The sequence below is a fragment of the Vipera ursinii genome, assembly GCF_947247035.1.
Source record: "Vipera ursinii genome assembly, chromosome: 1".
In the NCBI taxonomy this organism is placed as follows: Eukaryota; Metazoa; Chordata; class Lepidosauria; order Squamata; family Viperidae; genus Vipera; species Vipera ursinii.
The window spans coordinates 23,652,622-23,796,800 of NC_139512.1; the positions used below are offsets into that span (position 1 = coordinate 23,652,622).

General features: G+C 42.1%; 1 protein-coding gene across 1 annotated transcript; it reads right to left on the bottom strand.

The window, feature by feature from the left end:
• Positions 1-674: 674 nt before the first annotated feature.
• Positions 675-118,147, bottom strand: LOC310632391 (maestro heat-like repeat-containing protein family member 2B; the record flags this gene model as incomplete). Its single annotated transcript, XM_083349593.1, has 43 exons — positions 675-1,160; positions 45,143-45,204; positions 46,110-46,175; positions 46,478-46,583; positions 48,478-48,609; positions 49,301-49,456; positions 50,037-50,216; positions 50,639-50,785; positions 52,020-52,131; positions 53,154-53,291; positions 53,504-53,694; positions 57,965-58,127; positions 58,862-59,016; positions 59,495-59,647; positions 60,587-60,696; positions 64,515-64,638; positions 67,125-67,226; positions 68,809-68,904; positions 70,387-70,522; positions 72,486-72,565; positions 73,658-73,780; positions 75,203-75,229; positions 76,226-76,384; positions 78,619-78,744; positions 79,479-79,598; positions 79,974-80,081; positions 82,974-83,020; positions 86,231-86,363; positions 89,784-89,824; positions 92,316-92,454; positions 96,217-96,327; positions 98,643-98,765; positions 106,789-106,862; positions 107,396-107,512; positions 109,091-109,160; positions 109,828-109,956; positions 110,352-110,444; positions 110,624-110,764; positions 111,666-111,817; positions 113,033-113,131; positions 114,212-114,374; positions 117,781-117,917; positions 118,141-118,147. 43 exons carry the CDS (start codon positions 118,145-118,147, stop codon positions 675-677), a joined length of 5,334 nt encoding a protein of 1,777 aa, XP_083205719.1.
• Between the last annotated feature and the right edge of the window lie 26,032 nt (positions 118,148-144,179).

Genomic DNA, 144,179 nt, shown 5'->3' on the forward strand with positions numbered 1-144,179 from the left:
AGATTGGAGGAACTGAATATGTACAGCCTGGAGGGCAGAAGGGAAAGGGGGAATCTGACTGAAACCTTTAAATATATTAAATAGAATAAGGTTCTAGAAGGAATTTCAATATTTAGCAAAATTCAAGAACACGGGCATAACTCAGACTGACAGGAGGGAAGTTCAAAAGTAATGTTAGAAAGTATTACTTCACAGAAAGAATACTGGAAGCTTGGAACCAATTTCCAGCAGAGGTAGTGGGTCAATCATCAGTATCTGAATTCATACATGCTTGGGATAAATACATGTCTATTATCCAACAAAAATTAAATTAAATTAAAAAATCTCAAAGGACAGTCTTGATGGACCATTAGGTCTTTTTCTGCTGTCAGTTTTCTATGTTTCTAAATTCATGTGCACCTCATTCCACAGAATGTCTCTTAATGCAGGGGTCCCCAACCCCCAGTCCATGGACTGGTACCAGGCCGCAGCATGCCAGCAACCAGGCCACACAAACAAGCAAAACCCCATCCGTGGATTGCAGGTAGCACACAAAACCACACACCCTCCGGTCTGTGGAAAAACCTTTCTCCATGGAACCAGTCCCTGGTTCCCAAAAGATTGGGGACTTCTGTCTTAATGCATTGCAACATTTTTTTTCCCTGCCCAAGATGGCGGTGGTCGCAGTTTGAGCTTCAGGCGCTCCACAAGGGCTCCAAATGGGTCAGTTCAGGGAGGCCCACCCGCGGCACGGTACGATGGGGCGACTCCGGGGACTGGGGGATGCAGAAACAGCTGCTAGGTGCTGTTCTCGGCGGCGCTGAGTCCCCCCCTCCGAATAGCGGCGTTTTGGAAATCGCCGGCCTGCCGACCTGCCGAGCAATGCTGCAATGCTGTGAAGGCTCTGGGCGTCCTTGCTTGCCTTTCTTTTCTTGCCCGTTCGTCGTGGATACCCTCTGCTCGTTCGGAGGGGCAGTGGCGACGATCCCACCGGCTGGAGATTCGATTAGGACTATCAGCTGGCAGGCGCCGTCTTTGGCGGCGCGGAGCCTCCCTCTCCTCCTGGATGGCGGCAGTGGACTGTGGGCCTGGACATCGGCCTCGGCGGACATGCTGGTGAATGCCCGGACTCGAGACAGCTGCCGGGAATGCCTTTCTCCGCCACTGGAATACCGTTTGAACTGGTGGGCGGGCGTTTGGGGGAGAGAATATTTTTGCCCTCCCCCCCCCAGACTGGTGGCATTGGCCGGCGATGCGAAGATCGGCAGAGGCCTGGCTTGCCTGCTTTTTTGCTTTTTGTGCTGGCAGGAAGGCATCATGGCTATCTCCATGCCCGGCTGGAATCAAGACCCCCCTATTGACAGTCCAGTTTGGCTGGGACTTGACCGTGGTGGGAGGATGGTTTTGGACTGGTCACTGACCACCTCACTGGTGTGAGAGACCAGTTGGGGTGGGCTTGGCCCAGGACTCCCTTTTCTCTCCACTCCAGATTGGACCCCTCAGCCGGAGTGAGAGGACAGCTGAGGCTTCCCTTTTGATTGCCATCGCAGGTGAGAGCTGAGATGGTCTTGTGGATTGAGAGACATGCCTTCTGGACTTCTTTTCTCATCTATAACAATATCATCAAACTACCCTTTGGACATATCTGTAACACCTGCCCTATGTGATTATTCTAGCGCTGCATGGTTTGCTTCCGTTACTCCGAAGCTGAACTGTATGCCCTCAGGGGGGTTTCTCCCTCCTGGGCGTGACCTACCGCCTGTTTCCACACTCCCCTTAATGACGAGCCCAAGTGTTGGGACTCTGAGAGGTGGCTGGGCCTAGATAGGGGCCTCGAGTTGAGATGTGCTAAGAGGCCCCTGATAAAATTTTTAGCCGGTTATTTTAAAATATTAGGGAGGGGGAGGGGTAGGAGGGTGGGGAGGGAATCTTTAACCGGCACTCAGTCTGGGCCTGTTAGGGGTCCTGACGGGACAGGGTCAGGGGAGGTGGCTGCTGGTTCTGTGAATGTTGGGGTGGGGCTTCAAATCCCCACGATGATAGGGAATGGTAGCAGGTGCTTGCACGGAGGGCCATATCAACACCCGGGATTGCGCCCCCGCTATCTCCGAGCGGTGGCGCGCTCCAACCCTCCGGTTAGCACCCTCTTACCCGGGGATGAGGGTGATCAGGTCCCTGAGCTCAGGCTGGTCTATTTTAACGCTAGATCCATCGTTAACAAAGCTCCCCTCATTCATGATCTGATCGAGGAGGAATGTGCGGATCTAGTGTGCATTACGGAGACTTGGTTGGGTTCGGAGGGAGGGGTGCCTCTGACCGAGTTATGCCCTCCAGGTTTCCAGGTGCTACACCAGCCACGGGCTCAGGGCAGGGGTGGTGGGGTGGCAGTGGTTGTTCGGGAGACTCTGTGTCCGCGGGAGGCCACCATTGTCCAGATGGCCGGGAGTGAATCCCTCCTCTTGAGATGTGGTCCTCGGGCTCAGATGGGCTTGTTGCTCACATACCTGGCACCCGGCTGTGTGGCAACAGCCCTGCCCGAGCTGCTCGACACTCTCTCAGGGCTGGCGGTGGAGTTCCCCAGGCTTATAGTCCTGGGTGACTTCAACCTGCCGTCCCTGGGAGGGTCATCTGAGTTAGCTCGGGAGTTCATGGCCTCCATGACGGTCATGGGCCTGACCCATGTTATTGAGGGCCTGACTCATGCGGGGGATCATACTCTCGACCTGGTGTTCCTATCTGGACAATGGTTGGATGATCTGGGAGGGGGTTTACCAACCATCACCCCCCTGTCATGGTCAGATCATTACCTCCTGTGGCTGGTTTTCCGTTATGCCGCCCCCCGCCACTGGGCTGCGGAACCGACCAGGTGGTTCCGCCCCAGGCACCTAATGGACCCGGAACGGTTCCAGAGGGCGTTTGGGCCTATACCCATCACCCTTACCCACAGCCCAGTCGATGCTCTGGTGGATGCCTGGGAAACGGCAGCCGCCGGGGCACTTGACTGCGTTGTACCCTTGCGACCTCTGACCCGGCGCAGATCCCGTTGGGCCCCATGGTTCTCTGTGGAGCTCCGGGAGATGAAGTGTCGGAGACGAGGTCTAGAGAGCGGTTGGAGGTCCAGCCGATCCGAATCTGACCGATTGCAGTTAAGAAACTTTATAAGGTCTTATCTTGCGGCGATAAGGACAGCAAAGTCTAACTACTTTGCTGCCCTTATCGCATCCGCAGATAATCGCCCGGCCGCCCTGTTTAGGGTAACTCGCTCCCTCCTTAACCAGGAGGTGAGGGAGGATCCCTTGCGGGGATGAGCCGAGGAGTTTAGTCATCATCTGGCGGACAAAATCGCTCAGATCTGGACCGGTCTGGACTCTGACTGGGCAGAGTCTGATGTGGAGGAATCGGACAGTCTTGAGCATGTTATCTGGACTGAGTTCGACCCTGTTTCCCCTGATGATGTGGACAGGATCATGGGGAGGCTGAGCACCACCACCTGTTTGTTGGATCCGTGCCCCTCCTGGCTAGCTTATGCGGCCTGGGAGGGGACACGAGGCTGGTTCCATGCAGTAATAACTGCTTCTTTGAAGGAGGGTGTCTTCCCTGCCGCCTTGAAGGAGGCGGTGGTGAGACCCCTCCTCAAGAAGCCTGCTTTGGACCCGGGTGTTTTAAATAACTATCGTCCAGTCTCCAACCTTCGCTTTTTGGCGAAGGTTGTTGAGAGTGTGGTGGCGCATCAGCTTCCTCTGTTCCTGGAGGAAACTGATTATCTGGACCCATACCAATCGGGTTTCAGACCCGGACACAGCAAGGAGACGGCATTGGTCGCGCTGGTGAATGATCTCTGGAGGGCTAGGGACAGGGGTTGCTCCTCTGTCCTGGTCCTATTAGATCTCTCAGCGGCTTTCGATACCATCGACCATGGTATCCTGCTGTGGCGTCTCAGGGGGTTGGGAGTGGGAGGCACCGTTTTACGGTGGTTCTCCTCCTATCTCCTGGGCCGCTTGCAGTCGGTGTTGACGGGAGGGCAGAGATCCGCCCCAAGGCCTCTCATTTGTGGAGTTCCTCAGGGGTCGGTTCTCTCGCCCCTCCTGTTCAACATCTATATGAAGCCGCTGGGCGAGATCATTCATGGTTTCGGGGTGGGGTATCACCAGTACGCTGATGATACCCAACTTTTTCTTTCCACCCCGAACCAACCCAGTGATGCCCTCGCCGTGATGTCCCGGTGCCTGGAGGCGGTCCAGGTCTGGATGGGGAGAAACAGGCTTCGTCTCAATCCCGCCAAGACTGAGTGGCTGTGCATATCGGCATCTCGGGTCAACCAGACTATTCCATCTCTAACGATGGGGGGTGAGGTGTTACCCCCGTTGATAGGGCTTGCAACTTGGGCGTCCTCCTGGATTCACGACTCAATTTTGAAGACCACATAGGAACCGTGACCAGGGGGGCTTTTGCCCAGGTTCGCCTGGTGCGCCAGTTGCGTCCCTATCTGGACCGAGATGCCCTACGCACAGTTACTCATGCGCTCGTGACCTCCCGTTTGGACTACTGCAACGCTCTCTACATGGGGCTGCCCTTGAGGACCACTCAGAGGCTTCAACTGGTGCAGAGTTGTAATGGGGGTCTCCCGATACTCCCATGTAACACCTCTACTCCGCGAGCTGCATTGGCTTCCGGTTGCCCGGGTGAAATTCAAGGTGCTGGTCATTACCTATAAAGTCCGGGGTATTTGAGGGAACACCTGCTGTCAGCATCAAGTTCCCTTCGTCCAGTGCGCTCCCACAGGGAGGGTCTTCTCAGGGTCCCACTGGTAAGAGATTGCCGGCGGGTAACACCCAGTGATAGGGCCTTCTCAGTGGGGGCGCCTGCCCTCTGGAACCAGCTGCCAGTGGAGCTGAGGACTGCCCCTGACCTCCGTTCATTCCGCCGGGGCCTGAAGACCTGGCTCTTCGAGCTCTCTGGCCCAGGCTGAGGATTAATTTATTTTAATTGGGGTTTTATTTGTACAGGGATAAATTTAATTTTTTTAAAACTGGTTTTAACTTTTGTATTTTTGGTTTTTTAATTCCCTGTAAACCGCCCTGAGTCCTCCGGGAAAGGGCGGTATATAAATGTAATAAAATAAAATAAAATAAATAAAAATAAAATAACATTGAGTGTGGAGCTCATGCTCCATGAAAGCCCATAACAGGAAGTCCTTCTGGAGATTCATGAATGGAGAACTTTCCTGCTGGAACTCAGTATTGACTGGATTCTACTGTGAGAAACCTGATAGCCCAGCAACACTTTGCATTGCATACAAATAAACCTTGTTTCTGATCAGAGGTATATAAAAAAGAGGGACTATCTGGATCATGCAATTGCAGCCTCCATCTTAACTACTGAAAGCTGGGTAGGTTGCTAATGATTTAATGAGGCAGGAAGTCAGTAAATATAAATGGCACTCCCATTTCTCCTTAAATCCTAAGACTGTCTCCCCCTCAAAGTGAAGAATATAGAGCCAAGATGGTTTATTTATTTATTTATAACATTTATATAGCCACCCATCTTTCAACCAACTCTGGGTGGTTCCCAAGCTTAACTCAAACCAATTAGGGCAGCTGAAGTGTTTGATACCATCTGTTGCATGTGGTTAATTCCCAAGGTGTTTAGCATCACCTTTCTACCAAAGCAGGTTTGTCTCATTTTTGTTCTTGCTCTTTTGTAATATGTTCAAAGGAAGCTTTGTGCAAGATCTTTGATTAAAGGTGCTTCCACTATTTCGTGTTGTTCACTCCAAGTATTATCAACATCTGAATATTTGCTATGTCACACTTATAATTCAGAAACTCTTCTTCATCACTTGTTCCACTGTGATTTTTTTTCTTTGCATTTCTCAGGAATCATGTTTAACACAGATGATCAAAATACTTGGCATAACACTCCACCCCCCATTTATTTTAATGTAGAAATAGTACTTAATCATTTTAACATCCCATTCCCTGTATTTGGAGTGGCCATTCTCTAATATTTCCAGGCAAAACATATCTTTGTGTGACCTGTGCCTGCTTATGTGCACACTTCAGTTCTTCTAATTGAATGGACCAAGCCTCTTTCAATCTGATTTACAAACCAGCTAAACTGGTTGGAAGCCAGCAGCCACCTGGATCTTAGTACACAATGCCTGGGAATTTTCCCCAAATAATATAGTTAGGCTGCAAGCAGTAGTAGACACCCACAAGAAGCTTTCAACTGTCTCACACCCTTCCCTCCAACTACCAGAAGGAAATCTGTTTCTTAAAAACAATATTTAACAGCAGGTTTGAAGTCACATTCAGTCTGCATAAATGTGTGGATTAATGTATGTATTTGACCACAGTGACCCTTGAGATTTGCAGAAATTCTCAAAATGCTTGTGATGGAGTTCTGAATTCATAACCATATTTAAGGCATGTAAAATGTGTATTGAAGAATGTAATACGTCTGAAACATTTTGTGAGGAAATGTATACATATGCATCTTTTGCAAACAAATGCATTCAGAAATTGAAATATGAATTTACTGGGTTTTTTTTTTAGAAAAATGCACCTAACTGCAGTAGTTGGACACAGGATTTATGAATGAGCATATGTGAAATTAACATGTATTACATATGCAACTCTTCTTAACTGTTGCAATGGTTCAAGCTGTAAAATAATTGCTTTTCTTTGGCTAACTGGAACAGAATAAGCAGATCAAACAAGATTTAAGCTTTGGTTTTTTTAAATTCTCTTGTATACTGTTCTTTACTAGATATGCAACATAGCAACTTTTCATGGCAAATAAGGGTTCAAGTGTATGCCTGGGAAGATAACACCCTAGAAACTAATCTAAAGGCTTCAGATTTCGCTCTCTTTAGCGGAAGTCCAAGCCAAGCATAGAATAAGAATATATGTTTTACATAAGATCAGTCCACAAGAGAGGCTGCTGCATGTTTTCCTGAGTTGGCAGGAATTTGGCTCTTTAAGGATTCTTCCAGATCTATGGCTTTTTCCTATCATAAACTTGGTGTCAGACTCCCTAAAGGCAGTCATGTACTTGGCTAATGCTCAAAGAGAAAAAAGCAATACAGCTAGGAACAAAATCCTTTTTGTAACTCAGGATCTATAGCCGTTACAACAGTTGACAATCCCTGAGCAGCATGAGTTTGAACCAGAACATAAAGTTGCTCCTAATTCCAATACAACGTCCTCTTTTCCCATGTCTATAATTGTACAATAGACGTCTCACCTGCCGTTTCTCATATGAAGTGTTAATACTGTAGCAATTGCCTGGTATCATTATCCACATCCCTTATCACTAAGAATCCTGACTACCAGTATAAGAAAACAAAATTATGATGTTCACATTGTGTGTGATATTTAAAGAACTCATCATGTTGGACTATTTCACACAGTATGTTGAAAGAATAGCTTGCATTCCTATTTATACCCTGAACTACAAGCCACCCAACTTCTTTCTAGCTTAGGATTCTTCCTCATGGCTAAATCAACATGTGTTCCTCCAGTCTTGGAATAAAAGAAAGAGAATCCCTGGCTTTATTTCCTTTTACACCCACCATCAGCAGCTGACAGGAAAAAACACTATTCATTTTTCCAATGTGGGCCTGGGTAAGGATGGCCATGTGCCTGGGTCAGAGGCTTTAGTTGAGTAAAACACTGCATGCTGGCAACCTGTCACTCAAGCCTGTTCCTGAACTGAGTGTTACTGAGTGGGAGGACACTCACATAACACTTTGCAAGAGCTCCATCCGTCTTCACTCATCTGTCCTCCTCACTAATGGCCAGGCTATTTTTACTGATAGATTTACTGATCTTCCTGTCCTGTGAACTGAAAGGGGAACTGTTAAAACTCTTGTCACTTTCATACAGCTCCAAATATATCCCACACTGAGATGTGTTGCAGAAAACGTTTAATGCACTCATTTGGGATGGAACAACAATACATTTCTAGTATAAATTGGGTAGACCTTTTTTTTAACAGATTGATCTACAGTATTTTGAAAAATCACTGATCGTGTCTTTCATAACAGGTCTGGTGGTCTTTGAGAAGCCCACTAAGCTAATATATAAGGGGAAAACTCAGTCATCCAGTAGGAACTCAGCAGATGCCAGTTGCTTATAGTGTAGTTACCAAGAGTTTGAAGGAGGCATCACAGACCATTTGTACACCATTTGTGTTGGAAAAGGTGGGAAACATTACTTAAAAACTGGAAGGACAAATTTAGGCAGCCTCCATGTGATCTGTGGATGGGACAGTGTTCTTTAAGGCTGCATGATGGAGATCATATGCAAGAATCCTCAAGTCTAGTGTGGTAGGTAAACTCAGCCTTTTAATTGGATGTCCAGCTCATCAGTATTCTGAACTTTGGACAGAATTGCCCTTTCATCTTGGCCTTCACTGCTTCCTGACTGCTGAGAGTGAATGATACTGCTTTTCCCTATACTGACTGGGCAATTCTAGGAGTTGAAGTCTATGAATCTTTAAGTGGACAAGGTTGAGAAACCCTGGTCTTATATAATGTTGTGATATAGGTAACACTAGAAAGGCCATTAATTCACTGCATTGATTGCCTCTTTATTCCTGAGATCAGGAAGAATCAGGAAAAATTAGAATTAATGCAGCATAAACATAGGAAGATTGAAAAAGAACACAAAAAGTATGTATTGTCAGTATTTGGTTGGAATAAGGGAAATGGTTTAATATCCTGAAAAGCATCTGAAGCAAATATATTCAGCATTTTTTGAACTTCTATCTCTTTCTTACCGGGAAAAGAAAAATGAATCACTAATTCTGGTTGCTCAAAATATCTCGTGTTCCTCAGTGTAAAAAGTGTGTGTGTGGGGGGGGGGAGGAAATGACATTCTTACATCAAAAGGTCTTTTATTTACATGGATGTTAAAACTGCAAGAGCAATGAAATGCAATTGCGTGAGCCTTGGGAGGGAGTGGTGTTCACTTTCCTTCAATGCTGTTGCTGCACAATTCTTACCTATGTGGGGTGCGTGTAACTTGAAAAGGAACGTCTTTCTTTTTCTGTTTCTACAGAGAGTCTAGCACCTTCTGGCACCGATATCCTACTGGGATCTCACAGCCATTTGCCATTACAATATAAATAATTCAGAACAGAAAGCCATCTGGTTCCTCAATTATGAATGAGGAACTTTTATTTATAAATGGTTGGACTACTGGCTACAATCCCTCTGGGAGATTTCCTTTAATGCAGAACCTAGGATCATGGAACATAAAATCATACATTGGGCAGGACCATTTAGTCTATCTAGTCCAACACCTTATTCCATTCAGGAATCCAAATTAAAGCTTTCCCAACAGATGGCTGTCTAGTCTGGACTCAACACCTCCAGGCAAGGGAAGCCTACCATTTCTTGGGCAATTGGTTTTATTATTTGTTTATTTGTTCCATTTATGTGGCCACCCATCTGACATGCAGCTCAGGGCAGTGTACAAAAAAGCAAGTAGCAATCAGCAAAAGAATCCCATATAATGGGTAGCAGCATTCCAGTTTCTGAGGGGCTGCCACAAGGAAGAGGGGGGGTGTCACATTGTTCACCAGAGCACCAGAGGGAAGTACGAGAAACAATGATTAGAAACTGATCAAAGAGAGAAGCAAGGAGAAACTTCCTGATAGTGAGGACAATCAACCAGTGGAACAGCTTACCTCCAGAAATTGTGGGCACTCCATCACTGGAGATTTTTTAAAAAAGAGACTAGACAATCACCTGTATGAGATGGTATGGGTTCTCCTGATTGAGCAGGGGGCTGGACTAGAAGACCTCCAAGGTCCCTTCCAGCTCTATTCTATTCTAATGCAATATATTACACCAGAGGCCTCTCAAGCCACCAGAAACAATCAATTATGAAGTGCTCTCAAAATGTTCTGACCTAATGCCAGGAGAGAATCTTAGAAGTCTTCTAGTCCAAATCCCTGCTCAAGCAGGAAACCCTATACCATTTTTAAAAAGTGGTTATCCAATCTCTTCTTAAAAGTGTCCAATCATGGAGCACTCACAACTTCTGAAAACAAGTAGCTCCTCTGATTAATTGTTCTGCCAGGAAATTTCTACTTATTTCTAGATCAGTTCTCTCCTTGATTAGTTTCCATCCATTGCTTCTTGTCCTGCCTTCAGGTACTTTGGAGAATAGGTTGACCCCCTCTTCTTTGTGGCAGCCCCTGAGATATTGGAACACTGCTATCATGTCACATCTAGTCCTTCTTTTCATTGAACTAGACATTCCCAATTACTGCAACTGTTCTTCTTATGTTCTAACCTCCAGTCACCTATATCATCTTTGTTGCTCTTCTCTGCACTTTTTCCAGAGTCTCAACATCTTTTTTGCAGCAACCAAAACTGGATGCAGTATTCCAACTTAAATCCACTACCCCTTATGATGCAATTATGCACATTCCATATCCACAGGAATACTTCTGGATCACAAATAGAGCTCTGATTCAGAGGTGAAGGGGGAGGTGGGAAGAATGGTTCAAATTCTGTTTCTGAGGAATCACACGACTGTTTTTATAAGGCAAGGACTTGCAAGCAATTGCTTAATCCAGCATAGAAAATCTTTCTTTTTGTATATAAACATAGTTCTGTAAAACCAATCAATGTACTAATAATATATGTCATTGTTTAGGGGAGTTCAAAGAATGGTGTATTATCTTGATTAAACATAGCTATGTTATTATTCCCATATTGCCAATAGTAGGTTGAGTCTAAAGTAGGCTTGAGTCTAAATTTGAAGAAAGAATACAATGGTTTATCTAAGATTATACCATCCGTCAGGTGATATATTTATTTATTTATTTATTTATTTATTTATTTATTTATTTATTTATTTATTTATTTATTTATTTATTTATTTATTATAGCTGTTCATCTGGACAGTGTGCAATCAATCATTAAAAATCATAACTATTAAAACACTTTAAAAATAAATAAAAAACAAGATAAATAAGGTAATAAAACATAAGGTTGTAGGAGAACACTCATCTAAACACAATAGAACCATTGTGCAGGTTCCCCATATTGCTGAAAGAACCACATTTTCAGAACCTTCCAAAAAGGTAACAGGGATGAGGCTAACCCCACCTGGGGGTGGGGGGGGGAATGATATTCCGGAGGGTAGGAGCAAACAGCAGAAAAGGCATGTTGTCAGGGTCCCATCAGATGAAGCTCTTTAGCAGATTGAACCTACAACATATCCCTGCTGCTGGGCATGATCAGATAGATAGACGTAATTAGGTAGATGTGTCCCTCAAATAACCTGGAGCCAGGTCATGTAGGGTGATGCCCATGGTCAACCTGGTTCCTATTTGCCTTTTTGGGCTGATATGGGCACCACTCCACTACTCTGAACCCTAGGGACTCTCCTCCACTATTACCCTTTTTACTCCTCCCTATCACTGCTCCATCATTGCATTACTACTGGAATTTGTAGATGGCTTCTCCCTGGCTGATGACATTCAGAATGGAAGGGCAGCAAAACTGAAGATTTAACCAGTCACTTTGCTTAACGTGTAGTAGATATGCAGTGCATATACTAAAACTGGAATGATACAGGGATATGTGAACTCAGGGGAACGTATTATACTGGTATAGTTTTTATTAACTTAAGAACAGGTGGATGATCCTTGAACTCAGCTGTGGAGAAAGACCTATGGCCTTTCAGGAGAGCTAGTTTGGCATTTCTATTTATTTTGTTTCACGCATTTATATGTCTCCCCCTCCGCAGAGGGTTCTGAGCAGCTAACTAGATTTAAAAATATCCAGTACAAGGAAAATGCTAAAAATAAATAAAACATAAAGAAGTAAAATGTGCTGGCCTTCAGGGTTTTCTTAAAGACTGTTTGGAACAGGTCAAAATAAATATGGGTGTGTGTGTGGTGGTGTTCCATAAGGCGGTTGATATGACACAGCAGCTACATGACCTACCCTATAAGGTAGCATTGTTGGACCTATAGGATCTGAAAGCCCTCCAGCCCTGTTGGATCCTATAGGATGCATAACTGAAAGATGCAGCAGCAAAACAGCTGTGATTTATCTCTAAGGATTGTAAATGACCCTCCTGAGAATCTTGCCTCCTTTGCTTCACAACTGGAAGTAACACACAACTGTGTGTTGTTTTTGATTGTCAGATGGGAAGGAAGCATTCCTGCTCCACTCCCTGTCTTCCTCTGAGTTCTAGTAAGCAGTTTTGAAGCCCAACTGACTGATGGTATTTAGGAGGAAAATCAGGATGCCTTTGCTTTCCATTCAGACAGTTTGATGGGTTGGGATATGACACAGCTCAAGGTGGGATATTTTTTTTGAAAAAAATATCCATCACAGACTTCCATGCAGATCAGCGCAATCCAGCAGAACAGACTCTTCATTTATCATTCTTGGATCAAAATGTATTCTAAATCACATTGTGGAAAAGTGTTTTTTAAAAAGTCTACACACTGGGGAAATTTACACCAGCAGATATAAATAACAACCTTTATGTTAACCCAGTATATTCAAAGGATTCCTGCTTTTTTTTTTTAAAAAAGTATACATTAAAAATGTTAGTTTCAAACAGCATTCACTGACCAAAATTTAGAACAGATTGAAAAAGGAGAGAATCTTAGAAGTCTTCTAGTCCAAATCCCTGCTCAAGCAGGAAACCCTATACCATTTTTAAAAAGTGGTTATCCAATCTCTTCTTAAAAGTGTCCAATCATGGAGCACTCACAACTTCTGAAAACAAGTAGCTCCTCTGATTAATTGTTCTGCCAGGAAATTTCTACTTATTTCTAGATCAGTTCTCTCCTTGATTAGTTTCCATCCATTGCTTCTTGTCCTGCCTTCAGGTACTTTGGAGAATAGGTTGACCCCCTCTTCTTTGTGGCAGCCCCTGAGATATTGGAACACTGCTATCATGTCACATCTAGTCCTTCTTTTCATTGAACTAGACATTCCCAATTACTGCAACTGTTCTTCTTATGTTCTAACCTCCAGTCACCTATATCATCTTTGTTGCTCTTCTCTGCACTTTTTCCAGAGTCTCAACATCTTTTTTGCAGCAACCAAAACTGGATGCAGTATTCCAACTTAAATCCACTACCCCTTATGATGCAATTATGCACATTCCATATCCACAGGAATACTTCTGGATCACAAATAGAGCTCTGATTCAGAGGTGAAGGGGGAGGTGGGAAGAATGGTTCAAATTCTGTTTCTGAGGAATCACACGACTGTTTTTATAAGGCAAGGACTTGCAAGCAATTGCTTAATCCAGCATAGAAAATCTTTCTTTTTGTATATAAACATAGTTCTGTAAAACCAATCAATGTACTAATAATATATGTCATTGTTTAGGGGAGTTCAAAGAATGGTGTATTATCTTGATTAAACATAGCTATGTTATTATTCCCATATTGCCAATAGTAGGTTGAGTCTAAAGTAGGCTTGAGTCTAAATTTGAAGAAAGAATACAATGGTTTATCTAAGATTATACCATCCGTCAGGTGATATATTTATTTATTTATTTATTTATTTATTTATTTATTTATTTATTTATTTATTTATTTATTTATTATAGCTGTTCATCTGGACAGTGTGCAATCAATCATTAAAAATCATAACTATTAAAACACTTTAAAAATAAATAAACAAGATAAATAAGGTAATAAAACATAAGGTTGTAGGAGAACACTCATCTAAACACAATAGAACCATTGTGCAGGTTCCCCATATTGCTGAAAGAACCACATTTTCAGAACCTTCCAAAAAGGTAACAGGGATGAGGCTAACCCCACCTGGGGGTGGGGGGGGGAATGATATTCCGGAGGGTAGGAGCAAACAGCAGAAAAGGCATGTTGTCAGGGTCCCATCAGATGAAGCTCTTTAGCAGATTGAACCTACAACATATCCCTGCTGCTGGGCATGATCAGATAGATAGACGTAATTAGGTAGATGTGTCCCTCAAATAACCTGGAGCCAGGTCATGTAGGGTGATGCCCATGGTCAACCTGGTTCCTATTTGCCTTTTTGGGCTGATATGGGCACCACTCCACTACTCTGAACCCTAGGGACTCTCCTCCACTATTACCCTTTTTACTCCTCCCTATCACTGCTCCATCATTGCATTACTACTGGAATTTGTAGATGGCTTCTCCCTGGCTGATGACATTCAGAATGGAACGGCAGCAAAACTGAAGATTTAACCAGTCACTTTGCTTAACGTGTAGTAGATATGCAGTGCATATACTAAAACTGGAATGATACAGGGATATGTGAACTCAGGGGAACGTATTATACTGGTATAGTTTTTATTAACTTAAGAACAGGTGGATGATCCTTGAACTCAGCTGTGGAGAAAGACCTATGGCCTTTCAGGAGAGCTAGTTTGGCATTTCTATTTATTTTGTTTCACGCATTTATATGTCTCCCCCTCCGCAGAGGGTTCTGAGCAGCTAACTAGATTTAAAAATATCCAGTACAAGGAAAATGCTAAAAATAAATAAAACATAAAGAAGTAAAATGTGCTGGCCTTCAGGGTTTTCTTAAAGACTGTTTGGAACAGGTCAAAATAAATATGGGTGTGTGTGTGGTGGTGTTCCATAAGGCGGTTGATATGACACAGCAGCTACATGACCTACCCTATAAGGTAGCATTGTTGGACCTATAGGATCTGAAAGCCCTCCAGCCCTGTTGGATCCTATAGGATGCATAACTGAAAGATGCAGCAGCAAAACAGCTGTGATTTATCTCTAAGGATTGTAAATGACCCTCCTGAGAATCTTGCCTCCTTTGCTTCACAACTGGAAGTAACACACAACTGTGTGTTGTTTTTGATTGTCAGATGGGAAGGAAGCATTCCTGCTCCACTCCCTGTCTTCCTCTGAGTTCTAGTAAGCAGTTTTGAAGCCCAACTGACTGATGGTATTTAGGAGGAAAATCAGGATGCCTTTGCTTTCCATTCAGACAGTTTGATGGGTTGGGATATGACACAGCTCAAGGTGGGATATTTTTTTTGAAAAAAATATCCATCACAGACTTCCATGCAGATCAGCGCAATCCAGCAGAACAGACTCTTCATTTATCATTCTTGGATCAAAATGTATTCTAAATCACATTGTGGAAAAGTGTTTTTTAAAAAGTCTACACACTGGGGAAATTTACACCAGCAGATATAAATAACAACCTTTATGTTAACCCAGTATATTCAAAGGATTCCTGCTTTTTTTTTAAAAAAAGTATACATTAAAAATGTTAGTTTCAAACAGCATTCACTGACCAAAATTTAGAACAGATTGAAAAAGGAGAGAATCTTAGAAGTCTTCTAGTCCAAATCCCTGCTCAAGCAGGAAACCCTATACCATTTTTAAAAAGTGGTTATCCAATCTCTTCTTAAAAGTGTCCAATCATGGAGCACTCACAACTTCTGAAAACAAGTAGCTCCTCTGATTAATTGTTCTGCCAGGAAATTTCTACTTATTTCTAGATCAGTTCTCTCCTTGATTAGTTTCCATCCATTGCTTCTTGTCCTGCCTTCAGGTACTTTGGAGAATAGGTTGACCCCCTCTTCTTTGTGGCAGCCCCTGAGATATTGGAACACTGCTATCATGTCACATCTAGTCCTTCTTTTCATTGAACTAGACATTCCCAATTACTGCAACTGTTCTTCTTATGTTCTAACCTCCAGTCACCTATATCATCTTTGTTGCTCTTCTCTGCACTTTTTCCAGAGTCTCAACATCTTTTTTGCAGCAACCAAAACTGGATGCAGTATTCCAACTTAAATCCACTACCCCTTATGATGCAATTATGCACATTCCATATCCACAGGAATACTTCTGGATCACAAATAGAGCTCTGATTCAGAGGTGAAGGGGGAGGTGGGAAGAATGGTTCAAATTCTGTTTCTGAGGAATCACACGACTGTTTTTATAAGGCAAGGACTTGCAAGCAATTGCTTAATCCAGCATAGAAAATCTTTCTTTTTGTATATAAACATAGTTCTGTAAAACCAATCAATGTACTAATAATATATGTCATTGTTTAGGGGAGTTCAAAGAATGGTGTATTATCTTGATTAAACATAGCTATGTTATTATTCCCATATTGCCAATAGTAGGTTGAGTCTAAAGTAGGCTTGAGTCTAAATTTGAAGAAAGAATACAATGGTTTATCTAAGATTATACCATCCGTCAGGTGATATATTTATTTATTTATTTATTTATTTATTTATTTATTTATTTATTTATTTATTTATTATAGCTGTTCATCTGGACAGTGTGCAATCAATCATTAAAAATCATAACTATTAAAACACTTTAAAAATAAATAAAAAACAAGATAAATAAGGTAATAAAACATAAGGTTGTAGGAGAACACTCATCTAAACACAATAGAACCATTGTGCAGGTTCCCCATATTGCTGAAAGAACCACATTTTCAGAACCTTCCAAAAAGGTAACAGGGATGAGGCTAACCCCACCTGGGGGTGGGGGGGGGGAATGATATTCCGGAGGGTAGGAGCAAACAGCAGAAAAGGCATGTTGTCAGGGTCCCATCAGATGAAGCTCTTTAGCAGATTGAACCTACAACATATCCCTGCTGCTGGGCATGATCAGATAGATAGACGTAATTAGGTAGATGTGTCCCTCAAATAACCTGGAGCCAGGTCATGTAGGGTGATGCCCATGGTCAACCTGGTTCCTATTTGCCTTTTTGGGCTGATATGGGCACCACTCCACTACTCTGAACCCTAGGGACTCTCCTCCACTATTACCCTTTTTACTCCTCCCTATCACTGCTCCATCATTGCATTACTACTGGAATTTGTAGATGGCTTCTCCCTGGCTGATGACATTCAGAATGGAACGGCAGCAAAACTGAAGATTTAACCAGTCACTTTGCTTAACGTGTAGTAGATATGCAGTGCATATACTAAAACTGGAATGATACAGGGATATGTGAACTCAGGGGAACGTATTATACTGGTATAGTTTTTATTAACTTAAGAACAGGTGGATGATCCTTGAACTCAGCTGTGGAGAAAGACCTATGGCCTTTCAGGAGAGCTAGTTTGGCATTTCTATTTATTTTGTTTCACGCATTTATATGTCTCCCCCTCCGCAGAGGGTTCTGAGCAGCTAACTAGATTTAAAAATATCCAGTACAAGGAAAATGCTAAAAATAAATAAAACATAAAGAAGTAAAATGTGCTGGCCTTCAGGGTTTTCTTAAAGACTGTTTGGAACAGGTCAAAATAAATATGGGTGTGTGTGTGGTGGTGTTCCATAAGGCGGTTGATATGACACAGCAGCTACATGACCTACCCTATAAGGTAGCATTGTTGGACCTATAGGATCTGAAAGCCCTCCAGCCCTGTTGGATCCTATAGGATGCATAACTGAAAGATGCAGCAGCAAAACAGCTGTGATTTATCTCTAAGGATTGTAAATGACCCTCCTGAGAATCTTGCCTCCTTTGCTTCACAACTGGAAGTAACACACAACTGTGTGTTGTTTTTGATTGTCAGATGGGAAGGAAGCATTCCTGCTCCACTCCCTGTCTTCCTCTGAGTTCTAGTAAGCAGTTTTGAAGCCCAACTGACTGATGGTATTTAGGAGGAAAATCAGGATGCCTTTGCTTTCCATTCAGACAGTTTGATGGGTTGGGATATGACACAGCTCAAGGTGGGATATTTTTTTTGAAAAAAATATCCATCACAGACTTCCATGCAGATCAGCGCAATCCAGCAGAACAGACTCTTCATTTATCATTCTTGGATCAAAATGTATTCTAAATCACATTGTGGAAAAGTGTTTTTTAAAAAGTCTACACACTGGGGAAATTTACACCAGCAGATATAAATAACAACCTTTATGTTAACCCAGTATATTCAAAGGATTCCTGCTTTTTTTTTTTAAAAGTATACATTAAAAATGTTAGTTTCAAACAGCATTCACTGACCAAAATTTAGAACAGATTGAAAAAATGATATAAAACATTGAGTATGCATTAAAAGGTAAACTGGTAAAATTTATATTAACTATGTTTATTAGGGAAGGTCACATAAAATATAGAACCTCAGTATATTAGGGGAAAATGTAATGTTACAGATTTGTAAAAATCCCCCGAAGTTGGATAGGTTTGAACAATTAACAATATTAAAAGGGTAGAATCCTTGAGGGAGGGGGCAGTTCTCTCTTTTCATCTTTGATGTGTTTCATTTGCATAGCCCCTCCCCTACCCCCCCACCCCAAACAGCAATGTCTGACAAATCAACCAACCTAACTGGGCTGAGTATTTTCTAACTTCAAGAGTTTTCTCAGTTCAGTTATTCACTCTCTGGCTTAATGAGATGATTTAGCTCTTAACCATCCCCATGCTTAATTTGTCTTTTAGTCCTGTTGAGTAAGTGCTCCAAATCCAAGGCTGTTGGGCTCTATGGCTGATGTTTTATGCACAAACATTTATTTTTGAAATATTGCCCTTGGTGAGTAACCAGAAATGACTTTAAGACCTAGAACAGACATGCCAGTCCTAATGCATTTAGCTGGAAGTGAGGTAAGGCTTATTCACAATTCTCAGGAAAGACAGCTTGATGACACAGATGCCCACCAGACTTGCAGGGAGGTTGAGAAGATAAGCCAACTCATTCACTTTACAAATGCAACTCTTATAAAGAGAAATACATATTTCTGGCATATAAGACACTTCAACCTGTCCATCAATATCTTTGCTTTTCCTTTGTAGAAAACTGAACTCGTCCTTAGGATTCAAGGTATTCAATCTTTATTCTAAGTACTTTGCCTTTTTCTTTTATCTCACTTGAAAATGTGTGGACTTCAACTCCCAGAATTCCTCTGCTGGCTAGTTCAGAAACACCGATTTAAAGCCTCCCAGAACCCTAGTCTTTCTCACCCTGGTTGAACTACTGCACAACAAAGTAATGGTTGCACTGATGGACATTTAAATGTTTACTTTTCATGAACCTCTTAAAACACCAACTCACCAACTGACCAACTCAAAGTGACCTCAGCCTTTTACAGCATTCACATGTGCAAAGATTCAGGCAGGCCCATCTCCAAAGGTGTGTGATTGGACACTAGAATTTCATGCAGTGATACTGTCTTGTTTAGCAACTATTCACAATTCTAATGGTGATGAAAAAGTAACTTTATAATCAATCCTCAGATTTATGATATTTTCCTTCTGTAAAGGGAGGGAAAGCTGAAATAAGATCGTTAAGCACAGTTTAAGTTTCAATTAGTCATTGCTTAAAGACTGAATTGCTAGTCAAAACAACGGTCACCCAATGAGACTGTCTGTACTGTGTTGGATTGTGATCAGGGAGGTCTTGTGGCAACTATACTTTCCACCATACAACTGACTTACGCTGACAATCTGGAGGCTTCTGGTAACCAGTTTCATTCTTTTGGGGGGCTTTTTAGACATTGGTAACCAGATATTATTTTATGGGATTCAAACTCTCTATGGAAATTAAACTCGCACATCTTTGCACTTCAGATAACCTCAGTACATTATCCTTAGCAGCTATCCAGATACTGCTGCACAGTGGTTGCAGGAAAAAAAATAGACCCAAACTTGTTTACTTTGAGACAGTCCCTCATTCTCAGCTCCACCTTCCTCATGCAATGGTTGAATACCACTGAAGAAAGATGGAAGCATAATCAAAACAAGAAATAACAACAACAGTGACACAGAATCCCACACAAGTTGCTACAATGCATAGGTTTGTTTGCTTTATTGTTTCAGACAAACAAGTTGTGAAGTGGAGTTTTGCCATGCTCATTATTTGGAAATTTTTTTTGTTGAGGTTGAAACTTCAATATTGTTTGGAGCTTTTTATGTATTAATAGAAAGTGTTAGGACAGTGATTGACTTGGGCCATTTAAGCATTTGGATTAGAAGGCTCTGCTTTTAATATTCTTAAATATCCTTTTCCTTGATGCATAAGATTCACCTTGTAACTTTTTAAGACCAGGTCATAATTTCCTGCATCCATCAGCCACTTTGGTGTTAGAATTTAGTTATTTTACATTCCATTGAATTTCAAGATCACCACTAGCCACAGGGTTTTTGTTTCAACAAGGTACATTTGTTCTGTGCAGAAGGCTTTCAACCAGTGGTGGGATTCAAATATGTGAACAACCGGTTCTCTGTGTGGATGCCACTTCCAGAAGTCCATTCTGGGCCTGGGCAAGAAAAAATTAGCAAATGGTTCTGCCAAAGTGGTGCGAACTGGCTGAATCCCACCACTGCTTCCAACCCATTGAATTTGCAACAATCCAGTCAATGCTACTCTTCCATATTAACCAACTGAAAGCGTGCTTTGCCCACATCTTTTTGGCAAAGCAGTTCCAACATTTCTGGGTAGAGAAAACTTGGTGTATGGTGATATTTTTAGAAGAAAGCTATTTGTAAGAGTCCTGGCATAAAATACTCAGTTCTCGTGGAATGTCCCTTTACTGGATGGTTTGAACATTCTATTTTAGAAAGGAAACAGTGACCGAATGCTCTGCCAACCATAGCAGTGACATTTGGGGAATGTTCAAACAGTTGAGGAATTGTTTTGCCCAGCAAAATGGACTCTATTAATATTTAAACCTTCAGTACTGATAAGAAGCTTTCAATTGTGGCACATGTGAGTAGCTCTTGTGAAGGAACAGAAATTCCCCAAGAGGAAAGGTTTTTTTCAGTGTGATTCTTCTCTTTCTGCTCATAAACTGGAACCATTCCTCCTCTATACAAGAATATTGAAAGTCACTTTCTTTTCCTGTGAACTCTCCCATCTTGTTTCTGCTGGGAGACTTGAACAAGGATGAGCTATGTCATTAAGAAAAACAAAAACCCTATTTACTACCATATATCATGATGCAATGTAGTTATCAGATGGTGGAGGACTTAATTGTATCTGATGGAGTCAGGGCTTTAAAGCATTTTATTTCATAGAAAACACTATCGATAGAAAAGATCATTTGTACTCAAGATGAAACTGGGGAATCTTTGTTGTTGTTGTTGTTGTTATCTGCGAAGTCGTGTCTGACCCATCGTGACCCCATGGACAATGTTTCTCCAGGCCTTCCTGTCCTCTACCATCTTCTGGAGTCCATTTAAGCTCACGCCTACTGCTTCAGTGACTCCATCCAGCCACCTCATTCTCTGTCATCCCCATCTTCTATTGCCCTCAATCTTTCCCAGCATTAGGCTCTTCTCCAGTGAGTCCTTCCTTCTCATTAGGTGGCCAAAGTATTTGAGTTTTAGCTTCAGGATCTGGCCTTCTAAAGAGCAGTCAGGGTTGATCTCCTCTAGGACTGACCGGTTTGATCGCCTTGCAGTCCAAGGGACTTCGCAGGAGTCTTCTCCAGCACCATAGTTCAAAGGCTTCAATTCTTTGGCGCTCAGCCTTTTTTATGGTCCAACTTTCACTGCCATACATTGCAAAATCCTTGGTGTACTGATTGCCAAATCCTAATCAGTTAAGAAGGGCAGCAACTGGGGCTGTCCTCACTATTTTGTTGCAAGACAAGTGGAGGGATTTATTTCCTTAATTTGAATCTATCAAATTGATTGATGGATTCCCTGGCCTGGTTTCTCCCTTGGTGGGTAAACAGTGCCTGCTGATGGGAAAGAACGTTCATTCATTCTCCTTAATATGAAAGTGGTTGTTTGGCAATTGCTTGGAAGCATGTTTAATCCACCCAGTAAGTTATGCAGCGGCTCAGTTTTGAAGATCATATAGGAGCCGTGACCAGGGGGGCTTTTGCCCAGGTTCGCCTGGTGCACCAGTTGCGGCCCTATCTGGACCAAGATGCCCTACACACAGTCACTCATGTGCTTGTGACCTCCTGGTTGGACTACTGCAACGCTCTCTACATGGGGCTGCCCTTGAGGACCACTTGGAGGCTTCAGCTGGTGCAGAATGCAGCCACGCGAGTTGTGTGGGGGTTTCCCAATACTCCCATGTAACACCTCTGCTCCGCGAGCTGCATTGGCTTCCGGTTGCCCTCCAGGTGAGATTCAAGGTGCTGGTGATGACCTATAAAGCCCTAAATGGCTTGGGTCTGGGATATCTGAGGGAACACCTGCTGCCGACATCAAGCTCCCTTCGTCCAGTGCGCTCGCACAGGGAGGGCCTTCTCAGGGTGCCGCCGGCAAAAGATTGCTAGCGGGTAACACCCAGGGGGAGGGCCTTCTCTGTGGGTGCGCCTGCCCTTTGGAACCAGCTGCCCGTAGAGCTCAGGACTGCCCCTGACCTTCGTTCATTCCGCCAGGACCTGAAGACCTGGCTCTTTGAGCTTTCCGGCCAGGACTGAGAATTTTAATTTTATTTTAATTGGGTTTTAATTGGAGTTTAATAGGGGTTTTATACTTTATTCAAGGACTAAATTTAATTATTTTAATTGTTCTTAACTTTTGTAATTTGTATTTTTATTTTAAATACCTTGTGAACCGCCCTGAGTCCTACGGGAGAAGGACTAATAAAGTCTAATATAAGTCTAATAAACATAAACAAACATAAACATGTATGAATGAAGAATGGTACTTCCTCCAGACTTCATACAGCAGAAAACCTGGTGATAGAACTAGCAACACTGAGATTGCCAAACTCAGATCTACTCTTAGGTTCAAATTGACCCTCTGCTCAGTATAGATCTACTGCTCTCTCCAAAGAGTGTTGAATGAATAATTGAAAAACAAGTCTAGTGCTCTTTAAAATCACTAGATAACATATATTTATAAAGGGACCATATAAGACCAGACAAACTATTTGAGAAGTGCCGGTTAGGGACAAATAGCTCTGCAGAAGCCAGGTGTCCAGCCTCAAGCAAGTGGAGGACAGAAGAGCCTAAGTGGTCAAAAAGCCTTAGTAAGACCACACCTGGAATACTGCATCCAGTTTTGGTCACCGTATTGCTGAAAAGATGTTAAGACTTTGAAAAAAAAAAGTGCAAAGAAGAGCAACGAAAATGATTAAAGGCCTGGAGACTAAAACATGTGAAGAAAAAGCTACAGGACTTGGGTTTGGCTAGTCTAAAGAAAAGAAGAAATAGGGGTGACTTGATAGCAGTATTCCAGTATTTGAGAGGTTGCCACAAAGAGGAGGGAGGCAACTTATTTACCAATGCAGCTGTAGGCAGGACAAGGAAAAATGGATGGAAACAAATCCAGGAGAGAAGCAACCTGGAACTAAGGAGAAACTTCCTAACAGTGAGGACAATTTTCTTTTATTTTAATTCCATTTATATCCCGCCCTTCTCCGAAGACTCAGGGCGGCTTACAAGCTTAGCAGTAGCCTTCATTCTATGTATATGCCTGCTTATTAGGGCTTTCACACACACACACCCCAAGCGGCATTATTACAAAGTCAGCTTAATTGCCCCCAACAATCTGGGTCCTCATTTTACCTACCTCGGAAGGATGGAAGGCTGAGTCAATCTTGAGCCTGGTGGGATGCGAACCTGCACTGATTGCAGGCAGCTGATGTTACTTAAGGAGGCATTAGCCCACTGCTCCACCAAGGCTCCACCAATTAACCAGTGGAACAGATTGCCATCAGATGTTGTGGGTGCTTCATCACTGGAGGATTTAAAGAAGAGACTGGGCAGCCACTTGTCTGAAATGGTATAGGGTTCCCTGCTTGAGCAGGGGGCTGGACTAGAAGACCTCCAAGGTCCCTTCCATCTTTATTCTGATTCTGATTCTCATTCAAAAAGAGCCTAAAGTGGACAAAAAGAGCCAAGCATATCCTAAATCCACCATTGATGAAGCATGTTGGATTTTCTCTATGGCAAAAACTGTGCCATGAGAAGAGAGAATATCTTAAAACTAGAACAGGTAGTTTTGTAGCATCATCAGCCTGATGATGGTACCTAGTTCAGTAATGAAACATCTGCAAGAAAACACCAAGCTCAGAGAGCACCAAGGACCTCAAAGTAAGCACTTTTTCTCTAACTTTAAAAATGCAGCTTCCTATTCTTCTGTTCTCCTTCATCCCGTTCTACCTGTGGTGCCAATTTCAAAATCAGTTATTTCCTGGTTGGCTTACAAAACCGTAAAATAATATTCTGTGTAATACAGAAATTATTTAAAGTAGATAATTTTAAAAATAATACAAACAAGGCAGACAAAATGTCTATGGATATACTTAGTCATCCAAGTCATGGTGGTCCCAAAGCTGCTTTCCTTGTTTTTGCTTAAAGATGTTTCACTTCTCATCCAAGAAGCAGACAAAAGGAACAAGTAACCTATAGACAGACCAGTTGCATGGTCTTCTCTGATCAAAAAACATCCCCCAAGCTTTCTGATTCCAACAGAAAGACCCATACCATGTCCTTATTAAAATTAAAATTGGTAGTTTGTATATGGCAGTAGTTCATGTACAGTTGAAAGAAACTTAGAAGCAAAAAAAAACAGACATTTGCAATTTTTACCTTCTCCCCATAGTTGCAATATTTATATAAAAAGATAGTACTTTTCCCAGTTATCTTTGAAGGCTGTTATGGGCTGTTGTAATACAGATATTGACAAAGAAAAGTTATTTTGCCTCCCTGGGAATAAGGATTCTAGAAAAATGGAGAATTTATCTACCAAAGGATTCAGTATGCATTTCCACATGGAAGGCAAAAATGCTTCCTATTTAGCTTTCTTTCCACTCTCTTTCCTTCCAGCTCTAAATGCCCTTTCCCAATCTCCCCCTCCTGAGTTAAAGAACCTTTTTAGACCCTTATTCCTTCTTTCAAATGTACCAAATATTGATCTTGTTGACTGCAAGATTTCAGGGTGCTGGAAAAAGGCTTTACATAGTCCAAAGGATTACTTATTCCTGCTCAAAAACTACATAGAAAGTAATAGAGGAATTTTTCTGGATTGAGATGGAAGAAAGCTTTTATTGAAGCCATTTGCTGCAGATGAGGCCAAAGCCAGAGTTAAATAGGGTCAGAGCTAGATGTGTGTCAAGAGAACATTCATTTCTCCCTCCTTCTCTCTCTTTTTCAGTGGGCTGAGAGATGGATCCTGCACTTGGTGAAGTCTTGAGGGGTTGATTGCAAAAGGGTTTTGGAAATTAGCCCAAGGGTTACAGGCTCAATACGCCACACCAGAAAGGTGTCATTTTACTCTTTTACTCCAACCTCATCTCTTTCTCCTTCTTTTCTCCAAAGACTCTTAGATCCTCAAAGATCTAAGATACTACTTATTTTTTTATTTATTTTAATCCCATTTATATCCCGCCCTTCTCCAAAGACTCAGGGCGGCTTACAATCTAAGCACAAATCAATGTGCTTAGCAATAGCTATAGCCTTCATTCTATGTATATGCCTGCTTATTAGGGCTTTCACACACCCCCCAAGCGGCATTATTACAAAGTCAGCTTATTGCCCCCAACAATCTGGGTCCTCATTTTACCTACCTCGGAAGGATGGAAGGCTGAGTCAACCTTGAGCCTGGTGGGATGCGAACCTGCACTAATTGCAGGCAGCTGGTGTGAGAGACCCAAAAGATTTATTGAGACTTTCCTTGCTGCATGCTTCTTCTTATCATGGCCAATTTGAATTATGGACCCAATCCTTGTTTTCTACCTATTGCTGTTCAGTTGGAGGAGTGTTGTTTTGACCTTGAGAGGGAACTAATAGATAAATTGACAAGAAAAACATAAGATGACATTTTCCCAATAAAAGCACAACTAATGTCTGAAGCAACATTTTTTTCACAATGCCTCCTTGTTATCATTGCTACAATTTTATCAACGTTAAATGAGTGTGACTAAAATTTTATGTTGATTTTATGAAAGAAGAGAGAGAGGGAGGGGGGGCAAAATAACGAATTAAGATTTATGGAAATTGGCTGCCAGGGTAAGTGTGTTTCTTGGTGGGCATGTTTACTTTAGGATCTTGGTGTCACTTCTGGACAAATAGCTTTGCAGGTTTTGAAGACAGTCAAAATTTATTCAAGAGTAAACAGGGATGAGTCTCTGTATTGCAAGTCATAATCCTTAAAACTTCGAAGATGAGATTTGATGCTGATTTCATCTTTTGAGAAGAAAGCTGAACTTAATGCAAGGAGGTTGTAATAAGCTCTGTGTTTAGTTAAGCTTGAAAGGAACTTCCTGACATTTCAAGTTTTATTACAGGAGGAAAATATGGATCGGCTAGTTGACCATTTCCTATAATTTTCAGCTCAATATTTATCTCCCCAAATTGCTTTTCTTCTGGAAGAGAAGGGAAAAGAAGGGAAACGGCAGGGGATCGTGCTTTAGATATTTCCAGAAGAAGTCAGTAAAATAGGATTGGTAATACTGAGCTGAGAAAAAGGACAAAGGCTAAAGCATTTTTTCCCTGTAACACCTCTTTAAAACTAACAGTCTCTTTTGGCTGCTTTTCAGCTAATGACAGACAATTCACAGATATGGCTCCAGCTTGGCCTAAATGCATATCCTCTCCACCAACATTGCATTTGTTTCTGACTCTGAAAAGGGTGAAGAAGATTCCTGTTTGTTGCTTAATCCAGGAAAGTGATCTCTAGATAAGTTCTGATTTGCCATCACAACCCTTCTCATCTTTAAAGCAGCTGCAAAATTTGGCTCTTCCCAGATGGATAGCAGTAAAAGCAACAGTGCTCAGAAATGTAACGAAACATCTGCAAGAGAAGAGCAGCCTTCTGCCAATCAGCTTCTGACTGTTGCTCTGAGCTCTGCAGAATTGGCTTTATCACAGCATTTCTCAAGATGCTGTTTCCATCCGTCTGTCAAAAGAAAAATCTTCATCAGGGTCCAGTCCAAGTTGGGAATAAACAAATTGGAGACTGCTTTAGAAAGAAGGTTGCAGTTTATTGAAGAGGAGAGCCAGACAGAAAGATGGCTCTGGGAAAACTGATCACATATAGCTGGGAGTGGTAGGTTTTTATACCTTCTGGGGCTTTTGAGGTTGTTTCCTGTTCCTGTTTGAGGCTTTGTATTTCCTGTGTCATGTACTTTGACCTAAGTCTAAGTGTGTCCTTTTGGTATTGGTGGGTTAATCCTTTAATGTCCCCAAAGGTCATGTCATTTAGAGTTTGTATGGGGTATGTAAATTTTAGATGTCTTTGTCTTCCTAATCTCTTCAGTTTCTAGCTGGAAGACACAAACCTTTCTGAAAGGATTATTGAATTTGCATTTCTAAAAGCTGGCCTCTGCTGAGTTTTCTGCTTGGGAGAGAGGGGCTGGAGCCGGCTCAGGAATTCTGGGAGTTGAAGTCCACAAGTCATAAAAGAGCCAAGGTTGCCTACCCCTGCTTTAGGGAAATATTCTGCCTTTTTAATATTTCCCAAAGTATCTCTTTCTCTGGATTCTTCCCACAGTTTATTTGAAGGAAATATGACAGATTATGGTGTGTTTTCCTTGTGTTCCTCAAGATTACAAGCTATGAACAGTCAGGGATGTCTCTATTTAATGTGGTGTTTTTCACATGGGCAAATTTAAGATATGTGGACTTCAACTCCCAGAATTCCCTAGCCAGCACAAGATTCCCCAATTTGAAAATCACTGGTATAATGAGTAGATAGATGTATGACCAAAACCAGCAAATACTACTGGGTTGCTATAAAGTTACCCAAAACTACAGCAAGAGAAATTCTAAAGTGATTCTCAAGCTCCTGACAATAAGGCGGGAAATCAGAAATTATTCACAGGAGCAAAGGTTTGAGAAATTCTTCCTGTGAATAAATAAAGTCCTCCTTTGTTTGAAGATCAAACGCTCTTTCTTCACGTTGAAAAAACTGATTGAAAAAAGACAGGCAGATTGTTTTGACCAGCGTTATTTCTGAGCACAGGATGCAATCTCTCAATAACTTCTACCTCCTTAAGTGAGGGGAAAACCAAGGGGTGTTTGGGATAAATGATGTTCCTATCAAATTGCTGCAAAATTCAGACTTGCCAGCTTGATTGTGTGAATAGCTTTTTTGTATCTTTGTGTTGCTCTTTGTGGTGATAACACGGAAGCCTTGATGGTTTGTCCTCATAAAGGAAATCGCTTATGTTAAGATGGGTGGGATATTCTAGGAGAAATAATCCCCACATAGCCGAACAGGACACAGACCTCGGAAGTATCCACTTCCTTATCAGAAATAAGCGGTAGAGCATTTCCTCTTGGCTAAGATGGCTAAATCACACAGCTGCTCTGCACACTTTGTTGTGGCTGCAGGAACTGACAGCAGTCCAATTTATATTGTATTTGTGGTCAAAGAAACTCTAGTATCTATCAGCAAAGTGTGTCAGCACCAAATGTTCCTTACAAAGATGATGACAGTAATAAAAGTTCAGCATCTTAAATCTCTAGAAGATTATTACCTTGCTAGGATTAAAACATCACACAAATCCTAAGAAAGAAAGTATTAGGAGAAGGCTAAGCTTAGGAAAAAGATATCTTGTACAACTAGGAGATGTTTTAGTAGGTTAGAGATGGAGCAGACATGCACATATAAAAACACAGTTGAGGAAAGAAAGCAAGGAAAGGTGAGGGTTTGAAGTAAGTGGTCATGCTGTGTAACCAGAAAGGGTACTAGGTTTGCCTTTTGATCTGGAGGCTAAAACATATAAGGAATGGCTGCTGAAATTGGGTATGTCTAGTCTAATGCAGAGAAGGACGAGGGATGACATGATAACAGTGTTCCAATATCTCAGGGGTTGCCACAAAGAAGAGGGAGTCAAGCTATTCTCCAAAGCACCTGAAGGCAGGACAAGAAGCAACGGATGGAAACTAATCAAAGAGAGAAGCAACCTAGAACTAAGAAGAAATTTCCTGACAGTTAGAACAATTAACCAGTGGAACAACCTGCCTCCAGAAGCTGTGAATGCTCCAACACTGGAAGTTTTTAAGAAGAGACTGGACAGCCATTTGTCTGAAATAGTATACGGTTTTCTGCCTGAGCAAGGGGTTGGACTAGGTGACCTCCAAGGTCCCTTCCAACTTTACTATTATGATTATGATTATCTTGTGTGGTCTTGCCTGCAGGGAGGGGTGAAAAAAGTCAACATTATAGCCACAATTGTGTGACTGAAGCCACACTTTTTTATATATGATGCCTGTGTTGCATTTATAAAAAGGGACAGGTGTTAGATGGCATGGCTATAGCTGCTATCTTGACTTTTTTTGGCTCCACCCATTGCAGATACGTCTGTGGCCCAGATTGGAGAATTTTGGTATGTGTCACCTCATCATCATGGCCGCTTGCAGTCTTCATGGCACCAGCATAGCGCATGTTCTCCTTTTCCTTTGGGAGTTCTGCAGTCTTCAGCAAGTAGATAGAGGGTGGAAGAATATTAAATTTCAGGTATTAGTTCAATTCATTCCCCAAGTATGGTGTCTCACATTCATTTCCATTTAGTTGCCTTGAAATAGCGTCAGTCCTTCAGTTGTTTAAAAGTCCATATGCTTTTAACACCCCTTAAAAATTCTTGTTCCCAGCTCTGTTGGTTTGGGAAAGTCATGTTTCCATTTTGAGGACCAGAGCTGGTTGTCTTTTTGTGTTTGTTTTTTGTTTTTGATTGGTGAAGTAGACATTGAAGGAAACAGGTGGGGAGGAGAGGGGAATAGAGGAATGTGATTAGCTGCTTCTGCTGCATGAAAGAAACTTAACATGCAAGGTTGTGCTGGGAAAGTTAATCAAAGCTTCCTCCACCTTCCTCAGCTAGCGAGAAGCCTTCATTTTTTCCTGATGAGCACAAGTCCTTAAGTAAACATCCTTTAGCCATTTTTATTAAAACTTTGGTGGAGAGTGGGTGTGTACTGCAGTAACATCATTATGCTGGAATCTATAAACAAAGCCTGTCTGTGGAGAATCCTAAACTTACCATTGTACAATAAGTTGGGGTGAGAGAGAGGAGAAAAAGAGCCATTCACCAACAGTTTAGTGACAGATCTCCTGTATGGCTAATGTTCATGATTGCATGGTTTCCCTGGAAGAAGATCCAGGATTTGTCTTTGAAAGAGTTTTGACTATAGTTGAGAATCCTGACCAGCCCCCCTAGGAGGTGGGCCAAAGAGGCATCTCTGCTGTTCAATCATAAGTGGAAAGGCTCTTCTTGTTCCAGTGAGGTGGTGGTGATAGAGCAGATGACACTTCAGTCCACATTATGATGCAAAGCAGTTTAATCCAATCCAGGTCAGAACTACACGAATCGTCTATCTCTGGGTTCCATCAATTATTTATTTTTAATTAATTATTTAACAGAAGCTACCTTACTGGTCACAGATGCTATTAGCATGTTGCAGATTTTTCCAGTGCTTCCTTCAATTGGCTGGCTAATTTAGCAAACGGGAACTTTTCAGCTCCTGCGTCAGATAAAATGCATTCCTTATTTAGTCCTCTGTTTGGTCCTTATAGGGTTCAACTAGATACCTCTGGAAATATAATGAAATACAAAGTCTCTTATAGAGGTAGGACAAACTTTGTTTAAACTCAAGAGGGTCTTGGGATCTGAATCCCCTAATTAGGAAGTAATTGCCTAAAGGGTATTTAGAGTCAACCTTGGTAAATTGTGCAGCTATGGAGTTGTGGGACATCCTGGGTCCAGAGACTTTGGTTCTCGGATGGGGTTGCATTGCCCACAACAGTCATGGATTTTCAATTTTAAGGGGTCATCTTGCTCAAACAGCTCCTGCTGAAAGCGTAGGTAGCTGTGGTAGTAGAGAGAGTGTTAATATTTCCACCTTCTGTGTCAGTTGCGCCTGCTCTCTGGTTATGAAGCCTTGCTCATAGTCACTTATGCCATAATCATCTCCTGTTTGGAATATTGCAATGTGATCTACCTGAGGCTATCCTTGGTGACTACTTGGAATCTACAGTTGGTCCAGAATGCAGCAGCATGAGTAGTTATGGTACACTTTGATGTATATGTGTAATATCTTACTCTACAAGCAGCAGTGGTTACTGGTGTACTTCTGGGTATGATTCACATTGTTAGTGAGGTTTCTTGTCTATTCCCTCATATGCCTAGACCTGCTTACTTATTGATCTTATTACATCTGCCCATCCAGTAACATATATTAAGATCTCGTAATGTTATCTAGCGGAACAGAGAAGGATGTTTCTCTATTGTTTCTCCTGCCATTTGGAACCACATCCTGAGACTGGGTTTGCCCTAAGCCTGTCTGCTTTTGGAAAACATTAAACATCTGGTTTTCCACCAGCCATTGGGTCTGGGAGTGGTAAGATCTGCTGGATGAATTTTTCCCCCAACACTTAAATGTTTGTACGTTACTCCTTTGGGTTCTATTTCTAACATTGTGCTTTATTATGTGGTTGTTATTGAGTATTCTGCTATTGAGGGTGTACACCACCCTGAGTCGCGTTCTGAGTAGGATAGCTATATAAAACAAATTAATTATAGATCTGTAAGAAAGTGCTGATTCTGATTAATGAGAATGTTAGGTTAGCTGGACTCATTCTTCTTATCAGTGATTGCTTGCCCTCTCTTTCCTTAGGGATCTTTTACTGTCTACTTGCCTGTCACTTACGTATCTAAATTTGGGCTAAGAAAAAATCCTCAGTCTAGGCCTAATTTGACGATCAATAGTCAATATAATGTAAAAATGGTTAGTTGACATGTGACATTCTTCTCTGACATTGTAATAAACCCAGTGCACATGGTGTTGAAAGCCATACAAAGTGTGGACTGGCAAAGTCCACATTTTTGATAGAGAGGAGCATTGATTTGAAAGAGGAGTAAAAAAAAAATCCGTCTATGTTAGAATTGAAAACCCCTCCCTCAACAGAGGGAATAAGACACCATCTACCTCTAGTCTACAATACAGCCTTTTCAGCAGTTCCAAGAAAACTCCATAACCAATTGCACCCTAATTCAGGTCACCCTGAGGGAACAGATAAACCTCCAAGAGGCCTCAATAGCTATCAGAGTGCTAACAACCAAATGACTGCAAAGAAACAGAGTCCTTCCTTCCCCCCCCCCACATCCTATCAGAACTTATTTTTCCATACCCCCCACCTTCAGAACCGATGAAGCTTCAGTTCTGGGATAAGAAGTGAAATAATAATAATAATAATAATAATAATAATAATAATAATAATAATAATAATAATAATAATAATAATAATAATAATAATAATTTCTTCTCCTCCTCCTCTTCTTTTTCTTCTTCTTCTTCTTCTTCTTCCTTCCTTCCTTCCTTCCTTCCTTCCTTCCTTCCTTCCTTCCTCCTCCTCCTCCTCCTCCTCTTCTTCCTTCCTTCCTCCTTCCTTCCTTCCTTCCTTCCTTCCTTCCTTCCTTCCTTCCTCCTCCTCCTCCTCCTCCTCCTCCTCCTCCTCCTCCTCCTCCTCCTCCTCTTCTTCTTCTTCTTCTTCTTCTTCTTCTTCTTCTTCTTCTTCTTCTTCTTCTTCTTCTTCTTCTTCTTCTTCTAAAAAACAGTCTAGTTGCCTTTTGAAAAAAAAGGCACCTTTCAGACACTGGCAAGTATGTTAACCAAAAGAAAGGGAGGCAGAACTTGGCTGCCAGGCTTTTTCTCCAATGGGTTGAGTGTGTTGAGAGAACTGAGCCAACTTACAACTCAGGTCAACTGAACCACTCCTTGTGTTATCACTTTTGTTTACAGAGAGCATGTCCTATCTTGTGTAGATGAACCTCCATAAGAAGCATTGTTCACACAGGGAGAAGATGACATAGGGTGAATCATGTACTCCTACTTAGCCCAGACTTGTTTGCCCTGTTGACCTAGTCACCTTCCTGTACAAAGGAGGAGCTAGTTGGGTGTTTATTTAAAATGCTTCCACATTATCTATGTGTGTTTTACATAGGAAGGAACTTAAACTGCTTCCATCACATAGTATGGTCATTCTGATATGACCAGAATAATGCTATAGGGAATTGTGGATGAGATATGCTAAAAGTAGAATATAGGAATTGCCAAAGACTAGCAATGAGTTTAATTTTGTGGCAATTGAAGGATGGGTAGATGGCACTAATTCAGCAGTGGGGAAAGGCCCAATATATGAGACAGAGAGCTCACAAAATTTCCCCAAGCACAGAAGTGATACTCTATGGAAGTGATTGTTGGACTTTAAAGAACCAGGACAAAAAGAGTCATAAAAGAGCCGAGGTTGCCTACCCCTGAACTAGTTCATGCTGGTAAAGGGGGAAGGAAAGAAGAGGACCAACCAACAGCAAGGTGGACGGACACAGATACAAGGCAATGGAATGGTATAATCTAACTTAGCTGATTTTACCACTGTAGGCCAGCCCTCTTAATGCCATAGGAAAATATGAAGTTCTTTATAGCAGAGGTGCCCAAAATGTTGGAGACTGGTTCTGTGAACTTGTTTGTGTAGACAGGTTGCAGGCATGCTGTGGCTTGGTACTGGTCCATGGACTGGAGGTTGGGGACACCTACTTTATAGGTAGTCCTCGACTTAATGAGCACAACTGAGTGCAAACTTTCTGTTGCTAAGCAAGTTAGATGTTAAGTGAGTTTTGCCCCATTTTACATTTGCCACAATTGTTAAGTGAATCACTAAGTGAATTGGGCTTTCCCCCATAGACCTTGCTTGTCCGAAACCATCTGGAAAGGTTACAAATAGTGATCATATCACCCCAGGAAAGTGCAATTGTCATAAATACCTTCCAGCTGCCAAGAGTCTGAATTTTGATCAGATGATGATGGGGATGCTGCTCTAAGTATGAAAATCATAAGTCACTTTTTTCAGTGACATTGGGAGCTATGAAAATTTTCCTGGCATTTGGATGTGTGAAGGGGCTGCTTTAAATTAAAGATTATAAAGATTAACAGATTAAAATAAATACACCAGAAGAAAACTCTTATTTTTCCCCTTCAGAGTATCCTATCACATATCTTTTTGCAGTACAAATGTTCCCATTTCCTCTTCTTTCCCTTTAAAAAAACACACCTGCCTATGCATTATTGAGTGGTCACCCAACCATTGCAAGGCTAGTAATTATTGATAAATAGACAAATAAACAAATAGCACCAGTGTTAGGAGCCCTTGACATATATTAACCCTTGGTAGAACAGCTAGCAATTTCTATTATTTGCTTCTTCTATAAGGTAAAATGGTTTAGGAAGTGCAGAACTGGCAGTGAAGCTGGTCGATAATGACCCAGTTATGAGGATTTAGACCAGTGATTTTCAAACATGTCATTTGAAGAGGAATGGACTTCAACTCCCAGAATTCCCCAGTCAGCATTTAGGAATCCTGAGCAGAGAAATATGCCCTCATTATTACTTGTAATAGAGATAAATACACTTTGGGTTCTTTCACATACAACCCTAATTATGGTACAAATACACCCCAATATTCAATCGATCAATCAGAATAGAGCTGGAAGGGACCTTGGAGGTCTTCTAGTCCAGCCCCCTGCTCAAGCAGGAGACCCTATATCATTTCAGACAAGTGGTTGTCCAGTCACTTCTTAAAAACCTCAAGTGATGAAGCACCTACGATGTCTGAACACAAGCTGTTCCACTGGTTAATTGTCTTCACTGGTAGGAAGTTTCTCCTTAATTCCAGGTTGTTTCTCTCCTTGATTAGTTTCCATCCATTGTTTCTTGTCTTGCCTTCTGGTGCCTTGGAAAATAAATTGACCCCCTCCTCCTTGTGGCAACCTCTTAAATACTGGAATACTGCTATCATGTCCCTCCAGTCCTTCTTTTGTCTAGACTGGCCATTTCCAAATCCTGCAACTGTTTTTCATATGTTTCAATTTCCAGGCCTTTAATCATCTTAGTTGCTCTCAACATTTTCACTTCTTAAAAACACATCCATATCAAGAGCCTTGGTGGAGCAGTGGGCTGATGCCTCCTTAAGTAACACCAGCTGCCTGCAATTAGTGCAGGTTTGCATCCCACCAGGCTCAAGGTTGACTCAGCCTTCCATCCTTCCGAGGTAGGTAAAATGAGGACCCATTTTGTTGGGGGCAATTAAGCTGACTTTGTAATAATGCCTTTTGGGGGTGTGTGTGTGAAAGCCCTAATAAGCAGGCATATACATAGAATGAAGGCTACTGCTAAGCTTGTAAGCCGCCCTGAGTCTTCGGAGAAGGGCGAGATATAAATGGAATTAAAATAAATAAAATAAATAAATAGCAACTTACCTATCATGGTGACCAAAACTGGATGTAATATTCCAACTGTGGTCTTACTAAGGCATTATAAAGTGGTACTAACACTTCATGTGATCTTGATTCTGTCCCTCTGTTAATACAGCCTAGGGCCTCATTGGTTTATTTTGGAGCTGCAGCACACTGCTGGCTCATATTTAAGTGATTGTCCACTAAGACTCCAAGACCCCTCTCACAGTTATTACTATTGAGCCAGGTACCACACCTATACCAGTGGTGTCAAACTGCCAGCCCACAGGCTGAATGTGTTACCAGGAAACCGTGCCCACCCCATTGGAGAAAAAGCTCTGATACGTAGCATGATGTCACGTGACGTCACAAGTTTGACATGTCTGACCTATAATATACTAGTGCATTAGGGTTTTCTTATACTTCTTTACAAGTCTGGTGTAAAGTTAAAGTAGGACTTCTGCTGCCTAAAGAAGTCCTGCTACTAGTTTTGTACATGTTCTATCTGTATATTTGCAAATTAATAGACACCAACCAAGCTGTGCTATCAAGTAAATGTAATCTACTTAGAAATATGTACTTCTGTACTGTGAAACTGTGAAACTAAACTTGATTTAGGCGTAGTTATATTGTTTGTGAAGGATATAACATTTTAGAAATTTATTTTGCTAATGATTTAAAAACAAAGCTTGCAATAGATATCAATAAACAGGTACAATATCTAAAGAATTTACCAGCCTTTTCCCCACCAAATTGATTCCTTGAAATTCCTTAATAGCAATAGCACTTAGACTTATTTACCGCTTCATAGTGCTTTACAGCCCTTTCTAAGTGGTCTACAGAGTCAGCATATTGTCCCAACAATCTGGGTCCCCATTACTGATCTCAAAAGGATGGAAGGCTGAGTCAACCTTGAGTCAGTCAGGATTGAACTCCTGGCTGCAGGCAAAGTCAGACTGCAATAATGCATTGTAACCACTGTGGTACCACAGCTTAATATTGGGAAAGGGCAGTAGTATTCCACAGCAAACCATTAGGATATTAAAAACATGTCACAAATGCAGTGACAACATCAAGTGACTTCTACCATTACACATTTACAGCCTGATTTTTAGTGCAAATATGTAATTCAAGGCATTTTGACAGAAGAAAAAGGCAAAGTTTGTAGTTTCATCCCCCCCAATGAAGTTAATTAACTTGTAAAAAACCAAATATTACATTAGCAAGTTCAGTAGCAATAAAAAGAGAATCACTTACAGGGATATTTGCTGATTTACAGTGCTGAATCCATTCCTTCATCTTATACATTTGAAAGAGGCAACATTGCATCAGATAACTGCGAAATATGCTTGCGGCGTGGCAAATTTATTTCACAACATTTATTGTTTCAATACAAATGATTGAGGAAGGAGATGCATAACCTTTTCTCTTGGACCCACAATGCCTAATTACATTATTTTTTTCATCTGTTGTTTTAATCAACCAGAATAGAGCTGGAGGTCATCTAGTCCAGCCCCCTGCTCAAGCAACAGACCCTATACAATTTGAGACAAGTGGCTGTCCAGTCTCCTCTTAAAAGCCTTCAGTGATGAAGTGCCCACAACTTCTGACGGCAAGCTGTTCCATTGGTTAATTGTTCTCACTGCTAGGAAGTTTCTCCTTAGTTCCAGGTTGCGTCTCTCCTTGATTAGTTTCCATCCATTGTTTCTTATGAGTCAGAATCCTATGGATAGACCTATTTGTTACTCTATCCATCCTGACCCTTTGTTAGATTAGAAGTGATAGGGGTTTTCACTAAAAGAAGAAAATGTTCAAAATTGCAGAATCTGAGTTCAGAACCAATTAAACAGCCCTGGGAGACTGTTACATAGCAATCAGGTAGAGATGGGTTTCTAGTCTGAACTGCTGAAAAATAATTTAGCATGTTCAGCAATAATCTTGTTGTGTTTTTTTTTGCAGAGAAGCTTACTTTGATCTGCTCTGCTGTTTGGATTAGCTCAATCCATCTGTTTACAACTCAACAACATTTGTGGAACTCACCACTTTATTGGATTTAGTTTATTTAGTTTTTTCACTAATATCCATGCAATTCACTTGAGGGACCTACATAGTTAGGGGATGTTATCCAGTATAGCCAAGGAAATATCTAAATGAAGTATTTGGGAATTTGTTTTGCCACTATGTGACATAGTTGATGTCTCTTTATGGAAAGGAACTTGTGGTGATAAAAAAATCATAGACACAAAACACATTCAATCATTATTTAAAATACTAGGAAGATAATGAAAGCCAGCTGTTATAATTACAGGCTAATAGGTGGATTTGAGCAAGATTATTGGATTCTGGCACAGGAAACTTACATTTCTACCGAACAGATAAGAAAAATAAACTTTGTTTTTTTTAAAAAAAAAATCTAATTTCAGATTGTCTCTCCCATCTCTGTGTAAATCTGTATTTAATTCTCTTGGATTTCTAACTCTGTAACAAATACTCCCTGAAGAATTTTAAACATCTCATGTGACTGTTAACTGAGTTACAGAAGACAGTATTCAGCAAGTCTTATTATTACAAGAAGATTTACGTAAAGCAATGTTGCAATGTTCCAAGCTCTTCAAGTACAAACTGGCAAATCACATTTTTGAATAAGAGATGATTACTGCCTTTTTATTCTAGAGTGTAGTCTACCCAGAAATATCTGGTCAGTCATTCCACCAATAGGGCAATGAAAATTAAAATGAGATGGGCCTTTGGTTTGATGCAGCAATGCTGTTTCTACTCTTGAATCAAAACTGGAGAGCATCTGCATCTATTAGAGCACCCCATTTTCTTCAGATTTATTGATTTATGAATAGCATCAATGAAGGTGAGTCAGTTTTAACATCAAAGAGCACAAAGATGATGGGAGACAAATGTTTTCTTGTTCTCTATGACATATTTATTACACGCACACACACACACACACACACACACACACACACACACACAAGATTTTGATAGTAAAGGGTGCATCTAGTATTAAGTTGCTCTATGAGGGAGAAAGGCAGTCTCTAAATATGATAGAAAGATAGATAGATAGATAGATAGATAGATAGATAGATAGATAGATAGATAGATAGATAGATGATAGATAGATAGATAGACAGACAGACAGACAGACAGACAGACAGATGATAAACACATTAAGGTGGAGGAAAGAAAGGATGAGAAGGAGGTTCCATTTCTATCACCTGATCCTCAAGAGATGCATTTCCTCCCTTATTTATTCATGAATAACACTAATGAATGAAAAATGCCTAGCTTCCATTTTTCAAATAAAGATGAATTTAGAACTGAGACATCATTGACAATTGCTTCCTGAGTGGAGCCTACAACCAGAAAGTTGGCTTATTGACTGCTCCCATCAAGTCTTCCAGGATGTTCCATTTCATCTCTATTTCTTTTGATATTCTCTTCCTGTCCAATGAACATGCTTAGTCTTTCTTGGGTTAGGGCATTTTCAAATGGATTATGATAGCAAATGTCTGTTTTTTTCAAAATCAAATAATGCATATGTAGGAATTGTGCTCCTTAGGCTATATAAGGAATATTATATGATTCTACCACTGTTATTATGCAAGTATGCTTGTTTCTTATTATGCGAGTATGCTTCTATTTTGTGCAGGTGTTTCTTCAAGTCAGACTGGACTTCTGGTAATTGCACAGATATTTTCGTGCATTTTTGAAAAGGATTTGTTATTGCCTTACTCCTTGAGCTGGGAGGGAATGACTGGCCCAAAATCATCCTGTTGGTTTCTGTGCTTAAGGCAGGCCCTAGAACTTAGGACTCCCCAATCCAGCACCTTACCCACTAAACCAACTGGTTCTCTATATGAACTAGATTTAATAATATGTTAAAAGACTATGAATGCTATATGGAATGTTACCATTATTACATCATTTTACCTTTGTTAATTTTCATTAATAAAAATAATTTAAAACATGATGCATATACAAGGTACTAAGCAACACTCTGTTAATCAATCTCTATGTACTACATTTAACACTCACTTAGCTTTCTATGGCCACAGGGCATATTGCTTATTCATTGTGCTTCTGCTCTCTTAAACTGTGTTCAGATATGGTTCTACCAATCTTGGGAATATCTCACACTTGCTGTTTTCCTTTCTTGCACGTGCTGCCATTCTGACTAAAAGAATGCTGTGCTTGGAAAGCTAAACTATATACCAGTACATAGAATGAGAACATCTTCTCATTTTCTAAAGTTGGTTTTACCTTGACACAAGATCTGAGGACCTTGAGTAATGCTAAGATATGCAAAGGGTGAGGCAAGATCTTCTTTGGTGAGAAAGCTACAAGGGAAAATTTACACAGGATGTGATATTCAGCTCGGACTCCTTCATTTGCAGTATACTGTGTTCAAGAGGCTATTTTGTAAACATTTATCAATCAAATATTTATTACGGTCATAGACCAGCATTAATGTGAACACTTTATGGAACCTTTCAAGGAATTATCTGGTTCTATGTTCATAAGCCCTCTGCTGCCATCTTCTGGTTCCTGCATCCCATAATACATAAAAGACTACTATGTTTACTTTAAATTTGGGACAGCAAAGTGTGTTTTTAATCATCATCATCATTATCATCATCGAAACACAAGTGAAACCAGTCTATCTAAAAGAAATCAAAGCCAACAATCCTATCCATTTTAGGGAGCACTGTATGACACCACAAGCACACATATATGTTAATACAAAACAAATACAAACCCAGCTTAATGAAAATAGAGTAAAATAGCCAGGACTTGCATTAACCCACTAGTCCAGGGATAGGCAACCTTGGCTCTTTTATGACTCATGGACTTCTGACTCAGGAATTCTGGGAGTTGAAGTCCATGAGTCATAAAAGAGCCGAGGTTGCCTACCCATGCACTAGTCAAATAAAAAGGTCTTGAAAGCATCAAACTTTTGATGAAGGAAAGGAAGGCAATGATTCCAAAGTTTGAAACCTGGAGCCTCTTGGAATGAGAAGCAAAAAGAAATAAATACTGGGAAGATTGTGATTCTGAACACAAAGACCAATGCCTTGAAATGGGTTCTTGCTAGAATCAGAAGCCAATGAATAATTCTGTAATATAAGAAACATGGTAATTGTGTAAAGCAGGGGTCTTCAAACTTGGCCCCTTTATGACTTCTGGACTTCAGCTCCCAGAATTCCTCAGCCAGCATGCCTGGGAGTTGAAGTCCACAAGTCATAAAAGGGCCAAGTTTGAAGACCACTGGTGTAAAGGGTCAAGAACAGCCCAAATGAGACTGTTCTGAACTAGGGTTAAGAGGATGGAGAGAAGAAATGGAATACACGTCAGAATTGGAATACGCGTCAGAATTTTTTAGTAATCTAAACACGAAATAAAGCAAATTGTAGTCTCTCTTATTAAGCCAATGGAAAATCGTGACCATCCCTCCAACATCAATAAATGAAAGCAAAGTCATCCGATCATCAGCCAAGGCCCTGAGATTGTGAGTGGTAGAAACAGGGATAATCTAGGAATCCTGGAGACAAATGAAGGGGTGGGGTGGGGTGGGATAATAAAAATGATTAAGCAAAACCAAGCAACTTAGGAGGCTAAATCCTATCAAGAATGGTTAAACAAACTGGAACGTTCATCCTAAAGAAAAGAAGTCTAAGGAGAGGCATGATAGCAGTCTTCCAACACTTGAAATTGCTGTCACAAGAAAGAGGGTGTCAATTTATTCTCTATAGCCCCTGAAAGCAGGACCAACGAAGCTTTACAAAGATATAAATTGAAATGAGGAGGAATTTTCAGACCAGGATAATCAGTATATTGTGGAATAGCCTGTCTCCTGGAGTCATGGGGGCTCCATCACTGAAAGTTTTCAAGTAAAGCTTGAGAAATCCTGCCCAAGACAGGTTTTATGATAAGAAGAACTATGAGTATGGAATGGACATTGAACATGTTGAAAGCCTGATAGGACTGTGTAAGTTTACAAAATACATTCTCAAATTTCAAATTCTATCCATTGGCACCAAAGAAGGGGATCCTGATCCAGTTGATCCAGAAATTTAAATTGCTCAAATACCTTTTATTTTAAATGTAAATCACACTGCTTTTCTTTCTCAAGTGAAAAAATTGTGTATACATCCCAAGTGAAAATTTTTAGATTAACTTTGCCCAATTCAAATCTATTTGAAAACTCCCAGAGTTTTCCATTTATTTTATTAACTTTTCAAATGCAAGAGATTTAAAATTTTTATTGAAGAAGTATAAATGTTACTTAGATTTATTTGATATTAGCATTTGTGTTGCTGTGAAGAATAGCAAAAATAGAATATCTAACTGGTTCCTATTAGAAGAGAGGGCAAAATTCTTCTACATATTTCTCAGTGATTAATAATATTTGGGGCTAGCTTTGTTCTAAGAAATGGAGGTAGTGACAGATTTTATTTTCCTGGGCTCCAAGATCATCGCAGATGGGGACTACAGCCAAGAAATTAAAAGATGCTTGCTCCTGGGGAGGAAAGCTGTGACAAATCTAGACAGCATACTAAAAAGCAGAGACATGAATGAATGAATGAATGAATGAATGAATGAATGAATGAATGAACCTTTATTGTCAAAGTACAACCATGTATACATTGAGATTGGCTGAGCCTCCCTTTGTGCCCCCACCCCCCAGCTTACAGTGACACAAACCCTCCATCTTATTACACCATGTGAACTAATTGCACAACACACCGGCCTCACAAGTCAATTATGCATAAAGTTTATAAAAATTATTTCCCGTTCAAAAGCCTAACAGCCCATGGATAAAAGCTGTTTTTCAGCCTGTTGGTGCAGCTGGCTATACTCCTATATCTCCTACCCAATGGTAGGAGAGTAAAGAGATACTGTCCAGGGTGTGAGTCATCCCTGAGATTTTTCCTCACTCTTCCAAGGCAGTGAGCCCTGGCAATGTCATCCAGTGGTGTCAGGGGACAGCCCACAATGTCTTGTGCTGTGCTCACCACCCTCTGTAATGCCTTCCTATCCGCGGCTGTCAGACCAGCATACGAAACCACAATACCATACAAGAGGATGCTCTCTATAGTAGACCGATAAAAGAGGGTCATAAGCCGTTGTTCATCACCCTGCCAACAAAAGTGCGTATAGTCAAGGCTATGGTCTTCCCAGTTGAAATGTATGGCTGTGAAAGTTGGACCATAAGAAAGGCTGAGCGCCAAAGAATTGAAGCCTTTGAACTATGGTGCGGGAGAAGACTCCTGCGAGTCCCTTGGACTGCAAGGCAATCAAACTGGTCAGTCCTAGAAGAGATCAACCCTAACTGCTCTTTAGAAGGCCAGATCCTGAAGTTGGCCACCTAATAAGAAGGAAGGACTCACTGGAGAAGAGCCTAATGCTGGGAAAGGTTGAGGGCAAGAGAAGAAGGGGACGACAGAGAATGAGGTGGCTGGATGGAGTCACTGAAGCAGTAGGTGTGAGCCTAAATGGACTCCAGAAGATGGTAGAGGACAGGAAGGCCTGGAGGAACTTTGTTCATGGGGTCGCGATGGGTCAGACAGGACTTCGCAACTAACAACAACAACAGCTTTGTTCTGAATGTCAGAACTGTTGGAACTAAGATTTAGTTTAGGCCTGGGCACATGTAGATTAGCTGGGCAACAGACATAATGGCATGTAGCCCAGAAGTCATGCACCATTTCAGACAAGTGTTTTGTTGAATGTTTATCAGTCTTCACAGATGCCATTTCCTAAGGGAAAGTCATCTAATTTATGCTGTCTAGCATAATTCTTGAAATAGAATAGAATAGAATAGAATAGAATAGAATAGAATAGAATAGAATAGAATAGAATAGAATAGAATAGAATAGAATAGAATAGAATAGAATAGAATAGAATAGGAAGGGACCTTGGAGGTCTTCTAGTCCAGCCCCCTTCTCAAACAGGAGAACCTATACCATTTCAGACAAGTGAGTGTCCCATCTCTTCTTAAAACCTCCAGTGATGGAGCACCCATGATTTCTGAAGGCAAGCTGTTCCACTGGTTAATTGTCTTCCTTAATTCCAGGTTGTTTCTCTCTTTGATCAGTTTCAACCATTGTGCTTTGGAGAATACTTTGAGCCCCTTTTCTTTGTGACAGCCTCTCAAATACTGTAATACTGCTATCATGTCACTGCTATTTCTTCTTTTCTTTAGACTAGCCCAGGGGTAGGCAACCTTGTCTCTTTTATGACTCGTGGATTTTAACTCCCAGAATTCCTGAGCCAGCTATGCCCAACTGCTATGCTGGCTCAGGAATTCTGGGAGTTGAAGTCCACGAGTCATAAAAGAGACAAGTTGCCTACCCCTGGACTAGCCAAACCCAAGTCCTGCAGCCATTCTTCATATGTTTTCATCTCCAGGTCTTTGATCATTTTAGTTGCTCTTCTCTGAACCTTTTCCAAGGTCTCAACATTTTTTTTTATAGTATGGTGACCAAAATTGGTTGCAGTATTCCAGATGTGGTCTTAATAGGGTTTTATAAAGCAGTACTAATACTTCATGTGATCTTGATTCTATGCCTCTAGTTTATACAACCCAGGATTGTATTAGTTTTTTTGGTGGCTGCTGCACACTGCTGGCTCATAGATCATCCACTAGGACTCCAAGGTCTATCTCACAGTTGCTGTTTTTGAGCCAGGGATCACCTAATCTGTACTTAAACCTTTGATTTTTCCTGCCTAAATGTAAAACTTTGCTTTTCTCCACATTAAAACTCATTTTGTTGGATAGGGCCCATTGTTCAAGTTGGTCAAGATCTTTTTGGATCCTAAGTTTGTCTTCTGGGGTGTTGGCTATTCCTGTCAGTTTGATGTCATCTGCAAATTTGATGAGTTCCCCTTCTATTCCCTCATCTAAGTTATTAATGAAGATATTGAAGAGTACTGGGCTTAGGATGGAGTTTTGTGGTACCCCACTGTTTACTTCTCTCCATGTGGATGTGGAGCCATTGAGGACTACTCACTGAGTGCAGTTTGTCAGCCAGCTACAGATCCATCTGATAGAGTTGTTGTCTATCCCACTTTTTTCTAGCTTACTAAACAGCAGGTTGTGGTCTACTTTGTCAAATGCCATACTGAAGTCTAAGTACACTACGTCCACAGCATTTCACTGATCCACTAATTTAGTCACTTTATCAAAGAATGAGATAAGATTGGTTTGGCATGATCTGTTTTTGACAAACCCATGCTAGCTACTGATTATAACTTTTGTTTGCTTCTAGTTGTTCGCAGATGTGTTTTTTGATTAACTTTTCCAAGATATTCCAAGATCTTATGAAAGAGGGACTGATGATCTTCCGCCATTTGATTAGAGACCCCGTTTCATGTTTGCTGGATTGATCACTGCCACTAATAAACTAATAATCTCTTGCCCATGGAATAGGGGGTCATCAATTTCCTGACCATTTACTGTACCTCCTGACAAATGCCTATTTCAGTATTATCCACCTGCATACATATATAACCACAGTTAGCATTTTGGTTCTGCTACTTGTCTCTCTTGCTGGTGTATGGTGAGACTGCTTTAACTATTCTGTTTAGTAGTGTAAATCTCAACCTTCTGTTTCTTCTTTCTTTTGACAACTCAATGACTTATACCGATTTTTCCTGTAGAGTCTTAAAAAATGTATGGAAGACAGGAAAGCAAGTAAAAGAAGGCCTGAACCAGTTTTGGGGAGTTAAGTCAAAATAAAACTCAGCATTTGTGACATGGCTTCTTTAATTGTATTTATTGCAAGTAGCAGAGAGAGATAATGAGTGGGAAATAGAGAGGGAAAGTGCTTAGTATTTACCAAGAAGAAGTCTTGATGTTATGGCCATAATCACAGGAAAAAAAATTACTCATACAAGTCCTAGACTGGTGTGGCATCTGAAGTTGCTCCAAGCTGACTTAGAGAAGATCTTTGGATTCCATTACTTCCACTGATGGAGGATTCTGTTCTAGGCAGATCTTCTCCCCATTTTTGGAGGATATAAGCTTCCACTGCGGCACTCACCTGGGGCACATCTAAATGTTCATTGAAACCATAGCTGATGTTTTTCTGAAGCCTTACAAGAGCTGAAAGAAGGAACAGGTAAATAATATCAGTGAAACAGATCTTCAACAATGTTAGAAATACGGCAAATATTTGTTCTATTTTAAGTTGACATTTCAAAACACCTCCATCATGATCTTGAAAACAAACATTGAACATTGAAGGCTGAAAGATTTTATGGCCAGAAGCTTCCTCTTGGCTTCATGAAAACTTACACATTTATTTTATTTACAGACATTTACACATACAGCAGTAGTGTTTAGCAGTAGTGTTTAGACTTATATACTGATTCATAGTGCTTTACAGCACTATCTAAGAGGTTTATAGAGTCAGCATATTTTCCCCAACAGACTGGATCTTCATTTTACTCTTGAAGGATGGAAGGCTGAGTCAACTTTGAGCTCCTCAGGATTGAACTCTGGGCAGTGTGCAGAGTTAGCTTGCAATATTGTATTCTAATCACTCCACCACAGCTCTTATACAGACTCATTTAGTCAGTTAGGCAAAAGCTTATCACTTATATCAGTGATAAGAAGGGATCCCAGAAAATATTTGCTCAGACTTAAAAGAGCAACCACATAGTATTTTGCTGGGGACTGAATATTAGTGATGACTAAACCTAAGTGGGCAAAAGAGAGCCAAAAGCGAGTGAGAATACCCTTCCTCTGCTTTTCATGCATTTCTTTCTTTTGTTTTTTAATCTCACTTTCCCTCAACTGTGAGAACTCCACAAAATTACAGAGATCCCTGCTCTAAAATATTGATTGTACCATTTTGCTACTCCAACCAGTTGGCCAGAGATCACGGTTAAATGGGCAAAAATTTTCTTGAGCAGCTCTAATGCTGCTCTCCTTGGAAACTGTAAATTCAGATGTATATTTATTAATTTGTTTAGTCAAAGATAGATTTATTTATTTATATTGCTTACAAGTCAACAGAACTTGCTTAATAGGCTCATCCAGGTCTGCTATTTGCATGCATTCCAGAATGATTTCTGAAGGGAAGGAAAAAAGGAAGGGAAGGAAAATTTGAATACATTTCAATCTTTTCAAACATGTAAGAAGTACTAAGGACAATCATGCCACCAATCTCTGGGATGCTTTTTCCCCCTTTAGGAACTTAACCATAAACCTGCATGCAAGAATTCTTGAAATAAGCATATAGCGTACAGTATATTTTTAAAATATGGTCCCCTAAAAATTCTCACATTGTGACACATCTCATTTTTTCACTCCATTTCTCCTTCCACTGATTTTATGAACTTTGCTAAAGATCTTACTAGGTCTTGCCTCTTACCTGTTAATTCAAGAGCTCTAAGCTGGATCTCTTCCCAGTTGCTTTGGAAATAGATTGTCGTCTTGTTCAACAGTTCTCTCCTCATTTCTGGGTTGGTATTTTCAATCTGTTTATCAAGAATAATATTGCATTTTATTTATTGCAGCAACTGAGGCCAAAAGCTGAAACATGAAGCCTTTCTTTACCGAAGCCATGGTTAGACATATCTCACGGTAGTTTTATCATATTTTTCCTAGTTATGTTATTCCTGTAACCTTTTATAACTATATTCTATAAGACACATTTTTTTAAAAAAAGAGATTTTTCTACTACTAAATATATATCTCTTTAAAATTATACATATTATACTTATAAAATTGTATTTGTTTATTTCTCTATCACATTTGTACACTGCCATCTCATCTAAGTGATTCTGGGTGATTTACAATAATATAATATATAAACTTATATTAACTGATAGGATCTGATATAGAACAATCTAACCCAGACATGTCAAACACAAGGCCCGGGGGCCGGATCCGGCCTGCGAAGTGGTTTCATGTGACCCGTGAAGCCATCCTAGAAACAGTGAGGGAACGGCCCCCACTGCCTTGGCCCTGGCCCAGAGACCCTCCTACTGCCAGAGACCCTCAGATTTGTCCCACTCCTGCCCAGGCCCCCATAGGCACCCTTGATGCCAATGATGTAGAGCTGGCCACGCCCACCCAGTAGGCCATATGCACTCTAGCCATGCCCACCCAGTAGGCCATGCCCACCCTGGCCATACCCACCCGGCCCCTTGAGGGCAACCGCAATGCTGATGTGGTCCTCAATGAAATTGAGTTTGACACCCCTGATCTAACCTAAAGCTAACCCTAACTGCTATATTCTCAGAAGACTTTTCATTTTTCAGATAGTAATAATCAAACTTTCCTCATTTTCTTATTAAAAAGCTTGGGGTGACTTATACCTTACCATAGAACAGATTGTCCCATACCAGATTACTGTATTTGCAGTCCTGGCCAATCCACTTAAATGAAAACTTTATTGCTCTCTGTGGCAATAAGGTTAAAATAAAAAGTGTCATCTCAACAGGTACAGATAACAGTTATGCAAAGATTTATTTATTTTGGAGATTTGATCTGAACATGATCTGATTGAATCTTCAAATTAGATGCAAAATTAATTTTGGACAATTTTGAATGCTTTTGTAATAGGCAAAAGCATTTTTTGCTCCAGTCAATTTTGAAAATCAAATCAACAGCCCGCAAGAGACTTGTGTCTCCCTATAGTCTTCTCTGCTTCAGGTTAAAGATAGCTAACACCTCCAACTAACATTTTGGTTGATGCAATCTGGGATTGAATTTGTAACTACTCTAGATCACATTCTTGGTTCATGTTCAGATAGTGATTCCTTAGACATAACCTTTTGAATACTGCTAACAAGTACGATCCCCCCCATTCCCTACTCAAGCTGTTGATTTTTCCTATCAAAATGGAAGAGCTAGCATTTGCCCTGTTGTGTAAATTTTGCAAGTATTTGTTTCTGCTCACTGTTCCAGCTAATTAAGATCTACTGAATCTTGACACTGAGACTCTATGGTGTTTGGTATCCCCATCCTTTGGGTCATTTCTCAATTTGAAATACGTATCTAACCAATAAAAATGTACATTGAACCTATGAGAAAAATGTAACACATTTGTTTTGCTTCTTATTTCCCTATCCTCTCATGAAAAAAAAAATCAGATTTCCAAAGTCACTATGGAGATGCTGAAAGAGACTAAATGAGGCCCTGTTTGGGTTGGCCTATTCTTGCTGTACAGAACTGGCAAATGTTTCTTTTCCTCCTAAGTGGATAAAGTGAGGCAATATTTTGCAATTCCTCAGAAAGGTGGCATGGGTTTGGAAACAAAGGGACTGCTTTAGACACAGATTTGCTGAATGACTATAGCAACTTCAATATCCTCCTAAAATTATCCTGTATTTACAGTATGCTAATTCAAGGATGTTTCTCTCTTACCAGCTGCCTGCATACATGAGCATGTAGATTTGGAAGAGTTAAATTAGTGGTACGGTAAAGTTCTTCAATATAGATTCTTAGTTTCCTTCTCACTAAAAACGTCATGCATTGCAGAAAAGCAGTCCTGCATGCCTGAAAAAGACAGTGGTATTCTTATACAAATCATGCATAATAGTAGCAAGCATTTTAAATTAAGAATAACTTGTTATTTATTCACTTGTCAAACTTAGGTATAACCTATCTTACTCTCAGAGTGACTTTTATCTTTATCCAACTCACTATGTCTCCTCAATCTAGCCCCAAAGGTTTAGAATACATTTTCCAAAGTCAGGGAAGACTGAGTGGTGCTAGCTTTTTTGGGGGGGGGGGGAAACACTGAAAAATTCCAGGATTACCTTCTTTTTAGCTTAAATACTTCCAAGCCTTCATGAAGGTTCAAAAATAACACAGTTTAATTACTGTGTTCATACAGCTAAACAAACCATAATTTGCTTAACCATGATTTACTGATAAACTAATGCTGAATTGCACAAAATACCAGTTGCAAGGGAGCCGTAAAGAAGATGGGGTTATATTGCTGCTTGTGTGCCCTGTGGCAGCAAGTGGTTGAGCACAACACAACCAAAATGCAGGACCAAAATGGGTCATGGACTGAATTAGCAGGGTATCGCTACGATTGACAAACATAAGAAGTAGGACCTGAACTGAGCCACACTGAGGTGAGTTATAATCAAAGTCTATGCAGTCTTCAATGAGATAACAAACTTTTTAGTCATTTGAATATTCAAGGATTCTCAAATACAAAATTTACTCTGGAACTTACCTCAGATACTCTGGGATTGGGGTCACGCTGGTGTATTAGAAGGGACACCAGATTCCTTCTGGCTTGGATAGTAAAAAATCTTTTGTATCTAAACTTTGTCCAAACAGCCAGGATGCCAAAGAGACATAGTGCAGCCTCACGAAGGTCAGCATTGTCCTATAGCCAGAAAAAAACACTATATTTCCCATAAGCTTAGACTTCCTGGTTTGTAATATTGCTGCAAAAAATACAACATCGGGCTTAGGCTGAAAACCATATGGAGGTTCACATATCAACCCTGAAAAATCTTAGTTAAACTGTGGTATTTGTTACCATAGTAACAGTTGATAGCAGATGGCTTCAAATGGGAATTAGATCCATTCATGAAGGGTAAAACTATCAATCGTGCAATTATGAAATTTTATTTTGAATTTAGCAGTCCTAATAGCCTCTCCCTTAATGATAATGAACTTTCTTTTGTGTACATCAATGTGTAGGAAAACAGTTTGTTGTGTAGAGGGATGAAACATTAATTAAGCTAAGTAGGGCCTTAGATATTTGCTCCCAAATCCTACTCAGATGGCACTGCTGTTTGGATTTTATCCTATGTACGCTGAGCAATTTCTGAGAAACTATTTCCAGTATCTTTTAAGCCTGTTATTTGTTAAGAGTGAAGAAACAACCTCCTTAGGACCTTGCCACACTGGGTATAGGCCTCTCAGCAGTTCCTAAACAGGGAGCTCTATCCTTTGCTTACATCTGCCAGATATGAGGTGGTCTTCAGAGAGATGTCTTTAAATAGGAAACCCACATCTTTCCCCTTCAGGCGTGGAAAAATCAGAGCAAGCAACCTGAGACTCTCCAGAACCAACTTTTCATCATACAAAGCTCCAATCAGGACAGCTACAATGGTCCTCTTCTGTCCTTTCATCTGTAAGGACACAAGTTAAGAAGGCAATTGTGAGTATGCCTGTAGAAAAAGATTTTACAGCACATTTATGGGATCTGTCAAGGCATACACTATGATCAGGTTGATACTGTATATCATACGAAACCATGATTTGTTTAAATAGTTTGTTGAATAACTACAATTGCTTGAGTTCATTGTTCTTAACTGTGATTTCCAAATCACAATTGTTGGATTTAAACCACATGCTTAAGTCATCAGCTTTGCAATCTATGTGATGTGAACCCTTTCCATGTGCAGGCAACAACATTGAATGAACACCTTCCATGCCCATTTTTCCTCGCCAACAGTCCAGTGTTTGATTCTAGATCTACTTCACTGAAGGGGCAAGAGTGTGTCTGCCTTCAACATATGTCACATATTTTCTACAACCTCAACAGGCAAGAACTGACCTTGTCAGGAGCCACAAGGAGAAGGTTCCCAAGACCGCGGATTGCCATCTGACGGATCCCAGGATCCCAGTCTCCTGCTCTTAGCATCATGGTTGGGAGGAGAGATTTTAGCTGCAGTTTCTCTACCAAAATGGGATCTTGAATCACCTACAGTAAGTCAATGTGTTTCATATTATGCTCCAACATTATGTTATTTCATTTTTTCCCTGTTCATGTGACAATTAACTAACAGGCTAGGATAAAATATAAATAAGATAAAACTGATAAAACCCACTACTCCAATGTTATTAATAGTGCAAGTTTACATTTGGATGAAGAGGAAAGTCTGAACTCCTTATCAAAAAACAGAATATATAAGGGGGGAACACAAATCAAGGCCTAATACATGCCACCAAATTTTGGTCAGTTTCCTGCTGAATTTTGGTCAGTTTCCTGCTAAAGTTTGGAAGAGTTGAGGTCTTTGGATAGGAAAATCATAGGGCTGGAATGGATCTTGAAGGTCTTCTAGTCCAACCCCCTGCTCAAGGCAGGGACCTTATCCCATTCTGGGCAAATGGTTGTACAGTCCATTCCTGAAAACCTCCAGTGATGGAACATGCACAACTCCAGGAAGCAAGTTGTTCCATTGATTAATTGTTCTCATTGTCATGAAATTTCTCCTTAGTTCTAGGTTGGATCTGTTTTTGACAAGCTTCCATCCATTGCTTCTTGTCCTGTGGTAATTTGGAGAATAAGTTAATCTTGTCTTCTCTGTGGCAGCCCCTCAAATGACAATCATCATGTCTAATCTTTCTCTTCATTAAGCTAGACATACCTAGTTCTTTTAACCATTCATTGTGCAATTTACCCTCCAGACTCCTTATCATCTTTGTTGCTCTTCTCTGCACACTTTCTAAGGTCTCAACATCTTTCTTGTATCATAGTGACCATAAACAAAATAAAATAATAAAATAAAAAATAAATTAATAAATATTATATAGATAGTTATAGACTTCCTGCTGTTATATCCATGTTTAAATTGGTGAGAAATTGGTTTTTTCAAAAAATGGTCTCTCCCTTTTCTGTGGGCCTTCAAAGCTGGGGAGAAAATATGTAGGTGGTTTATTTATTGCACTCCATTTATGGCTTGTATAAGTTATTAATATTTTAGTTTAAAAATGATTTGTCTATATTTGTATAATGATTATTTTTATAACAATATTTTTATAATGAGTGTTTTTATACAGTAGTTTTATTTTAATGTTGCATGCTGCCCAGTCATTTCATGTGTGATGGGTGGTTACATAAATTTGATCAGTAACTAACTAACTAAATAAAAATAAATTAAAGGGCCCCTCTCATGGTAACTTTTCCCCAACACATCCTAGGTCCTAAGCCTCACTTCTGTCAAGAAGGCTGTTCCTGTTAGTCGGAGCTTCTGAGAGTCTGAATTTATCCATGGTAGGATATTCTGGATAGTGTTGTAGTGAAGAAGTTTATTCTGAAACAAACAACTGGAAGATAAAGGAAGACTGATTTAATTACATTGGCCAAGTTCAAAAAAGGAACTCATTTAGTCCAAAGCAGCATCATATGTGACAAGACCTCTTCCTGGAAGAATTGGATTACTACTCCTTGTTTATTAAGCTGCATGTCTCTTGCCTTGCAGCTTCCCTTCCTTTCTGTGAAACTTATTTACTACTTGCAACTCAACCATATAGCCAGCATTATATCCTCCTTCTCCATTGGTAAGAGGGTTGTTTAGACTCAGGAGGTGTCCTGAAGAACTCAGTTTCCCAGGATATGCAAATGGTATGCTTGTGTTATAGTCCTTCTATATTTGCCAATACAGGGGCAGAGTGAAGAGCAATTGGAAAGAAGAGGGAAAACCAGAACTGGATGATGATGTGGCTACCCTTTTTACTTTTATTTCATTGTGGTGGAAGGAAGGAGATCATGGTGGTTGGGAAAGAAGATGTTTCTGTAAGCAAACAACCAAGGTCAGAAACCACCAAGGTATCTATCTATCTATCTATCTATCTATCTATCTATCTATCTATCTATCTATCTATCTATCTATCTATCTCTGTCTCTCTATCTCATCTCCATCAATCTCCATTTATATATCTATATCTGCATCTATATTTAACATCTATCTATATCATATATATCCATATCATATCTATCTATCTCTATACCTATCATCTATCCATCCATCCATCCTTCCATCCATCCATCCATATCTAATAGTAGGATTATAGTTAAAATAAGATTTTTATTTAAAGATTTTTAATGTAGTTAATGTTTTGTTTTAAATCCTGTGGAAACAATGGTGAGTGAAGGGCTTAAGGAAAACTTAAGAATGCAAGACAAGTTAGGCCATTGGGTCAGAGCAAGGCCTATTATTCAGCACCAGTTTGCCAGTGTCCAGAATTTGTTCACACAAATGAATTAACACACTCTTTTAGCTGTGTTTTCCAAAACTAGTACAAAGAGCTATGATTACCCCATTAGGTAATCACTGATAATCTCTTACCGTATTAGCAGACAGACACCTTCCTGATGGGTTTTAGGATCTCTGAGTAATGTCCAGATACTCACTTCTCTGATTTCTGCCAATGATGGGTCACAGGTGAGCTTTAATACTAGAGCCTTCAGGCTTGACACAGAAAGTCTATTCAAGAAAAAGAACATCAGCATACAGTAGAATATCAAAGCCTTCAACCCTCTACGCTTGTATGTTAAGAGTGATATTTAGCAGTAGTAGTTTATGTCGGCCATGTTCATGCTAACTAGGAAATCCTTGATGGAAGCAAATTTACTTTATAAGAAGTTCTCGTTCCACTGTTACAAGAAAAGCCGAGCTGTTAAGAGAGGAAGGCTTACCTGCATGGGTTGCCTTCAGACAGTTGTTGTTCTCTTAGAAACAGCTTCCGTCGGCCTTCAGATAAAGGCATCTTTTGCCCCAAAGTTTTGCTGACCTGCCATAGTAGAGCACAAAAGAGCTCTGGGAACACCTGCTGGAGGACCTTTTTCACTTGCAGTACAGAAAGGATTTCATAGGTGGCACAGGTGGCCTGGGAAAAGAAAGAAGAGGAGAGTGAAATCTAGATTTCCCCCCCCCCAATACCTGAGAAAGCAAAACAAACAGCGGAAGACAAAGCTTAATGTAATAGACATTTAGGCTTCATGAGGACCTTTCCCCCAATCGTATGGTTCATTAAATTGTGACTTTACCAAAAGCTGCCCCAGGCAATATAGGGATGTTTCCAGTACCATTGGGAGGAAAGAGTGAACTGAAGGAGATAAAGGGTGCAGATTCAACAAGCCACAGATTCAAGAAGTGGAAATAATGCCTTGGACTGGTAGTTAAGGGTCAGCTTAATGTCCCCAAAGTATTGCAGTGTGAGCAGGCCCATTAACACTGGAACTGTTTGTTGGTTTCTCTCCAATTCTTGGGGCACTTTAAATTTTTTAAAAACACTTTGACATTCATGTATTTATTCAATTTATACCCCCCCATCACTAAAAAAAATCAAGGACTGGTAAGAATAACAAACAAAAGTAAAATTTTAATGAAGAACAAAGATATAAAACCATGAAGCAAAGAAAAGCAGAAGCAATACTAGAACAGAATAGAATAGAATAGAATAGAATAGAATAGAATAGAATAGAATAGAATAGAATAGAATAGAATAGAATAGAATAGAATAGAATAGAATAGAATAGAATAGAATAGAATAGAATAGAAGCTGGAAGTAACCTTGGAGGTCTTCTCCTGCTGAAGCAGGAGAACCTATACCAGGGGTAGGCAACCTTGGCTGTTTTATGACTCATGGACTTCAACTCCCAGAATTCCTGAGCCAGCATGGCTAGCTCAGGAATTCTGGGAGTTGAAGTCCATGAGTCATAAAAGAGCTGAGGTTGCCTACCCCTGACCTATACCATCTCAAACAAGTGATTGTTTAGCCTCTTCTTAAAAAATCTCCAGTGATGGAGCGCTCACAATTTCTGGAGACAAGCTGTTCCACTGGTTAATTGTCCTCACTGTCAGGAAGTTTCTCCTTAATTCCAGGTTGCTTTTCTCTTTGATCAGTTTCCAACCATTGTTTCTTGTCTTGCCCTCTGGAGCTTTGGAGAATAACATGACCCCCTCATCTTTGTGGCAGCCCCTAAAATACTGGAATACTGCTATCATCTCTCCCCTGTTTCTTCTTTTCTTTAGACTAGCCAAACCCAAGTCCTTCAGCTGTTCTTTGTATGTTTTGGTCTCCAGGCCTTTGATCATCTTCGTTGCTCTTTGAAATTTTCCAAACTCTCAACATCTTTTTTATGATATGGTGACCCAAATTTGTTACAGTATTCCTGGTGTAGGTCAAGATGGTCAAGATCTTTTTGGATGCTGAGTTTGTCTTCTGGGGTGTTGGATACTCCTGTCAGTTTAGTGTCATCTGCAAATTTGATGAGTTCCCATTCAATTCCCACATCTAAATCATTTATGAAGATACTGAAGAGTATTGGGCCTAAGATGGAGTCTTGTGGTACTGCACTGCTTACTTCTCTCCATGTGGATGTCCATTATAGGACTACTTCTTGAGTACAGTTTGCCAGCCAGCTACAGATCCATCATGTAGTGATGTTGTCTATTCCAGGGCTTTTCAACCTTTTCACCCATTGTACCACTTTTAGGATATGGCAACATCTGACTACAACCAGTCGCCTAGCAAGGTGTCAAAAACTTAACCCAAAAAAGAAAAAAAGGAAAAAAGTGATGAAGTACAGGTAGTCCTCGACTTACAACAGTTTGCTTACAATGGCACTGAAAAAAGTGCCCCCAAGCCACAGCCGAGCAAGACACCTGCCTGCCCACCCTGTGGTGCTCCTGTCCGAGCATTTCTGTTGAGGATTGGCAGCAGGGGTGGGAGGGGAGGTGTTTGGTTTTTATTCCCCCACCTCTGCTGGGTGGTTGCAGCAGGTTTTGGTCACTTCACATGACCCTAGGACACTGTGACCATCATAAATATGAATCAGTTGCCAAGCATCTGAATGTAAATCACAAGACCCTGGAGATGCTGCAACATTCCAGCTGATCGGTGCTTCTCCAGCCATCTCTTGCTCAGGCTTGTGCAGTGCTGCCACCGGTTCAGCTCATTCTCCTCCCCTGCTACCACTTTTCTAGGTTGGCCCTGTACCACCTGCTAGGTGCCAATGTACCACAGGTGGTACCCGTACCACTGGTTGAAAAGTCCTGGTCTATTCCACCTTTTTCTAGCTTACCAAGGAGTAGGTTGCGGTCTATTTTATCAAATGCTTTACTAAAATCTAAGTATATTACGTCTACAGCGTTTCACTGGTCTACTAATTTGGTCACTTTATCAAAGAATGAAATAAGATTGGTTTGGCATGATCTGTTTTTAACAAACCTATGCTACCTACTAATTATAGTTGCTTCTAGTTGTTCGCAGATCTGTTTTTTGATTATCTTTTCTAGGATCCTCCCATGTATTGGCATTAAACTGATCAGTCTGTAGTTTCCTGGGTCTGTTTTTTTCCCTTTCTTGAAGATGGGAACCACATCAGCCCTTTTCCAGTCCTCAGGTACTTCCCCGGTGCTCCAGGATTTTGGAAAGATGTAGTGCAGTGGTTCTGAGATAACATCTGCCAGCTCCTTCAGACCTCTGGGATGTAGTCTGTCAGGTCCTGGTGATTTATATTCGTCAAGGTCGGACAGGTGTTCTCTTACCATTTTCCTGCTTATTTTAATTTTTGTTTCTAGTTTGTCTTTTGCAGTGTTTTTTGTATGTTGGGCTGTAGTTTCTTTTGTGTGAAGACTGATGCAAAGAATGAATTAAGCAGCTCTGCTTTCTCCCTGTTGCCTGTTATTTCCTTGCCATCCTCTTTCTTTAGTGGACCTACAGTTTCCTTAACTTTTTTCTTGTTGTTAATATGTTATATTAATTATATGTTATATTAATATGTTAATATGATAGATGCCCAATAAAACAGATGATGCACCTAGCAACAAAATGTCATAAAAGCTATGTCAGTGCATTTCTTGGGAGAAGTTCTACAAAATTCATGACTCTGCCAAACTTATCTCATATTTATAGAAACAAACATTAAATGTTAATTATTGAACTGAAGGAGAGTGGTTAGGGAAAATACAGAATGCAACTTAAATTTTCCTGCTAAGACTTGTTGACACTTTGGAATTTTTAGATTAATAATTAGGGCACCCTGCCATTTCTAGATACAGCACCACATTAGACCTTTTTAAAAACTACCGTATTTTCCGGCGTATAAGACGACTTTTTAACCCATGAAAATCACCTCAAAAGTTGGGGAGTCATCTTATACGCCCAGTCGTCTTATACGCCGGAAAATCAGCGGCTGGTGTCTGGTGGGAGCCGGCAGGGCAGTCCTGCGCATGCGCGCACTCCCTGGCTGCTCCTTAGCAGCTGGGGAGTGCGCGTGTGTGCAGAACTGCCCTGCCGGCTCCCGCCCGACGCTCTTCCCTCTTGAGGCAGCTGCTGCCTCAAGAGGGAAAAGCGTCGGACGGGAGCCGGCAGGGAAATCCTGCATGCACGCGCATGTGCAGGATTTCCCTGCTGGCTCCCGTCCGACGCTCTTCCCTCTTGAGGCAGCATCCCCGAGGACTCCTTAGGAGCCGGGGAGCGATGCTGCCTCAAGAGGGAAGAGCATCGGGCGGGAGCCGGCAGGGCAGTCCTGCACATGCGCGCACTCCCCAGCTGCTAAGGAGCAGCCGGGGAGTGCGCGCGTGCGCAGGACTGCCCTGCCGGCTCCCGCTAGACGTCAGCCTGCCCTGCTTCCTCCACAGTGAGAGGGGAGGGCGTGCCTTCCCGGGCTCGCTGATTTTCCGGTGTATAAGACGAAAAATCTTGAAAATCATCACAAAAGTTGGGGGGTCGTCTTATATGCCCAGTCATCTTATACGCCGGAAAATACGGTATGTTATTTGTAGAAATAGAACTTCTTTTATTTATTACATTTATATAGAGTCTTCCATACATGTCTTCCCATATCCTTGCTTGAGAACATTTATTAGCATTGATTGATGATAACTAACCAACAAAAGTATTTTTGTTTTAACACTGTTCTGCAGAGCTTGAGAGTGTTAGTAAACTGACTACCTAGATGGGGGGCCAATGATGATTCAACATCCTTCAGCAGTCACATTTATTTCCATTTTTCTAGGAATCTCTCAGAATAAACGAACCTCTATTACAAAAGACTCCAGTTATCTAATGCTTATGCCATTCAGAATGCTAATGTCTACTTGAAGAGATTCACAGGGGTAAAAAAACAACCCTATTCTTTCTCACTTACTTTGAGAGGATCTTCTTCAGCAAATTCTACAATTTCCTCATTTGTGAAGTGCAAAATTGTTCCTGAGTCTGTGGATTTTGTTATTCTGCTTGCTAGCTTTGGAAGGATGAGCAAGGCCAGGGATGCATCTTTACCCAGAGACCTCCAAAGTTCACCTGTCTCACTAAAATTCAGCAAGGCAAAAGAAAAGCATCATCTCATAAGATTTGCACCAATTCAATAAATATAATATGCATTGTCAACACCTATATGGGGTGTAATTTAAGTCAGAATGTATAATGTATAGTGCCACTTATTTCCTTATTTCATCTTTCAGTTTTGATGCCAGCTAACAATCACAAAATTGAAAGCTACCCTTGACACAAAATACACATCTCTGTCTTAAGCACACAAGTTACGCATGGACCATGGACCCCCTTTAAATACCTTTTGTGGCCATGGATCATGGCCATGGACCACCCCAGATTTATTTGAAGATTTAAATCATAACATGTCTTCAAAGCTTCATGGACCCCCTGTGATGACATTGAGCTCCCTCAGGGACCCAGGGACCCTGATTTATGGCTTTGAATGCAACAAGCAGATTCTCCCCCCCATCCCTCCCTCCTTTTCCTCTATTTAGAAAAATTCAAGGTCAATCAGACACTGTGGTACAAAGGTTCTATTTCCAGATAGGCTAATATAATATAAATGTTCAAAAACAATGATTACATTTCTCCAGCCTTTTCTCCTCCCCTGGGAATCTAGGTACAAAAAGATATACAAGTCAAAGGTTGGTTACTCTCCTCCTTAAACTCCACTAGCTTAAATCCAAAGGTCCCCTGGGTCTGTAGAGCTGACATAAAGAAGTCACTTTCTCAAACAACTATAGATCTTGATTTAAATTTGGTCCCATACCTATCCATTGGAAGACGCCGGCACAACAGGCTGCTAAACACAGCTTCCAAATGAAAATGGGCTACAATGGACAAGGCATCCATGAGAAATTGTCTTAAGTCATCCTGCTTGATGATAGGCAAGTGACTGTAGAAAACATCCAGGACTTCTGAGATCTAGAAGGAGCAACATAGATACCTGCACTCCCATTTGTTAAGCACGTCAAATAATAATTGCACATAAAGGACTTGGGTCATCCCTTAAATTTAACAAGTGGCTCTTACCTGAAATCTAATCTCTTGTGTAGGAATTTCTAAAGCAGTCCAAAAATTGTGTACAGCTCTAGACCTACAATTGCCTGCTTCTACTATAACTAGATTGATTGCAATTTTAGGAAAGTTTACATAAATGTAAGAGTAGCTGTCTTAACCATTCTTAATAGGAAATACTTAAGTGATACATAAATAGGTATGTCTGAATCTGCCTGCCAATTCTCCTTCCCACATTTGGGAGGGGAGGAAAGTCATGCTCTACCCACTGGGCACTTGCCCTCCTAAAATGTGTTACAACTAACTCCTGGAAACAAAAAAAAAATGTCCACCCTATTCTATGTGAAGCAAAGTTTTAAAAGTCCATTTTGTGACAAAGAATCACCTGTCCTTCCATTGCATTACCACAATCTTGAAGGATGGTTAGGAGCCAGTGACCAGCAGCAATGGCACACATTTTGTTTCCAGACACTAAAACTTCCAGGATGCCCTCGACAAAATCAAGGCCTTGATCTGGTGGAAAATAAGCACTGACCACCTGTCAACATAGCAGAAATAGATGAGATTATAAGAAATCTATAGCTCATCAGTTGGTTCATGCTTTATTTGCTTGTTTATATAATTTACATCTTGTTAAAGTTGGAAATGTTTATGTGATATATCCAAAATTACACATCCATGATATAAACAAAAATAACAATTAAGCCAATTAAACAAAACCAACACTCATCTAATTAATCAATAAAAACAATAAGATTGTGAAGTTTAACTCCTGAGAATGTTTTACTGAACAGTTCAGTCTTCAGCATCTTCCTGAATGCAATCAGGTAGCAGACTAATATGATTTGCACACTAAGAGCTACTAAGAATCAGCTTCTGCCTTCGGTTTCCTTTACTTTCCTAATGTAGGGGCCAAAAAGACTTTTTTCCCAAAATGATCAAATAGGTTGTGTTATGAAAATGTAGCTTGGGGGGCCTTTCCAGATTCTCATCATTCCCTTTCCAAGATGAACAAAGATTCCATACAGCATTTACTCAGTGTCCTGCCCCCCTCCATCCCCCCAAAAGAAATCCTGGCAGTTCAAATCACAATTATAAATAAGGAACAGTTGCTGGAATTGGATATGAAGAGAAGGATGAGGGGGGACATGATAGCAGTGTTCCAATATCTCAGGGGTTGCCACAAAGAAGAGGCAGTCAAGCTATTCTTCAAAGCACCTGAGGGCAGGACAAGAGGTGATGGATGGAAACTAATGAAGGAGAGAAGCAACCTAGAACTAAGGAGAAACTTTCTGACAGTTAGAATAATTAATCAGTGGAACAACTTGCCTCCAGAAGTTGTGAATGCTCCAACACTGGAAGTTTTTAAGAAGAGACTGGACAACAATTTGTCTGGAATGATATAGGGCTTCCTGCCTGAGCAGGAGGTTGGACTAGAAAACCTCCAAGGTCCCTTCCAATTTGGTTATTCTGTTACCTTGGCCATTTTGGAAGATGCCCTGAGAAGATCCCCAAAAACCTCTATCTGTAGATTAGCATAAGCAGATTCCATTTCTTTTTCTTCCACATATGTAGCTTGTGACCTCGCTAAAAGAAGGGAGAGAAGAATGATTGAATCATTTTCTGACTAGTTCAGCTTCTGCCAAACGCCTACTTTGTTAAATATAAGACTAAATATTGTTTTGGTTTTGAGCTGATGATTACTCATTAGGCAGAATCATCAATTAACATTCCTTCAGAAGTATAGGTTCTATTTTATCAGAATAAGATCTCCAGCAGAGATCTGGTAGAATGATCCATCCTCCCAGATGAAAGGAGGAACATGTCAAAACCATTTCATCTAAAGACTTGTTGAATTTTTCTTAACATTAAGGTTGAGCCCTGAGGAAGCAAAGTCTCCACCACTGATGATCTTATTTGACCTGTCTTTTTGCAGGTCTCTTGACTTCTATTTTATTATTTGCTTAGTAACATATAAATTAAGGAAATATGCATGTTCTAAACCTCCCTTATTTTCTCAGCCAACAGTCCTGATCCTGCTGCCTTTAGAGTTGTGTTGATAAGGATAGTGATCAACTCTATGCCTTTGGTTCATTGGTCCTTAGGCCTTTGATTCTTTTGAAGGAAACCAAACAAAGATTGTTGTTGTTGTTGTTGTTGTTAATTGCAAAGTCGTGTCCGACCCATCGCGACCCTATGGACAATGTTCCTCCAGGCCTTCCTGTCCTCTACCATCTTCTGGAGTCCATCTAAGCTCACGCCTACTGCTTCAATGACTCCATCCAGCCACCTCATTCTCTGTCGTCCCCTTCTTCTATTGCCCTCAATCTTTCCCAGCATTAGGCTCTTCTCCAGTGAGTCCTTCCTTCTCATTAGGTGGCCAAAGTATTTGAGTTTTAGCTTCAGGATCTGGCCTTCTAAAGAGCAGTCAGGGTTGATCTCCTCTAGGACTGACCGGTTTGATCGCCTTGCAGTCCAAGGAACTCGCAGGAGTCTTCTCCAGCACCATAGTTCAAAGGCTTCAATTCTTTGGCGCTCAGCCTTTCTTATGGTCCAGCTTTCACTGCCATACATTGCAACTGGGAAGACCATAGCCTTGACTATACGCACTTTAGTTGACAGGGTGATGTCTCTGCTTTTTAGTGTGCTGTCTAGATTTGCCATGGCTTTCCTCCCAAGGAGCAAGCGTCTTTTAATTTCTTGACTACAGTCCCCATCTGCAGTGATCTTGGAGCCCAGGAAAATAAAATCTGTCACTACCTCCATTTCTTCCCCATCTATTTGCCAGGAATTGAGAGGGCCGGATGACATGATCTTGGTTTTCTTAATGTTTAGTTTCAACCCATGTTTTGCACTCTCCTTCTTCACCCGCAACACGAGGCTCTTTAGTTCTTCTTCACTTTCTGCCATTAGAGTGGTATCATCTGCATATCTTAGGTTGTTGATGTTTCTTCCGGCAATCTTAATTCCAACTTTTGATTCATCTAGCCCTGCCTTTCTCATGATGTGCTCTGCATATAAGTTAAATAGGCAAGGCGACAGTATACAGCCTTGCCGGACTCCTTTCCCAATTTTGAACCAATCAGTGGTTCCATGTCCAGTTCTCACAGTTGCTTCTTGGCCTGCATATAGATTTCTCAAGAGACAAATAAGATGGTCTGGTATGCCCATCTCTTTAAGGACTTGCCACAGTTTGTTATGATCCACACAATCAAAGGCTTTAGCATAGTCAATGAAGCAGAAGTAGATGTTTTTCTGGAACTCTCTAGCTTTCTCCATGATCCAGCGTATGTTAGCAATTTGATCTCTAGTTCCTCTGCCTCTTCGAAATCCTGCCAGTACTTCTGGTAGTTCTCGATCCACATACTGCTGGAGTCTAGCTTGTAGAATTTTAAGCATAACTTTACTAGCATGAGAAATGAGTGCAATGGTGCGATAGTTTGAACATTCTTTGGCACTGCCTTTCTTTGGAATTGGAATGTAAACTGATCTTTTCCAATCCTGTGGCCACTGTTGAGTTTTCCAAATTTGCTGGCAAATTGAGTGTAGCACTTTTACTGCATCATCTTTTAAGATTTTGAATAGCTCAGCTGGAATACTGTCACCTCCACTAGCTTTGTTGTTGCTCAGCTTTTCTAAGGCCCACTTCACTTCACATTCTAGGATGTCTGGCTCGAGGTCAGTGACCACCTCATTGTGATTATCTGGGACGTTAAGCTCATACTTGTATAGTTCCTCTGTGTAATTTTGCCACCTCTTCTTAATCTCTTCTGCCTCTGTTAGGTCCCTGCCATTTTGGTCCTTTATCATGCCCATTTTTGCATTAAACGTTCCTTTCATCTCTCCAATTTTCTTGAAAAGATCTCTGGTCCTCCCTATTCTATTGTTTTCTTCTATTTCTTTGCATTGTTCATTTAAGAAGGCATTCTTATCTCTTCTAGCTATTCTTTGGAATTCTGCATTTAATTGGGCATATCTTTCTTTTTCTCCCTTGCCTTTCGCTTCCCTCCTTTCCTCAGCTATTTGCAAAGCTTCCTCAGACAGCCATTTTGCTTTCTTGCATTTCTTTTTCTTGGGGATGGTTTTGGTTGCTACCTGTTGTACAATGTTGCGAACCTCTGTCCATAGTTCTTCAGGCACTCTGTCTATCAGATCTAATTCCTTAAATCTATTTGTCACCTCTACTGTATATTCAACAGGGATATGATTTAATTCATACCTGACTGGCCTAGCACTTTTCCCTACTTTCTTTAATTTAAGCCTAAACTTTGCAACAAGAAGCTCATGGTCTGAGCCACAGTCAGCTCCTGGTCTTGTTTTTACTGACTGTATAGAGCTTCTCCATCTTTGGCTGCAGAGCATATAGTCAATCTGATTTCTGTGTTGACCGTCTGGTGATGTCCATGTGTAAAGCCGTCTCTTGGGTTGTTGGAAAAGAGTGTTTGCTATGACCATCGTATTCTCTTGACAAAATTCTATCACCCTGTGCCCTGCTTCATTTTGTACTCCAAGGCCAAACTTGCCTGTTATTCCAGTTATCTTTTGGCTTCCTACTTTAGCATTCCAATCCCCCATGATGATAAGGACATCATTTCTGGGTGTTAGTTCTATAAGGTGCTGTAGGGCTTCATAGAACCGGTCAACTTCATCCTCTTCAGCACCGGTGGTTGGGGCATAGACTTGGACTACTGTGATATTGAATGGTTTGCCTTGGATTCGAACTGAGATCATTCTGTCATTTTGAGGATTGTATCCCAGTATTGCTTTTCCTATTTTTTTATTGACTATGAAGGCTACTCCATTTCTTCTGAGGGATTCTTGCCCGCAGTAGTATACCTGATTGTCATCTGAATTAAATTCACCCATTCCTGTCCATTTTAGTTCGCTGATACCTAAGATGTCAATGTTTAGTCTTGTCATCTCTTGTTTGACCACGTCCAGCTTTCCTTGATTCATGGATCTTACATTCCAGGTTCCTATGGAGAAAAAATCTTTACAGCATCGGACTTTCCTTTCACCACCAGACACATCCACAGCTGAGCGTCCTTTCGGCTTTGGCCCAGTCGCTTCATTCTTTCTGGCACTACTAGTACTAGCCCTCTGCTCTTCCCCAGTAGCATATTGGACGCCTTCCGACCTGAGGGCTCATCTTCCAGCGTCATATCGTTTTGCCTTTTGGTACTGTCCATAGGGTTTTCATGGCAAAGATACTGGAGTGGGTTGCCATTTCCTTCTCCAGTGGATCACGTTTTGTCAGAACTCTTTGCTATGACCTGTCTTGGGTGTCCCTGCACAGCATAGCTCATAGCTTCATTGAATTACGCAAGCCCCTTTGCCACGACAAGGCAGTAATCCATGAAGGGGAAACAAAGATTGGGAAGCCTTTATTCATGTAATATCCTTACCTTGTATATGAATGAGGCAGGTGATGCATTGGGCAGCCCACTGCCGGCATTGGATGGAATTGTCACAGGTGTATGGAGCTAGGAATGCAACTCGAGACCCAAATTGTTGAAAATTTTCTCCCTTCTGCCAAAGAAGGAGAAGAACAACAATAAGGAAAAGTGAAAGAGATTATTTTAAAATATACTGGGGAAAATCAGAATATTTGAACAAATTGCCCTTCTCCCAAATAACCTACATTCATGTACAATAAATGTGACCAAACACCAACTACTTTGCCTCTCCATATCCTTCCATCCTTGAAAAGGATCCTTGCTTCTTCCACATCGATTTACTATTTTGTGCATTGCCTTTTATTCTTTAAACTTCTTATCACACTGTTTTAGTTCCATTAAATCATGCTTTTTTGTCTTCCCCTTTATTTCAGTCTCCATAGTTATCTTATTTTGGGGGAGGGTGTTTCAAGTCAGTGTGGACTCCAGGTGACACTTTAGACAAATCCATGCAGTTTTCTTGGCAAAATTTCAGAAGTTACCATTGCCTGCTTCTTAGGGCTAAGAGAAACTGACTGGCACAAGTTAACCCAGCTAACTTCATGTGTAGGATGGGACTAGAACTCACATTCTCCTGCTTTCTAGCCTGGTGCCTTTATCCACTACATCACATTATCTCTCACATTCTGATATACTTAAAGTCTGGCATAAAAACATGGCTATACTGATGAAGTCATGAAGAATCATGTTTGACTCAAGGGAATTCTTATCTTTCACCTTTCCTAGAAAAACAAATGAGGGCAGAACAAGAAGCAACGGATGGAAACTAATCAAGGTGAGAAGCAACCTAGAACTAAGGAGAAACTTCCTGACAGTTAGAACAATTAACCAGTGGAACAACCTGCCTCCAGAAGTGGTGAATGCTGCAACACTGGAAGTTTTTAAGAAAAGACTGGACAGCCATTTGTCCGAAATGGTATAGGGTTTCCTGCCTGAGCAAGGGGTTGGGCTAGATGACCTTCAAGGTCCCTTCCAAGTTGTTTATTATGATTATTATGATTATTATGATTATTATGATTATTATGATTATTATGATTATTATGATTATTATGATTATTATGATTATTATGATTATTATGATTATTATGATTATTATGATTATTATGATTATTATGATCTGTGCTGCCAACATTTAGAAGCCATCTGAAATAAAACATTTTATCAAGACTTTTTGAGATAGGCTGAGATTTGGTGGACTTATTTTTATTGGTTAATTTTACTTGCTTATGACTCTGTTACTGTTCTAATGGGGTTGCTTTGACATTGCTGAATTTTATTTGGTGTTATCTACAGCAAGCCACTACAGAACAGAACACACTGATATTTTTTAAAAAGAGACCTAATAAATAGGGTCGATCAGAAGGTCAGCAGTTTGGCAGGTCGAATCCCGAGTGCCGCATAGCAGAGTGAGCCCCTGTTACTCATCCCAGCTTCTGCCAACCTAGCAGTTCGAAAGCATGTAAAAATGCAAGTAGAAAAATAGGGACCACTACGGTGGGAAGGTAACAGCGTTCCGTGCGCCTTTGGTGTCTAGTCATGCTGGCCATGACCACGGAGACGTTCTTGGACAAGCGCTGGCTCTTTGGCTTTGAAACGGAGATGAGCACCAGCCCCTAGAGTTGGAAATGACTAGCACGCATGTGCGGGGGAACCTTTACCTTTACCTTTAATAAATAAAAAATCAAATGTGAGCAGCACACTTGGCTTGGAGCTTTGGCTAAATGAAGTCATTTGTAAAATTTGGTATTGCTTGAGACACAAATTTCTTTCTTCTTTGATTGGATATATTTCATTTCCTAAATTCTCCCCTCCCCAGTCAGAGCATGACACCTGATTCCCAGGCCAAGAGAGATTGACTGCCCTTAGGCAAGTTTGCCCATCAATCCAACTCATGTAAACAATGCCACTTTTCTCCAAGCACATAGTACAGGGATTCCCTGGGGGTGCGAGATAATATTCCAAGGGGTGCGAAAACTTGGGTTTTCAAAATTATAATGTATATGCATAATACGTTGCCATTATTTCACACTTTTGTAAGGGGTGCGAGAATATATCAGAAGCATTCTAGGGGTGCGGGATATAGAAAAGGTTGGGAGCCACTGACATAGTATAAAGTATTACCTATGTGCACATATATAACTTAACCCAACATTTGCTCTAAAAATAGGCTTTCTAGTGTTTCTCTTGTCCTGGTTAATTAGAATATAAAATAATAACTTTATCGTTACTTTGAATGGTACACTAATCGGCATACGTTAAAATGAAATTTCGTTGCATACAGCTCTCAAAGGGTCACCACCTCTGACATAAAATACATAAATATGTCAAAAATAAATAAATGCAGAATTATATATACAATAATTAATACGTAATAAATAAATATTAAATAAATAAATAAATATAAAGCCCATTTAAGATAAACACCCAAAGGCTGAAAGAATAAACCAGTAAGCTCTGTCCTAGTGTTCAACAGGTCCTAGTGTTCAATATATGCTCCAGATGAATGAGGTCTCATAGCGCCTCACAGATTGCTCGCAAGGAGAAGAGCAGAAAACTCACAGGGAGATTAACCTTCTCCTGAAAGGCAACAAGGGCATGGAAAATAGCTTGTAGCGCCCGCTCTCTGCTCCATTCTGTTTCGGTGAACCAAGGATCTATGAGCTGTTGACCAAGCAAGGAGACAGGAAGGATGATGTCAGAATCTGTCATAGATTTCTCCAGTAATTTTATGAATTATTTCATTCCATTTTGAAATCAGGTTTGTTAGGTAGATGACTATGGCCTAACTGGTTGGGTTGGCAATATATATAAACTATGATTGTGGTGTTGTAATAGAAACTGTATTGTATCACTTTAAATGTGTTATGATTGGCCAACGCTTTTTTTCCAACGGCCATAAGAGGGAGCTAGAGACATAGCTTCTTTCTCTCTGTGATTCTCTCTGTAACATTTGCTGATTATTGTGGTTTGTTGGTTTGCTACTGTTTGCTAAACCTAAAGAACTGTGTTTTGACTTACGGACTGGTAAGAAGACTCTGAATTGGATACTCCTTGGACTATTGTTATTTGCTATCATCTCTTTACTCGTGTATGACCTGGACTGTTTTATCTTGAACTGTGCTATTGTATTATTCCACAAGTAAACCTCTTTTTCTGTGCACGCTCTTGTTAGCTCAAGAGGTACTCTGCACATCCTTATCAAGGTTTCCCCCCCCATTGCTATCTAGAGGGGCAGACCTTTTGGGAGGAAGGTTCATGTATGGTGAATAAAGGGGAAAAAACCAAACCCTTCGCTTCTGCTTGATCCCTGCGTGACATGAGATGTGGAAAACCTCCCGCTGGAGACAATAGAATGCTTCCCACAAGGTTCCTGATTTTTCCCCATCTTGGCTATGAGAGCAGGTGTTTTCATGATGTGGGAGAGAATCAAGGCGTAGACATTAGGGATATAGGTCTGAGTAGATTTTTGGAGGGGGGGTTAACATCATAATAAATAATAATAAATCTAGTATTTTCTATGAGGCTTGAATATTGCATTTAAAAAAACTAAAAGCACTAGTATGTGGAGAAAACTATTTGCACTAGTATATTGTTGGGCAATAGGCAATAATATAATATGTAAGGATAATGCATGTGTAGTCCTTCAAGTTTTTAGAACAATTGTCTGACAGATTTAGAAGAAATGCAGTATGATTGCATTTCATAAAACATATCATGCTTCAGGACTAACATTTGTCTGCACATATAAAAATGTTAGCCTAGTTGAAAATACTGTGTTTATTGGGACAACATCAGATTGCTATTTTTATGCAACAGTATTTGTAATTGACTGTAAGAGGGATGCCAATCACTGTGATGGCCCTAATAGAGTAATGCAAGAACAATATATTTTTTTTTTACTTTTATTTCAAATATTTATACCTTGCCTCCCTGCTAGAAAGTGTTTAAATCGGATAGTAAAAATTTATAATGAATAAATCAGTCTTCAAGTCACTCATCGTGTGGTATTCTGACAGCCAGCTTTTCACAGATGTTGTCTTGCCCAAATTATTTTATCCCTTTTATCATGCTATCATGCTATTCAGTGTCCAGCTGCAATGGGATCAACCTTTTACACAGAACGTGATGAAATCCTAACTGTAAATCAACCAATCAAAAATTGGTTGAAATGGTTGAGCCACTAAACTGGCTGCATATTGCAGATTATCTAATTATCTAATTTCAGCAAACAGACATTACTCACCTGGAACATTTCATCCATTAGCTCAGATGTTGGGTGTTCCTCCACCATGCTCCTCACAAGTTTCCCAAAAGCATCCATTGAATCAGTGTAGAGTGACTAAAAACAATGCAAATAGTGAGGTCTAGGAGCCAAATTAGGAGATCCATCAGAGGATCATTATCTTCTGATTAGCTCACCATAATCACTTATTTGTTTCCAAACTTTATTAATGGTTCTAGAAGAGAGGGACCTCTGTCTATGGGAGGGAACTGGCCTTATCTTGAGGTCCCTTTTCAAAGTTCCTATATTTGTCCTGCAGATGTTAACTATTTTCTTACTGAGAAAATATTTTCCCCCACTCAGAATTATCTCCCCAAGAGATAATTCTGCTGACTTGTCTCTCCACTAGAGAGACACATCAGCTGGGCAAGGTTATGTGTGAACCTCCATTGGAATCTTTTCTATACAAACCCACACTTGTACATATTGTCTCTCTTCATCCATCTGCTCATCCATCCATTTATTTTTTTCAGAGTTTTTTGGGGGGAAAAAGTGGGATTAGTAGTAGAAAGGCAATTTTGAAAAGATTATCTATCGGGGTCATTGTTGCTCTCTGAACTTGGTTGTTTTCTTGTAGATGTTTCATTACCAAAGTAGGTAATATCATCGGTGCTAGTAGGGAGTGGGGTTAACCTCACAGTAAAACAACAGTCCAATCAAGGAATCACCAAGACATTCCCACCAATATTGACAGGACTAGTATATAAAAAATGAAAGCAAATCCCACTCTCTGCTAGCAGGGATGATTTACCTAGCTTGGTAATGAAACATTTACAAGAAAAACCACCAAGCTCAAAGATAGATTACAAATAATCTATCAGTAAGTTAATTTATATTAGGTTTTCCACTTTGATGCCATTCCCATATATGTTAGTCATCTCTAATTTCCTAGCCAGATGATTAGGAATGATACAAGTTAGAAATGCATGGGGACGGCATGACTGGACTGGATATGCATCACCGGCATCAACTTCCCTCCGTCCAGTGCGCTCCCACAGAGAGGGGCTCCTCAGGGTGCCGCCGATCAAAGAATGCTGATTGGTGACACCCAGGGGGAGAGCGTTCTCTGTGGGCGCGCCAGACCTCTGGAACCGCTTACCGGTTGAGCTCCGGATGGCCCCCGACCTTCGCTCCTTCCGGCGCGATCTCAAAACTTTCTTTTTCGAACAAGCTGGCCTGGTCTGATGGGATGGGGTTGGGTTTTTATAAATAGTTTTAATTTTAATATGTATTAATTTTATGGGCATAATTGTTTAATGGCTTTTTAATTTTTGTATTCTATTTTTATTGTGTATTGCCCTGTTCACCGCCCTGAGTCCTCCGGGAGAAGGGCGGTATACAAATTAAATTATTAAATTAAATTATTAAATATCTTTTATGGTAAGAATCAGATAAATAGTTGTATTCAGTCTCAAAGCAGATGGTTTAATTAAACCAGCGTCCTATATCAGGCAGTGGCCAGCTGGAGATTTTTGTTTACCAAACCAATTAGCAGACTAGAAAAAGAAAAGGTTCTAGAGAAAAACTCCCTCCAATTACCTCAATATATAAAGCATCCCTTTCTGTCTCTCCTTTTTCTTTCAGCTGCTCCAGGGAATGGAGGGGAAACAAACTTTTGATGCTTTGATCAAGAAGATTGCGGATGTCCTCCATGTTCAAGGATGGCTTCAATTTGCTACCCATAGAAAGATGGACCGAGAGATCATATATTAAAGATGAAGGCTAAAAATCAACCCTGAACAGAATGGTAACTTGAACTGTCATCTGAATGATAAATAATACAAAAGTTGGAATTTGCAGGGCACACCATGCAGGAGTTCCATGTCCTTTAACTCAGGGCTTTTCAACCTTTTTACCCATTGTACCACTTTTAGGATACGGCAACATCCGAGTACCACCAGTCGAATGTCAAGTTGTCAAAAACTTGATGACCCCCCAAAAAAAGGAAAAAAGTGATGAAGTAGAGGTAGTCCTCGACTTACAATAGTTCGCTTAGTGACTGTTCGAAGTTACAGTCATACTGAAAAAAGTGCCCCCCCCAAGCCACAGCCGAGCAAGACACCTGCCTGCCCACCTGGCGACGCTCTTCCTCCTCTCTGAGGTTTTCATTGCTGTGAGCATTTCTGTTGAGGATTGGTAGTGGAGGTGGGGTGGGGGGTGTTTGGCTTTTATTCCTCCCATCTGCTGGGTGTTTGCAGCAGGTTTTGGTCACTTCACATGACCCTGGGACACTGTGACCATCATAAATGTGAATCAGTTGCCAAGCATATGAATGTAAATCACAAGACCCTGGAGATGCTGCAGCATTCCAGCTGATTGGCGCTTCTTCTGGGCTCAACAGACATGCCGGGATCAGCGCCAAGCTCCAGCTGGAGCCTGGCGCTGATCCTGGTGCTTCTGCTGAGCCCTGACAGCCCTGCAGCTCCATCCATCTCTCGCTCAGGCTTGTGTGGTGCTGCCACCGGTTCAGCTCATTCCCCTCTCCCACTATCACTTTTCTAGGATAGTCATGTACCACCTGCCAGCTGCCAATGTACCACAGGTGGTACCCGTACCACTGGTTGAAAAGCCCTGCTTTACCTATATTCTGATTTGAATTGATTTGTTGGGAGATAATCAGAATATTTTCTTGAAAGATGGGAGAACTATATTACCATCTTACATGATCCAAGAGAAAATAAAGGTTAGTGACAGAACCTGGGAGGACATTGTATGAAAATTAATTAGTATTATAGAGGTTTTCTGGACACTGGAAAGGGAGAAGCTTTTCAGAGATAATTGTAGATTTGCAAGTGATTGCTTAAAGGGTGTTTGTGAAGTTCAACAATAAAATACAGGTAATCCTTGACTTACAACAGTTCATTTAGTGACTGTTCAACGTTACAACAGCACTGAAAAAAGTGATTTATGACTGTTTTTCACACAGCTATTGAAGCATCCTCATGATCATGTGATCAAAATTCATATGCTTGGCAACTGATTCTTATTTATGACGGTTGCATTGACCCTGGGTCATGTGATCATTTTTTTGTGACCTTCTGACAACCAAAGTCAATGAGGAAGCCAGATTCATTTAACAACCATGTTATTGACTGAACAAATGCAGTCATTCAATTAACAATTGTGGCAAGTAAGGTCGCAAAATGGGACAAAGTTCACTTAACAAGTATCTCACTTAGCAACCGAAATTTTGGACTCAATTACAGTTGTAAGTCGAGGACTACCTGTATTGTGGGTTGTGGGAGGTAAATTCAGGTAAATTCATTATTATCCACTTGATCTTTCTATGGACTCCCTGTCACAGAACTTTTCATTAGCCAAACACTCAACCACGTTTCCTTGGATGAGTTGTAATCATAACTCCTGAGTTCCCACCGAGTTTGTCAGCTGGGAATTCTAAGAGTTGCAATCCCAATGTGTTTAGAGGATGCCCAATTAGGCAAGGCTGCCCTATGCTTTTTAATATAAAATTTCACAAGTCACAAACATGGAACTTGGCATGAAATAAAAAATTTACTCTATAGGCATATAGATAACCATGCTGGCTCAGGAATTCTGGGAGTTGAAGTCCACAAGTCATAAAAGAGTCAAGTTTTCTCACCCCTGATATAGATCTTCCAAGGACTAGAAATATCTACCTCAAGAATGCCATGGCAATGATGGCTTTGGGACGAAGGGGTGTTGCCAAAGAATCCAGTGGTTCTTCTCTAACGAAATCCTGAGCATACAAGAGCATACATAAGACAAAAAGAATGAAAAATACACCATGGGCAAAGGGATTTGTAAAACCGATGAATTATGGCAGCATTCCTACAGTTGAATGGCCTTTGGGCAGAGTGCTGAAGAGATGTTGTTGGAAAATTCTGGGAATTGAAGTCCCATATCTGAAACTGCCAGAAGTTACACTCCATAAAGCCATCCAATGGGTGACTTTGAATACTATAAACATCTAGGCAAGGAGGAAGAAGATATATGTGATTTTTCAAAGCAACTAGTCTCTTAGAAGAGAACTAACTGCATTTGTTTAAATATATCATAAAGACAAATTCTGGAGCAAGAGCACAATTCTGCCAATTTGAATAAAATTTGATTGGGCTCATTTCTGGTTAATGGCCTATGATTTTAAAAAGAAAATCCTTTTTTAATCATTGCACTAGGTTTTTTTAAAAAAAAATAGTAAAGCAATGGAAGAACAGATACAAATAAATATTTTGTAGATTTACTTAAAGCTTGCAGAAGGAGTAAAAGCACATATTATTATCAATATTATTCGTTGTAGATCAAGTGTAGAATTGGCTTGCAAAGCTGGGAAGAAATTGGTATCATGACCTATTTGAAAAATTTGCCATGGGCTTTGAATTTATATTAGGCATGTCTTCATAGATCTGATTAAGGGTCTACACGTCAAAAGTGATCAAAGCTGAAAGCCTATAAAGCAGAGGTCCCCAATCTTTTGGGCACCAGGAACCAGTTATGTGGAGAGAGGTTTTTCCGCAGACTGGAGAGTGCATGGTTTTGTGTGCTGCCTGCATCCTGCAGATGGGGCTTTGTTTGTTTGTGCGGACTGGTTGCTGGCATGCCGCGGCCTGGTATCGTTCCATGTTTAGAGCAGAACATCAGTACTGCCACAATTATAGGAAAGAAGTCAGTTTGACATTATTCTCATTATGTGATTTGGAGAAATATTTAAAGGATGGCTTCGTAGATGAATAGTTTTTAAAATAGCATTACTGAAACTAATATTTTATTATTATTTTTAAGGGGGGTATAGGAAGGACATCTACATCTCTCTAGCATTGACTTTACTTACCAACAAAATACCAAGAAGTTCTTTCTTGCAACTTAAGGTGAAATTCTGAAAGTTCCGAGTCTCATGGATAGCTTGGCACATATCTGTTGTGCTCTGAACGAGGGCTAGTTTGAGATTTATGTCCTACATTAGTAGAAGAGCCAGTGTATTAGTGTGGTTAGAGTTCAAGACTAGGAACTGAGGTTCAAATCCTCACTGGTAAAGTTGTATAGGTGGCTATTAACTTGCGTCATACAAATACAAACAGATTTGTTGTGAAAATAACACAATAGTAACGTGAGCTGTCTTTTTTCCTCCTCAGAGGAAAGACAGACTGTAAATTTAGTCAAAAAGATTCATCAGGAAACTTTATATTACATGGAAACAGAGCAATCACTAATCACTACTCACTCACTAATTGAGTGATCAGCAACACTGAACCAATACTAGAATCAGACGCAAGCAGCCTTTCAAAATTCTTCACCAAATTTATGGGCAAACAAATTGGATGATTTCTCTGAATTTCGGCAAGGAAAGGATAATGTTCTCTTTATAATTATAGTAACACATAGGCATGTATGTGTGTGCGCACGCACGCACACACACACACACAGTCAAACCAATGGGCAGATTTCTTATCAGGCTCCAAAACTCAAGAAAGACAGTGGTGAGTCTTCAAAGTAGATTTCTTTATAATTCCACATCTGTAGACAGAATCTTGCCAACTGAAGCATCCTACTGTCTAAAACAAGCATATCCTCTGGGAACTATTAGTGCAGGGCTGTCTTCACCTTCTTTCTCTCACACAAACCATCTGAAGTGACCTACCTCTTATTCCTCTGGAATGTACCCCCTCCCTCCTGGGAATCCAGACCATTCCATTCTATCACAGTTCTCCTCTGATGTCTTTCCTCCTAACTGAATTACTGTAAAGAATGGGAATCCAAGCATTTGAGGGCCACTGGAGAGATGGTTGCACAATAAAAGAGAGAACATTCATGCATAGCTCCTTTGTAATAAAGAGGGAAGTGCCAACAGGACGTTCATACATAGCCAATAATCACCTTATCATTAAATGAAAACTGCATTCCACCCAGGATAATTTTTTTTAGAAATTCTCTTCTCTTAAAAAACAATAACCCTTAATCAAATTTTCTTCCATAGAATTGAATGAGGAACTGGTTAAAAAATAACATGATCATTTCTTTGTATGGTACTGTGGAATGGTCTTGAAAGGAGGAAGAGCTGCAAACAAGGGAGTCTTCAGATAACTGGCCATGTTCCAAGAATCTAGTTAGAGGAAGTTTCAGTCAGGCCCCTACTTAGATTACAAAAGGCAACATAAGGAAGGAGGAAGCACATTCCTATTTTTGCCGCTAGGAATTGGGCAGCATTTAACTATATATTTTGCAATAATAGTACTTCTGACATTGGTTTCTTAGTCTGGTCTATCTTTTGGGCTGACAGGCACTAATACTCTTCCCATCCTCCTCTTTTCCTTGAAGAGAACATAACAGATGTCGACCTGCTTTTATGTCAGCAAAGGTCAGGTCTTTTATGACTTACCTTGTTTTCAATACTGAGGCCCAGGACCTGAAAATGAAACAAGAATCCAAGGAGAATTAGATAACTTTGCCCAGTAACAAATCAAATGATACAAATAATGCACTGTAAAAAGAAAGAAATTGAAGCCTATAGTCTCCCAACTTCCCCTATTCAGCTTCCTATAGTTAATAATATGCAGGTGAGGTTCTACTGCTATGCAATTTGTTTATGACACCTGACCTCTGTCAAGTGGAAAGTTGTAGTGCCATTCCTTGACCATAAGTGATGGAAAGCAACAGACCATTAGGCAATTTATTTGTTTTGTATGCAGCTGCAATAAACAAAGACCCAGCAGAGATTCCGCAAGTAGATGGTCTTAATAATCCCGCTATCAGCTCCACCCAAAACCAAAAAGATGGAGATATTTCTAGTTCCATCTCAAAGATAGCTCATGTCAAGCATTTGCAGCGGGGTAGGGATCTAGGAGGGACGCGGTGGCTCAGTGGGTTAGGACGCTGAACTTGTCGATCGGAAGGTCGGCAGTTTGGCGGGTCGAATCCCGAGTGCCGCGTAGCAGAGTGAGCTCCTGTTACTCGTCCCAGCTTCTGCCCACCTAGCAGTTCGAAAGCACGTAAAAATGCAAGTAGAAAAATAGGGACCACTACGGTGGGAAGGTAACAGCGTTCCGTGCGCCTTTGGCGTCTAGTCATGCCGGCCACATGACCACGGAGACGTCCTCGGACAAGCGCTGGCTCTTCGGCTTTGAAACGGAGATGAGCACCGGCCCCTAGAGTCGGAAACGACTAGCACGCATGTGCGGGGGAACCTTTACCTTTACCTTAGGGATCTAGGACGTTGACTGACACCTGGGTCTAACCAGCCCAGGATGCTCTGCTCTAGATGAATTTTCCAGGTTTAGTCACTCACCCACAAGCCCTCCCTCTCAGCCAAACATAAAGAACACAATATTTGCTGGAAAGAAAAGAAGGTTGCAAAAACAGACATGAAAAGTCTGTTTCTCAGCTAGAGTGTCAAAAGTCTTACACTCGCCTGACAGCTACTCCGGTAATGGTAGAGAACTTTTTTCATTATGCTCTCCTCCACCCTTGAGAGCAGGAGCTCTTTTGGTGCTCGCAGCGCCACTTTGCCATAGGTGAGCATCAAAGTTTGATGGGTGTAGCTTCGCCTTCCTCGGTAGTAGTCCTGAGTCACATAAGAAAATTAAGAGGCGGAGCAGGTTTTTCTCCAGCTTGGTTGCTTCCTTACCTCACATTTAATTTTAATCTAGAACGACTGTCTTCCCCCCCCCAATTTTTTTTTTGCATAGATTTCAGCCAACTATTGCCCATACCCTTTAATATTTTCTTCATTGGCCTTCTGGTTTTCTGTAGAAAATATGTAGATTTTTTTCTATATAAAATTATTGTAGCCCCAGTTAATTATCAATGTGAATGGCCAAAACTCTATTATAGCTTACAGAATTACTGTACAATTATATTTAATTTTAATTTGTAATTTTCTCCTTGTACTTTAACTCTTTTTTAAAAAAAAACTGCTCTTTCCTCTCAGATAGACTCTCAATTGCTTCCTGATAAACTTTTTTAAAAAAATGTTACTATTTAGGGACGCGGTGGCTCAGTGGGTTAGGATGCTGAGCTGGTCTACCAGAAGGTCGGCAGTTTGGCGGGTCGAATCCCAAGTGCCGCGTAACAGAGTGAGCGCATGTTACTCGTCCCAGCTTCTGCCAACCTACCAGTTCAAAAGCACGCAAAAATGCAAGTAGAAAAATAGGGACCACTACGGTGGGAAGGTAACAGCATTCCGTGCACCTTTGGCGTCTAGTCATGCTGGCCACATGACCACGGAGACATCCTAGGACAAGCACTGGCTCTTCGGCTTTGAAACAGAGATGAGCACTAGCCCCTAGAGTTGGAAATGACTAGCACGCATGTGCGGGGGAACCTTTACCTTTATTTAGTGGCAATCATGAGGGTGAATATCTAAGGCAATGCTTTGGATTAGTTCTAAGAATTGCCTTCAGAGCATGTAAGAACACAAATGCAGTAACACTTGATGTTGTTAAAGCAGCTATGCCTGTTTCAGGATCTTGCAAAGCAATGCACAGTCCTGCTTATTTCTTCTTTAAAATAAAATCTCAAGTATTTGGCAAATTCAGTTTCTTGTTCTTGATGAACTTCAGCTCCTTGGCTTGACTTGCACATAAGCCATAATGCAATTTATTTGGCGTTGGCTGAACATACTGGACATACTAGAAAGAGTACAGAGAAGAGCAACAAAGATGATTAGGGGACTGGAGGCTAAAACATATAAAGAATGGTTACTGGAATTGGGTATGTCTAGTTTAAGGAAGAGAAGGATGAGGGGGGACATGATAGCAGTGTTCCAATATCTCAGAGGCTGCCACAAAGAAGAGGGAGTCAAGCTATTCTCCAGAGTGCCTGAAGGCAGGACAAGAAGCAAGAGATGGAAACTAATCAAAGAGAGAAGCAACCTGGAACTAAGGAGAAATTTCCTGACAGTTAGTACAATTAACCAGTGGAACAACCTGCCTCCAGAAGCAATGAATGCTCCAACACTGGAAGTTTTTAAGAAGAGACTGAACAGCGATTTGTCTGAAATGGTATAGGGTTTCCTGCCTGAGCAGGGGGTTGGACTAGATGACCTCCAAGGTCCCTTCCAACTTTATTATTATTGTTGTTATTGTTATTATCTTTTATTCCTTAAACATGAACCTCAGTCAACTGAACATTCAAATTGACTGGCAGTGATGGTTGACACGGGTTGCTGCCAGCATCCTAGGAACCAGGTACCTCCTTAAAATGTAAGATGTTCCGAGTAGCGCAGTTTTTTGTAGCATTGCTGGAGTTATTGCAGGAAGCTGCAGTTTCTTGATGTATTTTGCAAAGTTTTTGGACATAGTTCCCAGTGCCCCAATGACAATGGGTATCACTGTTACACGTTTCATTCATAATCATGCAGTTTCGATGGCCAGGTCGCGATATTTCATAAATTTTTCCAGTTTTTTCTCTTCGACTCTGGCATCTCCTGGTACAGTGATATCAATCAGCTGTACGTTTTGGTTCTCTATTATTATTATTATTAATCCTGTATATGTGAACAGCCAACCATTTATAGTTTATTCAATAAACCATGGTAAAACAATCATGGTTTAATATAAAGTACAACTCCAACTAATGAATTCTAGTGATAAAAGCAATATGCATCACTGAAAATAATTTGTGTTTCATCACTTTTCCTCCATGGGTCTTAAAATTTTAATAGAAATAAAAAAGGGTTGGGCTGAAAGAAAAATGTTGTCCATATTTTGTAAAGTAGAAGTAGAAGAGTACATATTAAATTCAACATGACTTACTATTGAATATCTTGTATTAGAGCTCAACTTCCAGCTCATTTACCTTATAGCGATTAATAATCATAGACATCTTGATTGTCAAGTGTACCCCAGCTCCAAATTCATGCAATATGGCCAATGTTAGATCCAAATGACCCATGGCAGAAAAGGACAGAATCTGAATGACTTTCTGTAAAGGGAGAAAAAAACATGTTGGCCAGAATGATGATTCCTGTAGCTTTCCTGGAAAGTTCATATGTTGAGAATATCCTGGAAAAGTGAGGTTTGCAAACTTAGTGACCTTTAAAAGTGTCCACTATGGCTAATCATGCTGAAACCTGCAGAAAACTGTTATCCTACACCAGGGGTGTCAAACAGTCGGCCCATGGGCTGGATGCATCATAGCAAAACCGTGCCCACCCCATTGCCGGCAATGGAAAAAATAATGCAATACGTCACAACATGTCACATGACTTTGCTAGTTTGACACCCCTGTCCTATACTCTTCTCATGAGGAACAGCCATCTGGAGCACATGTGGGCAATCTCTCCTTCTCTCCTTATCCAGAGAGGTTCCAAAGAACTGATTTAGTCACTGGTTCCTTGGTCAGTACTGATTTGTCAACTTCACTTTCACAGAGCCATTTTCAGCTCACCATAACTCTTAGATATTGTTCTTGCACCAGAAATAGTCAATAGTCTATTCTTGCACCAGAACTGGCCATGTCAATCAGTTTTAAAAAGCTGTGTGGCTTGCAACTAAAATTCTAAAGATGTAGAAGTTGGTGGGCTCCAGGCCTTGCTTAGCCACAAAGCCACAAAATTTTCTTTCTTGGCTGCAAAGCAGGCGTGCAATCAGCAGGTAAAATAAAGAAACATAATTTCAACAATAGAGGAGGCGCAAAGATTCAAACAAGCAGCTTACATCTCTCTCAGATGTTTTCATATAATCAGCATTTTCCACCAAGTTCTGTATCGTACTCTGAACAAAAGTTAAATCCTCAGAACTTGTCAGAGAAATTCCCAAAGATTTACAGAGGAAACTCTGAAAAAAAAGTGAAAAGGGAGAGTACATTATATTGAACACAAAATGAAACAACTGCACAGTATTAAATTTAATTTGCATATAAAATTAAAATTAGCATTTAATTAAATAGATGAGCATGATAATTCCATTTTACAACAGCAAACAATGCAAAACACATGCAGCAGTCACATACAAACCAATAACAACAGCAAGACATGTCTACTTCTAAGCAAAACCTTTTATGTTTGTGTTATAATTAGCTGGTAAAACGAGATAGGTTCATATATAAGAACCAAAGCTTCATGTCATCTCTAAGTCCTGCACAAATTAATTAGAAATGTTGCTTTCAGAGAGTAACTGATAAACAAAGAAAAAACAAATAAACAAACTGACCTTTTCAGTTGACTCATCGGCATAACTGCTCATCTGACGTTCTAATTCTCTACTCAAATTCTGAGTCCATGTGCTATCATCAATGGTTTCCAGAGATCTTCTCAGAAACTATAGAAAAAAAACAATCAAGAGTTTTGGATTATTGCTGTTACTGATTGACTAAGAAACCCTGTGCTATAGTATTGCTATGTGATTTGTTGTTGTTGTTGTTGTTAGTTGCGAAGTCGTGTCCAACCCATCGCGACCCTATGGACAATGTTCCTCCAGGCCTTCCTGTCCTCTACCATCTTCTGGAGTCCATTTAAGCTCACGCCTACTGCTTCAGTGACTCCATCCAGCCACCTCATTCTCTGTCGTCCCTTTCTTCTATTGCCCTCAATCTTTCCCAGCATTAGGCTCTTCTCCAGTGAGTCCTTCCTTCTCATTAGGTGGCCAAAGTATTTGAGTTTTAGCTTCAGGATCTGGCCTTCTAAAGAGCAGTCAGGGTTGATCTCCTCTAGGACTGACCGGTTTGATCGCCTTGCAGTCCAAGGGACTCGCAGGAGTCTTCTCCAGCACCATAGTTCAAAGGCTTCAATTCTTTGGCGCTCAGCCTTTCTTATGGTCCAGCTTTCACTGCCATACATTGCAACTGGGAAGACCATAGCCTTGACTATATGCACTTTTGTTGACAGGGTGATGTCTCTGCTTTTTAGTGTGCTGTCTAGATTTGCCATGGCTTTCCTCCCCAGGAGCAAGCGTCTTTTAATTACTTGACTACAGTCCCCATCTGCAGTGATCTTGGAGCCCAGGAAAATAAAATCTGTCACTACCTCCATTTCTTCCCCATCTATTTGCCAGGAATTGAGAGGGCCAGATGCCATGATCTTGGTTTTCTTAATGTTTAGTTTCAACCCAACTTTTGCACTCTCCTTCTTCACTCGCAACAAGAGGCTCTTTAGTTCCTCTTCACTTTCTGCCATTAGAGTGGTATCATCTGCATATCTTAGGTTGTTGATGTTTCTTCCAGCAATCTTAATTCCAACTTTTGATTCATCTAGCCCTGCCTTTCTCATGATGTACTCTGCATATAAGTTAAATAGGCAAGGCGACAGTATACAGCCTTGCCGGACTCCTTTCCCAATTTTGAACCAATCAGTGGTTCCGTGTCTAGTTCTCACTGTTGCTTCTTGGCCTGCATATAGGTTTCTCAAGAGACAAATAAGATGGTCTGGTATGCCCATCTCTTTAAGGACTTGCCACAGTTTGTTATGATCCACACAATCAAAGGCTTTAGCATAGTCAATGAAGCAGAAGTAGATGTTTTTCTGGAACTCTCTAGCTTTCTCCATGATCCAGCGTATGTTAGCAATTTGATCTCTAGTTCCTCTGCCTCTTCGAAATCCTGCCTGTACTTCTGGTAGTTCTCGATCCACATACTGCTGGAGTCTAGCTTGTAGAATTTTAAGCATAACTTTACTAGCATGAGAAATGAGTGCAATGGTGTGATAGTTTGAACATTCTTTGGCACTGCCTTTCTTTGGAATTGGAATGTAAACTGATCTTTTCCAATCCTGTGGCCACTGTTGAGTTTTCCAAATTTGCTGGCAAATTGAGTGTACACTTTTACTGCATCATCTTTTAAGATTTTGAATAGCTCAGCTGGAATACTGTCACCTCCACTAGCTTTGTTGTTGCTCAGCTTTTCTAAGGGTTAGCAGAAAAACCTCTTCCTGACTATTATCATGAATCACACAAGCAATTAGGATTATACCACACCTTCTATTCTGCAGAGCACTCAAGGGGCTAAAAGAATTTAAAAAAAATAGAAACAGAATATCAAACATTAAAAATGGAAAGTAAAAATAATGCAAAAATCAATTGACAATGAAAAATGCAGTGAAAAAATGCTTCTTTACCAATTTTTTTTAATTATTTTTTTAAAAAAAGAACAGGCAAGTGAAAGACAGAGAAAGAAACAATGAAAAGATACAATATGTAAAAGTTTCCAAAAGGTACTTTTTTTTTTTCAAAAGGCAACTGGACTTTTTTTTTTCTTTGAAAATGTTTCGCTTCTTATCCAAGAAGCTTCTTCAGTTCTCAGAATTAAAAAAGCTTCTTGGATGAGAAGCAAAATGTTTTCAAAGAAAAAACAACAACAAGAAAATCCAGTTGCCTTTTATAAAAAGCACCTTTGGGACAACCATGGGCTGGATTGAGAATCTCCATTGACAATATCCGAAAATAGTTAAAGAAGTTGTAAAGTTATACAGTTAGTGCTCAATATATTGCTGATTAAGGAGAAAGAGAAGTTATTAAGAAAAGGGGAAAGGAATTTTAAAGGGCTTTTTAAATTTCTGATCTGAATGCCTGTATCTCCATTATATTATTATTTAAAGATAAACCATCTACCAAAAAAGAAAAAAGAAAAGAAACTGGAATAAAAACAAAAGAAAAAATAGAGATTGATGGATCTTGCTTTTTCTCAAGTTATAGTGTTACTTTCTCCTTTTATTCCCTCAAACCAGATAACATACGTCCCAAACCAATAGCTCCAAAGCACAGAAGACCCAATGCAAAAACTCCTAAGCTTACAAAACTTCAGCCATTACCTTCCATGCATCAAAAACTCCAATGTGATTTAATTTTTCTAGCAACAGAAGTAGCATATCTGAAAATCAAGAATGGTCCGGGTATTCCCTACAAACACCCAGTGACAAAGGTTAGAATCAGGGTTAGGCTCAAGGCAAACATACACAGCATTCCTTCATCCCAATTTTTCCCCACAACAGAATTGTGGGTTATTATATAATTCCTCCTCTATCTGCTGCTTCTCCTTCTCCTTCTCCTTCTCCTTCTCCTTCTCCTTCTCCTTCTCCTTCTCCTTCTCCTTCTCCTTCTCCTTCTCCTTCTCCATCAGCATCATCTGCTCCCTCTGAGAATGTATCACAGCTCTTTAAAGAGTAACATGGCAGTAATCAAGCCTGTGTCAGATGAAAAATTAGTGGTACGGTATCTCACCTGCAGCAGTTTCTGCTCCCATTGCTCTTTGGTGATCTGTGTTCTTCCTGCAAATTTTTTTATAAAAATGAATGTTTCACTTGGATTATGACAATTACCCGTTACCTCTTTTTAATCATAAAACTCCGCCGGGACCTGAAGACCTGGCTCTTTGAGCTTTCCGGCCTGGACTGAGGGTATTAATTGGGGTTTTAACTGGTTTTAATTAGGTTTTTTATATTCAAGGTTTAATATAATCATTTTAATTGTTTTTAACTTTTGTAATTGTAGTATTGTTTCTTTTAAAAAAACCTTGTGAACCGCCCTGAGTCCTACGTGAGAAGGGCGGTATATAAGTCTAATGAAATAAATAAATAAATAAATAAATAAATAATAGCACACCTATTTTTACTTGTAAAAAAAGGTAAAGGTTCCCCCGCACATGCGTGCTAGTCGTTTCCGACTCTAGGGGCCGGTGCTCATCTCCGTTTAAGTACTATTTACTTATGAAAGCCAGTTTGGTGTAAGGAGTAAGGCACCAAGTAGCAACCAGAAGACCACGCGTTCTAATCCCATTTTGGGCACCAAGCCAACCGGGTGACATTGGGCCTGTCACTCTCTCTCAGCCCTAGGAAGCAAGCAATGCCAAACTACTTCTGAAAACTTGTCAAGAAAATTGTATGGACTTGTCCAAGCAGTCACCAGGAGTCAAAAATTAACTTGAAGATACAAATTATTTCTTTGTTTACAAAATTCCTACATAATGTGAGACCTTATGGTTGCTGTTGCACTCTAAGGAGCAGTTAGGTTTGTGTTGCTGAACCTTCCTTCATGATGCACAACATCACTGCCTGAGTGACTGGTTTCCATTGATGGGTTGGTGTGGTAATCCTGAGGCTGACAGACCTTGGGGATGCTGAACTTCCCCTTCTTTAGCTGCCTTTAAGTGAGACTTGAAAAGACTTATTTATACACCTTGGGCCAAGATGGTGTTTGGGCCCTAATAGATTGGGTGTTGTATGGGAAAGAAGAAGGGTTGTTTTTGTTTTTTGGTGGGGTATTTTTAGTTTTTTTGTTCTCTGGGCAACTTTGATCCCATGATGATTCTCCTTTTCTAATTTGGAAACTGCTCAGAGTCATTCTGGAGTTGTGCGACCTTAGAAACATACATACATACATACATACTGTGGGAAGTCACACACACCCAGAGAAGGAAAAGGCAGAATATTATATTTCCTCAAAGGATCTTTAATAGCCCCAAGTCTCCCTCCCCCAAGCAGAAACCAGCATATATGATAATCCTTTCAGAAAGACTGGCACCAGAAAGCTTAGAGCTGATAGGATTAGAAAGACAAAGATCCCTAGAACTAACAACCCCTCACCCCAAAAAAACCCCAACACAGGACATACCCATCAGCCACAGCCACAGAGAAGCAGGATATGACCTTTAGGACATAACAGGATTAACCCACCACCATCAGAATACCAGAAAGGCACACTGAACCTCAGGTCAAAGTTCATGCCATAGGAACAACTCCAAACACAAAAGCCCAAGAAGGTATAAAAATCCACTACTCCCTGCTCTATGTGGTCAGCTTTCCCAGAGCCCTCTGTCTGGCTCTGCTCCTCAATAAACTACAGCCTTCTTTCTAAAGCAGTCTCCATTTTGTTTATTCCCAGCTTGGACTGGACCCTGATGAAGATTTTTCTTTCAACAATTCATACATACATACACTGTGGTGGGATTCAGCTGGTTTGCACCACTTCAGCAGAACCGGTAACTATTTTTTTGTTGCAACTCCAGTACTGGGGATGGGGCGGAAAATCAGAAGAATTAATTTTAAATGCTATTTGAAAACTTTGAATAGTCTGGGGAATTAAAGTCTTCAACTTGCAACTCCAAAGGCTACAATACAGTCATGGCATCTTCCAGGGGAATTATTTAAATCAGGAAAAAACTGATTAGCATGAATCTACCTATTTGTGCTATCATTTTTTTTCATAGCAACCCTTAATAATGAGTGGTGAAAATGGCAGAACAGGTTATTGGCAGTTCCCTCCCTTCAGTCCAGGACATAGCATATAAGCGATGCTTGAGCAGGGTCCACAGGATTGTCTGGGATGCTACACATCCTCTTCACGACCTGTTTTTCTTGTTACCTTCCGGGAGGAGGCTTCGTGGTATCCAAATCAGAACATCCATATTCAGTCACAGTTTTGTTCCATAGAGTATTAACCTTGTGAATTCTCCTTTCCTCTTTCCACTATGTATTCAAGATGGACAGTGATTAATATTTATATGTATTTATATATAAGGGTAAGGGACGCGGTGGCTCAGTGGGTTAGGACGCTGAACTTGTCGATCGGAAGGTCGGCAGTTTGGCGGGTCGAATCCCGAGTGCCACGTAGCAGAGTGAGCGCCTGTTACTCGTCCCAGCTTCTGCCAACCTAGCAGTTCGAAAGCACGTAAAAATACAAGTAGAAAAATAGGGACCACTACGGTGGGAAGGTAACAGCGTTCCGTGCGCCTTTGGCGTCTAGTCATGCCGGCCACATGACCACGGAGACGTCCTTGGACAAGCGCTGGCTCTTTGGCTTTGAAACGGAGATGAGCACCGGCCCCTAGAGTCGGAAACGACTAGCACGCATGTGCGGGGGAACCTTTACCTTTATATATAAGGGTGTAGGTATATACATATGTATGTATATAGCATGTTTATATGTGTGCTATGTATGTGTGCACTTCTGAGAGCAGGCTACAGAATTTCATTTTTAATGTGTGCCAGTGTGCCCACAGTAAAAAATGACAATAAAGTGTATCTTATCTCTTCTCTTCTCTTCTCTTCTCTTCTCTTCTCTTCTCTTCTCTTCTCTTCTATTCTCTTCTCTTCTCTTCTCTTCTCTTCTCATCTTACCTTTAATGCTGCCTCCCTGCTACCTGCTCTCTACCACATCCCATCTTCCCAGGGCTTTTTTCACTGCTGCTGCTGATTTTATTGCTATTTGGGGTGGAGACTTCAAGAATTTTCAATGACATGGATGTCTTATGCATCTTCAAGTCTTATGACACCACCAAACCAAGAAGGTCTACATTTTTAGTTGTATGCACTTTGGTTCGGGGAACTACTGATGACTTAAGTGTGGCCCCCAAGTCATGCTGTTTGTGTCTCTGCCATAGGGACAAAGGACTTTAGTAGAACAAATAAGATTAGGATGGGTGTCAGAATGGATGAATAAATTAATTTTATTTTATTATTTTATTTTTATCCTGTACTAACCTTGGAAGGATTCCCAAAGAAAAGGGATTTGTTTTGCCCACAGTTTCCTGACTGCTGGATGGATGTTGGTATGAAGGATGTGCAAAAGTTGAAGGGCCCAACCTCCTCTTTGATTAGGATTTGAGGCCAAGACCTATTGGTAGGAAATGGAACAAAGAGTCAAGTTATCTTTAAATATGAAATATAAACATATGAGTTATGAAGACTGAAATCTTAAATCGGGGCTGGGACTAAGGATCTATTAAGGGTAAGTAGAGATTCGTGCATAATCTCCAAATATCTGAATATTTTCCATGATAGTAGAGCTTTATACAAGAACTTGGTGGTGATATAAGTATTACAGGTAGCAGAATTAAGTATTGGGAAATCAGCTGTCAGATCTGAATCTCCTGTCCCCAACAGAAGTCAATAGGTCTGCAGCAAACCATAATGTCCCTAAAATGATGACATACAGTGATGATATCAACATACCAAGGTCTTAAATGCTTTCTTGTGTCTGATCCAATCCAATCAGAATAGAGCTGGAAGAGACCTCGGAGGTCCTCTAGTCCAACCACCCGCTCCAGCAGGAGACCCTATACCAGACATGTCAAACACAAGGCCCGGGGGCCAGATCCGGCCCGTAAAGTGGTTTCATGTGGCCCACGAAGCCATCCTGGAAACAGTGAGGGAATGGCCCCCACAGCCTTGGCCCTGGCCCAGAGACCCTCCTTCCGCCAGAGACCCTCAGATCTGTCCCACTGCTGCCCAGGCCCCCATAGGCACCCTTGATGCGAACGATGTAGAGCTGGCCATGCCCACCCAGTAGGCCATACGCACTCTAGCCATGCCCACCCAGTAGGCCACACCCACCCTGGCCATACCTACCCGGACCCTTGAGGGCAACCGCAATGCTGATGTGGCCCTCAATGAAATTGAGTTTGACACCCCTGCCCTACACAATTTGAGAATGTTTGATAATATAATCTGAAAACAATAAAGATATCACTTTAGAACATAGTTTTGGCAACTTTAAGATGGGTGGATCTCAACTGCCAGAATTTTGCAACAAGCATGCTGGGGAATTCTGGAAGTTGAAGTTCACACATCTTAAAACTGAAAAATATAAAAACACTACCCTAGAAAATTGTCTTTCTGAATTATTTGATTGGGAGAGGGCAGGACTTCCCAGAATATGACAGATGTAAAAGTAAATTTAAAAAATCATTTTTCAATTATCTCCACACTATTGATTTATTTTAGTGGTTATAGAGTCGTCTAGCCTTTATTGTGTCAAAATAATATTAATCAAGATAAGGTCTGTATCACTTCAAAATCCAACTACTTTTTCACCCTCATCGCGTACGCAGATAATCGCCCGGCTGCCTTGTTCAGAGTGGCTCGCTCCCTACTGAACCAAGAGGTGAGGGAGGAACCCTTGCAGGGTCGAGCCGAGGAATTCGGTCAATATCTGTTGGATAAAATCGCTCGGATTCGAACCGGCCTGGACTCCAACTGGGCAGAGTTGGAAGAACAGGACATGGACAGTCTTGTCGACGTCATCTGGGAGGAATTTGATCCTGTGACTCCTAAGGAAGTGGACAGGATTATGAGGAGGTTGAGCTCCTCCACATGCTTACTGGACCTGTGCCCTTCCTGGCTGGCTTATGCGGCTCGAGAGGGGACACGAGGCTGGTTTCTGGCGGTCATCTCTGCTTCTCTGAGTGAGGGTCACTTCCCCACCGCCTTGAAGGAGGCGGTGGTGAGACCTCTCCTCAAGAAGCCCACCTTGGACCCATCCTCATTGAATAACTTTCGTCCAGTCTCCAATCTTCGCTTCCTTGCGAAGGTTGTTGAGAGCGTGGTGGCGCATCAACTTCCTCAGGTCCTGGATGAAGCGGTTTATCTACACCCGTGCCAATCGGGCTTCAGGCCGGGCTACAGCACGGAGACGGCATTGGTCGCTCTGATGAATGATCTCTGGAGAGCCCGGGACAGGAGCCATTCCTCTGTCCTAGTCTTATTAGACCTTTCGGCGGCTTTCGATACCATCGACCATGGTATCTTGCTGCGGCGCCTCAGGGGACTGGGAGTGGGAGGCACGGTTCTGCGTTGGTTCTCCTTTCTCCAGGGTCGCTCGCAGTCGGTGCTGGCAGGGGGACATAGGTCGACCCCGAGGCCTCTCGTTTGCGGAGTCCCTCAGGGGTCGGTCCTCTAGCCTCTCCTGTTCAACCTCTACATGAAACTGCTGCGTGAGATCATTCATAGCTTTGGAGTAGGGTACCATCAGTACGCTGATGACACCCAGCTTTTCATCTCAACTCCAAACAGCATCAGTGATGCCCTCGACGTGATGTCCCGCTGCCTGAAAGCGGTCCGGGAATGGATGGGGAGGAACAGGCTTCAACTCAACCCAGACAAGACTGAATGGCTGTACGTACCGGCAAACCAGGATACTCAGATCAGTCCACCCCTTAACATCGGGGATGAGTTACTACCCCCTGTTGATAGGGCCCGCAATCTGGGTGTCCTCCTAGACTCGCAGCTATCCCTGGAAGATCACATAGGAGCTGTGACCAAGGGGGCCTTCTCCCGGGTTCGACTGGTGCGCCAACTACGACCTTATCTGGACCTGGATGCCTTACGTACAGTCACCCATGCCCTTGTGACCTCTCGCCTAGACTACTGTAACGCTCTCTACATGGGGCTGTCCTTGAGATCCACTCGGAAGCTTCAACTGGTGCAAAGTGCAGCAGCACGGACACTTTTGGGGGCCTCCCGATACTCCCATATCACACCTCTCCTCCGTGAGCTGCACTGGCTTCCGGTTGCCTTCCGAGTGAAATTCAAGGTGCTAACAATGACATACAAAGCCCTACATGGCATGGGTCCGGACTACCTACGGGAGCACCTTCTGCCAATGTCAACACCCCACCGTCCTGTGCGCTCCCACAGGGAGGGCCTCCTCAGGGTGCCACCGCTCAAGGAATGTCGGCTGGTGGCCCCCAGGGGGAGGGCATTCTCAGTGGGTGCGCCAGCCCTCTGGAACTGCTTGCCAACCGAAATCCGGATGGCCCCCGACCTACGCACCTTCCGGCGCGACTTAAAAACTTACCTGTTCCAGCAGTCCGGCCTGGCCTGATAGCTCTAATTGGGCTCCCAGTTTGTTTTTACTATTGTTTTTCACTATTGTTCAATCTGTATACCTACCTTACTCTGTACACCGCCCCGAATCCCTCGGGAGAAGGGCGGTTTATAAAAACAAATAAATAAATAAATAAAAATAAATAAATAAAATGACTGGGTGGTTCATTGAAAGCAGAAGTCAACAGTCTTTGTAAATGGAAACAGTTTGAATTCAGTTTGCTATAGATCCCTTTACTTTTGAAATGAATATCCAGTTTCCAAAAATTCGTGGCTGGTCTGGCACAAGAAATAATATACAGTAACGAACTTCTTTTGAAGTTACTATATCGAGCAGTACATTGTTTATCTAATCTAATATGTTGAGCATATTACAAACATTTAATCTTAACTTTGAAAAGGAAAATATATTATTTTAAGCATTGCTCACCAGAAGCCTTGCTACTAATTCTTGGGCACTTGGAAGATTTACTACAAAGAGAACAGCAATAAATATATGTTATAGTAGATTTGAAAAAAAAATGCAGTAATATTTTGCTATTCATTTCATATAATTCCCAAATTTGCTCTACAGGATAACTTTCAAGAAGATGAATTTCCTTCTAATTGCTTCAAAATCTGAAGTGATAGACAAACTTGAACTTATATATGGTTAAATGTAGGAAGTGATCACTATACAGAGACTTTGATTGTAGATCAATTTCTCAGACTGGACAATTTTAAACTGGGTGGACATCAATTTCCAGAATTCTGAGAGCTGAAACCCACAAATCTTAAAGTTGTCAATTTCAAAAAACAAACAAACAACCAAACCTGGTCAAAATGGTTTTCTTATCAAACCACTAATTGATGCTCCCAAGAAAGATCATTCTTCACGAGCCACTAGATTCACTGGCGTGCTTTGTATCTGATCCTTCCTGTAAGGAACTGCAAAGACTGGATCCCCCTTCCCCCCAAACGGTACTTATGACCAAGTTCTGAAGTTCTGATGCCTGGTCTATCACCCATGGTCATGTGGCTGCGTTTCAGGCACTCGGCAACCAGCCTGAAATTACAGCCATTTGCACTGTCCCACACTCATGTGACTGTGATTTACAATGTTCTGCCCAAAACTGGCATTTACTTCTGTTTTTGGCAAAAATGCCCCATAGCAAACAATGGGTTTGCTTAATGATCACAGCATTGCTGCAGTACCTCCATCATTCTGAACAATAATTTTTATTCCTCCGTTATGAGTCTAGATCAGGGTTTTGCAAGCAAGACTTGCTGTTCCAATCCTCCCACTTTTTGGTTAGACATGCAATGAGCTGCACTTGATGTGTATCCAAATCTTATACACCAGTGTTTTTCAACCTTGGCAACTTTACAACGTGCAGACTTCAACTCCCAGAATTCCCCAGCCAGAAATGCTGGTATATACTGTCTAAATTGAGAGGGACATGGTGGCTCAGTGGGTTAGGACGCTGAGCTGGTCTACCAGAAGGTCGGCAGTTTGGCGGGTCGAATCCTGAGTGCCACGTAACAGAGTGAGCGCCTGTTACTTGTCCCAGCTTCTGCCAACCTAGCAGTTCGAAAGCACGTAAAAATGCAAGTAGAAAAATCGGGACCACTCCGGTGGGAAGGTAACAGCGTTCCGTTCTAGTCATGCCAGCCACATGACCATGGAGATGTCCTCGGACAAGCGCTGGCTCTTCAGCTTTGAAACGGAGATGAGCACCGGCCCCTAGAGTTGGAAACAACTAGCACACATGTGCGGGGGAACCTTTACTCTCTAAATTGCCTGAGTCAATCTCTGTTTTCTCAGTAGGAACCAATCATTCAATCATACACAGTGAGCAACTAAGCAGCTCTCAAGACACTTCAATTGTGGTCAAGTCCCATTTTCAACACATAAAGCTCAGCACACAGCTGGTCTGGTCATTCTTTCCCACTTAGAACTTTGCTGCCAAACATTATTACTCTCTCTAGTCATATAGTCCTGATTTTTAAAATGGCAGTTTTCCCCATCACAAGCCTTTCTAAGACTATTTCCTTTTTTTGGATATAATATTTTAGTATATAGAATTCTGATCTGAGAAGATAAATGTCAACAGACTCCATTTGATTTAGACCGTGACTAAGTTATGGTAGATTTTACATGTTTACTAACATTAAAATTCAAGGTAGTGGTCATATGTTCTCCAAAAGCCCAATTCTTACTGTGAAGGCAAGCCAAGCTTTACCGATATATCTCCTGATTTATATGAAGGAGGTTTCCTTCAACAGGTTTCCCCAAATGAAATGCTTATCTGTGGGGGTAAAAAACCTTGCACCTATAAACATCATTCTGATAGGGCCAGATATTTAAAGTTGTAAGAATAGGAAGAAATAAAGCTCCTTCTCCATTATTTCTAAATCGACACATTGCATACAGGGAAGCATGATGTAATAAATGAATATGCATGTCAGGATGCAGAAGTGTCCAGTTAGCATTTTAAAATACAGTACACTGAAGCAAATCCCTCTCTACATGCAAATAAACAAGTTTGAACTTTTTAAGTTATAACTTTTAAGTTGTAAACATGCATAGCACAATGTATCCATGTCTCACTAGTTTATTGTATGCTTTTTTGTCTTACTTGGTTACAATGAAGGCAAAAGCATATAACAAATCAATGAGAAATAGCTATATTGTGGTATCCATGCTTATAACTAATGTAAATATCCCCATGATAGTCTTTGCTCCTATAGGCAGATCCAATTATACTTACTGAATAATTTTTCCTCTTTACCTGGTGGCTTCTTCTACACTTTGAGTGTCATATCCTTATGCCATCACACGAGACACTGCATTCGCCATTGTCTGAGCAGGTTTTCCCACCCTAACATCTACTGATGCAGCCTTCTAATGGGGAAGGTGCAGATTTCACATTGCTCTGCACAGAAGCACCAATTTAGTTTAAGCCTAGAGCCATCCACCAACCTCCTTTACATGAGCCCAGGAAAAGAGTCGATTCATCTGGCCGAAGGATGGCCAGCTCTTTTAAACATCTGCAGAGCGGGATCAGAGTGCGAGTATAAGGAGCTGGCACCAAAAAGACTAAGAGTTTGGGCCACAGAGCCTGCAGAAAAAGGGAGACAGGAATCAATATTTATTCTGTTCATATTCAATCAATCAATCAATCAATCAGGATAGAGCTGGAAGGGACCTTGGAGGTCTTCTAGTCCAGCCCCCTGCTCAAGCAGGAGACCCTATACCATTTCAGATAAATGACTGTCCAGTCTCTTCTTAAAAACTTCCAGTGATGAAGACCCACAACTTCTGACAGCAAGTCGTCAGATTAATTGTCCTCATAGTTAGAAAGTTTCTCTTTAATTTCAGGTTGCTTCTTTCCTTGATTAGTTTCCATCCATTGTTTCTTTTTTTTTTATTGAAAAGTTTTAAAATACAGTTTTCCTTTAAAAAAAACCCCTTCCCCCTCCCTCCTCCCCTCCCTCCCTCCCCCCTATCTCCCCCCCTCCCCCTCTCCCTCCTCCCTCCCCTGCCTCCCCCCCTACTTCCCCTCCTCCCCCCCTCCCCCCCCCCGACTTCCCAGAGCAAAATACAAGGTATATATCTAAAAAGCAATCATAAACAATCATATACTAACAATTATAAACTCTAAAATCCATCACTCTCTAGCTTATATAGAGTAAACCAATCCTTAATAATACTAAATATGTATAAAGAACTAAAATAAAAGAAAATTAGCGTCATTCCCATCTATGTTCTTCCACAATTCACTATTTCCTAAACAAATTCTCATTTACACATCACAAGCACCTATCCCTATTAACCTCTCTAGCCAAAATAGGCCATAATAGATAGTTCTTACACAAATTAACCCGCATTAACACACAAAACTTTCTTCCTCTTCCTCTGTAGTAAATTGTCCATTAATTCCAAATTGAAGATTTTGTTAATACATATCATCCCAAAACTCTTAAAAACACAACTACCACTTGACTGTAAGTATGTTGTGGAAGTTCCATAGATTTCTACTGGTCTTATTTTTTTATCTTTTTTGAGCGTTTTAAGGCAGCACGCGTCACCCTCTGTTCTCTAGGATCATCCAAAAGAGTTGCAGCTTGATCTCCTCCTGTACCATTCTCGTCTATCTGTCCATCTTCATCCTCTTGATGTTCTCCTTCTCCAGATCCCTCTGCAGCTTCCAAAAGTGTTGATGGGGTTGCTTTTAAGACATTGTTGTAAAAATCATGCGCTTGCTTCACAGTACCCAAACAGTACCTTTTGCCTTCATACATGAAGCTCAACCCAGCTGGGATCTCCCATCTGAACCTTATATCTCTTTGCTTGAGCTCTTGCACAAGAAATATAAAGTCCTTCCTTCTCTTTAAAATCTTTGGAGGAATTTCTTTTAGAACCAAAACTTCTTGACCAGCAATCACAACTTTAGTATCATAGGCAGCTTGTATAACTTCATCTCTAATTTCCCTTTTTACAAAATAAACCACCACATCTCTAGGCAACTTTCTCTGTTTAGCAATCCACGAGTTCACACGAAACACTTTGTCCATGCCTTGTTTTATTTCAGATGCTGGATGGTTCAATACCACCTCAAAAGCCTCAGAAATTAGCTGCTTTAAATCTTCCTTAATATTCTCTTTTAGGCCTCTAATTCTAACAGCAAACTGCATCTGGTAAAATTGAGCCAGACTCAGTTCGCTGTCCATTTTGTCTTTTAAATCTTCAATTTCCAATACTTTTGCTTCTAATATAGCATTCTTTTGAGTCAGATCTTCCACTTTGTCATCCAGCACCTCCACACATTTAGCTACTTTATGCACTGAGGACAAAATGTCTGCCTTCATCTCTCTGAATTTCTGTTCCATCCTTTTTTCCATTCTCTGCTCCAATTTCTCCAATTTCTCCTCCATCTGTACAAATTTAACACCCATTGACTCCAAAATTAACTGGGTATGTTTTTCAAGATCCTTCAATGTCAATACATCGGGAGAATGCAACGCCTGCAGTAATGATTGTTGTTGCACCTGAGAATTTCCAGCACTCCGAAAAGTTCTAGGGGGAGGTTTAGCCGCCATCTTTTACTTACAATTGTGACGCACTTTCACTTTAAGTTTTAAGCAAAGTCCATCAAGCTAGAGAGTAAAATAAAATAATCCTCTTCATCTCTTCATCTTTCCCTCTTGTACTGCTCTGCCTGCTCTTTTCCTTTCATAGTCTCTCCTTCAAGCAGGGATGGTCGCAGACGCCTGGCTCTGCTCCATGAAGTCCGGAGCAGAGACGCTAGCCAGCTGGGAGCAGCCCAGGCTACGGGGGAGTTCAATCCTTCAGCCGCCCAAGCTCCAAGCTCAGGCGGCCCCGGAGAACTCGACCCCTACCTGGGGGCTCACCCCCTCCTCTTCTCCCGAGGAGGGGGCTTCAAATTCGCCCAAACAGCTGATCGGCGCTGTTTCGGGCGAAAAATCACACAGCTGAGCCGCGGGCAGCCCGGGGAGGCTGTCTCCGGCGCTGCGGAGCCACCGGAAGTCTCCATCCATTGTTTCTTGTTTTGCCTTTAGGTACTTTGGAGAACAGGTTGACTCCCTCTTCTTTGTGGTAGCCCCTGAGATATTGGAATACTGCTATCATGTCACCCCTAGTCCTTCTTTTCTCTAATTGAGCCAAACGCAAATCCTGCAACAGTTCTTCATATGTTATAGTCTCCAGGCCTTTAACCATTCAATTTTCTTCTACCAGACTTCTAGGATTAAAATGCAGGACTAAACTGAATTCCGGTAATCCTTAACTTACGTGCAAGTGGGACTGTGAGCGCCTGCAAGCTCACATGGCCCGGTTGCAAATGGGACGTTCTCATGTACCAATCCATCTTTATTCTTTGTTCCTCTAATCCTCAGAGAGAGGATCTGATTTTCTTAATGTGATGACCAGACCAGACAGCAAAAACTAACCTGACTTTCAAATAATTCTGACTTCATTCTGCTGTTATGCATGTTTAATATTAACAGATATTAATCATGAAGTTGGACTGATCAACATCTGGCACAATTATTTATTTATCATGCAACAATAGTAAGAGCTATACTTAACAGTGAAACCTCACAAAATTTAAGGCAGCTATTCAAGAGAAATCGAAAGCTATTGTTACTACTGTGTAAAAACAAAATCCCTTTTAGAGACTCAGCATTTATCTCCTAAATATATCATACAAGAAGAAAAGCCTTCCCATAAAATCTTACTTATGAGCAATGATTCATAGGGAAGCAAATAAATCCGTCAGGCCTATAACTGAATAGGTAACTGCAAGCATCTTTTACCGCTGCCAGAATAAGTGTATAGAATGTTTTTTATTCTATTGAATTCATTTATACTATAATTTTTGTTACTAATTTAGTAACATCTCATGTGGTATTTTTCTTTTGTTAACATAATATTTTAATTGTGCAGTGCTTTGACTGGAAAGCAAAAGTATGAGAAAGATGCAGACACATCCCAAATAGAACAGAGGGAATTGTTGCTTTTTCTACATTTTTCAGGAAAAAAATTTTTTAATCCCATTTATATCCCGCCCTTCTCCGAAGACTCAGGGCGGCTTACAATCTAAGAAGCACAAATCAATGTGCTTAGCAATAGCCTTCATTCTATGTATATGCCTGCTTATTAGGGCTTTCAGCCCCCCCTCCCAAGTGGCATTATTACAAAGTCAGCTTATTGCCCCCAACAATCTGGGTCCTCATTTTACCTACCTCGGAAGGATGGAAGGCTGAGTCAACCTTGATCCCTTGATTTGATTAAGGGAGCGTGACGCATGAACTAAATGGAACATTTGTTCTTTTAAAAAGTCTACATAAAAGGTACTTACTTTACTCATGCCTTCTGCAGAAGCATTCACGTGTTCCAAGACATCAATGCACATATCTTGAATATGCTCCTCCTTCAACTTTTCCTTTTGAATAGCAACAGGATCTTTCCCCTGTGATAGCAACATGCATGAGAGAATAATTTGACATCATAAGGTAATATTCAAGTCAGAAAGACAACCTGAATATTCATTTCAATTGCTTTAAAGAAATATGCAAATAGATCTGACCTAGGATAGATTACATTGGAGGGACTGGTTTATTGTAATGGTGTGTGGGAATGATCTGGGAAGACAAGAGGAAGAGTCCAGACAGCAGTTTAATAAATGTAATTTGAGTGAAGGAGGAAGGGTAGGGAACGTCTCACAGAAGGGACCCTCTCTAGTTTTCAGGCGAGTAGAAGTGAGGGACGGTAGGGGTTCTTTCAGACTTGCAAGTAACCTTACAGTAAAGATAGAGCTAGTACTCCTGTTTGGGCTTCTGGTTTGGACTACCTGGCAAGGCTAGCAATTTTAGATTTTAGACCCTTCCATTAGGCAGAATGGCCAACTCGCTTTTGTGTAGTGAGTCCTTGTAGGCATTGACCAGACCGAACTGATGCAACATGATTTATTGCAAGAATAACAGAACTGAACTGAACCGACAGACTGACAGATATTTATACATGCCGCCACTAGGTGGCCACCAATCAGATTCAAAGTTGGTTTTCCCGCTCAAATATGAGCTTCAATTTCCTTCCAAAACAGTTGGAGATATATTTAAACAAAAACACACAACGGTCAATATCAATACATAACACTCGCCACGGCCAACTCGCTGCAGGATAACTCACTACAACTATCTTGTCACAGGCCAACTCACTGCGGTACAAGGGTTACACTAATATCAAAGAATGGCAGAATAGAATCATTTTAAAAAGGATGCAAAGGGGGGGGGCGGAAAGAAATGTGAATAACAAATTTTAAAATAATCTTTATTTATTTTAAATAATTAAATAGAATTATTAAATTGTCCCTCAGCGAGTATTCCATAACAACTTGACTGTGGCGAGTTGTCCCGCTGCGAGTAGACCATGGTGTTGGCTACAGCGAGTTGGTTGTGGCAAGTCATTCCATTCCTGAATGAGATGGTGGATTCCAAGGACAGCAGAAATGATTCCCATTGTTACTAGGAAGGCCCTCTGAGTGAGCAGGCAGCCAAGGAATCAGCCAACTCTGACCATAACCTCCAGCATGTACTATACATATCACTATGTTCCTTGCTTCAATGGTGCACGTTGGCACCATTGTACTGCGATGGTTCTTTATGTGGGCAAAGAAACAATGACAGGATTGTAGTTGGTAAGAGTGCAGGTATTACATTCAGATACAGTCACCAGGCAAGTCAGCATTTACACTTGGAATTGAGAACGTGGGAGATGCCACCTTGTGCTTCTCTTGAGGAAGCAAATGTTGTGGGTCACCTTGGCTTCAATGCTGCATTCAGCTCACAAAAATTGGAATGGTTGATTTTCTACAATGAGCAGTAAAGGCATCCCAAGGAAAAAGCCAAAAGTCCATCTTCCTCCAAGGATTTCAAATTATGTGTTGGAGTACAGGTAACCCTCGACTTATAACCACAATTGAGCCCAAAACCTCTGTTGTAAGTGAGACATTTGTTAAGTGAGTTTTCCTCCATTTTACAACTTTTCTTGCCACAAATATTAAGTGAATCACTGCAGTTGGTAAATTAGTAAAATGGTTAAGTGAATCTGGCTTGCCCATTGACTTTGTTCATCAGAAGGTCGCAAAAGGGGATCACATGACCCCTCCCCCCAGACACTGCAACCATCATAAATATGAGCCAGTTACCAGGTATCTGAATTTTGATCATGTGCCCGTGTGGATGTTGCAATAGTCATAAGTGTGAAAAATGGTCATAAGTTACTTTTTTCAGTGACTTTGCAACTTTGAACAGTCACTAAATGTGCTGTTGTAAGTTGAGGGCTATCTGTAAAAGAAGCTGATACTTACACATAACCCAAAGGGCTCAAAGTGGAATACTGTGATAGACGTGTTTGATTTACTACTACTTAAAAGTAGTAAACAAAATTTGTGAAAATGGATAAACCTGAAATGCTTGAAATAGATGAGCCAATATCCCAGAAATAGACTGCTGTGCATGTTATGAAAATTTTTTAGGTACCTTAAGAATTTTTCAGCTGGAAATCTATTTATCCTTTGCTTTTACTGTCATGTGTGGGCTGATGGTTGTTCTAGCTGGGCTGGGCCATTCCTGTCAACCAAGGAGGATTCAGGTCTATATTTGCAGCTCCCTAAATAGTCCCATAGATGGTTTAGCATAGACCTGAAGAAAGTCAACAGCTTCCACCCTCATATTTTGTAGTTGCCAGATTAAAAATATTTTAGTTATCTAGTGCTCAACTCACTGACAGGCTGACTGACATGGTAAACTGCTTGAAGATATAGTCAACCATATCCCACACAGCACAGCCCTCAACACTTTGAGAGCGAAGAAGTTCTTTAATAAAGCACAGAGTAGCTTTCCTCACCTGTCAAAGAATGACAGAAGAAGATGATGTAGATGAGGATAATAATAATAATAATAATAATAATAATAATAATAATAATAATAATAATAATAATAATAATAAATAATAATAATAATAAATAATAATAATAATAATAATAATAATAATAATAATAATAATAATAATAATAATAATAATAATAATAATTTTATTTATATACCGCCCTTCTCCCGAAGGACTCAGGGCGGTGAACAGGGCAGATATATAAAAAATACAAAAATACAAAAGTTAAAAGAAAATTAAACATATGCCCAGCTAAAAACAATAAATACAGATATTAAAAATGACATAAAAACCCAACCCATCCCCCTTCAGGCCAGGCCGGCTTGTTCAAATAAGAATGTCTTCAGATCGCAACGGAAGGAGCGAAGGTCGGGCGCCATCCGGAGCTCAACCGGCAACCGATTCCATTCCGACATTCTCTGATTGGTGGCACCCTGAGGAGGCCCTCTCTGTGGGAGCGCACAGGGCGGAGGGAAGTTGATGCCGGCAGCAGGTGCTCCCTAAGGTACTCTGGACCCATGCCATGTAGGGCCTTAAACACCATTACCAGTACCTTGAATCTCACCCAGAAGACAACTGGTAACCAATGCAGCTCACGGAGCAGAGGTGTAACATGGGAGTATCGGGAGACTCCCAACACAACTCTCGCGGCTGCATTCTGTACCAGTTGGAGCCTCCGAGTGGTCCTCAAGGGCAGCCCCATGTAGAGAGCGTTGCAGTAGGATGGTAATTATTACCTTTGAATGCTGCAGAATCTTTATAAGACCCCATAAATAGTTTTCATAAACTTTTGCCAAATGATGAGTCTATAGCCATGCTAGTGAGGACAATGCAAATCAGGAGAGTTAGGGCTGAATACTTCTGCAAAGCAGTTCCCTCCTCTAGAGAAATAATAGGACACCAGCTGAGAGGACTGCAAGAACAACCCTTTGGGAGCAAGGGGACATACCGGTACTTTTTTTTCATGTTCCACTCTTAGAAAAGGAGGCAGAACTTGGACAAAAGAAATGGATAAGACCTGAACATTTTAACTTAATTTTAAATTTCACTTAATTAGAATTAAATACAATTAATTTGATCAGCCAGTCACATATTTAATCATTTGTTCTTCTATCAGATTAGTTGCTCTGTGAGTGGGGTTGGCAGTCTTCAAATTTGATATAGAAATAAATAAACAAACTCTAATTTGGCAACAAAAATTAGAATTACAGCCAAGAGCTTGAAGGATTCAAGAAATTCTGAGGCCATAGTGGGTGCTTGGATATAACCTTAAAACAAAATTACAAAATACAAAATTAAACAATGACAAAAATCTAAATGCATTTTAAAAAATCCCATGCACAATTAATCAAGACTATGTGTAAACTTAGTGAAGTATTCCTAATGAATCCATTCATCCCCAGTTTTTATCAATACAGGCAGTGTGTTGTGATTCAGGGCCAGCCTGTGGGTCCGGCAGCCGGCTCGGATGTCTCGGATGACTCAGATGAGGGGGAGGAGGTGGGTGTTGAAGACGAACTTGCTGATGATGGCTTGGAGGCTTCGCAGAGCCCCCAGCCAGGGCCCTCTTCTCAGCTGCGCGAGCCCGAGAGTGCGGATGATGATGACCCACAGCTGGCCCTGTTCAAGGACGCCCGACGCAGGAGGCAGTCAAGCAGGAACAAGCAGAGAAAGGCTGTGGGACTCCTCGGAAGGAGGCACAGGGAGGCCACGCCCTGAACTCTAAATAAAAGGAGTGTTTGGGGAAGGGCTGGTTGCTGAAAGCAACCGTTCCGTTTGAGGATTCAAGTTCCAGTGTTTTGTTTCTTGTTCTGTTGTTTGTGTAATAAATCTTGGCAGACGCTTTCCAGCCTCAGACGCTCTCCAGTCTCTACTGTTTATACAGGGGTTTGCCTTTCTGCAAGGCCGGTAGCAGGCTGGTTCAGAACAGTTTGCTTTCAGCCTCCCACCCCTTACTACTAAGATGGAGCAGCTACGTGCCGAGAATGCTCAGCTCACTCAGCAACTCACTTTGCTGGCAGCTCAGGTGGCTCAACTGCAAGCTCAGGTACATGCTGCACCCCCACCCAGGAGGGAATGTCAGATAGCAATGCCGGATAAATTTGCTGGCGATCCAGAACTGTTTCCTGCCTTCCTGGGACAATGCCAGCTTTTTATCAGCATGAGAGCAGCTGATTTCCCCACTGACCGGGATAAGGTGGCATTCGTGTTAAGCCTTCTTTCGGGCGATGCAGCTCGTTGGGGCATGCCTCTGCTGGCACAACCTAGCCCTTTGTTGGATAACTTTGGGGGGTTTTGTGACCATATGCGCCTAATATATGAGGACCCAATTAAGACGCAGACTGCCACCCGACGCCTGAAAGCTCTGAGGCAGGGTCAACGCCCCCTACAGGCCTATATCAGCGATTTCCGGCTGCTTAGCCAGGATTCCGCCTGGAATGAGGCTGCGCTCGTGGATGCCTTCCAGGATGGATTGTCGGAGGAGATGTTGGATGAGCTGGCCCGCGTGGACATTCCCTCAGACCTGAATGGGCTGATCCATCTTTGCCTGCGGATCGATGCCCGGCTGCAGCAGCGAAAGAGTCGCCGTGCCACCCCACAGACCCCTGCCGCCCCTGTTGTGCGTGAGCCCCCAGTCCAAAGGGAGGAGCCAATGGAGCTGGGTGCCGCCAGGTCTCGTCTATCGGTGACGGAAATGGACAGACGACGATCGGGGGGGTTGTGTTTTTACTGTGGGGACCCTGGACATTTGGCTGCTTCTTGCCCAAAGAAGCGTCAGCGGGCATCAGTGACCAAGCCTGCCCCGAGAAAGTCCCCTACTTTGCTGTCGGGAAACGCCCTGAGCCCGATCTAGACGGTGTGATAGATCGGGCGACCCCCAACAACCACACCGAGCGACGCCGTTCCGATGGTGCCTGTGAACCTCCACGGCATTTGATTTTGGAGGCATGTCTGATCCTTCCTGGCAAGCCAGAGGGGATTCCAGTCCATGCCTTAATTGACTCTGGGGCTACCACAAACTTTATGGACTCAGCCTTTGTGGCCAAATGGGCTGTTCCCCAGTGTCCGGTGGATCCGCCCATGTTAGTGGAGACTATCGATGGTCGAGTGCTCCTGTCCGGGCCTATTACGGCCGCCACGCAACCAGTGTGTATGGCCATCAGTTCCCATGTGGAGGCCATCCAGTTCTACATCACTTCGGATCTGCACTTCCCCGTGGTCTTGGGACTGGCGTGGCTCCGGGCGCATGATCCACAGATCTATTGGTCTCAGAACATGGTCACCTTTCCAAGCTTGCAGTGCGTGGACCACTCCCGCCATATCTGTGCCGGCCAGGTGGAGGGTTCCCCAGGGGTTTCCTTGCCTCCCAAACTGTCCGACTTTGCTGATGTGTTCAGCGAGTCAGAGGCGGATCAATTACCCCCGCACAGGCCCTATGACTGCTCCATTGATTTAGTCCCTGATGCACCTCTCCCAGTGGGGCGTTTGTACTCCATGTCAGAGCCCGAGTTGGCTGCATTGCGGGACTTCCTGGAAAAGAATTTGGCTCGCGGTTTTATCCGGCCCTCGTCCTCGCCAGTGTCTGCGCCCGTGCTCTTCGTCAAAAAGAAGTCGGGCGAGTTACGGCTTTGCTGTGACTACCGGAAACTCAACGCCATCACGGTGCGCAACCGTTACCCGCTGCCCTTCATCCCCGAGCTCTTGGACCGACTCCGGGAGGCTAAGATCTTCACGAAACTGGACCTGCGTGGAGCTTACAACCTCGTCAGAGTTCGGCCGGGTGATGAGTGGAAGACGGCGTTTGGTACTCGCTATGGACATTTTGAGTACACGGTGATGCCGTTTGGCCTGACCAACGCCCCCGCTGTGTTTCAGCATTTTATGAACGACATCTTTCGGGATCTGTTGGACCAGTTTGTCGTGATCTACCTGGACGACATCCTGATTTACTCCCCGTCGCGTGAAGTGCATCATCAGCATCTCCGTCAGGTCCTGCAGCGCCTCCGAGAACATCGGCTGTTTGCCAAGTTGGAGAAGTGCCAGTTCTACCAGGTGACCATCGATTTCCTGGGTCACCGCATTTCTCCTGAGGGCATCGCCATGGAGCCGAGTAAAGTTGAGTCGTTGCAGAGTTGGCAACCCCCGCGTCGCGTGAAGGATGTTCAGCGACTTCTTGGATTTGCCAACTACTATCGAACATTCATCCCTGGCTTTGCCGCCTTGACAGCCCCCCTCACCCGGCTCCTGCAGAAGAAGACTCGGTTCCAGTGGAACGCACCAGAACAACAGGCGTTCCAGGCTTTGAAGGACGCCTTCATGAAGGAGCCCATCTTGAAGCATCCTGACCCGCAATGGCCGTTTGTCGTGGAGGCGGATGCCTCCGACATTGCCATTGGGGCCGTGTTACTCCAGGCAACAACGCCCAGCGGTACCCTTTTCCCTTGCGCGTATCACTCTCGGAAATTGAACCCCTCGGAGCGCAACTATACCATCTGGGAGAAGGAGCTGCTGGCCATCAAGGCGGCGTTCGAGGCTTGGAGACATCATCTGGAGGGGGCGCGGCATCAAATCGAGGTCCGGACGGACCACAAGAATCTGGAAAGCCTGCAGACCGCTCGGAATTTGAACCAACGCCAGATCCGGTGGTCCCTTTTCTTTGCGAGGTTTGACTTCCGGGTTCGGTACATACCAAGCGGGCACAATCAGAGAGCGGATGCTCTGTCCAGGAAGCCCGAATATACCCAAGTGGAAGACAAGCTTCTGCCCAGGACAGTGATCCCCGTCGAGTCTTTTGCTGCGGTGCGGGAGCCGGTTGATATACGGGCTCGGATCCGGGAGGCACAGCAGCAGGAGGCGTGGGTGGCTCAGCGGAAGGAGGAGGTGGGGCCAGACTCGCCTTAGACGGTCACGGATGGACTCTTGTATTATCGTGACCGGCTCTATGTTCCGGGAGGGCCACTCAGGGGACTCGTCCTCAGCCAGTGTCATGATAACCCGGCAGCGGGGCATTTTGGCCTGTTTAAGACTCTGAACCTGGTCTCCCGTACCTTCTGGTGGCCCCGAGTCCGACACGACGTCCAGTCTTATGTCACCTCCTGCATCCCATGCAGGCAGGCCAAGTCAGCGACAGGGGCCCCGCCTGGTTTACTGCAGCCTTTGCCAACACCCAAGAGACCCTGGGGGGCTGTGTCCATGGACTTTCTGACGGATTTACCCCCATCCTCCGGCTTCACGACAGTGTTTGTGGTGGTGGACATGCTGACCAAGATGGCGCACTTCATCCCCTGTCGCGGCTTACCGTCAGCTCGCGCCACTAGTCGCATGTTCATCCAACAGGTGTTTCGGCTGCACGGCCTCCCCGATAGAGTCGTCTCCGATAGGGGGGCCCAGTTTACAGCCCGCTTCTGGCAGGAGTTGATGCGTGCGTTGGACATTAAGGTTTGCCTCTCGTCCGCGCATCATCCTCAAACTGACGGGGGTACCGAGATGGTCATCGGTATCCTGGAGCAGTATCTGCGCTGCTACGTCAACCTGCAGCAGGACAATTGGGTGGACTATCTGGCCATAGCCGAGTTTGCCTTTAACAACTCGCAGCACACCTCCACGCAGATGACACCGTTCTTGGCCAATGTGGGTTATCACCCCCCGGTTTTTCCCCCTTTCTCCCATGGACTCACCGGAGCTGGCAGCGAACGACTTCATGGCGGAGTTACAGGCGATCCATCGGTTGGTGCGACGGCAGCTGGAGAAAGCCAAGGCCGACTACAAGAGGTTTGCCGATCGGTCGAGACGGGCTACGCCTCCACTATCGGTGGGGGATCGGGTCTGGCTGTCCACCAGGAACCTACCATCCACACGGCCGGCGAGGAAGCTGGACCACCGTTACCTTGGACCGTTCCCAGTCGAGGCTGTCATCAATCCGGTCGCCTATCGTTTAACTCTGCCACGTTCCCTGCGCATGCACCCAGTCTTCCATCGGTCCCTGTTGGTCCCCGAACAACCGGCTTGTCCACTCCACCAAGCGGAACCTCCCCCATCAGGACCTCGTGATGGAGGCAGCACCCCCGAGTACGAGGTCACCAGCATCAGGGATTCCCGTTGGTTGAAAGGTCGTTTCCAGTACCTGATCGAGTGGAAAGGGTACGGGCCGGAGGACTTCACATGGGAAGACGCGACCGCCGTTCATGCCCCTGCGTTGGTGACTGCTTTTCACGTACAATTACCATCCTGACCGCATCCAGATCGGCAGCCCCGGGGGAAGGGCCCTGCGGTGCGGGATAGTGTTGTGATTCAGGGCCAGCCTGTGGGTCTGGCAGCCGGCTCGGATGTCTCGGATGACTCAGATGAGGGGGAGGAGGTGGGTGTTGAAGACGAACTTGCTGATGATGGCTTGGAGGCTTCCCAGAGCCCCCAGCCAGGGCCCTCTTCTCAGCTGCGCGAGCCCGAGAGTGCGGATGATGATGACCCACAGCTGGCCCTGTTCAAGGATGCCCGACGCAGGAGGCAGTCAAGCAGGAACAAGCAGAGAAAGGCTGTGGGACTCCTCGGAAGGAGGCACAGGGAGGCCACTCCCTGAACTCTAAATAAAAGGAGTGTTTGGGGAAGGGCTGGTTGCTGAAAGCAACCGTTCCGTTTGAGGATTCAAGTTCCAGTGTTTTGTTTCTTGTTCTGTTGTTTGTGTAATAAATCTTGGCAGACGCTTTCCAGCCTCAGACGTTCTCCAGTCTCTACTGTTTATACAGGGGTTTGCCTTTCTGCAAGGCCGGTAGCAGGCTGGTTCAGAACACAGTGCTTCTTTAACAATCACAGTTGGGACTGGTAACTCAGCCGTTAAGTAAAGCATTGAGCAAGTAGAATATCATGAATTTATAATCTTACTGTGGCTTTCTTTGTTTTACAGACCTGCAAAAGTCATAAAATGAGAGGACTGTCTATGGAGAGTCTCAGTCATCCAGGTCATGGCTGTCCCAAAGGTGCTTTTTCAGGAGGCAACGGGACATTTTTTTTTCTTTGAAGACATTTTGCTTCTCACCCAAGAAGCTTCTTCAGCTCTGACTGGATGGTGGGGAATGGAAGGATTTATATTCCTTGCAGACAGTTGGTCATTTGCATTCTTTTAGAGAGTTGTTGAGGCTATTTGGGGGTTTACCTGTGTCCTCAGGGTTGCCTGAGTAGTGCAAATGGGTGTGAAGCCTTCTTGGCTGATGGATATTGCCTCCTGAAAAGGCGCCTTTAAGACAACCATGACCTGCTTGACTGAGAATCTCCACAGACATTTAGCTATGCACTTTGGAATGAACAACCTTCGAATGGTGCGGGAGTATGAATGGATTTCCAGAAAATATTGCAGACCACACAAACCATTCGTGCTTCAGTTTGAGATGCAGACATCACAGACTCATCCCCAACAGTCTGCGCCTATCTTCAACGGTGAAGGGAGACAGGGCAGAAAACATCCTGCAGCCAAGAAGGCTCCACACACATTTGCACCACTCAGGTGACCCTGAGGACACAGCTAAACCTCCAAATGGCCTCAACAACTCTCTAAAAGAATGCAAATGTTTGCAAGGAATATAAATCTTTCCAGTTCCCCATCATCCAGTCAGAGCTGAAGCAGTTTCTTGGATGAGAAGCAAAACGTCTTCAAAGAAAAACCAGAAAGCCTCCTGAAAAAGCACTTTTGGGACAATGAGAGGACTGGTTGCAAAATTACTTTCTCACCACTCTCTAAAATGCATATGGTTGTTAAATGAGGCAATTGCTAAACAAGGACTATCTGTAAAGTTAAATGGCACGAAATTTAAGATATTACCAAGGTGGTGCTACTTCACATAGTACATAGTAAATTCTGGAATTTTCTTCCAGAAAGAATACCATCTTAAGAAAGTTTTCTGAATTACCCAGCCCTGAACTTGTGCAATTTTCTACAGGCTTTTGGTCTGAACTTGTATGGTTTTTTCATAGGTTTCTACTATTTTACCATTTCACTATGGTCATCCAGAAGGCATTTCACGGCTTCTACAACTGGACGTTTTCTGTTTCTTGCTTCATATACTGAAAATAACCAAAGATTCACCATGAATCGAAGTCGGATTTTACTAGGAACAATTTGAGTCCCATTAGTGTAAATCACAGTGACAACAAAAGGCTCTAAACACACAACAGAAAAACATATAATTGTTTGGAAACAAAGGAAGTTTGAAGGATAATCATGAATTAATGTGTGTAAGTTTAGTTTGGTTACTTCCTGCTTAAAATTTAATGCGCAGAGACATTTTATTCCATAATGTCTGAATTATTGATTACATTCCTTGGTGGATCTTGGTATGGTGAAGGTTTAATAACAAAATAACTAAATCCTCACATTAACCATCCTTTTTCTAAAGCAGAACTGGGGATCTGGCCTTTAAGATGTAACTGAACTACAGCTCACATCATTCCTCCTTATTGTTCACATTGGCAGGAGCTCCTGGGAACAATATAATAATAACTGCAGGGCTAGGGATTGTTTGTGCATAAAGTAAAGAGTGTTGCATAAATGTGATGCATTCTCTTTTTGATATTATTTGGAGAATAGTACTACTTACTCTCATCATGGCTCACAATCATTTTTAAATTGTTTAGGAATCCAACACGAATATCTTCTGCAGCATCTTTCATCTGAATCTGCAAGAAGTCTTGTGCATCAACAGGACAGCAAGAAACTGAAAAATGAGAGATAGAGATAAAGATGAGAAGGAGAAAGAGAAAATTTTGCTTTTCTTGAATTCATAGATGATAGATAGATAGATAGATAGATAGATAGATAGATAGATAGATAAAAGATAGATAGATAGATAGATAGATAGATAGATAGATAGATAGATAGATAGATAGATAGATAGATAAAAGAACTTCAAGGCAAGATTTTCTTCCTTTAAGAACATTTTATTCAGGAAACAAAGTATCAGCAGTTACATAGTTGAACCCAAGACTAAGATTCCCTCCCACCAGATACAAAGTAACAAGTTTATTTTATTTGTTTATTTTATTAAATTTATATACCACACTAGTTGCATTAGTTGCATTTCCTACCACACTAAAGCTGTCAGAAATCACATTCTCCAATTAGTGCAAAATGTGGGCTTTTGTCTCCAGCTCCTCAGCCCACCAAAACCTTATCAGACCATGTCCTTGAGTTCCCACACTTCTGCATCGTTGTGGCTAGCTAAACCCTCAAGCATTTACCCCATCCCCCCTTCTACATCTGAACTTTAGAAGAACAGAAAAGCCACGTTAAAAGCAAAGGTAAAATGGCTGCTGATTCTCAGAGCGATGACATCCATTGTCACAGCATTGACACATATACATACACAGTTCTTCAGATCAGTCTTTTGAACATTTTGTAGTCAAAATTGCATTATCCATGCATCAGGGGAACAAAAAAAAGTCTCTAAATTATTGGTGGTCGAGGGGAGAAGGGAGGGGAGGGGAAAAATGTTTAAAGTAGCACAATGAAGACAGAACATGCTCTATACCCATGGAACCACTGTGGCTTTTGGAGAAAACTAACTGTCAGACCTTCAGTGCATTTAATCCACTTTATTTCATTTCATTCATTTCACTTGCTTGTGTATTCCATTTTCAGTACTGCCATTCTGTGGGGAGGGGGGAGTTTCTGTGGGCTCAGAGATGTATTTCCTTTGCTTTGCTCTATCTTCTTTGAAGTGACCCTCTCTGGGTGTAAAAGGTGGGAGGAATGTGCCTGTGGCCATCTGCCTTATCTCTGTTTGGATGAGACGGGACCGCAGAGGAACTGAAACCTTGAGAAATGCATTTTAGCTCTCCAGTTCAGATTTCACACCTATGGATTGGCTAAAATCAAAATGGACAACTGGACACTGGGGAGGGGTTTGAAAGGGCAGTTTTAATGTGACATTTTGCGGGAGAGGAATTTAGATCTTGCCTTGCTCTACTGCTATCACTAATTCTCAATAAAAGTTCCCATTGAAACAATGCCAGTTTCAAGAGTTCTGCTTTCTTGAGAGCGCTAGTTGAGGCAGGTCCTTACACTAACAGATAATTGAATAGGAGAATAGGAGAAATGGAGTGGAATATCCTGATAGAAACATTGAACAAGAGCATTCTATGCCACAACATACACTAAATAACTTGATGGGTATATCCTGCGCATGAAATCTCTTTTGCTACTTTCTGTACATCTAAGTGAAGTGTGGCACTTTGATGAAAACCAAGAAAAAAATAATATTTGTAGAAACCATTTCCATGATTTTGATCCTTACCAAGGTGACCAAAAGCATCCATAAGTATAGAGCGATGATCTTTGCAGATCTCCTGATGTTCATAATAGGACTGTAAGAAAAAGTAAAAGAGAAGCCTTTATTTATTTAATTTGGTTCCCAAATACTGTTCTAGCTTGGGAAATGTTCAGAATTCAATTTATAGTCTGATTTATTGGGGTCCTGTAGATTTATGTAACTTTGGTAGAGCTTGAGATCCATCCCTCAGTTTCCCCACTCCTTTTTTTTTTAGTAAAGTTGAGAGAAGACTTCACCCACTTGGGAAGAAGTTGTGTTAAATGAAATTCTGATACTGATTTTAGGATAATCAACAGTTGGTAGATGCCTTTTTCCTCAGCAAGTTCCAGAGTGATGGGAAAAAATATTTATTTATTTAAATTAAATTTATTTTTATTTTTAATTTAAAACATTTGTATAGCCACTCGTCTTATACCAAACTCTGGGCATCAAGAATTGAAGCAACACAAAAACCACATTACTTAGAATTATTTCTATCCTGGAATGTGATTTAGAATTCTCTATTATGGTCTGAACTGAACTCTGAGGTGGTGGCAGAAAGAAAAAAGAAAAGAAATATTGCAAAACTGGTATTCTCTGTGAAACATTTTTTCCATACAGCATATTATTGTCTTTTCCATTGGAAATGGCTACATAGGTAAAATGTTCTAATCAGGCTACATGTCTGGATTCAACAGAGCACAAAGCAATGTACTACCCACCAGATCACACATAGCTGATTCCCCTTCAGAGTCCTGCCTTTCCATAGTGGTCATTTGGATATTGGGTTTCCAGTCCTGTTGTGAAAACATCTGGGGTTTCTTTTGTAGTGGAGTATCGAGTGGCAGAACCTAGAACAAAGCAAGACAGATCAATGGGGAAAACATTATTTTTGTATTTATTTTTGTTGGGGACCCTATATTCACTTCAGGGTCTTAGAATTTTCATCTAGCTTCAATATTAAAATTGAAAGAAGAGGGCTTGGAGGTATCCAGTTGATGAAAAACTAGCTTGTCATTCAGAGGGCCAAGCTGAATGTTTCTGAAAGGCTCATGGAAAATTAATTCAAATCATACAGAAACCACTTTGCATGGAATACCAGCTATTTGGTTTGGCTTTTTTGATGGTGACATCATAACTTGCTGCATGAAAGGTTAACCACATGGCTTGAATCTGTTGACAGGGCATTACAACCAGTATCCCCTTATTCCCAAAACAATGTTCGTGTCACAGGACATTTTCTTACCTGCTTGAATACAAAGTCACAAAGGGCCTGGAATATCTTCTTTGGAATGGGGGGTTTACACTCTTCACAGACATCCAAAAAAAGGTTAAGCTTCTAAAAACAGGAAACCGTATCTGTTAGGCAATGTACATTGGAGCAATCATGCATAGCTTCACCATTAAAGTAAAATTAATTGCATCATCTGGTGCACCAGCTGTGTTTGTTCCTAGATCGGGGGGGGGGCTTCAGAGAGTCACTCATGCCCTGGTCACCTCACAGCTGGAAGTGCTTACTTTGGCTATGTAGAATGAGTCAAGAACTCTGCTGTCCATAAGGACTTTGGGAATGTTCTGTATAATTTCATCTTGCTGCTCTGTACGACGAACCAGAACCCCTAGCATTGGCCATTGGGCTTTCACCGATGCCTCCTTCACCTACAGAAAAGCAAACATCTTGGATCTTAAGAACGTCACTGCAAGAGCTGTTGCATAGAGATCTGGGAAAGCACAGTCAGGCTGCCACTTGATACACACTTCAAATTATACCAAAATATTTGTGAGGCTCTCTGTTATGATTTTTACAGTGTACACACACTTTGGGGAGGGTCTGCAAAAAAGGGACAGAAATGTTCCCAGTCCATCCTCTTCCTGGCATCTGTTCAGAACAACAGCAACACTATCTCCCTTTATTTTTAATTTGTGATTGTGATATTGCCATGCACCCATTTGTGATTGACTATCCGATAGTCTTGATAGTCACAACCTGCTCTCTGATTGGTGAGGGACAGAGATTCAGACCCAAGGAAAAACAAGAGGGAAAATCAGCTGATGACTGGAGTTGCGAATGCTGATAATAAACAGGCATTAAAAAAACAATAAAGTATATTGGAGTGGAGAAAAAAAATTCCACTTCCTTTTTGATGGCTCTAAATTCATGGTTCTTTTGTGTAGCCATGAGTCCCTTTGGCTATAACCCAGTAAATTGACAATTTAAGGATGTGTTTAAAAGTTACGCTAAATGATTGCCTATGTAAAAATGTCTTTTTCTGCTTCTCTTTTTCCCTCTGCTTGCTTTTGTGGTTTTTGCTTTTTCCTCTACCTATTTTTCTCTTCCCACCACCACTTTTTTAATACCGGTATTAAAGTAATATAAATAAAAACGTGCAGCACTTAATTTGCGTCACCTCAAAGAGAGAGGCTAATTTTTTTTCATTTAAATATCTTGCATAAAGTTTTCCCAGGACTGACAACAGACCAATTCGCCTATAATTGACAGGGTTACCCACATTTTTTTTTAAAAAAAAGAGAACTAAAGATAAATTGGGCAGATCCTTACTTTGGTTTCCTCATCGTTCATCCAATCACTAACCAGACGCTGATAGATGGGGATGACAGGAGCACAGAGCTGGGCCTCAGTCTCTCTGGGGAATGAGCACATTTTCCAGTTTTTATAGTAAAAGTTTATGGCAGTGCAGAAAGTTTCCATAACTGTGAATGAAATGGAAAGAAGCAAAATGCCTGAGGTGGTTTTCTTGGGGAAAAAAACTACTTTGTGTCGTACAGTCGTTCATTCACAATAGGATAACCAGGGAAATTCATTCATTCATTCATTCAAATTTGCATGCTGAGCCTCTCACCAATAAGGCAACAAAATGTACAATATGAAATGTCACTGCTAAATTATTAACTATTTGCCTTCTCTTGCAGCAAGGCTCTTTTTTCTCCAGTTTCTTTCATCTGATTTGCATCTTAAATCTTTGGGTTTTTGTTGTTTTCATTTCCATGTACACAAATTAAAATCTGGGCAACCTGCTGGCACGAGGCAGAGGACATATCGCTAATATTGCTAATGGTATTTGTTATTATTATTAATGCTGGTATTTATCTTACGCACATGCTCCCAGACCAGCATGAGATTATGTAAACCAAGAGAAAAAGGAATGGTTGACTTAGGTCTGAATCAGTCTGAAAATTCACCCCATTGTATGTTTTTGTTTAAATATATGTTAATAGAGACTAGATTATCAAGCAGAAATTCACACACTTTAGATATGTGGTACAAGTTGATGAAAGACTAGAACAAATGGCTATGCTTGTCAAGGCTGGCGGCATTAGAAGAACAGGAAGCCAATAGAATAGATGGCTGAGATCAGGCATATAACTGGAATGTCTCTGGAATAGTGCCAGATTGTCACTGGGGGACAAATCAAAATGAAGGGCATTTTCCATACTTTTACTAAGACTTAGGTAAGAGTCTATAGACCCACCTAACTGTTAATTTGCCTTCTAACACAGAGGCCCCCAACCTTTTGAGCATCAGGGACTGGTTCTGTGGAGAGAAATTTTCCTGTGGACCAGAGTGGGTGCGCTTTCATCCCGCAGATGGGGCTTTGCTTGTTTACGTGGACTGGTTTCTGGCACGCCGTGGCCCGGGGGTTGGGGGGCCCTGTCCTAACAGACTCTCTTCTAGATTATTTTCCTTAAATTCTGCAAATTCTACTTGAAATAGTTCCTAGGGGAAAAGTCAGGTTAATTATTTTTCATTAACCGTTAGCTATTAGAGTAAATAGACTAATTAACACTAAACACTAAAGAGAATTAACACTAATGGTGGATCCCAAATCTGAAAGGATGCATCTTAACATTTAAGAAAGAAATGGCCATATAGGCTAAATGAAAAAGGGAAATAATGTTCTCACTTACCGTAACACACCGCTTCCTTCATATGGCTTATCATGGGCATCCTTAGAATCATTCTTATATACACAAAAGTTAAAGACAAAAATGGGACACACTTAAGTGCTGCAAGAATGAAAAAAACATACATATGTGTGTTAGATGAGCAAAGCAACCATGGGAAAGCCCAACGGTGCTTTTTTCACAAGGCAACTGGACTTTCTTGTTTTTCTTTGAAGACATTTCATTTCTCATCCAAGAAGCTTCTTCAGCTCTGGGTTCACCTTTGGGACAACCATGACCTGAATGATCGAAAATCTCCATAGGCAACCATGGGAAATGTTATCTCCTTATTCCAGATAACTTCTTCCAACTAGTTGCCCATTCTAAGGCATTTGCTAATTGATTCAGCCAACTATCAGGCTACATAAATACAATATATGTTAAACTGCTATATTGTTCCATGTTAGATGTGTTAGACTGCTATATTGTTTTCTTTTTATACTGACAGGTGACAGTGAGGGTGAGGAGGAGGAGGAGCAGCAATCTTGCCAGTTTGAAACAGAAGAACGGAGCTGGAAGCTTGATGTCACATTGCCTAGAGCTTCCTCAAACCTGATGATGTTCTTGGTCATTACTCAAATGTTGCTGCCTGACATCCCATAAAAATTAACTAATTACTTGAAAATACCAGGAATCAATGCTTTTAAAATAATGATTGTAAGAGCCAGAAAAAAAAAGAAAAAAGGCTAGAGAAAGTAATAAAAAGGCTACAGAGAAATTAGAAGAGTCATCCAGAAATTAAATAGGGTCTAGAATGACAAAGACCACTGCACGAATTTCCCTTTTGATTTAGTACATTGCATATTTGGCTTCAATGTTTGACCTATACGTATAGATACTTTTTAATCAAAATAAATTTAATTCTTCTATTGCATAAATGTTGAGCAACCATTTGGTCTATATCACTCTGAGTTTGACTCTTATGGGAGCGGGAGGTTTAAGTGAAATGTTAATGTTTCTACTGAAATGTGTCTCACTCATAAGCTGTACCTCACAGGATTTGGTTCAGATCATTCCTTGGGACCAGTTTGCACAGCATATTAGATCACTACCGTAATTCTCCAGCCCTACAGAGAAAGGCTCAGTTCCTGCTTGAAACAAAACATCCAACAGTGAAGGAAGAACTGCTAAAGGATGTTATACCATAGTGAGATGCCAGGTTTCCCAGAGTGGTCAGTACCATGTGGTGCGGGAGCATCCCAGTCTTCATATTCCTTTGAAGTTCATACATGACATCATTGAAATGAGAGTTGGCCAGAGCTAGAAGGATCATGCTGGCTTGGACACTGATTTTCAGAGGCACTTCCTACAAAGGTGGGGGTGAAAATAGGAATTATTGTCATTCAATAATTTCAGGACCATTAAAATGAGGTTAGGTCTCAATTAATAAGGAGGGTATATTTTAGTATGAACTGGATAGAACAGTGCTTGGAGGTTGTTGGGATTTTTAAAACAAGTTTTATTGGTTTTTTCAGTTAAAATCTACATATTTAGAAAGCATCATGATGATTGGGTAATCAGAGATTCAGTAACAGAGTTTTCAGTATATAATTTACGTTACATTATCAAAACATCCTTCTCAATTTCCCTTAACATTTCATACAACCAGTTTAAACTAGTAAATTTCTAGAAATAGCATGGTCAGTTGAAAAATTTGTCAATTCAATTTCACTGAAATATATCTATGTCCTGTTATTAAAGTTTACCTAATTTTAATTTTAATTATATTATTCAAATTTAGCCTTTAACATCCCAAATAATATTCACAACCCAAATTTCCCTTATTTCATTACATCAAAAACAACAACAACAACAACAACAACAATAATAATAATAATAATAATAAACCTTTATTGTCAAAGTACAACATGTGTACATTGAGATTAGCTGAGCCTCCCCCCCCGTGCTCTCTCCCCCCAACACACATCTAACATGTATGCAGTGGTTGAGTAGCTATGTTCTACCTAATAAACATTGTCTGTTTCACATCCTAATACATCACACGTTACTGACAGAACCACAGTCTATGTTTATCAATCTACAACTTATACACAACCAGATTCTGTTTTAAATTTTAGCTAATTCTTAATTCTTAAATAGAATAATCAAATGTCTTTTAACATCAAAAGTGGGATCTTTCCGTTATGTCAGTGCACAAATTATAATGTGTAAAATAAGCCTAATAGATACATAAACACATTCTAGTTCTATCTCATAAACATTTTCTATTTTAGATCCTGATAGATCACTGATTACTAAAAGGATAACCTTTAATGGTTCTCTAAGAACTCACTTTTTAAATCTAACTCGGGCTTTCTTTTTTTGCCAATCAGGTTTCCAAACCAAGGCCTTTGAATTGCCAGATAGGTGTCCCTTCACTCCAATACATATTATTTGAATTGAAGGAGGCCATCTAACCATCAGTGATCCACAAAAACCAAACCATTTGTAATCATTATGTTGTTGCCCTGTTAGTTCTAGTCTATGTATTTGCTCTAAAAACTTTATCTTCAGTTCGGTCTGGATTCCTCTTCCATCCGGGTTCATCTGCTTTAAGTAGAGAGTCTTATCCAGTTTTGTAAATAATGCTTGGCTATCCAAGCTTTCAGAAAACTGTCTTTGTTGATCTTCCACATCCTCTATGTTAGTATCACTATCTTGTACACAGTATACTTCTAAAGTTATAGGCTTTTTTGATAGAGTCAAAAGTTGAGTATTAAGTTTTCCCATAGTTTGTTGTTGGTCTTTAAGGTTATTTGCTAAAGTGATAGTTCCTTGTACTTTTAGAGTTGTCAGTTCTTTGAATAGTTGTTGCTTATATTCCTCTGTCTCAATAGTAATATCTTCCAATTTTGTTATATTCTGAAGTATAAATTCTTTAGTTGCAATCTGGGTTTCAATTTGTGACTTAAGGTTGGCATGTAAATTATTAAATCTCAGTGACTCTGTAGATTGTTTCAAGTATGAGGTTATAATCAAACAAGTTTTGTGGCTGATCCTTCTTCATTTTGTAATAATTATAAATAGCGCTTGGTGGAGGCTATGTTTGAAACAAAAATCAGTAAGAGTCCACCTCCACAAGTCTAAGCCAAATTCATCTCCAGCTGTTTCAAGTTTTTATCTTAATGCCAAGGTCAGTCCAAAATATAAGCAAGACTGTTTGCCAATAGTATTCACTAGATATCCCCAGAATCCTTTTCAGACAGTATCTTTTTATTTATTTCTCTTTTTTGGTCCCCTTTTTTAGACTAATACGTAGAATAGTCCATTTCTGTAAATATAGGAACTTTGGGCCAAAAGTAGAAAGGCAGTAAGTTCAATAAATCAGTATAATTTAGTAGAAGGCTGTTTCTTTTCTCTCCCAATGTAGACAAAGGCCGCTCTTAAGGAGGGTGGGGAAAAAATCCCTTCCCTCTCTCCTCGTAGGGGGAAGCAAATTCAGAAAGATTTTGACAGGGAAAGTAGACAATTAGGAAAAGAATAATGCAATTTTCACCCAGTTTTCAAGTGCTTTCAATTGCTTTGTTGTGCTTTTGGCTTCGGCAGGAAATGGCTAAATGATGGGCCATGGAAGTGGCCGATCCTTTCTTCTTCGGTTCGGAGAGTAGCTTCAAGCTGATGGGAGGGCCGCTGCCCTTGTGCCACTGACTGGAGAGACCTCTCCCCCACTCATCACCCCTCCAGGGCAACTTTCAACCCCTTTACAGGGGCCCCCGATGAAGAAATTCAGGCAACACGAGGAGGAATTCCCTCACATGTCTGGGAATACCGAAAGTCCAGAACCGGAAGCCCGTGCTTGGAGGTTTTTAAGAAGAGATTGGACAGCCATTTGTCTGAAATGGTATAAGGTCTCCTGCTTCAGCAGGGGGTTGGACTAGAAGACCTCCAAAGTCCCTTCCAACTTTGTTATTCTGTTATAGGTAGTCCCTGACTTACGACAGTTCATTTAGTAACCATTTAAAGTTACAACAGCATGGAAAAAAGGGACTTATGACTTTTTCATACTTATGTCTGTTGTAACATCCCCATGGTCACATGATCCATATTCAGAGGTTTGGCAACTGATCATATTTATGACTGTTGCAGACTCCCAGGGTCATGTGATTACCTTTTGCGACCTTCTGACAAGCAAAGTCAAAGAGGAAGCCAGTTTCACTTAACAACTGTGTTACTGACTTAACAACTGCAGTGCTTCACTTAATAACTGCAGCAAGAAAAAACTCACTTAACAAATGTCTCAGCAACAGAATTTTTTGGCTCAATTGTGGTTGTAAGTCAAGGACTACTTGTATTCTATTAAATGAATGAAAAGAAGAAGCTAAACATAGAGCTGCCATTTTCAATGGTAATCTCTTACCTTTTCTATAGTCTAAGAGGAAGCTTCTTGTGCTAAAAGAAGTTAGAAGCTTCTTTTAGTACAAGATCAGTCCAAGAGTGATGAAAACAGTTTTCCAGATAAAGTGTGCTATAAAGCAGGGGTCCCCAAACCCTGGTCCATGGACCAATACCAGGCCACAGCATGCCAGGAACTGGTCCACACAAAAAAGCAAAGCCCCATCCATGAGATGCAGGCAGCACACAAAACCACACCCCTTCTGTTCTGCAGAAAAAACTCTGTACATGGAACCAATCCCTGGCGCCCAAAAGGTTGGAGACCTCTGCTATAAAGCCTTTGACTCACCATGCTGTTGATTTTATGCAACAGGCCTTACCTCATTTACCATCTCTTGGGCCAAAATATTGATGGCCAACTTGACATTAAGTTTCCCAACCATCATGCTGATGTCTTGAGCAGCTTGCTCAGCATTCTGCAGGCATTCCAGACAGGAGTAGATGTAATCATAAATCTCTGAAAGAAGAAGAATTTGGAGTGTCACCCTTGAAGAGGGCCTTATTTGCCTGTAACAAAGCTCCATAACAGTATTATTTATAACCTGTTAGACAGTTTATATCATCAGAATTATGACTCACTTCAGAACATGTTGAACTGACATAGAGATGCAATTTATGATATGATGTTTCTGTGAGTTCACCGGAGCCAATGTTTCTTCACTAAGCCTTCTTTTTCTAACTTGGCATCTTGATACACTGTCATAGTCTGCTGGGATATTTAAACTAGCCTTCGGTTCAACATATCCAGAAGATTCCATATTGAGGAAAGTTGGTTTAAAACATTGATATTTGTGCCTTTTACTGTAAAGTTTTTATTTTTTAAAAAACAACAACAACCATATCCCAAGATTCAATTTGCCCTGAGATGAATTCTCCATTGTTCTTATTATGGAATTTTATTCACCCCTGAAATGCCACCCAAAATATTAGTTTAAGAAGGAAAAACAAGGGATTTTCTTCAGAATCAGAGCAGAGTAATAAAATCACCATCCTCAGTTTAATCAGCAGAAGCAGTCTTGGTAAGTAATGTCAGAGTAAGTTAATTCCAGCAGTCCTCCAGAACGATGCCAACAAGCACTGCCAAAAAAAGTTTGTTTTCATTATCATCTGCATCATTTCAAAAGATGGCAAGTGAACATATATTTAGTAGGCATCAGAAAGTCATATTAATGTCTGTAAAAGAGTCACTGGAGATGAAAGTGTTAATGTTGTATTTTTGTTTGGATTCATCAGTCTTCAGTGCAGTGTCATTTATAGGAAATGCAACTCCAAAAGCTTTGCTTCTTTCTACTGTTTATTCTGTGGATCACTAGAGGAACAGGGACAATGTTAAAGGAACTCAGAGCACCTACTGAGCCATCTCACCACAAAGGGATTAGCCTGCCTCACTCATCATTGGAGGGAGCTTGTTGTGAATACTATCTGCTAAGGAATTTCATCTGGCAGAATCCAGGAGAAGAGCCTTTTCCACTGTGGCCCCTGCCCTGTGTAATGTTCTACTGCCAGAGGCTAAATCTGCTCTTGTCCTCCTGGCCTCAAAATTTGGTTTGGCCTGTTGGCTTGAGGTCCCAATGGGGACACTCCTTGCTGGAGATGATCATCTTGCCATTGTGTTGCCCATCTTCTTGGTTCCAATTTTTATATAACTCTTTTAATTCTAATTGTTTTTATATTTATCTTTCTGTAGTTTGTAAGGCACCCAGAATCTCCTTATTGCTCAGATGGGTAGGATTATAACAATAACAATAATAATAATAATAATAATAATAATAATACCCCCAGTGAGGCCCTACCTTGACATGATTGTGGGGCTTGTGTACTCTGAGGAAGATGAGAGCTATGCCAGAGGTTCAACCATACTGGACAGGTCTCATCAGAGGAGTCAAACAAAGTGTCTCTCCCATAAAAAAATATGGTGAGATGTAAACTTCAGAAAGCCAAGAAGAATAGGGGGCAGAGAGCTACTGCAAATCCACCAAACTGTAGAAGAAGAAAAATGAAGTTTGAATGACTATGTAAATCAAAGTACAGAAAAAATGCTGCAGGCTGTAAAAACAGAGAGCATTATAAAAGTAACAGAAACAAAGGCAGAATATAAGGAAAAATGGCTGGATGACAGATTAAATAGATGGAAAACCAAAGCTTTGCATGCACAGCATTTGAAAAACATTGAACGAAAATGTGATAACAACTTGACATGGTCATGGCTTAAGATGGGAACCATCAAGAAAGAAATGGAAGGCTTAATACTGGCTGCTCAAGAACAAGCACTACAAACTAATGCCATGAAAGCAAAGATACAAAAATCCAAATTGCTGACTTTGCAACAACAAAGTTGAAACTGTTTCACATTTAATATGTGAGTGCAGCAAAATTGCGCAAACTGATTACAAAGCTAGACATGACTGAGTTGCTAAACTAATCCACGGGGCATTGTGTAAAAAATATGACTTTCCTGTGTCTGAAAAGTCATAGGAACATAGGGTGGAAAAAGTTGTTGAGAATGAGAGGGCGAAGATCTTGTGGGACTTCTGAATACAGACAGATCGCCTTTGGAACACAACACACCAGATACCACAGTTGTAGAGAACCAAAGCATACAGTTGATTGATGTCGCTGTACCAGGAGATGCCAGAATCAAAGAAAAAGAACTGGAAAAAAATATGAAATACTGCGACCCGGCCATTGAAACTGCACGATTATGGATGAAACGTGTAACAGTGATACCCATTGTCATCAGGGCACTGGGAACTATGTCCAAAAACTTTGCAAAATACATCAAGAAATTGCAGCTTCCTGCAATAACTCCAGCAAAGCTACAAAAAACTGTGCTACTCAGAACATCTTACATTTTAAGGAGATACTTGGTTGATACCTAGGATGCGGGCAGCAACCCGTGTCAACCATTAGTGCCAGTCAATTTGAGTGTTCAGTTGACTGAGTTTCATGTTTTATGAATAAAAGTTTTATAATACCCCCAGTGAGGCACTACCTTGACATGATTGTGTGGCTTGTGTACTCTGAGGAAGATGAGAGCTTTGCCAGAGGTTCAACCATACTGGACAGGTCTCATCAGAGGAGTTAGACAAAGAGTGTCTCTCCCATAAAAAATATGGTGAGATGTAAACTTCAGAAAGCCATACCAGCTCAGATGTTGCCTGAGTTAACAAGGGCCATGCTAGATGTTGGAGTTCTGGTGAAAAATGGGTTAAAGGACTCAGGACTGTTGGCTGAGCAGCCAGGGCCAGCAGCTGCAGAACTACTGGAAGAAAAGGTGTTTACCTGTCGCAAATACACAGTGATTGAAAACCAAGAAATAATTATCTGTTATTACAGATCAAGTCCAACCAGAAGAGGATATCTAAAACGAATGCACCAGTTCTGGAAAGAACAACATCCAGAATCAGAAATAGCAGAACAGAGACTAGCAGATCAATGCCGATTTATAATATGAAATTAAAGTATTCACAGAAATAGAATTGGATGAACTGCAAAGGTTTACCCAAGGCAAAGAAATCAAAGCCCCGCCAGAAGTAATTCAGAATGTAGAGGCAAACCAGGGGGAGTTGGCTGTGAAGGAATCCAGCAGAGATATACAACTGTTCTCATTTGCAAACCAGGCACCTCTTCCTCAGGAAGAACAAAACCCTCTAACTAAAGAAATAAAAGAATTGAAACAAAAAATAACTGAGCATCTAGAACAGCACAAAAACAACAGAATAAGGCTGCCTGCATTGAAGCTTGTTCCAAAGAAACAGCTAGCACAAGCATTAAAAAATGCAAATACTGCAATATTAAGTATAAGCACAAATTCACTGCAAGAAACAAACCAACTAATGCACAGCACAGCTGCAGTTATAACTGAATACCTGGGATGCAAAATCAACAAAGAAGAAAAACAAACAAACAGTGCACCACAAAAATGGAAGGTTAGACTAGAAAATAAGATCAGCAAGTTAAGATCACATGCAAGCAAGCTAGAACAGATGAAAGAAAAGAAGCTGAAGAACAAGAAGACCAAAGAATACCTAATGAAGAAATACCACTTAGAAACAAGAAAGATCAAGGAAGCACTGGAAATAATAAAGCAGCAAATAACAGCTATAGCCAGGAAAATCAGTAGATACGAAGCTCGAATTGAAATTATAGGCAAAACCTGCAATTTCAATCCAATCAGAAACATTTCTACCAATCCATCAATGGAGAAACTGCAATGAATCTGTCAGTACCTGACGAGGAAGAAACAGTGCAGTTCTGGAAACAGATAAGAGATAACCCAAAGAAATACAACAAGGATGTGGCTTTGGTTAAAAGAGGTTGATGCAAATAAGATAAAAGTTGAAATGAAAGAACTAGTAATAACAACCAAAATGGTAGAAAAAAAGCAAGGAAGATCAAAAATTGGTCAGCACCAGGTGAAGATGAACTGCTTGGGTTTTGGTTGAAACATCTAACTGTTATATACCCACTCATTGCCAAGCAGTTCAACAATATACTACAAGGAGGAGAAATTGAAAAGTGGCTAACAACTGGGAAAACCTACCTAATAATGAAAACTTAGGGGCAACACCAGGCAACTACAGTCCAATTACCTACTTACCAACAACTTTCAAATTGCTAACTGGTGTGGTAGCTGATGCAGTACAACATCATTTAGTTGAAAACAATCTCTTTCCACCCAAGCAGAAAGGAAACTGCCCCAATAGCAGAGGAACAAAAGATCAACTCCTAATAGTCAAAATGATCTTGGAAAACTGCAAGAAAAGGAAGACCAACCTGAATGTGGCATGGATTGACTACAAAAAGGCATTTGACTCTCTGCCACATGACTGGATAATCAAGTGCCTAGAAATAACAGGAGTCAGTAGAAACATCAGAAAATTTGTGCAAAGATCGATGGCACAATGGAATGCTAATTTCTGTGGTCCTGGACCACCACTTGAACACCATTGGCATTGACAAATTCACCATTAGTTAATTGCAAAAGGCAACCTTACTAGGAACTGCTTCCATCCTGCGATGATATCTGTAATACCAGCAAATATCCACATCTGCATATCCCAGGTCCTTGGTAAGGACTCAATAGTTAGACAAAAATGCCAAACCTAGTCTGAACATCAGGCTGACTGTGCGATGATCAATAATGATGATGATGATGATGAAGATGATGGAAGGGACCTTGGAGGTCATCTATTACACATCTGCCTTGCACGAACATTTGCCTAATTCTCCTGCATATCATCCCCAAAGGACTCAGAGGGACCTGGGTATAAGCCATGGTGAGAGGGTGGCTTAAAATTACACCGGCTGCCCCTAGAGGTGAGAGCTCTATGGGGTATGCCCTACCCAGCATGTGTGTTCCAGACCACCCCCGGGAACAGAGTCGCGACCTTCGTGAGAGGATGGTGGTTGACCTGTTCTCGGGGTTCACCCAGCTTGAGTGGCAGTGAAGCTGGGTTGATGGTCTGGACACCCACTTACCTCTGCTTAGTGTTGTGACTCAGGGCCAGCCTGTGGGTCCGACAGCCGGCTCCGATGTATCGGATGACTCAGATGAGGGGGAGGGAAACGAACCGGCTGATGATGGTTTGGAGGCTTTGCAGAGCCCTCAGCCGGGGACCTCTTCTCAGCTGCGTGAGCCCGAGAGTGTGGAGGAAGATGACCCACAGCTGGCCCTGTTCAAGGACGCCCGACGCAGGAGGCAGTCGAGCAGGAACAAACAAAGAAAGGCTGTGGGACTCCTCGGGAGGAGGCACAGGGAGACCACGCCCTGAGCTCTCTATAAAAGGAGTGTTTGGGGAGGGGCTGGTTGCTGAAAGCAACTTTTCCGCTTGAGAAGACAAGCTCTTGTGTTTTTGTTAACTGCGTAATTAAATCTTGGCAGATGCCTTTTAGCCTTGGACGCTCTCCAGTCTCTTCTTTCTGAATAGGGGTTTGCCTTACTACAAGGCCAGAAGAGGGCTGGTTCAGAACAGTTTGCTTTCAGCCACCCACCCCTTATTACTACGATGGAGCAGCTTCTTGCCGAGAATGCCCAGCTCACCCAGCAACTCACTTTGCTGGCAGCTCAGGTGGCTCAACTGCAAGCTCAGGTACATGCTGCACCCCCACCCAGGAGGAAATGTCAGATAGCTATGCCGGATAAATTTGCTGGTACTCCAGAACTGTTTCCTGCCTTCTTGGGACAATGCCAGCTTTTTATCAGCGTGAGAGCAGCTGATTTCCCCACTGACCGAGATAAGGTGGGATTCGTGTTGAGCCTTCTGTCGGGAGATGCAGCTCGTTGGGGCACGCCTCTGTTGGCACAGCCTAGCCCTTTGTTGGATAACTTTGGGGGGTTTTGTGACCATATGCGCCTCATGTACGAGGACCCGATTAAGGCGCAGACTGCCACCCGACGCCTGAAAGCTTTGAGGCAGGGTCAGCGCCCTCTACAGGCCTATATCAGCGATTTCTGGCTGCTTAGCCAGGATTCCGCCTGGAATGAGGCTGCGCTCGTGGATGCCTTTCAGGATGGCTTGTCAGAGGAGATGTTGGATGAGCTGGCCCGCGTGGACATTCCCTCAGATCTGAATGGGCTGATCCATCTTTGTCTGCGGATTGATGCCCGGCTGCAGCAGCGAAAGAGTCGCCGTGCCACCCCACAGACCCCTGCCGCCCCTGTTGTGCGTGAGCCCCCAGTCCAGAGGGAGGAGCCAATGGAGCTGGGTGCCGCCAGGTCCCGTCTATAGGTGACGGAAATGGACAGACGACGATCGGGGGGGTTGTGTTTTTACTGTGGGGACCCTGGACATTTGGCTGCTTCTTGCCTGAGGAAGCGTCAGCGGGCATCAGTGACCAAGCCGGCCCCGAGAAAGTCCCCTGCTTTGCTGTCGGGAAATGGCCCGAGCCCGATCTAGACGGTGTGATAGATCGGGCGACCCACAACGACCACGCCGAGCGACACCGATCTGACAGTGCCTGTGAACCTCCACGGCATTTGATTTTGGAGGCACGTCTGATCCTTCCTGGCAAGCCAGAGGGGATTCCGGTCCATGCCTTAATTGATTCTGGGGCTACCACTAACTTTATGGACTCGGCCTTCGTGGCCAAATGGGCTGTTCCTCAGTGTCCGGTGGATCCGCCTATGCTTGTGGAGACCATCGATGGTCGAGTGCTCCTGTCCGGGCCTATTACGGCCGCCACGCAACCCGTGTGTATGGCCATCAGTTCTCATGTGGAGGCCATCCAGTTCTACATCACTTCGGATCTGCACTTCCCCGTGGTCTTGGGATTGGCGTGGCTCCGGGCGCATGATCCACAGATCTATTAGTCTCAGAACTTGGTCACCTTCCCAAGTTTGCAGTGCGTGGACCACACCCGCCATATCTGTGCCGGCCAGGTGGAGGGTTCCCCAGGGGTTTCCTTGCCTCCCGAACTGTCCGACTTTGCTGATGTGTTCAGCGAGTCAGAGGCGGACCAATTACCCCCGCACAGGCCCTATGACTGTTCCATTGATCTAGTCCCTGATGCGCCTCTCCCAGTGGGGCGTTTGTATTCCATGTCGGAGCCCGAGTTGGCTGCATTGCGGGACTTCCTGACAAAGAATTTGGCTCGTGGTTTCATCCGGCCCTCGTCCTCGCCAGTGTCTGCGCCCGTGCTCTTCGTCAAAAAGAAGTCGGGCGAGTTACGGCTCTGCTGTGACTACCGGAAACTCAACGCCATCACGGTGCGTAACCGCTACCCGCTGCCCCTCATCCCCGAGCTCTTGGACCGACTCCGGGAGGCTAAGATCTTCACGAAACTGGACCTGCGTGGAGCTTACAACCTCGTCAGGGTTCGGCCGGGTGATGAGTGGAAGACGGCGTTTGGTACTCGCTATGGACATTTCGAGTACACGGTGATGCCGTTTGGCCTGACCAACGCCCCCGCTGTGTTTCAGCATTTTATGAACGACATCTTTCGAGATCTGTTGGACCAGTTTGTCGTGATTTACCTGGACGACATCCTGATTTACTCCCCGTCGCGTGAAGCGCATCATCAGCATCTCCGTCAGGTCCTGCAGCGCCTCCGGAAACATCGGCTGTTTGCCAAGTTGGAGAAGTGCCAGTTCTACCAGGTGACCATCGATTTTTTGGGTCACCGCATTTCTCCTGAGGGCATCGCCATGGAACCGAGTAAAGTTGAGTCGTTGCAGAGTTGGCAACCCCCGCGTCGCGTGAAGGATGTTCAGCGACTTCTTGGATTTGCCAACTACTATCGAACATTCATCCCTGGCTTTGCTGCCTTGACAGCCCCCCTTACCCGGCTCCTGCAGAAGAAGACTCGGTTCCAGTGGAACGCCCCCGAACAACAGGCGTTCCAAGCTTTGAAGGACGCCTTCATGAAGGAGCCCATCTTGAAGCATCCTGACCCGCAACGGCCGTTTGTCGTGGAGGCGGACACCTCCGACATTGCCATTGGGGCCGTGTTACTCCAGGCAGTGACGCCCAACGGTACCCTTTTCCCTTGCGCGTATCACTCTCGGAAATTGAACCCCTCGGAGCGCAACTATACCATCTGGGAGAAGGAGCTGCTGGCCATCAAGGCGGCGTTCGAGGCTTGGAGGCATCATCTGGAGGGGGCGCGGCATCAAATCGAGGTCTGGACGGACCACAAGAATCTGGAAAGCCTGCAGACCGCTCGGAATTTGAACCAACGCCAGATCCGGTGGTCCCTCTTCTTTGCGAGGTTTGACTTCCGGGTGCGGTACATACCAAGCGGGCACAACCAGAGAGCGGATGCTCTGTCCAGGAAGCCCGAGTACAGCCGAGTGGAAGACAAGCTTCCGCCCAGGACAGTGATCCCCGTTGAGTCTTTTGCTGCGGTGCGGGAGCCGGTGGATATACGGGCTCGGATCTGGGAGGCGCAGCAGCAGGAGGCGTGGGTGGCTCAGCGGAAGGAAGAGGTGGGGCCAGATTCGCCTTGGTCGGTCACGGATGGACTCCTGTATTATCATGACCGGCTCTATGTTCCAGGAGGGCCACTCAGGGGACTCGTCCTCAGCCAGTGTCATGATAACCCAGCTGCGGGGCATTTTGGCCTGTTCAAGACTCTGAACCTGGTCTCCCGTACCTTCTGGTGGCCCCGAGTCCGACACGATGTCCAGTCTTATGTCACCTCCTGCGTCCCATGCAGGCAGGCCAAGTCAGCGACAGGGGCCCCACCTGGTTTACTGCAGCCTTTGCCAACGCCCAAGAGACCTTGGGGGGCTGTGTCCATGGACTTTCTGACGGATCTACCCCCATCCTCCGGCTTCACGACAGTGTTTGTGGTGGTGGACATGTTGACCAAGATGGCGCACTTCATCCCCTGTCGCGGCTTACCGTCAGCTCGCGCCACTAGTCGCATGTTCATCCAACAGGTGTTCCGGCTGCACAGCCTTCCCGATAGGGTCGTCTCCGATAGGGGGGCCCAGTTTACAGCCCGCTTCTGGCAGGAGTTGATGCGGGCGTTGGACATCAAGGTTTGCCTCTCGTCCGCGCATCATCCTCAGACCGACGGGGGTACCGAGAAGGTCATCGGCATCTTAGAGCAGTATTTGCGCTGCTATGTTAACCTGCAGCAGGACAATTGGGTGGACTATTTGGCCATAGCCGAGTTTGCCTTTAACAACTCGCAGCACACCTCCACGCAGATGACACCGTTCTTGGCCAACGTGGGTTATCACCCCAGGTTTTTCCCCCTTTCTCCCGTGGACTCACCAGAGCCGGCAGCGAACGAATTCATGGCGGAATTACAGGCGATCCATCGGTTGGTGCGACGGCAGCTGGAGAAGGCCAAGGCCGACTACAAGAGGTTCGCCGATCGGTCGAGAAGGGATACGCCTCCATTATCGGTGGGGGATCGGGTCTGGCTGTCCACCAGAAACCTACCATCCACTCGGCCGGCGAGGAAGCTGGACCACCGTTACCTTGGACCGTTCCCAGTCGAGGCCGTCATCAACCCGGTCGCCTATCGTTTAACTCTGCCACGTTCCCTGCGCGTGCACCCCGTCTTCCATCGGTCCTTGTTGGTCCCCGAACAACCGGCTTGTCCACTTCGCCAAGCGGAACCTCCCCCATCAGGACCTCGTGATGGCGACAGCACCCCCGAGTACGAGGTCGCCAGCATCAGGGATTCCCGCTGGCTGAAAGGTCGCTTCCAGTACCTGATTGAGTGGAAAGGGTACGGGCCGGAGGACTTCACATGGGAAGACGCGACCGCCGTTCATGCCCCTGCGTTGGTGACTGCTTTTCACGAACAGTTCCCATCCCGACCGCATCCGGATCGGCAGACCCGGGGGAAGGGCCCTGCGGTGCGGGATAGTGTTGTGACTCAGGGCCAGCCTGTGGGTCCGACAGCCGGCTCCGATGTATCGGATGACTCAGATGAGGGGGAGGGAAACGAACCGGCTGATGATGGTTTGGAGGCTTTGCAGAGCCCTCAGCCGGGGACCTCTTCTCAGCTGCGTGAGCCCGAGAGTGCGGAGGAAGATGACCCACAGCTGGCCCTGTTCAAGGACGCCCGACGCAGGAGGCAGTCGAGCAGGAACAAACAAAGAAAGGCTGTGGGACTCCTCGGGAGGAGGCACAGGGAGACCACGCCCTGAGCTCTCTATAAAAGGAGTGTTTGGGGAGGGGCTGGTTGCTGAAAGCAACTTTTCCGCTTGAGAAGACAAGCTCTTGTGTTTTTGTTAACTGCGTAATTAAATCTTGGCAGATGCCTTTTAGCCTTGGACGCTCTCCAGTCTCTTCTTTCTGAATAGGGGTTTGCCTTACTACAAGGCCAGAAGAGGGCTGGTTCAGAACACTTAGATCCTCCTAATCAACTAATTAATATGGGACTGCCTTCTCCTGGATTTGCTCCTTATGCCTCATCTTTGCTATACTAGCACGGACTTGTTCGCCCTCAGGGGTGCCCCCCCTCCTGGGTGCGACCCGCCTTTCTAGCCAACTATAATCTCGATGAAGGGCCCGATTGTTGGGACCCTGAGAGACGGCCGGGCAGGGGTAGGGGCCATCAATATAAATTCAATAAGAGGCCCCTGGTTAGTTTCTTAGTTAAATTTTTTGTGGGGTTAGGGGGTGGGAATTTCTTATGGTTGTTCGGCAATGGGGGGTAGTCCAGCAACCGTTGTTCAGGCCAGGTCTGGGATTGATCACGTGGGGGGAGTGGGGTTCGGTTGCCCCTGGAGCTCCAGAGCGAGTCGTGGGATTACCTATTCCCACGACGTTAGGGAATGGCAGCAGGTGTATGAACAGAGGACTGTATAAATATCCGGGAGGGCCTCTCCGCTGTTTACAAGCGGTGAGGCGCTCCGACCCTCTGCTTCTACCCCGAGGTCCTGGGAGAGAGGATGTGCAGCCACCTGAGCTCCGGTTAGTATACTTGAATGCCAGGTCCGTTATTAATAAGGCTCCTCTTGTCCGGGATTTGGTCGAGGGTGAGCATGCGGACCTGGCCTGCATCACGGAGACCTGGCTGGGCCCAGAGGGCGGCATTCCTCTGGTTGACCTTTGCCCACCAGGTTTCCGGGTGCTACACCGGCCTCAGGCTCAGGGTAGGGGCGGGGGAGTGGCGGTTGTTATGAGGGAGACCTTGTGTCCACAGGAGGCCACCGTTCCTCAGATTGTCGGTTGTGAGTCTCTCTTCCTGAGATTTGGTCCTGGGGCGCAGTTGGGCTTGCTGCTGGTGTACCTTTCGCCTAGTCACGTAGCAGCAGCCCTGCCTGAGCTTCTCGACATCCTCTCGGGGTTGGTGATTGAGTTCCCCAAACTTATAGTTTTGGGTGACTTCAATCTACCATCCCTGGGAGGATAGTCTGAGTTAGCTCGGGAGTTCATGGCTTCCATGGACCTGACGCAAGTAATTTATGGACCGACTCATGTGGGAGGCCACACCCTTGACTTGGCTTTTTTATCTGGTCGGTGGTTAGATGATCTTGGTGGGGGCTCCCCAATTGTTATGCCCCTGTCATGGACCAATCATCATCTCCTGCAGCTGGTCTTCCGTTTTGCCACTCCCTGCCGTGGGTGTGTGGAGCCTATTAGTTGGTACCACCCCAGGCTCTTAATGGACCCTGATAGGTTCCAGGCAGTGCTGGGGCCCCCACCTGCGTCCGTTGCTCACAACTCGGCTGATGCCTTAGTGGAAGCCTGGGAAAGGACAGCCACGGAGGCTCTTGACCGAGTTGTACCCTTGCGGCCTCTGACCCGGTGCAGATCCCAGCGAGCTCCATGGTTTTCCGCGGAGCTTCGGGAGATGAAGTGTCGGAGATGGGGCTAGAGAGCTGTTGGAGAACCTATATTAGGTCTTATCTCGCAGCGATAAGGGCGGCAAGGTCTAATCACTTTGCTACCCTTATCGCGTCCGCAGATAATCATCCGGCCGCCTTGTTTAGGGTGACCTGCTCCCTCCTTAACCAGGAGGTGAGGGAGGAACCTTTGCAGGGTCGTGCCGAGGAGTTTAGTCAACATCTGACAAAATCGCTCGGATTCGGACTGGTCTGCACTCTGACTGGGCAGAGTCTGACGATCAGGACGCGGGCGGTCTTGTCGATATTACCTGGGAGGAGTTTGATTCTGTGACTCCAGAGGAAGTGGACAGGATTATGGGGAGGCTGAGCTCCACCACATGTTTATTGGACCCATGCCCCTCCTGGGTGGTTTATGCAGCTCGGGAAGGGACACGAGGCTGGTTCCAGGCGGTCATATCTGCTTCTTTGAGTGAGGGCAGTTTCCCCGCCGTCTTGAAGGAGGTGGTGGTGAGACCTCTCCTCAAGAAGCCTGCCTTGGACCCAGCTGTGTTAAATAACTTTCATCCGGTCTCCAACCTTCACTTCCTTGCGAAGGTTGTTGAGAGTATGGTGGCGCATCAGCTCCCTCAGGTCCTGGATGAAGCGGATTATCTAGACCCGTACCAATTGGGTTTCAGGCCCGGGTACAGCACGGAGACGGCATTGGTCGCTCTGGTGAATGATCTCTGGAGGGCTCGGGACAGAGGATATTCCTCTGTCCTAGTCCTATTAGACCTCTCAGCAGCATTCGATACCATTGACCATGGTATCCTGCTGCGGCGTCTCAGGGGATTGGGAGTGGGAGGCACAGTTTTGCAGTGGTTCTCCTCCTATCTCCTGGGATGTTCGCAGTCGGTGTTGGCAGGGGGGCAGAGGTCGACCTCGAGGTCTCTCGTTTGTGGAGTTCCTCAGGGGTTGGTCCTCTCACCTCTCCTGTTCAACATCTACATGAAACCGCTGGGTGAGATCATTCGTGGTTTTGGAGTTGGGTATCATCAGTACGCCGATGATACCCAGCATTTTATTTCGACCCCAAACCACCCCAGTGATGCCCTCGACGTGATGTCCCATTGTCTGGAGGTGGTTCAGGTCTGGATGGGGAGGAATAGACTTCAACTCAACCCCGACAATACTGAGTGGCTGTGCATACCAGCATCCCAGGATATTCAGAACATTCCATCTCTTTCCATGGGGGGTGAACTATTACCCCCCGTAGTTAGGGCTCACAACTTGGGAGTCCTCCTAGATTCACAGCTTACTTTGGAAGATCACATGGTGGCCGTGACTAGGGAGGCCTTCGCCCAGGTTCGCCTGGTCCGCCAGTTGCGGCCCTATCTAGACCGGGATGCCCTATGTACGGTCACTCATGCGCTCGTGACCTCTCGTCTGGACTACTGCAACGCTCTCTACATGGGGCTGCCCTTGAGGACCACCCGGAGGGTCCAGCTGGTACAGAATGCAGCCGCGAGAGTTGTGTTGGGAGTCTCCCGATACTCCCATGTTACACCTCTGCTCCGTGAGCTGCATTGGTTACCAGTTGTCTTCCGGGTGAGATTCAAGGTACTGGTAATGGTGTTTAAGGCCCTACATGGCATGGGGCCAGAGTACCTTAGGGAGCACCTGCTGCCGGCATCAACTTCCCTCCGCCCTGTACGCTCCCACAGAGAGGGCCTCCTCAGGGTGCCACCGATCAGAGAATGTCAGTTGGTGGCCCCCAGGGGGAGGTCCTTCTCTGTGGGCACCCCAGAACTATGGAATCGGTTGCCGTTTGAGCTCCGGATGGCGCCCGACCTTCGCTCCTTCCGTCGCGAGCTGAAGACACATTTATTCGAACAAGCCGGCTCGGCCTGATGGGGGATGGGTTGGGTTTTTTTATTGTCATTTTTAATATATGTATTTACTGTTTTTAGCTTGAGCATATGTTTAATATTTTTTAACTTTTGTATTTTTGTATTTTTTATATCTCTGCCCTGTTCACCACCCTGAGTCCTTCAGGAGAAGGGTGGTATATAAATAAAATTATTATTATTATTATTATTATTATTATTATTATTATTATTATTATTATTATTATTATTATTATTATTATTATTATTATTATTAATCTAATCCAACCCCCTGCTTAGGCAGGAAACCCTATACCAAATAAATTCCCTCTTCCATTTTTTGCTTTGTTCATGTTCTGCTCTCCTTTGATTGGAGGCATGGTGGCTGGCAAGAAGAGCCAAATGAAATGAATGTTGTAATATCACCATGAAAACTTCTCCCATTATGTTGAAACATTTCTTACACTTCAAGTAAGCCTGCATTGTGATGTCACACAGTAAACATTTTGCCATGTCATAACTGTCAACTAAACCAGAACTTGTATTGACTGATGAGCATGATAAATTTGTTGGGGTAGAAATTAATTTGCCTGGGTCTAAGACTCTAATATTGGGAATTTATGTCCCAAGTGAAGATAAAATATTGTTCTATAAGGGACCTGTGGGAGACTAGTGGGCTTAAATGATCATTGGTATTTGATGGGGATTGGAATGGAGTGATTTCCACACAAATAGACAGAACTTCAGAAAAATATATAAAAATTATACAAGGCAAATTACATTTTTTTAAAAAAATTAATGAACAGTTTAGGGCTTGTCAATATATGGAGACAAGAATATCAATTAAGAGTGTGTGTGTGTGTGTATCTCAGCCTCCCAAATTCTTTATTAGCAATTTGAATAATTTACACAAATAATGAGCTGTCATAAGTTGACTATATCCTGTGGATAGCCTTGGGTAAGGCCAAAGCAGGAAAGAAAGAGTTAATTAGCAAGGTGCATTCAAAAGCCTTGACAAATACTTAACAGAACCGGTAGCTAATTTTTTTGTTGCACAGGCCCAGAATGGACTTCTGGAAGCAGCATTCACACAGAGAACCAATTGTTCACATATCTGAATCCCACCACTGCTCACAACCCTCCAGAGAGGACTACATACAGAGTACTGACTTACTCTTAGAATGCAATTCTTACCTTCCAATTTTAATGTTGGATTCACAAAGAATCTTAGAAATATAAATTGTTTAGGATTCTCTGCTTAGTTCTCAATAAAGCTGGACTGGCTTTTTCTTCCCTTTTTATGAAATTACTTCCCTGATAAAATACTATCCAGATTGTAGCAAATAAATTTGTTACAAACTTGTATGTCACAATATGACACATACTTTGCAACTAACCTCCCATCATTTCAAATGTCCTAAGATGAACTCAATAGATATCTGGTCTGATTCAGCAAAACATCTTTTATTTTCTCCCTTGATTACAGACTCTTTGAAAATTCTTCCTTTTCTCCTTTCATTTCTTTGGAACTTTTGAGTTTTTATGTCTAAAAAATATTTGTTAAACCGTGTTAGGTACTATTGGGAGACTGAAGGATTTCTGGGTGACACCCTTATAATAATTAAAGGTCCTTGTTTTGGGGGGGAATTGAATAAATTTTTTTAAAGGAAAACATTTTGGTCTGAAGTGTCTTACAATAGTTTTACATTAATATGGTTGTTGAACATGAACTGAAAGGAGATGCCTCACCCCTGGGTGTTTACTGCTAATTTCTGCAGTCCTGGAAAAGTGAAGTTTTTTGTTTTGTTCTGTGTCTCTTCCCCAAAAAAAACTCCTGGCACCTCTTTGTCCCACTTACCTTTCCTTATCTTTAAATCAAAAGGTGGATCAATTATGAACATTGCCAATGAACCCGCTCATTTCACAGGCACTGAAGTGCTGTTAAATTAACTGCAACTGGCCTGTCTGTCTAATAGCTTTAGTAAGCCACTCCTGAACATTGGTCCTTGGGAGTAAATGTTGCTGAAGCCAGTGGGGCTTACTCCAAAGTAAATATACCCAAGATTGCAGCTTAAGTTTTAAAAAATAACCAATAACAATCCAGCAGTTTGTCTTATTGTGATGTGGATGATGGTGTCATCCTTTATTAAAGCTCCTTACACAGACCAATGAGCACACTTCAGGCAATCTGGGGTTGTTGACACTATTAAGGAGCTATTGCAACAATTCCTAACCTGATGCTTGCTTGAAAATCTATCTCCTATATATATGCATAAACACGTTCCTTCTGGTGATCATATCTTATTCTGTTTGAACACTCCTACAAAAGCGTCTCATTAACTACTATCAGAGATAGAAAGCTGGAAAGGATTGAACTAAGGATCTAATCCTTCAAGGTATATTGCAAACATCATTGGAAAATTACATCTTCAATACTTGTGATTGAGCAAAGTTTGCTTTGAATTTTTCTTTGTTACTGTAGTCTTTCTCCATATCCTGCATCACCCTCTCGTTTTCAAAATACACATTTCTCACTTATCCAAACATTGGCAGATTCAGATTGTAAAACAGCCCCAATTAACTTTTAGAACTTGGAATCCATTCTCTGCTCAAGCATACAAGATTTTAAAAAAATGTTTTGATGTGGTACCCAGATTCAGAGTCACTAAAGTTCCAACAAAGGACCTAAGAATTAAGATGGCATCTGAGAATATAGGCAGTTCCAATCATCATCATCATCATCACCACCATCGTTATCATCTTGAATAATTGCCTAAATAAACACAAAACTTCTGGATTCTTCTCTGGTGATAAATGCTTCAGCAAATGATGATGAAAATGGAGCAGCCAAATGATTAAAGGGCCCATAATTAGTTCTGACGGAAGATTTTTTATAGGGGTCTTTTCATCTGCCTTCATCAGTGTCCAAATTAAATCATTACACTTCAACATCATGTTGTGTTTTTATTGGCAAAAGCCAACATGATCTAAGTCAAACACTATGAATTTTTTTTGTCATTTCTGGTCACTGGTCAATGAATAAATAATAAGACCTTTTAGAAGCCAAGGACAGTAAATTTGATGATGTAAATGATCAGATATTCTCTGAATCCTATAAATGATGTCATGTTCTCCAAAGCTTACAAAGGTCCCTCTCCCCACCCCCAGATTCCTAGTACCCGTGATCAGAAAGTTATTTCTACCACAAACCAAAATCTGTGGATTAAGCTTATCAGTCACATATGCCACACATTTTTGAAAACACATGCCATATGTTCGCAGATGGCCCAACACTGGGTAGACTTGATCCCTATGAAGTGCCTTGGTGGAGCAGTGGGCTAATGCCTCCTTAAGTAACACCAGCTGCCTGCAATTAGTGCAGGTTCAAGTCCCACCAGGCTCAAGGTTGACTCAACCTTCCATCCTTCTGAGGTAGGTAAAATGAGGACCCAGATTGTTGGGGGCAATAAGCTGACTTTGTAATAATGCCGCTTGGGGGGGAGGCGAAAGCCCTAATAATCAGGCATATACATAGAATGAAGGCTATTGCTAAGCACATTGATTTGTGCTTCTTAGATTGTAAGCCGCCCTGAGTCTTCGGAGAAGGGTGGGATATAAACGGGATAAAAAAAAGTGCGTAAATATTTCATAAATGCTGCACTCTCTCATTACTCCGTTATTGACAACACATGGAAATGTGGACTTCCTGGAAAGTATTTGCAGAAATATCTGGTCAATCAACCCTTACTCAGGAGTGGTTTGTCAGGGCACCTTAATGGGAGAAGTTTTAAGTGAATGAGCTTTCACTAGATCTTTGGCACAGCTCTACTCCAACTTTCTTTTTCGATGTGTAAGATTGACTTGGCAAGGAAGATACATACATGTGTGCCTGTGATGGTGGGGATGAATATGAAAACATTTTAGGAAGAATAAGTGGGGGAAAAATGTTTAGAAATGAAAATTCCCCATAGCTCAGTCCCAAGACTCAAAAGCATTTCAAAGAATGGAATCATGAGATAGTTCTTCTTGAACATCAGGCCAAACCTCTGCAAAGAAACAAATACCTTCTCCTTGTCCTTCCCTTTGCCTCAACTCTCCAGCCCTCACTGTTACACTCAACCCAAGTGTCTTCATTCTTCCCATTTGTGATACTGTTTGTGTTACACACATTGAAGTTAGGGCATGTCTGTAATAATATGAAAATTGGAAGCGAGATGCAAAAAAGAAGTGCCACGTTTTAGAAGGCACAATTGGGGATTGCTGTATGTGTGCTTACACACAAAGGGAAATAAAGGAGACGGGAAGGAGCTAAGAAAGTACAAGGGCCACTCTACCACATGATTTTGAAGGAGAGGAAGGCTTCTTTCAAAAATATATATATTCACTATCAAGTATTAGCTGAAATTAATAGTTTCTGTGAGCATTTTTATCAAGGCTCTTAAAAGTCTTCCCCACTTTGTGTGTATGATTTTCGGAGATTTCTTGCAGGTAAGGTTCACTTTTGCATCCTTTGCCTTCAGCGAAGGCATTCCACACCTAAATTAGTTGTTGTTCCAAATTATGTTATTTATTGACCTCCTGTGGCATCATAAAGGACTCCCTGTGGATTTTACTTTGCTATTCATTGCCAGCTGTAGAGGGAGGTGCTCATCTCTGTTTCAAGGCCACTGAGCGAGTCCTGTCTGAAGACGTTTCTGCACTCATGTGGCCAGCATGACATTGCACAGCACTGTTAGATAGATAGAGAGAGAGAGAGAGAGAGAGAGAGAGAGAGAGAGAGAGAGAGAGAGAGAGAGAGAGAGAGAGAGAAAGAGAACCTTTATTGTCATTTTTTTTTACTGTGGGCACAATGGCACACATCAAAAATGAAATTTAGTTGCCCGCTCTCAAAGTGAAACACATACATGACACACACCTAACCATACTATATACAACATATGTATGACCCACACCCCTACATTACATAATAAATAAATATTAAATACTTCCCACTGAAATGGTACCTATTTATCTACTTGCATTTGCTTTCAAACTGCATTTGCTTTCAAACTGCTAGGTTAGCAGGAACTGGAGCTAGGACAGGAGCTCACCCATCTTGTAACGCTTGGGTCTCAGACCTGGGCCATCAGCTTGCCAGCTGACAAGCCCAGAGTCTTACCTCCTAAGCCATCGTGCCACCCTCATGGCATCATCTTGTTTTTATTGTATTGTTTATTGTTTGGTGACATCATGCCATTTCATTTTATGATCATTTACTGAGTGAAATTGTTCTTGGACTATTTCATTCATAGGAATTAGTCCTTGATATGTAAAATGTTTGTTTTGTACAAATGATATAAATGTGGGAAAAGGTCCCACTGAATTGTTAGGACACGTTCCATTAAACCTGTTTGTAAAATTTAGCCTTTTAACTATTTCTTATTTCAGGTTCCTTTATCTCAAGCTGCCATAGTGCCCTGAAACCTAAACAAAGTTGGTCTTCAGAGAATTATGGGTATACCCAAAGATATTAAAGAAGTTGGCCCATATGCCCAATCTGTGGCATATGGCCCAGATTTCACACAGCTGAATTCTGATCTAAGAACTATTTCATATGTATGTAATAATTCTATATCTGACTGCATAATGAGTAGAAACATTGAATATTGAAATGAGAGGGACTTAAAGTCTACAGATTTTATCGCATCTATTCTGACTAACACTGGGGTCAACTGCTTAACTGTTAGTATACAGTGCCACAGAGATAGGAAAGTATCTGCACAGAATTATTGTGTAAACAACAATTCTTGTGATAAACATTTATAAATTTATTATTTCATGGATTACCCTCTACATAAATTATTATAATTCACTTCCTGAATGTGTCCCATCTTGTGACACTGACATTTTCCCCCCACTGATTATATAATGAATGAAAATTAGATTTCAAGTGGAGGACCAAAAAATCCACACAGTCAATATACTGAATTTGGAATGCATCTGTACAATAAGGTATTGTGTGGTGCCCAGTAAGGGTGGCTCATGCATAAATTACCTCACAAAAAAGGTCAAATCTGCTAATTTCAATCTTGTAAAACATTAATAATCACTTTTTGAAGGCTCAAAGGCAGAAATGATATGGCAGAGTACACTGTCAACGGTGCTAACATTGGATGTTCCCACTTTGACAAGTGATGAAAATGCAGCCATTTTCTCTTCTTTACTATGCTTTTTCTTGTTTTTATCAATCAGGTGCAGCAGGGAGGGGGGTTGGAATGAAAGCTCAGCTAGCCATAATGATAATGCTGTTGTGGGAACCCAAGGTCAAGCTGATGACAGGCTGAGGAGCTGGGGAGAAAGCCCGTGATTTTAACTAATTGGGGAATGTGATTTATGACAGTTTATTGGGGGTGGGAATTGTAATTTGTTACTTTGTATCCAGGGAAGGGAATTTAGTTTTTGGGTTCAACTATCTAGTGCCGATACTTTGTTTCCCAAATAAAATGTTCTTTAAGGAAGAGTTTTGCCTGGAAGTTCTTTGGATGGGTTTCATCTATTGGAACCATGACATTCACATTTAAAAAAAAAAGAATTGTTTAAGATGTCTACATTTTCATACTTGTATTTTAACAAAAACTCATATTTAATTATTCCTGGCATGTAAATCCAACATGATAGTGGAGATTACACTGAAATTAAAATAAGTATTTTTGTTTTATATATTAATGTATTACTGTAACTAACATATATTGGTGGTAATATCATTGGGATTTATAACATTTATGCAGATTCAAACTGACTACAAGTATCTCATTATGTGTAAATGATACTTACAAAGATATCTGAATTAAGATTCCATATGTACCATGGATACTGGTATAACATAACTTTTGTATTTTGGAAATAGCTGCTTATTTGCTGGTGCATTCCAACTACAGAAAGAGGCATGACTGTGAATTTTAAGTTCCAGAAAGAGACCACTAATCACTGTGTGTCCTTTAGTACTGGAACTGAACCCTCTGTGTGTGTGTGTGTGTGTGTGTGTGTGTGTGTGTGTGTGTGTGATATATACCCCCCACCCTACCCCCACACTCTCCCAGAAGTTGATCCATGCGAGTCCCACTTGGATTGTAACTGCCCAGACTGATATATTGAGCCAGGACAAATGTTTCATTTTGCATTTAACCCAGAGTGTTAATTCTCTATTAACTTTCACCAAAGGCCCTTCTTGTCATCCTCACAGACAGATGGTGACTGCATTATCTTTCATTTGAATCATGAGTCTCCTGGTACATGAATTGCAAGGCCAGGGTCCCCTCCGGGATGTGATTTGCAAGTTATTTGAGATTCTTTGATGTGGATGTTCTGAACAGAGCGCTAGCCTGCTCTCCAGATGTCATCGTTTAGAGCTCCTTGCTTAGACAAAGCCTTCTTCTCCATCTTTAGTGAGAACCAGTTGGTCAGTGAATCTTGCATCACTTACAGTAGGTGTGCTTGTCTTTGCCATGTGCTTGAGAAGAAACAACATGTGAATAAACTGTTTCATCCATAGTTATCCCTGACACATTAAAAAAAATGCTACTTCCTGTATGGTCAGGAAGTTGGCTTGGAATATAAATAAATATTATAAATAATACTACAATATAAACAGGTATAGTTTTAGAAGATTGGGATCATTGGAAGATACAAAGTTTATAAAATTCCCTTCTCACCCCTATGGATGTTCCTCAATCTCTGATCCTCTACCAGAGGCCCAGGAGTTTGAGGGTTCTGTGCAGGATCTTAGCTATTCTTAGCACTGCACTCTTTATTTTATTTTATTTTATTTTATTAAATTTATATACTGCCCTTTTCCGGAGGACTCAGGGTGGTTTACAGGGTATTTTAAAATCAAACCAATACAAAGTACAAAAGTTAAAAAACAATTAAAAAGATTAAATTAACCCTAAAAATAAAAACCCCAGTTAAAAATTCTCAGCCTGGGCCAGAGAGCTCAAAGAGCCAGGTCTTCAAGTCCCGGCGGAATGATCAAAGGTCGCGGGCAGTTCTAAGCTCCATGGGCAGCTGGTTCCAGAAGGCAGGCGCACCCACAGAGAAGGCCCTCTCCCTGGGTGTTATCCACCGGCAATCTTTTACCGGCGGCACCCTGAGAAGACCCTCCCTATGTGAGCGCACTGGACGAAGGGAACTTGATGCTGGCAGCAGGTGTTCCCTCAAATAACCCGACAAAGAGCTCTGATGTCATTCCTGGGATCTGTTGGAGCCAAGTGTTCTGTACCAGCCTGCTACCGGCCCTGCAGAAAATGCAGGGACAACCCCTTTACAAACGGCAAGAGGCAGGAATTAAGCCTGCCAAATTTATTAACATAAAACAGCAAAACAAGACACCAACCATGAAACAGGAGCTATGAAACAGGAACTATTCAAGCGGTTGCCTTCAGCAAACCAGCCCTCCCATGCATTCCCCTTTTATACAGTTCAGGGCGTGGCTTCTCTCTGCCTCCTTCTGAGGTGCCCCATTGCCTTCCTCTGTTTACTCCTGATTGACTGCCTCCTGCGTCGGGCGTCCTTGAACAGGGCCAGCTGTGGGTCATCTTCATCCACGCTGTCAGGCTCACACAGCTGGGTCTCCGTAGTGACCAGGTGGGAGGGGCCTGGCTGAGGGCTCTCATCAGCAAGCTCTTCAACACCCCCCTCCTCCTCTGAGTCATCCTACCCAACTGCCGAACCCACAGGCTGACCCTGAATCACAACACCAAGTCTCCCAGCTTAGGAGTCACTGCCCTAAATGCTCCTACCACACTGGGACCACTTGGACCTTTTTTTTCCACATCTCCTCCATCTTCTTGTGCATCTTCTTCCTGATGTTGCTGTCACTTGGCATTTCTACAATTAAAACTGTGGCTATAATTCTGGTCCTTGTCTACCGCTATGATGTCTGGTTGATTGGCTTATACCTGCCTGGCTGTCTGAATCTGGAAGTCCTCTGGGATCTTAGGCTTCTTATTCTCCATGACTTTCTGTGGAGTTACTTGGATATCCCAATCAGTGTATTCTGTTCCAGCCTGCATCTCACACCTTTCCACTATGTGTTGGATAGTCTCTGCGGCCTTTCTGCAGAGTCTGCACCTCACTGAAACCCTACTAAATGCAGGTTTCCTGTAATGGAATGCAAATTCTCCAACTTCCATACTTTTCCATACTCTGCATATAGTTCCAAATATTAAAAAACTCCCCAACTTCAGGAAGTTGGGAAACATTCTTTGGGAATAACGCCTACCCAAGGAAAAAAAAATACGTAAGAAGTAAAGGCAGGCAAACATATGAATGTTTCCATATATGAAAATGTGTCAAAATTCTGTATCCATAATTTTTAAGTAAAACCATTCCTAGGTGGTACAAAAAAGGAGACAAATATAAATGTTACAGGAAGCAAAATAGACGATTTCCAACATCAGATAGATTTTTGACTTGATTTTTCCATCTGGCCTCTTGTTAAGCCAATGAACTTAAGTCTTGTAACAGCACAGTTGGAGAAAGGCTACATTGTCAACCTAAAACCTTTGACTTAAGGAGTCCTTTTGTTCAAAGCAGAACTTCCTAGACCAGGCATTTTACCAAGGCTTTCTATTTCCCAACTGCAACCCTTCATTTACCTTGCAGGGATGATGAAAATATTATTATCCTAACATGGGAAAATATACTCTGAACCTGACCAAGATTTGGATTTGCCAAAGCAGTTAATATTTGCTGGTGTAGCTAGTACCTTGAGCTCACTTTCAGAGATGCTTCAAGTTAGACAATCCCTTTTTGCTCCTTGTCATCATTAATGAGGATATTTGTTCCTCAATTCCTAAATCTACAGAACAGATCGAGCTGGGAAGTCTCACTATTGTTATGGTTAAAAGGAACCAGCAGGGGGAGGTGTTGGATTTTAATCTTCAATTTAGATTCGGTTTTGGGATGACCCTAGGAAAAAAAATCTTTGAGTGCATTGATGTATGTTGCAAAATATTTGAATGTGTATGTGTTGCGGGGAGTGATACTGTGTTTTGGTGAATTATGCGTAGCTGATAACGTTTTGGGGCTGGATCTTGGGGTACAGGCAGGGAATAGCAACTCTAAATCAGCACCAGTGGGAAAATCACATCAAAATATTAAGAACTCAAGACTGGATGGACACATCTGTCAGCTTTATTTTCTCCTACATATGTTTCTACTCTCCTGCCCATTCTTTCCCCCTTTTTTCCCCTTGTATTTTTCCCACTCTGTTTGGGAAGAACTTTGTGAGTTTGAGGAAATCCTTTTTTTTAAAAAAATGAACCAGATGAAATTCTTACCCATCTCATGTCCACATCTGGCTTGCCCATGTGGAGAATGAACTTGCTTACTCTGTGTTTCAAACAGCCCTCTCTAGTAACTCATTCAGTTAGATCCCAGCCTAGTACCATGACACTTCCATTAACCTTTAGACCAGTGTTTCTCAACCTTGGCAATTTTGTGTGGACTTCCACTCCCAGAATTTCTGCTGACTGGGGAATTCTGGGAATTGAAACCCACACATCTTAAAACTGCCAAAGTGGATAAACATCAATTTAAATGAATGCTGTTGTGCTCCTAGGCCAGACATGTCAAACACAAGGCCCGGGGGCCAGATCCGGCCCGCGAAGTGGTTTCATGTGGCCGGCGAAGCCATCCTGGAAACAGTGAGGGAACGGGCCCCACTGCCTTGGCCATGGCCCAGAGACCCTCCTCCTGCCAGAGACCCTCATATCTGTCCCACTCCTGCCCAGGCCCCCATAGGCATCCTTGATGCGAACCATGTAGAGCTGGCCACGCCCACCCAGTAGGCCATACGCACTTTAGCCATGCCCACCCAGTAGGTCACGCCCACCCAGGCCACACCCACCCGGCCCCTTTAGGGCAACCGCAATGCTGATGCGGCCCTCAATGAAATTGAGTTTGACACCCCTGTCCTAGGCTGAAGTTCTGCAAGTTCAAGGATGAAATTGCATGATAGAGAAACATACATAAACTTGAACTAGTGAGTATTGCCTGTTTTGGTGCCATCCAAAGGATTTTGGATTATGATCTCCCTCAAAGGAAGACAAATATATGTGTCCCAGGATATTGTTGCAGGATCCAATCTATGTTGGTCACCGGGACCAAAGGTTTAGACTTCCAGGTTTTGGGCTTGTGTTGGAGTCTATCTCAGGGAACTTCTCTCTTTCCAGAATGTGCACTGAACTGTTCTACGTGTTGTATTATATAGTCCCTGCTTGTGTGTGGCTTTTAATTGTTAATTAGGGTATCTATGGCTGGCTATTAAGTTGTTAGTTGTTGTTTCCTCCCTCCCCAAGTCTCCTATTATTACTAATAATGAAATGCATGAAGAAATATAGCAAGCTTTTAATGTTTCCTACTGTTTATAGTTTCCCATTGTTCTTTTTCACTCTGCTAGCTTTAGGCTTTCCTCATTTATTGTTGCTTTTGTGCAATTGTCAAGATTGCTAATATTCCTTCTTTCCTGCCTGTTGGTTTAACATTACACCAACTGGTTTGGATTTCAGCAGGGGAAAGTAGCACATCAATGCTCAGGTGAATTAATACCAAGTGCCACAGCAAATGTGCCACTATCCAGGCCTCGAAGTCAAATCAGAAAGGCAAAAGGAGTTAGCAGAAAGTAGAAAGTAGAGTAAGCCAAGCTTCATGGTAAGAACCACAGATTTCAAACCCACTACAAAGGGAACTCTTTCAGCAAGCTCTTGTTTAAGGGGCTGAAAAACATCTGGGATTCCTCTAAGAAGCTCCAGCATTTGGAAGGGCATATAAAACATGTGCTGTGCTAAGCCGAAAACACATAGTCTCTGGGTGTCAGGTTTGTTCTGCACTCCTTGCTTTCCCTGGAGCATGCCAGCTACAACAGTAACATCTGCAGCTGCAGATGAGTTGCCTATTGGCAGCTGCTGAGTTCAGATGCCAGATCCATTAGTTATTTTTTCCAGGCAGGAACATCTGGGTTTCCTCTGACTGGTACCTGGGGCCACCACTGTCTACTGTGGTGGTCTTTGAACTAAACGCTAGCTTGGAGGCTCTTTGGCTACCAAAAAAAATAATAATGCAGAAATGAACTGTCTCTTTCCTTCACCTGCACCTTCTCCTCACAAGAGAAGGGACAACATTCTGGCATTTCCCCAAAAGTCACATAGAGAAAAAAGCATTTTGCTATATGTCTGTTAGTCTTTTCCAGGTGTCTCTTGGGAGCAAATTATTATTGCCAGAAGAAAGTCTTGCTTGGATTTTTTTTTTTTACTTTAAAATGTCCTTCCTTCTTTCTCTATATCCTACAGAAAGATTGCTTTGAAAAAATGATCAAGTAGTAGAAAAACTGATTTTGAGAAAACCACTTACAAAGAACAACACAAAATAACTGTTCATTGAAAATGCCAGTTAAATGATAAATAGAAACTGGTTGATTTTTCTTCTGTATTAATTAATTTCAAGTATTCTGCAAGACAGGTTTGTCCTTGAAAAAAATCTTTAAAGTGATTCCCACCCAGATCTCATTTCTTTTGTTCATCCACTGGTTCTCATGAACCAGTCTTCTAAATTCAAGACC